The 135,221-nt window shown below is 40.7% G+C and overlaps 1 protein-coding gene across 3 annotated transcripts; it reads right to left on the reverse strand.

Annotated features, from left to right (window-relative positions):
- Positions 1-9,060: 9,060 nt before the first annotated feature.
- Positions 9,061-92,114, reverse strand: gria3b (glutamate receptor, ionotropic, AMPA 3b). 3 transcript variants are annotated; one of them, XM_038699979.1, is made up of 16 exons: positions 91,894-92,114; positions 91,255-91,413; positions 65,346-65,585; positions 47,807-47,994; positions 36,008-36,061; positions 34,899-35,060; positions 34,015-34,182; positions 33,533-33,637; positions 31,441-31,545; positions 29,396-29,602; positions 26,792-27,165; positions 26,049-26,247; positions 17,845-18,092; positions 14,050-14,164; positions 12,366-12,613; positions 9,061-10,871 (listed from the first exon to the last, which is right to left on the reverse strand). In XM_038699979.1, the coding sequence occupies exons 1-15, from the start codon at positions 91,970-91,972 to the stop codon at positions 12,368-12,370; spliced, it is 2,649 nt and encodes an 882-aa protein (XP_038555907.1). In that variant the 5' UTR covers positions 91,973-92,114; the 3' UTR covers positions 9,061-10,871; positions 12,366-12,367. The 3 variants fall into 3 exon arrangements, 2 of the variants coding, with proteins under 2 accessions (XP_038555907.1, XP_038555906.1); XM_038699978.1 differs by lacking the exon at positions 14,050-14,164 and adding an exon at positions 16,948-17,062; XR_005442005.1 differs by lacking the exon at positions 9,061-10,871 and having other exon boundaries at positions 12,581-12,613; positions 14,050-17,062.
- Between the last annotated feature and the right edge of the window lie 43,107 nt (positions 92,115-135,221).

Genomic DNA, 135,221 nt, shown 5'->3' on the forward strand with positions numbered 1-135,221 from the left:
ACATTTTTCCTTAAGGATTCTTTCTTTGAAGTTTTTTTTCCTCTCTTCATTGCCTTCTGAGTGCAGAGAATGTTTTGTGGTAAGTAAAAAGAAAAATATTGCCATGTTCAGTCCACAGCATGTAAGGTTAGCTGTAATGGTTGCTATGTATGCATTTTTAATATGCAGACACTTTACCCTATGTGCCAGCTAAATTCTCATTTCTTCAAAACTCTTTACACTCTTAACTTTGCATGAGGTAATCAAGAATACCCCTCTGACATTTAGAGAGAATATATTGGCCAGACCTTTTCAAATTGTTATACCACATATTCCTGAAATGCAATTTCTGAACAACAATGTCTGTCCCGCTGCTCCGGCTCTCTCAGGCTGGTACGCCTGTCCGCGCCTAGTGATTGGACGAGGCCTTCTTGCAGGCTCGGCGCTTCTATTCAGCCGGTCCCTGTTGAATAGCGGCCGTCAAGCGGCGAAGCAGATGAAGTGTTTTTGCTGTTATGGTCAATGAAGGAAATGACAGTGAATTTGAAAATATGCTGATGACTCCACTTGAAACAGTAATCTGAATTTCGAAGATGCTCTGTTTCCACCACAGCCCAGAGCCAGAGATTTCACCTTGGAGATGATGTGAAATGCTATTGTCCAGGGTAATGGGTAAAATGTGTGTCTGAGACTACACTACAGCAGTGTTTTTCAAACAAGACTGGATTTCATTTTTTTTTGTTCAACTCAGTCCTCGACAGAACATGGGAATCCATAGACATTTGAATGTAAACATTTTATAAAACACATACTGCAACATGAACTGCACGCACTGAAACAATTCTGAGGCTGAGAAGAAATTGAGCCATGCACATTTCCTGGTACTGTTCCCCTGACCCTATGCTTCTTTTCAGGAATAAAAAGAGAGAATAAAACAGCACCACATTTATTTTAAGGCATTTCAGCATTGAGCAACATCAACATTTGTGCAGAGGCTAAAATATTTCAGTAAATTATACTGGCATCCTTACAATGCCAGGGATATTTGTATAATTGCAGCAAAACCTATTTTTAAAAACACATGTAGAAATTCTTTGGTAATAGATCCTTTTGTTTAATGCGTTAGCTAGCAATGAGATTCATTAGCGACTACTTTGTATGCATTACACGCTGCACAAATGGCATTTGCACTTAATATCTCATCCACTGTAACCTAGTGTGTGTCATTAAAATGCAATTTTAAGTGAAGCTTTGATTGAACTTTTGATGATTGCTCAAAAGTGTTCTACAGTACACTACATACCTGGGCGACAAGAAAGAGCTGCTCTGGCTTTACAGCTCTAATTAGGTTCTAGGGGAGCAACTGTGACAGGAACATCGCTGTCTGTTCAAAGACAGGGACCATGTCGCTCATCTACTGTACCTGCACGTTTTCATTTTCCAGCAGTAATGAGCTGGGCAAATCCTTTCTATTTGCCTTATGCAGGTTTAGTTTTTTACATTCTCACCTTCAGAGTATACATCTTATTTATTTGCTCAGGGGCTTGTCAAATTTGAAAAGCACTGCTAATATCTTGTAACTGCTGTCTGTTATGAATAGAAACATCAAACAACCAGAGTACTACCACATCTTTTCCTCTACCTCTCTCACTCACTCACAGATGCACAGACACATTCTGGGTTTTTCTTCTGATGCTTCAGTGAATGAATGAAATGACTCATCCTTGTTATTCAAGTAATGTCCCGGCCTGTAACTCCTTCGACTTTGTTGCAGGAGCTGTAGTGGAAGCCTGGTATTTTAAAACAAAGATGGGACTTCATGCACTGTCAGGAACTGACAAAACATTTTGCTTTTGAGACTCTGAGCTTCAAATGGACTTGCAAAACTCTAATACAGTACAGAGGAGAAGAGTCTATATTAACTAAGTTGAAGTGTGTGAAAATGTGCTTTGATCTCCTATCATGTTAATGTTTATAGACTCAATAAAATACTGTGTCAATAATTTCCCCTGCAGAAATATATAAAAAAATAGAAAAGGGTTCTTCTGATCAAAGTACACTGTCAATTATACATATAAAATGATTTATTAAAATATAATTTCATTTAATATAATCTAATTTGAACATAAAACAAAGCAACAATCAGTAGCAGATAAGTCATCATTGTAATTGAATTCTGCCTTGAGCCAATCACTGTAATTTTGATTAAAAGTCTGTGAAAGTAGAATGTGGGTGTGCAGCAGGTTGATGTATTATTTTTCCCCCACATTTGCCACAATCAAGTCAAATCAGTTATCAGTTGAGCATCTTAAAGGAAAAGTTTAACATTTTTGGAGATATGCTCATTTGCTTTACTCTGTCCAAAGTTTAAAATACTAACACCCCTAACAAGCCCTCCTTGAAAGTTGATGAGTTTGAATGTCTATTCATAGGGTAGGCTGTGCTACATACTTCATTCATGTACAATATATAGGCTACGTATGCCCTAGTACCAGAACCTGTGCACTTTCGTGGACTTGTAAGCTCCTATTATAAAGAAAAGACTGCCAGACATCAACAAAAGAGTTACATTGCCATGTCTGTTGCTATGTGTAGCATTACTCTTTGTGATGGGCTGAGCCTGTGTTCAAGAAGTGTGCTGTTATATTCAATTATGAATATATTTAAAAAATATATGAATTATTCACCCTACAAATCATTCTCTATGTAAAACGACTTAAACTCTTGGCAAGAAAGTAAATAAGCGAATCTTCTAAAATGTCAAAGTATTCCTTCAAGGCTCAGATCAACTTAGTGGAATTGTAATTCTATGTGCTACAATGATCTAAGCTTCAAGATGCTTTAGAAAACATGGCCCGATCAGTCTCAGATATTTTTGCACATGACTCATGGATGAGTCAACAAATTATGGAGTGACCTTTTCTATGGGCTATCTGTTTGTTTATGAAAATGTGAGAACGTTATCATTCCCCACAGGTTAGTAAAAATCCATTACGCAGTGCCCCCCCACAGGACAAACAGAGTGATTTAGAAAATGCTGCAGTTGAGCAACAACATACGGTTGAACTTTCATCAAAAGCCAATCAGTGGTTTCCAGAGGGATGGACCACAGCTGACTCATATTCCCTTTTGTTATTGTGGGGAGCAATTATAACATCATAGTAAAACTGTTGTGATGTTTGTATTACACATTACATTGTAAAAGCCAAAGCTGAAGACCAGTGACCAGAACAACCTAAACAAACAGTTACCAAAGCAATTTCCTTTTGTGAGAAATAAAACAACTTGCTGCATGGTGGCAGCTGATGACTGATGCTTATTTCACTTCATAAATGTAGTTTGAGCTGTTTATTGGATATAAACAATACTGACTATTTGGGTCAACATGAATCCTATTTCAAAGGGGATATTTTAGCAGTCAGTCAAATCTATTATAAAATCTTGCTGCCCTGAGCTATAATAAAGAAGTGCAGTGTCCAGATGTGAAGACAAACTGAGCTACTTGTCAGTTCTAATGGGGCGTATTAATAAATCTCTGCAGGACTTCATCCCCTGCTACTTTATGTTAATTTTTTCCTGATCCAACACTACAAGTCCCTACAGTACCACCCTCTACCCTCCACAAGTACAAAACTACATCCATAAACAATCAAAGTTGCCATAAATCAATTACATATACTCAACAGCTCACTTGCACGTTGCTGGTACTTTGGACTTCCCTTTACTTCCAAATCAGCTGAATTCTTCAAAGCATTGATTCAGCAAGATGCTATAAATGTTCCATAGGAATGTAGGACCATCCTGACTTGCGGCTGTCATGCAGTACCTGCAGATTTTTCATGTCTTCCCAACGGTGCAGAAAAACTGGAGTAGAAAAATCCGCTGTAAATATCTTGTAATTGTGGTAATTTCTAAAATTGGTCCGATATTCTGGGAAATATGCCTCTTTGCTTTCTGGCAGAGAGTTGAATGACAAGATTGATACAACTCTCACATCTGTCCATTAAATATTAATCTACAGCCAGCAGCAGGAGCTTAGCACAGGGGTTCTAAAACTTTTTCTGTCACGCACCCCCTTATGATGCCAAAAAATGTTCATGCCCCCACACCAAAAAATAATTGGATTTCATTTTTATCAATCATTAGTAATACAGCTGATTGAAATAAACAAATCCAGGTTAGCAAAATAGCCTTGCTAGCATCAGAGCACTTTTGTCTGTTTATGTCAGCATAGGTGTCATTTACACTGGGGACGCTCGGGACATGTCCCCACCACTTTCTGAAATGGCTGATTTTGTCCCCATCACTTTTTTAAAGCATAATTTGTTAAAAAAAAAACTTCTGAAATCTGAAATATAGCTTGCAGTTAAATACCAAATGGAAATGCCTTTAGAAAGCTTTATTTACACATAAGAAAACATGCAATGCAAATAAAATGTAGAAGAAACAATTGGACCACTGTCCAAAAAAAGTAACTTAAGCTAAGAAAAACAAGCAGTTGATTCTAAAATGACCCAAAGTGTTCAGTAACTTGAACAACTTCTTGACACAGTTATATGAAACGTTTTCCACTCTTTCCCTGTGAACATGACAAAAGAGGAGGGAAGAATCATGCCTACATATGTGTTGCCTCAGCAGAGATGATGTTACATGAGAAAAGCTGATCTACAGGAGAAACAGATCTGAAAGCAACACAGAATGACTGAGAGAGGCACTGCTTTATATTCTATTATATTTATATATTTTGAAATGTCACCTGTCACCTGAGTGTTGTGTTTCCTTTTACATAAATAAAAACATTTTCACTATAAATTGGTGCAGAAACATTCACCAGAATGCAGGAAGTGTTTAATGATCAAAATTTCCTGGGGGAGGTCCCCCCAGAACCCCTGCTCATATATCTCCGCATTGAGTATATCTTTAAAACACTGTTAAAGGATCTTTTTGTCTCGATCTCATGAACCTTATATTGTGTATCGTGATGTCTCGCGAGGTAAGTGTCTCTTCACACCCGTAATCTGAGCCCCTATGTCCCCACCACTTTTCAACACAAAGTGACACCCTTGTATGTCACCACATGAATCATGTTCATGCAACTTTAGGTCTGCTCAACATCCATGCCCCACTGAAGTGGCTCTACGCCCCCCAGAGGGGCCTGCCCCCCAGTTTGAGAACCACTGGCTTAGCACAAAGACTAGAAACAGTTAGGGAGAAACACGTAGCCCAGCTCTGTCAAACGGTCACAACATCTGTCTACCAGCACCTCTGAAACTCACTAATTACCATGTTATATCTCATTTGTTTAATATGGACAAAGTGTAGAAAATGACAAATGGTTGCCTGGCAACTGCTCCTGGCCAAGAAATTGTCTGGCTCACAATCCCCTGTTAAACCATAATGTGTCATTTTTACTGTGTGGTTTTGTGTGGATTAAACAAACAAGATATAACGTTTAATTTGCTTTAGCTTTAGAGGTGGTGGTAGGCAGATTGTGTTTCCTTCAGACAGAGCCAGGCTAGCTGTTTCCAATCTATGCTCTAAGCTAACAGTAGTAGGCCCTATCAATCTTCTGATCAAACTCTCCACCATTAAGCAAACAATATTTCCCAAAGTAAAATAATTATAACTCCTCTTGTGACTTATTAAGGAAATGTGTATTATAAATATATGCATTAATAAAGTATTTATTTATTTATGAATACTTCTGCCCTCCATGGCAACTGAGCAAACTCCATCTTCTGATAAAGGCCACTAGATGTGGTTGAAAGCTCTAGAAGACATCTAGTATGTGGGCCTTAGTTAAGAATTATGAATTCTTTTTTTTGTGTTAATAAATGTTTAGCAACATGTGTAATCATATATCATTCAACATGATTACATCCTTTGTGTGTTTATTGCATAGTCTGCTTATAAATTCTAGTGTTACCAGGGTTTTGTATTTGTGAGGTTAAGCACAAGTGGCACATGTAGAGAACCTCAGCACAACTATGATTGCCTTTAATCAGACAGCAGTGTTTCAGATCTTACTGTCTGTCCCCCAGAATCCAAGAGCCAAGGCGTCTTACACTAATGATTTTGCACCAGTACTAAAACTGAGAGAAATCATCACTGCAGAGGAAGAGATACCAATTTCTGCACAGAGCCCCAACAATCAATAATGTAGTGCAGCCGCAAGATATTTTGTGTTTTGAGCAGCAGGGCTCAACATCTTCCATAAAGCCTCCCTGAGCACAACTTTCCCTCTTTTCTTTTGGATGGAAATGAGAGAAATCATGACCTGAGGTATGACTGAGGCAGGATGACTAAAAAAACTAAAAAAACACTGACAATATGTAATGAAGCGAGTGTCTGAAAGTTTTTTTCTTCTGATCCACTGCTACATTCGTGAAATTTTCGAAACCATGTGCTTTGTGACGTGGGACCTTACCCTGGTTTGAAGGGTCCGTTTGACAAATTCACCTGCAAAACACTAGAGTTTAATCACAAGTGCACAAGTGTACACAGGTTCATGTCTTATTGTCTTATCAGCATGTAGCTGCAGAAAGCTTGAATTTGTTAGACATGGCACTTTTTATATTTGGAGCTGCTACTTGCATACATGTGGTCTGCCTGTCAGCTTGAGCGAGCCTTGTCATTCTCATCTGACCCACTCTCTTTGAGGTGTTTTTTTGATGTCAGGGCTACAATTGGCTGTGTGCGTTTTGTATATTGCAGTACTCATTCTCTATTAACTCAAGAGCATGAATCTGCAGTGCACAAAACTCCCATGAGGACAGCTGTCTCAGCAGATGCTGGAACTGGCGCATCTATTACCCAGTGATCACACTGTTTTTAAAGTCGAATCATCGAGTCTTGCCCATTCAGGTTTAGTCAAACAGTAACAGGATCTCCTCTTGCTATCTGCATGGTTTCTGTGAGTCACACCTGCATTACTCACCGTCTGGAGAAACTTGGTTTTGCATAAATGGGAGACACGGCAAATGCACGTAATGATGTTAGAAGAACGAGTTGTGGGCCACAGTTCATGTAAAGCGTTATCTCTTATTCAGTGCTAATGGCATTTGTGTGCTAATATTTTTTTTCTTCATTGTTTCAGTCATGCCCTAAAGGCTTCACATATGAACTCCATGTGTCCTCTCTCTAACATCTCAGTTGTCTTTGCAGTGATTAAGCAACAGAATCAACAGCAGAGGCAGAATTTGAAAACAGGGGAAGTATGGCGAACAGATTAAACAGCTGTGAAACGCTGCTTATCCAAAAAGTCCATACAAAAAAATAGTATAATATATAATATTTATGATACAGTCTTTGAACTGTGTTTTTGGGTACATATTTGGGAAGCTGATCAATGTCAACTGAACGTGAATGTCAAGTGCAGGTCTCTCCAGGTTCACTTGAAGATAGTTGAAGAGCTAAAGTGGAGAAAAGAGGGAAATGGAACAACTGTGTTGGAATCTGATTTATTCATTGTGTCCTTGGAGGGAGAGATAGGGTGAAAGACTGCAGTACTCTGCAAAGTGAGAGAGCTAGTGAACCAGAAAGCTTTTTTTCCCTGTGGCTGTAATCAAAGCATCCTCCCAGTGACACGTCTTCCTTCAGCCTTTTGAGTTTTCTCTTTCTTTCTTTCTCTCTCTCTCTCTCTCACACACACACACACATGCACGCGTGCGCACAAACACACGCGCACACTCACACACGCACACAGACTCTTTCTCCTCTTCTCTCATGCGCACACACATAACCATGTTCCTATGAGTGGCAGAATCCATGTTAGATCAGATTAACTTTCACAGCCAAAGGCCCTAAGAGGCAGCTGGCCTATAGTCGCACAGTTCGAAACATGTGAGAAGTGTGCAACAACACAGAGGGGATGATTAGTTGTCCTCTAGTGGGAGCAAATCTGCTCTCCTGCTCTTGTGATTAGATTAACGGTTCCTTTCGTTGTGTCACTTTCTGAATGAAAGGCCTGCTTGTTGCCTCTTTGTTTTTTCCTGTCCTTGCAGCATCAACACCGCCACTGTGTTGCAGTGTGTGATAGGTGAGTTAACTAATTCCAGAGAATAGTCTCATGAGCATCATGTACTGCAGTGCAGTGCCATCCTCGCGGACCACTCCCCCATGTTGTCTTGCTCCTGTTTGAAAGCAGTCCAGGCATAACAAAAGACAAAAAAAGGAGAGGTAGAGAAGCAAAGGAAGAACAAAAAAGCAATATCCTTTCAAGCATAGTCAGAAATTGGTTGTTTGGATCATACAGTAGCTTTTCATAGCGTTAGTCTGTTCCACAGGACTGGTGCAGCGAATAAATCCTGAATCATAGTGTCTGCATCCAAAAATGAAAGAAAACACTGGTATTTTGCCATGTTTGTTGGATTTGTTATGTGAGCTGTGGCAGACTGGATCTCTGGAAGGAGGAATTCATTTTAACCACACAATGCAGACCCAGAGACCAGTAAAATGGCACAGACTGTCTGGGCATCTATTGAGCATTGTGCTGATTTACTGCACATGCGAGAATTTACACCGTGGGAATAAGCAGGGTTTAAACGATTAACTGTCCCTTTGCTGTATTTACTTAAGTGAATCCTGATGAAAATGTCTTCCCTAAAATATAGTTTTGAAGCTTAAAACTTGTGCTGGAATTATAAGTGACACACTATCCGTGTGCATTATGTTTTGTACTTGGTGGTTATAATAATACATTATTGATTGTGTCACAAAGCATCTTATAGAGAGAGAGAGAGAGCGAGAGAGATCACATGCCAGATGAAGCTGTCAATGGACCCCTCAATCAGTGTATGCAAGGCAGGAGAGCGAGAGTGAGGCAGATGGTGCTTACTATTGATCCAAAACATGCACGCTCACTTCCACTGACTAACGGCTCAATATTGGACCATTATAGGAAAAAGTCCTCTCTTTGTGTATTTGTCTGCAGGGGGCTGGTCAGGCTACTGATACACCACCAGCGACTGCTGAGATGTGCCCCTGTAACCCCCCCGCAGGCCACAAAATCATCCAGTGTTTCTTTCAGCGTACGCAGACTCAAATTGTGTTAGCGAAATGACACGAACCCAAGACACAGGACTGTTTCTGTACACTTTATTTACAAAATGTATTAAAATTCTCTGTACAGCGCCTCACTAATGAGGTTCAGCAAATTATGCATGCATCTCTTGCTCTTTTGTACCCACTACTATGCCTGGCGATTTTTGCTGATGCAGAAGGTGAGGTGTTCGAAAAAGAAAAAGGTGAAACTGATTTACAAAAGAATATCCAGGGCTGGATTTCTAACGTTAACCTAAGGTCAGCTTGTGAGTAGCAGAGCTCGTCAAGCATCACTGATTTGACATGCAATTTCTTTGAAAAATAAAAAAGAACCTAAAATAAAATAAAAAGGAGACTGATCTTTCATCGTGTAATATAAATAATTCTCATTTATCTGAATGTACACATCGTTCTCAACTCATTCTTTATTTTTCTCTTCAAATTATCAGTTTATTATTCTTTAAAAAATAAAAAATAAAACTACCCACCCATAGTTTCAGGTGATTAGATAATTATCTTCCTAAATCCTATGGAATCACAGTATTTTTGAAGAAAAGAAATTATTACAGCAATATGGAAATGTGCTAAGCTTCAGGACTCTCCCTGGTATAACCTTGTATAAATCTATTTTCCGTTGTAGTCGTATATTTTTCATTTTCATTTACTAAGTGAAGTCACCAAACACTGTAATGCTCATTAAAGGATATCAAATTAAAAGCAAACCACAGCTCATTGTAAAATGTGCAATTGTTAAAGTAAATGGTAAGGTAATCCAAAATACTACAGTTTAAAAGCCATTACTGTTATCCTTTAATTGGATTGCAGTTAATCTACAATTGAATTACCCTTTCTGTTTGGTCTTACTTTCATGTACAGAAGACTTGGATGACTCGAGACTTCAGGGAAAGACTGTTTGGAGCGACGCACCTTAACAAGTCAGTACTATATTTTACAAACTGTAAATTGCAAACAGAATTTTTCATTTTTCATTTTTTTCATTTTTACTCAACCATGAATACTTTTCTTTACACACTCTTTGTCATACAAAACACACTCTTGGCAGTATTGGACGTGCGAATCATGACCTGGTTCTGTGGTGCATAAAAGCCAAACCAGATCATTTTCTCATCTTCATGAGTCCCATCAAACGTTCAGGAGACAGTGGCAGCAGCACCAGAGTTTAGAGTACAAACAACACACTCATAATTGTTTTGGGTTGAATGGCGTTTCGCTCAGTGAGATCAATCTGTCTTTTAAAACAAGTACAAGGTCACCATAAGTGACTTACAGCAGTATAAAAGCTATTGTCTAATAACCAGTGTCTTACAGTGCACTGAATAGTTCTAATAAAATTATTTGAACACATATAACCAGTGAAAATCTGGCAGCAGAAGGATGAAGAGTAATCTGATCGTATTGATTACAAGAAACCAATTAGACACCTGTCATGTAAGATTTGTCCTCTTTCTGGCACTTCAAAATGTGCTTAGGGTTGCAAATGATGGCTTTAGTTCTCTCATTCATTGTAGCGTGTCTAATGTATTATATATATATACATATATAATACATCTACATTTGTAATCACTGCACCACTCTTCTGTTTTGTATGAGTTTCAAGCAAAAAAGCAATATCATTGTGAATGAGTTGCATTGATTGGACTCAGAGTTCCATAAGGCACTGAGAGGAGGGAACCGCATCGGCTCTTCCCGTGACCAGTCCAGTCGTGTCGTCATTGCAGATTATCGTGCCGTGTCTGAGAGGATTTGGCTTGGAGCTCAATCCCCGCGATCCTGTCCTGTCATAGATGTTTAGTCACAGTTGTAAGGGACAATGGAAATGTTTCCTAAACCTGTGTCAACATACAGAGCAGAAGCAAACATGGAAAGAGTTTAGGTTTTTAATATATGATTGTATGTGTATGACTCATGGTGGGTGAAAATTAGGAAGTTGACTTTAAATTTAGTTTGCCTTTAAATTATGTTGCTCTGTCTAACAGCTGTACTTCTGTAAACGGACATGACACACTTTGTTTAACAAGAAGCAACAGAACACATGCAATCAATCCAATCAAATACAAAACTCACAATATTTAACAGTGAACTCATCCAGAACTGCTGTATAGATAAATTTAGCATGTTCTCACTTACCTCTAGTGGTATTAAAGGGCACTTGAGTTTTTATTGGAACTAACTACCTAGTTTTTAAAGCTGCATTAATCAATATTTTTATATTAACAATGTCTTAAATGATTACATGTAATGTGACTGAGGTCACTCATAGTGACAAACCCACGGAGAAGCTCTTCCCCTCAGCCCTGTGGAGCATTTTAGCGTCTTTGAGCTTGTGGTTTTGGTTTTGTGTCTCGCAACTTTACTGTTTTGATTCAGCCTCAGCAGGCAGCTGTATTGGGCTCTGTTTTCAAGCTCTAAAAACTCCCAGCCCAGTTCAAAATAAGAGATATTATTAGCGAGTAGTTGGTGAACATGTTTTATAGCATAGCTACCTAACATTAGGTGGACATAAAAACAACGCAAATTAATCTTAAATCAGAATTCAGACCAAATCAGGCGCTTCCCCTCCATCAGAGATGGCGTAGGTATGCCAGAAAAAAATGCAACAACCCCGACATCACACTACAGTGGCCAATCTGTCGATCAGACTGGTCAAATTGCTCCATAGTCAGTCTGAAATATCACTGAAACCAGGCACTATCCCGGAGGAGTTCATGGACTAAACTATGATACTTTCCCAGTGGTGTCCTCGCTTGGTTTATTTCGTGTACCCAGCTTTGATGTCTGGCTTACAGTTTATGCTGAAAAACAGCAATACCAACAAGCTTCTTTTGGTTTGTTTAAATTTGTTTGAGAGCAGTGGTGTTCAAGCGACCTAGAGTGTGAACGAGGAGAGGGAGCGCCAGTGGCGAGGCTAAATACCCTTTGTGGTAAGACTAAAAATCTGACCGGTCAAAGATCAGATTACAATCAGAATAAAACACATGCTCAATTTTTACACAATGCAAAATAGCTCTATACAGTAGTTCTATGACAACGCACAGTTTGTGTATCTAACTTGCTTAGATTATGTGTTGTAGCCTTTGTGTAGCCTGGTGCACTATCCATGCAGCTATATGTTACAAGGCATAAACAATATCTCAGAGTTTTGTATTTGAGTGGACATGTGTATTCTGTCGTGGCCAACATGACAACCATAAACAATTTCACAAGCAGCAGCTTCACAACAACACATACAAATAAATAATTTACTCCAACAGATATGACAGGGAGCTAAATGATTCATCTCCCACATTGCCCGAGTGTGTGCACAGTGAGGAGAGGTGACGTACCTCTAGATCTTAACACTCTCGGTTCCGTATACGTTATAGCCTTCTCTGTATGTGGCAAAGTTCTGGGTGTTGGTCGGGGGAGCCGGCTTAAAATTCTGGGCATTCTTGGCCAATTTCAGCCGTTTGGTTTCTTGCCGTGATTTATAACAGAACTCTATCAGAGCCACCATCATGGCCAGCCCCAGCCCTCCAACCAGAATATAGAAGACACCAGCCACATTGCTTAGGCTGAGAGCACTTGTCTTGTCCTGGGGGAAAGTGAATAACAACGTTAAGAGTTTTGCAGTGGAGCAAGGGCAGCAGAATAAAACGCAGCCTGCATTCTTCATACTGAGCCTCACACTGTCTTGACTTAAAACTGCTTTAGTAAATCATCATACTATCTATCTCACTGTTGCTACATTTGGCAGAGTATGAATACTAACTGCTACAAGCAACCAAAAAATTTAAGATGTAATGAGGCAATAAGGCTAGAATTTCAAACTGAACTGATTTCCCTACAGTTGTCACAAAGTTGTAAGGAACTTCAGACTGCCATAGTCAAACCATTCTCCACTAAGGAGAAAGAAGCCAACTCTTAATGGTCTGTCTGCTGGTGAATGTAGAGCTCTCCCTTCCCTACACTACATCTATGTAAAATGGCTTCTGCTCTTGACCATGTTAGGAAGCTGGTCAGTATCGCATAGGTCGATAGCTCTGAAAATCCCTATCTTTATTTAATCCTCTTAGCGACTTGTACGTATAACTCTCATGGCAACATTGTCATACAGTACAGTCAAATTCATAGTAGATGAATGAAAGCTCCATTAAAGTTAAAAAAAAAAAAATCACTAAGGATCAAAACCATTTTGCTGCTGCTTACCTACCAAACATATTCATTAAAAATTTGTTCATTAGAGTTTTACTATTTGCAGTTTAACCCTATGAGTATGGCGATATCATAAAGCTATCTAGCAACCCTAACGTGTAATCTGAGGCTTTGACGGTATCTCAGAGGGTTAAATAGTGGGTTTATTACATTCCGCAACTTCTTGTAATGTGCAAACAGAGCCTCTAACCTCAACTCCGAGCAGCCACAAGATTTAGAGGACACCCTACGGCGCTCTCGCCGCTTAGAGAAGTTGAATTTGAGTAACTCATTACAATAAGAGGCTTTGCTTGTTCATCACACCACAGGAGGCCAAAGAATCTAATAGACACATCTCGATGCAAACTAGTAACAACACAAATAAATCAAATTTTCATTAACAGTTTGGTAAATAGAAACAGCAGCATAATGGTCAAAGTATCATGAATGTCAAGAGTGAAAATGAGCAAAAGTAGCATTTATCAACAACTGTTAACTGCTGTGATTCAATTCAAAAGGTGTATCTGAAAGGCAATTTCCCCACAGTGTTATCATTACAGTTTTCACAAAAAAAGAGAGTCTCTACATTTTAAATTGCATCAAAAAGTGTCTCATTTCTATGGCATAAAAGACAAAAATGACTTGGGGAAGCAGTGCCTTGTGTTGAAGCCACATATAAACTGTGTTACAGTTTTGTGGCAGAGACTAAAAATAGAAAATTATGTGTAGCAAATGAACAAAATGTATACTATAGATGTTAGAGAAGTCTTGTCTTGCATATGAACAATACGTCAAAATGCAATTTGGAATCAGTACAAAAGACCTGCAGCGACTGACCTTACTTCCAGAGTCCTTGGTTCCACATTCACCCTTATCGTACCACCATTTGTTTTTCAGCTTGTCTAAGATGCCTTGTTCACTGAGTTTCAATACTGCAAGGTTTACAGGAGTTCTTCACGTGGGAAATAACATAAATAACATTATATTATGTTATTTTATGTTATTCAACTTTTAAACTACTACATACTTTACAAAGCGATAAAGCAGGGCACCTGGCTATATCAACATCACAGATAGCAGGCATTCTACCTATTACCTTTATAACCCCTAGTCTAAAGCCAGGACCTACCCATATCGCTTTGAGTAATCGGCAGGCGCTGTTAACAGGGCGACGAGCAGGTACTGAGAGCACAATCTGCAAGTCTGTGGTTATTAAAAAGCATTGGGGTACATTTGTTTGGGGGAAGGTAACGGATCACAGGGGCTTTTTGAACAGCATGTTTTTCATCAAGTTCAGTCCAACAAGAACTCTGTCTTAACAAACAGAAAAATCTAAGCGATAGACACAGCCTTTCCATTTTCACAATATCTGCTTAATCTTGCGATGGCTAATATTATTGTCACCAGCATTACAACAATCAATTCTGGAGGTATTACAACCAATTTCATATCCAAGCAACTATGCCCAAAAGTGAAAGCTTAATTAATTCTTGCGTGTTCTATTCCGACATATCGCTAAGAAAACCTTATCTTCCAATTATGCCAGATTAGTGTCAGATGAAGTGTGTCCTAACAAAACTGCACAGAGCTGCAGGACTAAGCTCAAAAGTATCAGTGGAATAATTCCTCTCATATTTGCCTGCAGCTGCATAATGTAATGTCTGACACAGCTGTTTCTTGCCGCTTGATATCTCTGGGAGTTATATCATGACACCAGAATACTTAATGTAAATATAAATTATCATCGTATTGTGTTGTGCTAAATTACTTCAGGAAAAAAAAAACAATTGTAAAGGCTGGATAAAGATCACATTTTGCAGTCATAATGTAACAGTGGCTTGTTTGTGGCTCTGGTCAATCTCTATGTGTGAAAGTAAAAAAGCAAATCTGAAGCAAAGACAAATAGTGCATTGATAAATGAGTGGCCTGACTACTCCCTGGGAAAAATGTCCCCCAAGGGGATCCCTGCAATGCATAATGCACTGAGAGAAGATTAAACCACTGTATATCCCTCATAGCCAATCTGGAGAAACGGACTGTGAAGACCAGACCATTGTCTTGGCTGGGAGAGACATTGATTAACAATGCAATTACCCTGTAACATGCTCTATGTCTGAAACTCAATCAAGGCTGCACTGTGTTGTGCCTGGGGGCAGCAGAGAGCAGTGTTAACTGTGTGTGAGTGGGTGTGCATGATTATGTGCAACTCCTGATGTCTTTTGGAACACGAAACTGTGAGCGGGACAGCACCGAGCGATGCGCTGCTTGGAACAGAGAGCTCCAGGCAGCATTATTCCACCTAAGCGGGCCTTTCCACTGAGTCCTGGGGAGCCAAAACAACCCAGGAAACAGAGAGACAGTACATACCTGTGCGTGATAAAAGATCGATGACAGCACAAGAGACAGGTTCTTTCAAATAGCTCCTGAGCATGAGCTCCCAGTAGCACAGGGAGGCCTCCTGAGCTCGGTGACAACAGAACATAGCAATGTTAGCAATGCAAACATCGAAAAAGGGTGACTTGAACCCTTTTCAAAAAATAACTGTTGGCATCTAGTAAGACATTGTTGGATATGTGATTCATGCAGAGTCTTGTGGTGATGCTGTTTAAAACAAGTCTCACTGCAGCTTAAATGTTCATTGTGGTCAATCCATGACAAATGACATTAAGAGAGTAATGACACAATCTGCAGACCATGCAGTTTGTCCGTAATACAGCCAATTTACTGAACTATATAATCACATGCGTGCTGACAGCATCATCTGTCATTAAACTGACCTGCACTGTAATGAATAAAATGCTAGAGCCATATATGTCATCTAGAGAAAATAGCTTCATGGCACATAATCTAAGTGGCATTACACTAAGTTGTCATTGTTGAGTGGGGTTTCACACTTTGCACCATTAGCTTCCATAATGGAAAAATTATTCATAATTTGACCACAGAAGAAGAGTGAGAGATCTGATCGTCAAAAGGGTCACGGCTGGGTTATTAAAGAGTTTGGGTAGGAATTAATTAGAATTCTCACGTTTGCCTGCAATGCTTAGTCCCCTCAAGACGCCGCTGTTCCCCTTGCTTTCCTGTCGGCCTCAACTGAGCAGCCATTTTGAGGTTTTTTTTTGCTCTCGGCCAGTGTCATGGATGTGAAGCAGCTGTGCGGCGAAGTACTACAAAGCCATGTATTTTAGATTGTTAGCAAACTTCACCTTCCGGAGGGAAGGCTGGATGTTACAAACTTTTCAATTTAAGATTACTGGCAAACTTCAATAACAATGCGCATGAATTCATCAACTGGTTTTACTCAAACTGTGAAAGCGAACTAGACAACATCCTAATATCTGAGACTGGATGATCTGCCCTACACACGTGTAAGGGTGAATAAATAGAGCTCAACCTTTCACAACTGCAGGGCAGCCACATTCACCTAATAGTGGCCCTTTTCTGAGAATTTCCAACTTCAAAGTTTGTCTAAGGCGACAAAAACTCTTAGACTTTGCTATGTCTATGAACATCACAGTCAAAAACCACAAATATTGTTTTTCTGTTGGTTAAGCAAAGGCTCCTTAGTTTGATCTGAGCTGTCTTGTCAGACTGGAAGTTAATTTGGTAATCTGCCGTGGGGCAGCAGCAGGTTGGTTGGGGCGGACAGTTGGTTTGGTTATGGTTGGGTTGTTTTAACAGCCTTGCCGATTACTCTGCACTATGGTACCCGATTGTGGTGACATCGAGGCTGACCTTGGAGTCACCTCCCCCGCTGCCGCACTCTCCCTTGTCGTACCACCATTTGTTTTTCAATTTGTCCAAGAGGCCTTGCTCATTCAGTTTTAAAACTGCCAGGTTAACAGCATTTCTTGAAACGATAAAACATAACTTGTAAGAAAATGCACAGGTCCGTGAGAAATCTAATGCAAAGTAATGATTGTACTAAGCATCATAATGATAGGTAATGGTAGTGAGACTACCACTGTCAAAGCAGGGGCTTAAGCACAGACTATCTGTTAATCAGAATGGTCTACGAAAGGACAAATTGTTTAAGAATTTAAGGAATATGGATAGATAAGAAAGGCTCATATAAGGTAAAGACAGTGTTAAATCTTGGAAAAGGTGGCATGAAGGGTTACGTAGTTTAGAAACTGAAGTGTGCGGGATGGGGACACTTGTCATTGAGAAGAAAAGTAACAACAACAAACATCATGCAATTAACATTCGTCACAAGTGACAGCGCAGCTTTTAAAGGCTAAATTGAAAAACCATTGAACTGTTAAATTAAAAGTGACAACACAACAGTCAGGTAGGACAGCACACGGGACAGAAGGAGAGATCGAAGGAGAGAGAAAAGCAACAGTAAGAGAGACATAAATATGAAATGATTGTTAGCTTTAGCCTTGTTATCTGGATTTGATTCCTCTACTAGAAATGTGCAACTATCATCATATATATATAAAACAGAAAAAAACATTGATTATCATTATTTAACCTTTGTATCCAAGTGCATTGAAAGGCATACTACCGTTACCTCTGTGTCCATAAAAAAAACAAGAAGAGGAAGAGAAGAAAATGACAACAGGGGGACATCAGGGTAGGTGGAATACTATAACAACATGGAGAATATTGTTATATTATCCCACCCACCTTAATGCTGAGCCTTTGGGCGTCGCCACACCGTATCCCTTCGAGTCGAGGTTCCCGCCCACTTTCATGGTGTCGCATGGCTTCCGCTGCTCGATGTACTCGTTCATGGTGGACTCAAGGAGGAAGGCGAACTTGCCTTTTGACTTTCGTACCCGGGCTACGCCATCGGGTGTGGTCTTAACAAACACTGAGGGTTCAGCGGACTTCATGTATGACCACATTTTCTCATATACTGCTATTTTGGACCGCTGTGCAGAGAAAAAAAAGGAGAAGAAAAGTAGTTAGACACCCAAAAAGTCATATACATTAGTGGATTTTGTAGGATTTTTGTGCTTAATGATCACTTAATTTAAACTGGCATCATGAAGTATTTATAGACATCTCGGAAAGCGGCAGTGTGATATCTTTAAATACTTCCAGAAAATGTAGCTGGTGGACTTTTACAAGATCATGAAGTACAAGAATTTACAAAATCCATTTCTCTTCATCAGCAAAATGTACTCTTCAAATATAATGCAGCGGCTTGAGGCTCAAATTCAACTCAAGTGTGAATGAGGATCAGACACTACCTGGACAGTACAAATGTCATGCAAACTGGGTTTTAGTAAAAATACCAGCATTCATGGATTTAACTTTTGTAATGGTGAACTGTGGGTAATTTGTATTTATTTATTCATAATTTATATGGAAACTTGCAAAAGTTTTGGACCAATCTCTCTGGCCTTAATTTAACTTGTAGAAGTTATTACAGTCATTAATTTCAACAACACTGTCCTTAATATAACATCGCGACTGTGACTCTGACTCAGAAGTAATGCACATATGAAGCAAGAGAAGTGCACAAGAAAGAGGGTTACACAGGCACAAGGCGACCCATCACAAAGTGACACAGATGAGCATTCTCCCAGCGCCTGAGGGTCAGGCTTAGCGAGCCTGTAAAATCTGTGGGTGTTGAGCGCTATCTATAATAAGCATCAATTTAATTATTCAATGCCGCTGGATTTATTTTGGCATAGGCATTTCACACTTTGAACAGATCCTGGTCCAAGCAGTGATGAGCCAGTTCCCGAGTGGCTCTGTGTGTACTGCAGACTGGATCCCACATAAAAAGTATACTTTCTTTCATTAAAGGCCAGAGAAAGACGAAGGGCTTGGATGATTTTCAAGAACTGGCTGAATCAAAAGATCTACTGTCAACCAAAGGGTTTGTGTGTAGAATATGGACAAGCTGTTGATGCACCATGTCATGTCTGTTTTTCAGTCTTCAGTTTAGCAAAAGTAAAGTCTTAAATGATTATTCATCATTATCATCAATTAATTCATTAGCTATCAGTTACCTGATTGGCATAAAAAAATAGCAACTACATTTATAGTTAGATAATGAGTCATTTGCCAAGCAACAAGACTACAGCCATGAGTCTACAGCCACAGTAGCAGCTCTGTGAGGCACTGCTTGGAGCTAAACGCTAACAGCATGCTAAGATGTTTTAAAAAGACAATGCTCACATGGTGATGTTGTGCAGCTACAATTTACCATTTTCACCATCTTAATATACCACTTATGCAGGTATTCATAATAAATAATGCCCAAAATGAACACAATTTAGCTACAGCACTTTTTAGCTAGCTAGCCAGAAATGCCACACATTTGCTGCCTCCTACTTCGGAGATGTTTTCTCTGGATTTTTACTCTTTAGATTTTTGTTTGTTGCCTATTTGTTGGACAAAACAAGCAACTTTAAGAAGCCAGCTGAAAATTGAGATGGTCATTTTGTCCATGTTCTGACATTTTATAGACTAAATGCACTTAATTGAAAAAAATGCACAAGTTAATTGATAATGTAAACAACTGTTAGCTATAGTGCTGGTTAACATGTCATACAGACTACTAGGAAATCTAGAAAAAAAGTAAAGATCATGTATTGTAAAGCTCTTTACTGAAAGTTGAAGATAAATTTAGTTAATTAACTGCACATGGACACTGAGGTCTGTGTCTTTGCATGTCCAAACATACTGAGCAGTACACAGACTCATCGCTGTCCTAAACGGGTAAAAGCTCTCTATACATATCCATATCAAATGCATTTCTATAAACAACAGCATTAACCTTGACCTAATGAAAGTGCTTTACTGGCTTTATGTAATCATATAGAATTTGTTTCAGGCATCTGTCATAGAGCATCAGGCCAAGGGTGAGGATGAGATGAGACAGCAACACAACACAAATTAAAAAAAGTCTGCATGATGAATGTTCTCTGCTCAGATGAAAAAGCCTTGAAGTGCCTTCAATTTTAATGCAAATACAATAGCTGGGTGGGTAGTCAGAGTCAGATGTTGTGTTTTTGTTGACAATCTTCGTAAATGGGTTCAATTTGCATGTGTCAGACATCATGGAAAGGACACTAGTTTGGAAACTCATCTGCTCGGCAGTGGGGAAGCTCCAGACGCCTCCTCAAATGAAAAGAAAAGAATGGATCTGGGCATTGATTACTGACGACAGAGTGTGCTGCCTCAGTGCTTTATGAAGTCAATTCATCAATATCAGAGCGGAGACAGAGTGCGACCAAAACCTAAATAGGCCGATCCCACTGCAACTAAAGTCACCAGTGAGATGCTTAAGGCAGATTCTAATAGAGAGAGAAAAACAAACCAGATACTGTGAGAAAGTCCAGCAGCGAAAGAGAGATATTTGATTATTGACTGCTGGCACACAAATATGCAGACACACACATGCAGTACACACACGCAAACACACCATAATGCATTGAAAGCCTATACTCTCATCTCCTTTAAAATGTAATCATTCACATTCCAGTCTATGGTGGTCATTTAAAATTCAATTAGGGAATAATGACTTCAAAAGTCCATCATCAATGAGCAGACAATTTGTTGAGCAATCATATACTGCCATAAATACAGCTCTACACATGTGGCTCTCCTTCACACCATATAATGGCCCTTTGAGAACATAGTGCTATATTCTAAATGAGCTTCTAGGCAATTAGAAGGGAGTGGCTACATTTGAAAACTATCCTGCAAAGCAAAAAGAAACAAGATTCTATGTTGGGTAACTTGCAAACGGCATAACCCTCTTCCTTTAAATGTCTTCAAATTATATTAAAGCAATCATAATGTTGCTCTGTTCATAATGAAGTACCTACTGTATATACTCTATCTCAGCCAACCCTCCTACCGAAGCGCCACTATTACATGATCTGTGTAGATGTTGCTCCTGAAAATCTGTCAAGAAGCAGTGACTTTCCTGCTGTCTTGTAATAATCATAAAAGAAAACTCAGGTCTGTCATTCCAGGCTGGTGACCTAAGAGGAATAAAGAGAGCAGGACTTGCCTTTAGCAAGATGACATTAGAGTGAAGTCAGAGGAAAACTGGTGTGTGCTTATTATTCTTCTGGGGAGAAGTCACCAAATCACATGCAGATATGAAAGCACAAGCACTCAGGCGCACTAATGCATGCACATACAAATGAGGTTTTCATTTGAGCAGGGGTCGGCAATTAGGTACAAGCATTGACCAGTTATTTGTTTTTCAATGAGGGGCTGACATAGTTTTATAGAGGTGGTGGAGACTCAAGCCTATAATATTTTTTTTCTCTTAAAGTTGCAAAAACTGATTTTTGGGGTACTTGGGGGCAGCAGAAACAAGCTATAAACACAACACTGATCTATTATCAACATTTAAGTTTATATGATGATCTTGACTATTTACACAGCTGCTAAATGCGTTACTATGTTCATCAGCTAGCAGCTAATTTTGTCTGTCTGCCATTTGGTGCTAGGCAGGTAGCTAGCAGTTTCATTTTTTCATGTAAACAGCTGCATGGAGCAAGTAAAAATGACAGTATGAGAATAAAATGTATCTATATAATGTTTTTGGATTATGTCTGAAGGCATTAAAACCTACCCACTAATACTTCAGTGCTAATTAATGACTTGTAAGCTAATCCTTTTTCTGTGTTGACTACAAGAGTGGAGATTTTCTTGCTATGGTTATCCACATTTTAATAATAATAACAAAATATAATAAACATTAACCTGCTTCAGTTATCATAAATTAAAGTACTATTGTTAGAAATATGCTAAAGCTGTGCAATTAAAATGGTATTTAAATTTACAAGGTACATTTAGTAAAAGAAGGATTATATTATTTATAATGTATGTATATTTGTTACAAGGTTATGTCTATTGAGATTTACATTAACTTTGAATTTACATTGTTTTCTACAGTACAGTTTAAAAAATAATGCTAAAGCTTTAATGCAATACCTTTATTTTCAACCCAAATATTTTTAGTGGAGGGCCACATTTGACCCAGAGGCCACTCTTTGCCTTCCACTGCCTTACAAGATAAAAGTATTGCTCTCTTAAACTGAAACAGGCTACCCTGTAGGTAGGCTGTCTCTTTGCAGTCTAGAGATGAACTGCATATTGGCAAGAAAAATTTAAACCTTTAAAGGCTTCAGTGATGCAGTGAAATGGACAGAAAGAAAGACAAAAGATTTGCTTTAAGGTATTTCCAAAAATCATTAGTAAATCTCAAGATTGGAGATTTTGTGTTCTAGAAGTCTCCAACAATATCATTAAAATGTCAGAGAAAGGACAAGTGATTAAAGCTCAAAGTCAAAGAAATTGCACTCTCCATTCTAAATAACCACTTAATCTGTATTAATTCTGAGTTATGCAACATTTCCAGACCTCTGTCCACTGCCCTTCGAACTGCAGCCTGTTTTTTATTCTTCCTTTGGTGTTGCAGACTGCTTTCATTATGGCCTCTCCCACATACGCTTCACTGCTTGTGCATCTAAATGCCATCTCCAAACATCCACCACTACATTTTCCTTCTACTTTACTTCCCTTCCATTTTGTTTGTGGACATCACCACTTTCCCCCAATATCCTGTATGCCAGGACTATCTGTATCTCAAGTATGCAGAAATGAAAGTTGAGGCTCTGGGGGTGTACTTTGTCATTGAAGTGCCACATGCTGCGCCCTGAATACCAATGGCTCGTCTTTGATGCTTGTTGCTGGACTCCAATAGCTCCTCTCGCGCCTGCTGTGGCTGCTCATCTAAAGTTCGACAAGGCCCTCTGAGGACAGCACACTCCCTCAGAGGTTACGCCTATCTCGCACTAGTCTATCATCACTTTTGTCAGCTTTCTCTTTTATGCAAACAGGCTCTAATCTTTATAGGAGCCTCCCCTTCACTCAGCGCTGTACTGAACCACGTAGTGACAAGAGCTTGGGGAATTGTGTCACAGTGTGCTGCATATGACTGCAGGGCAACCTAAGGATTTCTTGTATAAATCTCCTTGCGAGCTCCTCTTCATGCAACCCTGGCCTAATGCAGGTCTGCTCTGTATAAAAAAGCTACTTATTAAACATTGTGTTGGACCATGAAGAAGCTATAGTGTCTGTGGCACAATAGCTGAGACGTGAAATTGATTTTCATGCTTAGTATAATGCATTGGTGACTGCACTCAAGCTGTTGTTCCCATCTCCACTACACCTGCAGATCAGTAAGATGCATGATGTTTGCTACTGGGGCTTTGGGTAATGTATAATCTTTTGTGGGGAATGGAAAACAATGCTGTGGTCTCATTTCTCTGCGCAATTATCATTCTTTCATTGTTACGCTGTTTAATGAGGTGCATGATGGGACAGCAGTGTGGTCGTCTTTGATGGTCTCACCCGGGTCTTTACACGTAATTAAACAGCCACATCAGCCTATTTTATCATCTCAGTCATTATTACCATCCAGCTTCTCCTTCAATGTACATTTTAAAAATGTAACCGAGCCAAGCCTTTTGAGGATGGCCTTGTCTGTACAACCCATCATTTTATAATCATCCAAAACACAAACATTCAACTGACTGTATAAAAAAGAGCCATGACAGGAATCAATGTCATGAAACAAGTCATGGTGGTGCAGTGGCACATGACAGCTGCTATTTTGAGGACGAGCAACACAAAGCTCGCAGCTATCCCCCATTGTCTCAAGGTAAAGCAACAGACAGGCTGGAGACAGAGGAGTAGAGGCTGCCCAAACAAGCAGAGCAGTCTGGGGAAGAAGAGCCAAGTGCGGGTAGATCTGCAGTGCCAAGCGCCTGGGGGCATTCGGGCTTCCACTGGGCACGTCGATGGGCTCCCAGGCCAGCTGTCCTAGTTGGCTGTGAGCGGCAGAATCAGGACTTTCTAAGGGGGATCTACTCTAACACCTCTCTCTTTGAAAATTCCTCTATAGCCTCTCCCTCATTCCCACCACCAAATGAAGACACACACGGTGATGTGAATACTGTCACTGTCAGGCAATGAGCCATATGTCCAAACTGTCCATTTTTCAGGAGCTCAACAAAACAGCCTTGGAGGAATATCTTAAACCGCAGAAGATGATGAGACAGTTTGACTGATTTGAAAACATGGAAACCATCAAAATGAGAATTAGAGGGATTCTTAGCTAATTATCCCACATTCATGTTACCGTGTCTTATTTTTTGCTTTCTGCTTAGGAAGGGAGCAGAAAAAAGCATTTTACAAATGCACATTATTACTGAGTTAGTTCGACTTGTCAGGCAACTTTGTAAAATAACCAGGTGAAATCATCAAAAATTTAAGGCAGAGGGTGGCAGAGACGATGACATATGTCTTGTTTGAAACATTGGACTTGATTTAAAATTTCCAGCTGGCTGATGCCGTATGGGTCTAATTAAGCCCGAATGTATTTCCTGAAAAACAAATCAGAAATAGCATTTTAGTGTGTTTTTTTCCCCCTTGTCAGCCCTCTACAGCTTTAATTAAAAGTCCCTTGGAATAGCGGTTCACACATGTCATTTCTTGTTTGAGGACACAGCATACAAGAAAAACTGCGCCTCCCCGGCCACCTCTCTGATTGTTCCACCAGCAGACCTGTGGTGTCTCCATTGACAGGCTGAAAACCTGATCTGTAATTGGCATCCATCATGTCTGTGACACAAAGACATACTGTATACTGTATATACAGCCGAACAGCATCTACGATGAAAGGAAAAGTGATGACAAGCTTTGTGAGGTGTTGTATGGAGAGAATAAAGTGCTGCTGTCATGTATCATGTGCCATTTATTCCAGGATATCACTGCATACAGCCTTTTACAACCAGCTCCTAAGAGCGTACAGCCCTGAAACAAAACTCTTTAAAATATCAAACTGCCGACTTTATCTTGTCATTCTCTGTCTGAAAAAACATGGATTTGATTTTGCATTTTGTTGTTCTGAGCAATTCAACCCAGGGGTAATACAAATGAATTGTTCTTTCTGCCAACAGGCTGCAGCTGTGAAGCATATGAATTGTTTCTATCCTGCTGATGAGTAATGAGGGAGCGTAAGATAAAAGACTGTCATATTGCCTTTTCGTCATCACAGGCAGAGTGCTGTTTCATTAATTCTTTTCCAACTTATTGCTCTGCAAATGCAGAGGAACGGACTGGTGATGTAGCCACGCCACAAGCTAAGACATCTATGAGTTTCACAGCAGAAGGTTGATAGCCTTAAAGACATGCAGTGCTGTTTAACTCCTGCATAGTGAGCATGTGGTAGCCGTTCAGGGTCTAATATACTTTCGCTTCAGATTTTAGTTAATTTATGACTTAATTGCCAGGCTAGTCCCCCATGCCGACAGACATATTGCTTATTCCATCTGAACCGTCTTACAGACTGCTCTCTTTGACCTACAGGGCTCTTCTTCATCAGGTCCAATTTGCCAGGAATGGCCGGCAAGCTAATTATATTTCATGAGCTGACCCTTCTGAGTTTGAGCCTGATGTGGCTGCTTTGATTAGCCTCCTGTTTTTATCACCTCTGAGTCTTCCACGTTGTTATCACACTTTCTGCTGACAGCCCCAGTGCCTCAAGGTTGCACACTGCAGTACAGCCGCATAAATTTCACGTTCATGTCATAAGAGTTCAAGAACTGCCTCTCTGTCAACATGCCTCATTTGGAGCAATCTTGTGTGGGTCAAGAGTGCTGTACTAAAAGTACAAAATAGAAAAGCTGCTAGGAAGAGTTTATCAAGGGCATTACACAAAGTAGTTTTTATGGTGTAAAATATTTAGGCCTTTGCATGTTTTGGCATTTAGCTCAAAGCAAGAGAGCCACTGGATTAGTAAGAAGCTGTGTGTGTGTGAACGCAAAGCATTTTCTGATACTACTCACCCTAAAAAACTCCTTTGTGGAGCCTGAGTCCAGAGTGCCATATGCTATCTCTGTCTGTTTGGCCAGATCTTCGGCACTTTCTATAGGAGAGACCATCCTCTCCACTGTCAAGAAGGCAGCCAGGTTGGCTGTGTAGGAGGAGATGATGATGAGGGTGAAGAACCACCACACACCACCGACAATACGGCCCGACAGAGATCTGTAAGAGGGAGGTCGATGACAAGGAAACACAGAATGTAATTACATAGTGGCATGTGGTGCTGATCAGCCTGCTAAGATCTACCAGTTGTGTTTAATATATCTAATTGCATCGGTCATCAGAATTTCCTTGTAAATCAACATGATACTGTGTCAGAACTCTAAAACAGCACATTTCCAAGGAAAGTGGTACACTTTTTTCTGTTCTCTAATCAAAGTCTTTAATTGGCTGTGAAACAATCCGGGTCAAAAGCTCATTTCATAGCCTGCAGAAAGTATTGATGAAACCATTTTGGTGATGATAGTTGCAGCATACAAACTGACAAACTTAATTACACTTATGATAGCTGCAATAAATGTGAAATGAGTTTAGCTTCAAATAATGAACACCTGAACCAAGAGGACAGAAAATAATGATGCTTTAGTGACTCTGTGTACTTATCAAGAACACATCTCATCACTTGCTTTTGAAAACATTTCCATAGCAGTATTTATATCTACTGTCCTCTGCTGTCCACTCCTGGTGTCTATAGGAGCTAACCCACCTGGGGGAGATGTCACAGCCCTGCTGCATAAAGGCGCCCAGTGAGAACCAGAGGGAGTTGAAGATGCCAAAGTCATTGGGAGGATCCGGGGGTGTCTGAGGGTCTTTGGTCTCGTCCTGTTCCTCGAGGTTCCACTCATAAGGACTGAACCGACTGACCAGGAACAGGACCACGCTCACCCCAATATAGGCAAACACTATACACATCCAGATCTCATAGGCCAACGGGTCCAGGAAGGAGAATACGCCGGGCTTGGACTTTTGCGGCTTCTTTATCATAATGGAGATGCCCAAGCTCATAAAGGGCTTGGAAAAGTCTATCACCTCCTCTCGAACCAGAGTAATGGTGAGAGGTGCAACAGCTATATCTGCTCTCTGGAAACAGGGACATGCACAGCAAGCATTAGTCATGACCTGCATAAAGAAATGGGTCATTTCATGTATCATGTATATGTGAAAGACTGGAGCTGGAGAGGGAGAATAAAACAATGTTGTTATCACACATTTTACACATGATTAGAAGAAATAAGCCACCAGCGTTGACACTTGAAGGCAGGCTGAAAAAAAACACAGAGGAAAAGCAGTGTGACATTTGCATTTGCGCAGTGTGACCTGGGATGTTAGCTAATACATCTTAGATTCAAACTGCAAAATTAATCAGACATTTTTACTGAAATGTTGCCACATTGGGAGGTAAAAGGGAGAAAAAGCTCATAGGCCACTGCAAGACTTTCAGAGAGACAGCTTGGAAAAAATCCAGGCAGATGGGTGTTTGAGTCATGTTTGACCAAATGCTTCCTTAATCAGGACCCAAGGGGGAAAACTTTTCAATTCTACATTTCTGTAAAACAAGCAGTTTTATGCTACACCTTGTTACGAGACTCTGGCTGTTTCAATAACTCTTCTGCTTACATTAAAATTACATTTTCAAAGACAGTAGTGAGATGTCTGACCTCGTCATAACAAGTGTAACCTTTGTAAATAAATGGCTTCAATTTAAACAGCAGAATGTACAGTAAAGATGTTGCTGTACACAAACAAAATCAGCAAGCCACATGTCATTCAGAAGACTGGATTTCCCAAACACAGCTTATTCTGGCATTAGTTTTATTTTTTTAAATTTTCCAAGCTGTTTCTCTTTATCTAACGCCTTTGCTCTGCTGCTTCAATCACATTATGTTATCAAAACACATCCATGGAGGTGGTGCTGCCTTTTTAGAAATCACAATGGGTTTCTTTGTAAAAGCAGAAGAAAATAATTAATCACGTTAGACAGTGTTACTGCAGCTAGTGTGTGTGTGATTAATTAAATAACTGCTCCCCTTCAACGGAGCAACTCCTTGAAGGGCAGTTCTTTGTATCATGCCGTATTGTCTTTTTTTATGTCAAAATTGAGAAAACATTGGATTGAAGCAGCGCGAAAATGTTTCTTACAAGGTCAAACTAGGAGCAACACAAATAGACCCAATAAACATGACTGTTTTCTTTACCCTGTCAACACAACACTGTGAAGGGCTATAACCATTTAATCCCCGTGCAGGCGTAAGCAGCACTCAATCAATGGTGAGGGAAACAAAGCAATAAAGAGCAGCCTCAGGCCTAACCTTTAAAAGACAACTAAAATCAAATTAATTTACCGGTCAAAAGGTCAAAATGTACAAAACTATTAGTCTCGGCCCACCTGCTGTAAAATTACAGGCCTGGAAAGACTTGACAGCGATGTGATTGGGATATTTTTTTCCACGTTCCATCTGCAGGGAGTGGACTTTTCCCATTTGAAAGATAATTTGGTGGCGATAGCACATCAAACCAAGCAATCTCTCAGGCTGATAGTTGGGAAATTGAACAGATGAGGAAGCCTAACCCTCATGCATTTTGTATTTGGCCCCGGTTCAACTATTGTGGCCTCGGAGAAAGGCAAGAAAGGGATGGGGGTGGGGGGAGGGGGATTTGGAATGCTTGACGTGCTGCGAGGGCCTGAGCGCTCTGTCAGATGTAAAACACGGCATGACCCTTCCCTAATGTGAGAGGTTCAACCTTTATGGGGCACAACACATATGGATCTTGTTGTTTCAAACCGCAAACCACCATTTAGCTGTTGATTCGAAAGCAGATTTTCTCAGCTGTGAATTTACAATGTGGCAATATTCATCATACACATCAAACATTGGACATAATTACACAATCACTTCAAAGGGATACAATCTTTCATTCATCAAAGTGATTACAGTGTGTTTGCCACATGGACTCATTGTTTTCATGTACCTACCTCCGTTTCGACTGTAAGAGAGAGAGAGAGAGAGAGAGAGAGAGAGCTTTCTAGGCTAAGCAAGAAGGATTAATTGCAATGAACAGCACTGAGAAATGATTTCATTTTCTCCGTCTCAAGATGATCACCAACTCCCCAATGCTTGAGGCTGCATATGACAAATTCACTCACAGCTGAGCTTCCTGAGACAGCATTAGACTTTGAACATGTGCAAGAGCTGATGAGTTCACAACGGGTTGGTGATAACCTTAAGACAGAAAAATGAGATCTCCTCTCATGTTGAAGTTCCTTGCAAACTGTCATGTAATCAGCGAATTCAAGGCTCCCAGTACTCACCCCATAGACCAGTTCACCCACCATCCCGTTCCACGTCTTGGTCTCTGGGTCTCGGGCTCCGTACTTCCCATCCATTACTATAGACAGTTTGTACTTAATTCCAACATGTTTGGCAATCTCAGATGCTAAATCGACGCAGTAGCCTTCATATCTGTCATTCCCATCCAGATGCATATAATTTTTCTTGTACATCACATAAGGAGCTTCCTGTTGATTCAAACACACGCTGGTTTATTCACTCCCATGCCCTAGCACACATTCAGTTATACAGAAATATGCATACATGCACTCATATGTGCCCGTGCACTCACACACGCACACCTACACCTACACACACACACATACACACACACACACACACACACACACACGCACACAGATTCAAATATTATAAGCTGCTAAATCCACATCCATGCAGTCATGCATTCACAGATGATGCCCCACGAATGCACAAATATACAACGATAACAGCAGCGTGATCATGTGGTCACAAGCCAGCAGACACCAAGCCCAATGCACCCAACCCATTCTAAGCCTAAGGGTGCAACTCTGTGGCATAATAAAGGAGGGTTAAGGCAAGGAAGAACATTTTTTTTCCATTTCTGTAGGAGGAGACAGGAGGCCTAAATGAGATTTAAAAGGGTTGGGAGTCATCGGTAGGCAAGGTGTGGGTCAGCTCAGAGGCAGGTGGGAATGGGAATGGGAATGGGAATGGGTTTCATAAGTAAATGCCAGTGACAGGAGAGGGATCAGAGAGTGCCCATAGTATCTCAACATATTCAAGCACATTGCACCAATGCGCAGTTAAAGGTTGTTTCATTCCCAAAAAATAAGTAAAATAAAATAAAATAAAGAGCTGTTATTTGCTATCAAGAAAAATGCACAAAATCCTCCATAAATAAAATAATTACATCAGGAGAGCAGGAGCGTGCTAGGTTTCCTCTCCTTTTCAAAACGCTGGTGCATCTTGTCTGTTCTCTTACTGAGCACATCATCATTATCAAACAATAGGACTGCTCAGGAGAGCAGGCATTGTCAATACAGCCACACACAATTGGAGTGCAAGTAGGAGAGCAATGGTTTGTTTGTTCTGTGCTGAATGTATCCCCTCACCTTACAGCCATCAAGTGTTTCCCTCCTGTTAACACATGACTGTATTTCTCATCTGGAGACGTTAAATGTTTCCTTTTGCTATGATGCCAGCTTATGCATTGGAATACAAATGAAATCTAACTGTGCATAAATACCAGAGATCCTTATCACACTTATTCTTTTTTCATTTTAAAATGTTTGCTTGCAGAGAATGAGGTACTGCACCAGGTACTTATAATGCCATTACACAGTCAGTAAATACATTTGCAATGGAAGCTATCCAATAAGCCTAAAACAGTTAGTTGAGTAAATACAGTTGAAAATAAATACATCTAAGATATTTTGTTTGTTTATCATACTTTGGTCTGGCAAAAAAGCCCAGAAAATGATCCTTCCTAAATCACTGACTGGAAGTTATACTTCAACACAGAACACATGTAGGAGCAATACAAAATAGATTGGAGAGGTGATAACAAGGAAAAATACCACACCTTCTTATCCCTCCTCCAATACTGTTTATTTTGCTTTGCCCAGCTGGAGAAACCATTGCAGAATCATCCTCTAGTCATTCTTCGGCCAGTCTATCCCAAGTGTCATTGAACATTTACTTGATGAGGACAGACAGGCCTACTTACGTATGCGTTTGTATGTTTTTTTTTTTTTGTAATTGATGGGAGTCAACCATTATCATTTATACCATTATTGTGATGTCACTGCTACGACAGGCCACTGAAGTATGGAAAATCAAAATGCTTTGACACCCACACGGATACAGTTGAAACACTCCCCCGTGATCGGACCGACTGTTTCAACATGTAGTGAGTGGATGGAAAGCAACACAAAAAAGATGTGGTTCTACCCGCCCAGGACAGAATGTATCACTCATTGGAATCAACACTATGACCTTGAGTGGCAGAATACGTGAAACATTTAAAACTGCATGGAAAGTGTACCATAATAGTAGTGACCACAATCGTTCGGTTTTCCACTGAGGAGTCGTTGGAGACCTGCGGGTCCATAATATTTACAAATCGCGCGTATTCATTCCAGTACCCAATCTGCAAAGAGAAAACAGTGTTTAGTGATGCATTCCAACCCACAGATGATATGTAAGTGAGCATACAGCACTTTTAAGTATTGCTGGGAACTGCAATGATGTAGAGCTCATTAAAACAACACTGCATTTCCCAGAGGCCGACTGCCTCTGCCCTAAAGTTCAACAAAAATAGCAGCGAATTAGCAGAATGCTAAAGTGGCAGAAGTGGCCCGGTGATCTAAACATGGAATAAACAAAGAGTTGATATTTCTACATTGAACATGCTGTTAGTGTCATGATCAAAGACATTATGAAAACATACTATTGGCTTTTATGATCTACATCTGTTCAAATGTGTAGGAACTGAACTGCATGAGCATACGGCAGACAACTTCAATCCCTCCCACCTTCAGCTTCCCAGGTTTTATGGTAAATAATTGATAGTCAGAGCTGTGAACTGCATACACGTTTAATAATTTAGCATAATATTCTAGTGGCTCCACAGTTTCTTCAGCACAGTCCTGCAATTGCAGTTACTCTGTATTCTGCTGTACAGATGCTTAAGTCAAACCAATGTCAAGTGTTTGTTTGCCCATCTGAAATAATGGCTGCTCTGGCTCATGATGAAACATGTTGCATATGTTGCTGCCAATAGTCTAACTGTTGCTGGCTAGGATTTTCCGTCACATCTGGTCCGCATTTTCGTCTTTTTTTTCTTCTTTTTTTTGCCTCAGATCTTTAAATGCCTGGGCCAGACAGGTGTACAACAGTGTAGGGTTTTTAAACACCAAGTGGAGGCGCTAGAAAGCAGGAAACGTCTTAACCCTCAGCTCCAAACTGTGGTTACAGTTGCGGATGTAGTTACTGCACTTGCCAGACATGAGAAAGCTCTAAATGTGTATTCCCAGCTTTTGTCCGACAGTGACATTTGAGCAGTATTGCTTGGGGGACGAGACTGTGGGGAGCTGTGTCATGGAGTGCTGCTCCAGAGGCAAAGTCCTGATCTCACCCTGAGCAGCTGGGACAGATATCAGCCCATACATCACTTCTGACAGTCACAGCTAAGAACCTTCATCCTCTAACTGTCACTGGGGTGAGTGGGGCTCCAGGTCCTGACAAACTGCTGCCCAGCTTGTCTCATCTTCTCTCGCTCCCCCACTCTCTCCCCGTGACCTCCTTTCTCCCACTCTCCCTCCATCCCCTCTCCATGCTCCTTTCAATCTCTGAGTGGCTGTGCGGGGATGGCTGTAAGGGCTGTGTGATGCTAACTGAAGTGTGGGCTTTAGAGTCCTAGGAGGCAGGCGGCATAATCACACGTCACATCAGACTGAGCCCACTCTTATTCAGCTAACGAGAAATTCACAGCTGTCGCTTGGTGAGGTTATGAAATAGAACCAGAGGTCATCATATGGTACCGGTTATAAAGTGAGTGTACCGCTGGGAATTACCATTTTGAAGAGGAGCCAGAGGAATTCTTGGATCCCCTTTTTAGTAATTGGTTATTTGAATGGTAATTACTGTCAAATAATATCTGTGCTATCCCACGGCACAGAAATAGTCTTGTATCATTCTTTTGATAGGACATCTTTAGCTATCTGATCGCAGGCCGTGTGTGACTTGCGGGGCTTGTGATGCTTGGCATAGCTCATCAGTGCTGCTACCTACCAGAGGCAGAGACATGCAATCAACATTACTCTGCACTGTCCTGTCAGCCCTGCTGGTCCCACATGACTGCAAAGGCCCTCAGTGCTTTAATAAATGGAGGCTTGTTTGAAAATGTTTTCTACTTTCACCCATACATGCATTTCCCTCAAAAAAGTTTAGCACAGAAGATCAGTAAATCATTTAAAATTACACATTGGCCGAATTCCATGATTTTGACAAGTAATGAACCAAACCTCGATGCGTGCCAGCTGTTCGCTGTGTTTTGATAAAGACCAGCATTTTCATCAGGTCTGGATTTGACAGTTGATGGATGAGAGTCGATAGAGGTCACCGCTCTGTCTTACCTTCTTCGGCCCACCTGTTTTCATCTCATAAACATCTATAGTGTAGTTGGTCCTGCGGCCATAGTTGTCAAACTGGATGTTGCCAGTCATGCCCTGCACTTGGACCTGCCATGAGGGACAGAGAGAGACAGACAGAGGGGAATGTGTAATAGCCATCACTTTGCATATATAGCTGGTATTAAGGTGCTCGTGTCCATGAAGCTACTGGAGTGCGCACAGTCTGTTAATCAAATGATGAACTGGATACGCTTTAATAAAAGATGTAGTTTTATGGTAATGAGGGCCTGGATTTGAGTGAGCTCCGCGCAGAGATATCTGGGGGCAGAGGGAGGAGAACAGCTCTGCGCTCTCTTCCCTTCTCTCTGTCACTTTCCATCTTTATCACACTCTTGCTCGCTATCTCTGCTTCACTTCTTCTAGCCTTTTCTTTAGTTATCAGTTTGCCACTCCAGCCCCCCCACTCCACACACACCCCACCCTACCGTTTTGAGAGCTCTCTCAATGTCGATGCCTTGGCTCCAAGGCACAGCGGGATTGGCTAGACAGTCTCCGGCGCTGCCCCGGCGAGAGACGTCCACACGTTGGCGCCGCAGGTACCTGAAGGCCTCTGCTATCACCAGGATGGCATCATGGGTCAGAGCTGAAGTGTACTTTAGAAAATAAAATTCCAAAAAAAACAGCAGAACACACAGTGAGACGAGAACACATGGTGAGAGGCAGAAGATGAGATAAGATAAAGAGATATCGCTGATTTAGCAGTAAAGTGTTTTCAGGTGATTTAGGACAAAATTACTTAATACTGAGAGTAAAAATAGATTTGTTTAAAACCACTATGTGTAGAATTTCCCCCCAGGGCTGGTCAGTGTGGGCTCGAGCTCTAATGCCTTGCATAATATAAATATAGCTTGATGAGACAGAGAAAAGCCAAGACATGTCTGACGGTCAGGACCTCTTTCAAAACTTTCAGTGCAGAGCTGGAGAGTATTAATGCGTAATTTTATCTCCCACGCATTTCCCCTCCAACTTCGCCTGACCTTTCTACCAATGAGGGTTGAGCCACTTGTTTGTTGACCACTGCACCATGACAAAATCTAATTAAATGCCACTCAAAATCCATTTCTTTCTTGATCATTGTTTAATTAGATGTAAATTGAAACTGCGATATAACCTTGCCTTGCACCGCCTATCAATATATCGATTGCCGGGAGGGATGCAAAGCAAAGAGGAGGAAGCAAGGGGTGGGAGGAAGAGGGAATGACAACGGCAAACAGAGGATGAGAGGAGGAGAAGAACCGATAGAGAGCACTTTAGAAGGGATGATTGTTGTATTCTGCATGCACAGTGAAAGGCCTTGCAAGCAAAGTACCTTCAGAGGAGTGTTTCGGGCTTCTGGGAATTCTCTTTCATCTAGCCGCTCCCAGCGCTGCATAAACTGCTGCACAATCTGGTTCTCAGGGTTGACTATCTGAAACCCTGAAATGTTGGCTCCACCGGCGAAGACTTTGTCCAAGCTCACATTAGAAAATCCCTGAGATGAGACAAACGGGAAACGGAGGAGGAGAGCACACATGATTTGCTTTTCCTTTGAGTTTTTTAATATAACCTGGGGTAAAGCATCACAAAAATATTAGCAGCTCTTCTGGCAGCATGCAAGGTGCATTTCATTATGAACTATGAAAGCAACATGTGTTTGCCATTACACCGAGGCAAATGTTTCTTTTCACACGTTGTGGTGTAACGTGAATTCACTTACAGATAAACAACCTGCCAGTAGATACTAATGTTATGTTAGATAATGAAGAAGACTAAATATTTTACTTGAACCAGCTGGCCTACTTTCATTCAGATTGCTTTGCCATGTAAAAAAAACACACATTTTCTAATGCATTTCAAAAACCTCTGCTGCTCCAGCTGCCTTTAAATTCCCTTCTTCACCCTAGAGCCATGACATGGAGATATTTCTTTTTATGGTCAAATTGCTGTTTTTTAAGTGCAACGTTGTGTCACGGCGTGCAAGGACATGTGTCTGACTGCTGCATAATCACATCTTCTAAAGTCAGGGGAAACAGCAGCAGGGGATCAGCTAGTGAGAGCAGGGCCGGCCTCTACTTTAAAACTCTATATGCTAATATCAAGGCTAAATGATATTAAGAAGATGGCTGCCCTCCAAAGATGGTTAAAAGGGTTAAATGCTGTTTATTTATTGCTTAGGACATTCATTTATACCTAAATATGAATATATTCATTTATGGAAAACATGCAGCCAGTAGTATGGCTGCCAGATTATGACTGATAAGGCATGGACAACAAACATAAAAATCCCTATGTATATATATCTCAGTTTTTTCTCTTAATATACATATATATATATATATATATATATATATATATATATATATATATATATGTATAGTAGAGAGAAAAAACTAAGAAAGGAGGTTCCACTCTCTCCCACGAGAGCGGCTTATTACTCACAAGATTGGCCAGAATGTAGTGGTAACCACGACTGTTCTTCCCCAGGGTCACAACCTATGGGAGAAAAACATTGATACAGTAAACCACCCATGAGGCAAGAGCTAAGAGCCATGGCTTGTATAAGTGGCTACAACAATCTCTGTAAATGCAGTAAGGTTCTGCCAGTATGCAGGACGCCACTGAACTTGAAAGAAAGCAGAGTGGACTATGGGATAATAACTAATATAATGAGAGAGAAACAGGAACAACGTGGAACATCCTTGATTCTGCTTTCAACTTTGAAGCCATTCAAGGTGCAGGGACAGGAGTTCTCAGCAACTGTTGGACGGAAGGTAGAAATGGGGAAAAAACATATCAAAGGAATTTACAGTGAGACATTTAGATGTAGATCTCGCTCTGCTTTGAAATCATCGCACCTTCGGAGCATAACAGCATGTTTCAACCCACGCAGCCTGACTGAAAATAGTAAGTAGTGTTCTAAGTCTTTCCATCACTGTGGTACCAACCATATGTCGCCTTTTATTCTAGATTTTCTTCTTCCTTTTTGTTCTGGGCCTACACATATATCCAATAGTGGAACACTGAATTGTCCTGGCTTTTTCACGCATTACATGCTGGACAGGGTTTTCAACTAGGCCTTGTGAGGTCTGTTATTTATGAGTTTGCAAGCTGCTGCGGACAGACTTCTGAGCGGCTGCCATGCAGAAACCTGTCAACCATGTCTGCATTTTCATCTGCGTTCTACAAACATAGCAACACAAGTTTACAGCAAAATCAGCATGTTTGCACATGTTCTGGCTCTGTCACAAAAACAAACTGTCAGTTTATCATCTGTTTGTGTGTGCGTGTTGGGCCGGGGACGTTGGATATTTGTTACTGTGGATCGTTTACGACATTCCCACTGAGTAGGAGAGAGGGATGGAAAGCAAACTCGTATCTTCACATCACTGCACAGAATCTTTGAAGGACGTTTTCAGTTTCACCCATTTCAACTACAATTACAGCTTTTAACTTAGCTATACTGAACTTGAACCGACCTGGGTGCACTAGTATACAGTAGCACCAAACAATTTAACAGTCATCCTTGCTTGGACTGAGCACCTTCCCAAATTAAGCAAAACACTTCTCTCCCTCTGACGATTGTCCACAAAAGGGAAGAGGCGCACGAGGGAGCACAAACACACAAAGACTTTCACTCACGTTATCAAGCTGCATGGGTGGGTCAGCGTTCTCTGACAGCTTCCCCATCATTAAGGCTTTAAACTTCTAACACTGCAGGGTCTTAGACAGAGGGGAACAAACCAAGAAAGTGAAATAGAAACAAAGACAAAATGAGCTGATTATAATGCAGAAATAGCAGGAGTTGGCTTTTAGAATCCATCAATCTGAGTCTAATGAGTAAGTGACAGAAAGGTCCATGAAAAGAATTCTCTGCAACACTTCTTTTGCAGTGTTATGAGAGCTAGATGGATGACAGCTACTCCCACTATAATTGTTCACAAGTCTGACTCTTAGCCCTGCTGCATTTTCTTGGACAAACCCCACAGCGCCATACTCCTTCACTGTGTGCTAACCTTGACTCAGGCCGTAAGCCTCCTCACACCTGCCCTGGAGCTGGGCAGAGAAAGGCCTTACCCCCTGCATGCAGCCCGCAGCTCACAGCCAGCCTGGCAACGGCTGCAAGCAGCAACCTTGGGATGAAGCACAGCAAGACACTGATGACACAGAGATACATAGAACCGCCGGCCAGATCACACCAACCTCTCCCCTTAACCCCTTAATTAGGCAGACGGCAAGACCTGACTCCAGTTGAGGTGGACAGAATTTGTTGTTACTACAGTAGTTGTGGTGCAACTTACTGCTCAGCCTGTAAAACCGAATTTACTTAAATTAGACATAGGAAAATCAATTCTAACTTACTTGTGTGCATTATTAAGCTGCTAAGTTACAGTTCTTTGAAGGCATAGTTTTGGGGGAATACATTTGTTTACTTTTTTCTCAAGATCGAGATGAGCACATTGATGTCGAGTTGATGGAGCTGGTGTCAGGATGTGATTAGCTGGAAACTTCTGGCCTGGTTCTGTCCATAGTTCAACAAAACACCTACCAACACCTAAAGCCTCACTAATTACAAACCCTTAACGCCGATTGTCGCAAATTCGCATCAAACCTCTTCCTGTCAGACTGCAGCTGAGATAGCATATGTATTCCCCAATGCCTGTTTGCGCATATTCAATACATACCTGGGAACCTTTCGCAAGCACTGGTTTCTCGTTTATGCCTGTTGTCGCTAATTTGCATTATACCAAATTATTTTCTATTGTAAATAAATTCAGGCAACAAGGGGTAAACATGTAGTGTCTCCTTTGTTTAATCAGCACACAAAAGAAATATTAACATCAAGGCTAAAGTTTCCCTCCACCGGGGTGAAAAGTTGGTGGGCTTCTGAAAGTGGTTAAAAAAGATTATTTTTTTTGCGGTGTCAGACAGTAATGCATACTTAAATATGAATATATTAATTTAAACACCTATAGGCTATTCACTGTAATCTGACTGAGAGTTTGTGGTTGTAAGACAACAACAATGGTAGTCTACGTGTAGCTGAAGGTGGGACTTGATTAGCTTAGTTTAGCAAAAAGACTGAAAGCAGGGGAAACAGCTAGCCAAAAAAATCCCCAAACTGTGGATGGATTAAATGATTTACAGTGTGTTAAGAAGAAGAATATATATTTTGTTAATTCCTCTAGGGGTTATATTTTTTCACTCTGTTAATTAAAGAGCTTTAGAGGTGTTCGTAGTAGTTTTTTTGTTTCACTTGGACAAAGCTAAGCTACAGCTAAGCTAATATGAGAGTAATATTAATGTTTGCATCTCACTTCAGAAAAGAAGGTGAATTAATATTCCCCAAAATCTAAAAATATACTAGTAGTATATTTACTAGTATATACTATATACTATTCAGTGACTTTGCAAATGTGGTTTTGCTAATCATCTTCTTAAATCATCTAACCAAAATTAAGCATCTTTCAAAAAAAGTAGATTTTCATCACTCTCCCTGAATCGATTTTCTGTGCTGTTTATCGCCTTTAGAGCACATACATTTAAATACAAGCCTCGTAAGCAATTATTCTGTTTCCCCAGTGACTACGAAGAGAAGAAATGTGTTTAGTGCGCTACCACTTCAATAATGTGATTCCTCTTTTTCATACAGTGTACCCTCTTAAACATCGATCCACTAGCTAGCTCCACCAACATTTGTTCTGCTGCTGAAGGAGAGCCAGCATTTTGCAGACTGGAGTTTTCTTTAAAACCTGATGGGGACAGACAACCAGGATGACCTTGACTTCACCCTCATCCAGTCTCAGCACGTCTTAGCCCCACCAGACAGAGAGCCCTAAATGTAAAATCACAGCTAGACATTTTCAATAAATGCCAGAACGTTTGACCTTTCCACTGCAGAGTTTGCCACAGCACCGGAAGAAACAGACTGAAAGTGATAGGCTCCCCAGAGTTTGTAAATAATGTACCATTCACCGAGTCATGTAAAAGAGGAGCAAATAATGATGCAATTACTTCTAGCCTCTTCATGAACTATGAAAACTCAAACAGACTCCTAACCACACTGCAAATTTCATTGCAAAATTAAAAATCTATACAATATCAACAAACAATAAAAATTCACCCCCTTCACAATTTTTAAAACCAGAGGTGATGTCTTCAGAAAGCTTGTTGTCTAACTGAAACTCCATACCCCAAACATGTACATTATATAATGAGATAAATCAGAAAAAACAGCAAGTCCTCATATTGGAGAATAAAAACAATGACTGTTTAGCATTTGTCCTGATAAAAGAAAAAAAAGAAGAAAGAATTATGATAATTTCCTGTAGATAGAGTATTCCACTAGTCAAAAAATTATTTCAGCACCAATTGGCATAATTGACCTAGGCGATATAACAATAATCAGTGTTTAGGAGGGGATCTTTGGCCCAGTAATCCTTTGGTAGGGGGTCATTGCTCCATACACAAAAACAATACTGTGAACACTTTACATCTAGTGAGTGCTACAAACTAATATTAAATGATATAAAAATTGATTGACATTATATTTGACATATAACTATTTCCATTTTTAATTACAACAAACATCTAAATTCTTTTTAGGAAATTATAAAAATCATATGGATCAAAAATAGGGTCATCAGGTATGGCTCTTTGTTTTGCTAGGGTTTAATTGTGACGGACAAATATTTTAATCAGTATTTAGCTTGCAGTCAACTTCAAAGAAATGTATCTGTATCTAGAAAGCCAGACTTTTCCTGTAGCTCACTAGTGAGAATAGCTACATTCTGATTCCTTAAATTACCTTTTCATTATTCTAATCATTACATTCAAAAGTAATTTAATGGTGACTGCTTGTAGTTGTCTACTCATGTTAATAATGACAAATCGCTGGCGAAGATTTAAGATACCATCTAAATGAATCCTGTTGACAGCTCTCAGTCTACACTTTGGCTGCTGAGCTAATGTTACCTTAGCTAACATAATCATTTCACAAAATGACAGGATAAGCTGCTTTTCAGGTGAGGAAAATACTGATGTGAAGTACTTAAAATTATAACTGAGACACTCCAGCTATTATTTATTATCAGCTAGTGTTAGTTATCAGTCAGTACCGTCATTCACAGGAAAATTACTTGCACAGTAAATTATGGCTAAAAAACATCTTTCATTTCATTCTGTAGTTTGGCTAACTCAAAAAAAGAAATGTTGACAAAGCTTAAAAGATGTAAAAATGAAAAGCCCGCTAACAGTATTGATCCCGCCCTTGATTTTATGGGGGTTAAGTGGGTCCAGAGTTGAGGTTATAGAGATTTGATGTTTAAAGGGGGTCATTGTGTTCAATGGTGTATTCTGGCTCACACCCTGAATAATAATATAAATCCTATTTGATTATTAATCAGTGTTAATAACAAGATGAATGAACTGCTATATATAATTTAGAGGCTGCAGAGAAACCAAAGTGCTCCACTTCACACAGGATGGGACACATGGGTGAATTTGAGCTGTATGCTTTGATACAAAAGAACTTTCCTCTTCTTGAGTCTCCATTTCTGCTGCAGCGCTCTTGGCAGAAGTGCTCTTGGTGGAGCACTCTCTAATTAACCAGCCAGTAGGGGCTGTGGCTGAGATGCATTTCTTGGCAGTCTCGATATATGCCACTGAAGATAGGGCATCTAGTGTTGGCCCAAAGGCAGAACATTTCAGAAACACCTGACTCCTATTCAGATGATTATATCTATTATTGCTCTGAGATAACAGAACAATGTGAGACTTGATACCTTAGGAGGAAGGAATCACTGACACTGCAGCTGAGACGCCCTTGTGTTTCTGTGCCAAAACCTGGCTTGGAAACAGTAAGATGTCCTACTCTATTTTCACTGAAAATGATGATAATTTTCCTTGATTGATAAAGGAAAACAGTTTCTCAGGTTTACAGAATGTATTGTTATAAGACTATTTTCTTGATATAGTTACAACTACATGTGCAAATTATAAGTGTAGCTACACACCTCTCATTCAGTCGTGGAGTTAGCAGGTCACATTCTGTTTAATGATAACACTTTAATCCCATTTAATTCTATAATCGCAGTTATTAAATGGCCCTCAACCGCCAAGGTTTGTGCCAGGGATTTTAAAGCACTACATATCCCTAGCTTTACAGCAAGTAGGATAGGTTTGGCTATATTTCTGTCAGCCCCTCCTCTCAGTAGCCCGGGGACAATAAGCTGATGTTGAGGTGAGGAACACCTTCCATATCTGTAGATACATTAGCTCACTTTCTTGCCTCTGTCCTCCTCTATCTTTTAGAACAAATTGAGAGAGATATGCCAGGTAGAAAACAAAGGCAAAGTAATCAAGGAGCTTTGGATTCCTGAGAGGGTTTTATGTGGCAAAATTTGCTTTGTAACAGTACATTTACTCAGATTTTATTTAATTTTGTAATGTATACGTTACATGAGAATAAAAATGTTGTCCCCTGGTTTACAGAATGCTGACATTGCTCCCCTTTTTCATCCACAACATTGATGACCTTCTTTTTAATTCTGAAACTTTTTCCGCTACTGGCAATCTATCGTCCATTCTCTCCCATGACTTCTTGTCTCCCATGGTCAGAATTCTTTCTTTCTTGAATTTGATATGACACAAAGATTTCACATTCTATAATACACCCAACTGCGAATTTTCTCGGAGTTCTTCATTCAAGAGCAGAGAGTGGGATATGGAGGATCTCCAATTCTCCATGGGGATGCAATATGGCCACCCTTCATGCCTCCACAGGCGGCAGAATGTTGTTCTAACAAATCCCCAGATGTACCTCTCACTTTTTTTCTCTTTCTGTGAATCCTTTTCACTTCTTTTTGGGTTTTGTTCCTGCAATAAAAATGCAGCTTTGTGGCTGGCAGAGCGCACACTGCCTGCCTGTCTTTGAACAGCTTGCGTGCCCTGGGCCTGTCCCAGACGCCGTTCATTTTCTTTTTTTTTTGCCTGCCTCTCTTTACACTAGTGATGAGCAGGTTGTTGCCTCCGAGCAGACTCACGCACAGAAATTTCAGGAGGGAAGAGGGCCAGGAAGGAGCAGAAAGGCAGACATGATGCTATATGTGCAAAATATACACAGTCAAACACACATCCACTCAGAGACCAGCATACTCACGCTGAAAAAAAAATCAACATTATGACAAGTGGAGGCAATACAAAGATGATTATGTTATACTCAATCACAGTTCTTGTTTATACTGGCCTTCTTTAAAGCTTCTCAGCATATAATATCTAAAATCTAGATGTTTCAATGAAACACATTTGTTAGATGTAATTCAGAGAGCAGAGCTGGCAGAGGCTCTCCCGTTTTTGTTGTAAGAGACGGATTGCTATTGGGTTAATTTATCTGCAGTGCAGTGTATTGATGGAAAAGTCCTATGGGCGATAAATCCTGAGTGGATGTTACAGCATAAAATGATAATAGCCCGGGTGTAGCATCTCCTCAGCATCCCAAAACAAATTTGTTGGGAGACTCATTCTGCACTTATACAGCTACGAGCGAACAAAACTGCACCTGATGCAGCAGTATGCAAATACTTTTCTTACCGTGTTTACATCATGTCAAGTGATAAATGAAACTAATAAAAGTGACATTCATCTGAGTGTGTTTACGACTGAAGAAGAGGTACATCCACTGTTTTTGTGTATGCATGATGAGCCTTTGCCCCTGTAAAGGAGTTGCTGTCCAGGTTGTAATTAGAGCTAAAACAATTAGTCAATTATTAAATGATTAGTCAGTAGACAGAAAATCAAACTGCAACGATTTTGAGAATCGAAAAATGGTTTATGTAAGTTTATCAATGAAATTAATAAAATTTTCATTGCCTTATTGTCAGTGGGCTCAAAACTCAATTAGAAATGAAGCACACGCCTGTTTTTTCCGTTGCTTGCATCAGCCACTATTCTGCTTTTAATGTGGGGACTCCGGCTCGGATTCAGCCCTGTGCGCGCCTCCGAGCCTCTCTCATCCTACAGCGACAACACGGCTTCTAATGACATTCAGTCCACTAACACCATAAAACAACCGGCTCACAGCAAAACACAGGCTCCACGTAAGGATACAAAACAACAATAAAGGTTTATGTGCTGAAGCCCATCAGACCAAACAGGTTCAGATGATGTCGAGTAAGAACAAAGTGAGCATTAGTAAAGCTGGAGAAACACAGAGAAAGTCACGTTAGCTCGTCAGCTAACGACGAGAAGTTGCTAATGTTATCCAGTGCAAAGTTATATCGCTTACTTCACCAACTACCGCAACCCATGTTACTATCCTGTGTACCACTGTTGATTTAGCCTGCAAGAAAGGATGTAACGGTAAAAAGCAAATGTGGAGCAATACTGCAACTTCACAGCGACAACCCAGAGGAAGAGCCATGCACTAACACTACAGTAAAGTTACTTACTGTTATCTTATTATTATAAAGTGACACAATCTCGTTATAATATTCAGTCCAGCTCACTACCCGTTTTGTTATCATCCAATATATTTAGCTGTGCTAACATTGCTGAGCCACTGGTGAAAGATACACAGATAGTAAAGATAGTTACTGAAAGCAGCAGGCGAGCGTTGGCTAAATGCAGTAAAAGTACCTTGTATGTCTCCCTGCCTGTCTATAGCCGCTGTCACTCTCCTTTTTTCTAGGAGGATGGTGCCGATATGCAGCTGGCTGCGCTGAATGAAGTAACGTTATGGAGCCGGTGTTGATCTGCCTCTGAGCCGGGAACGTTGAAGTAACAGAGCCTGAACATGTCTGAGTGAAAAGCCACAGCCTGCATGCTGGTGTTCCTGCGTTTATTGCAGGATTTCTGTATGAAATGTTTCGGATTATGCTCGCTCATACAGCGTACAAGCACACGCCTGGTAGCAATCTTAAATCCACACCGCTAGTGGCTGCTGGAAACTCCATAATGATCCTTTAAGTACAGCAAAAATGCCAAATATTTGCTCATTCCGAATTCTTTCCCCTGAAAAAACTGTTTGAATAAAGTATTTATATTTAACATTAAATTTATAACTTCATAAGAATCATCTATTATTAATAAATTATTTAGCAGTTTTTATTTAGTTTTTGACAGGGCAGGCAACTCTGATTGGTACGCAGAAGTACGTGTTGTCATCCTTTTTCAGCTGAGCCCCACCCACGTCAAAGCAGCGTGAAACAGCAAAGACAGAAACACCCAAATACAGAAATCTCACATGTAAAATAACCAAAATGGATGGATGCTTGTACAAAGATATGTTGGATTAGCATTATCAGAGCGTATGAACAACGCACAAACATCTAGTTCACTCTACATGGACAGCAAACTAACGTTATCACCATATCACAGATTACATGTTTGCAAAAAATGTAAATGCAAAATGTGATTTTGCACGAATCAAAGTTCCGTACACTTATTTATATTTCATGTACTTTTTATTTCACTTTTTGCAAAAAAGATTTAGGTAGGAAAAAAAGACTCTTATTATGCATGGCATATATATATATATACACACACACACATCTATCTATCTATCTATCTAAAGTATCTATTGTGGGGTCACATGTTGTGTTTTTATATTGTGTATTATATTTTCTCTATTTATTTATTGTTGTGTTTATTATACTATTTCCTCTATTTATCTATTGATGCATAAGGCACCAGCAACATTTGAGAACATATCTTTCTATGAATGCATTTTTATTATTATTCATTATACAGAAATCTACATCCATCTAGTATAGATCACTCTGGAATGATATCGTATTGTTACTATAGAGAAAGTCAAATATAAGCTTAAGCTAGATCTTTAGTACTGGACATGTGAATGAATGTTTTGTAATGGTGGCCTTATTTATATATTATAAATATATTATATATATATAAAATCCTTGAAATCCTTCCCTCTGAAATGCAGTGGTACAGAAGTATAAAGTAGTATCATTGTGATACCTCTAAATTGTACTTGAGTGCAGTACTTGAGTAAATATATTATCACTGGATGTCCTTTTAACCATTTAGAAACATCACTGAAACATTGAAAAACAGTGCAGTGAACTAGAGCAACAAAGGCTCAGCAGGACCAAAGCATTAGTAGTGACTGGATCAAAAGTGGCGCTAATGAAGAGAAGCACAGAGGGTTTTCTTTGTGTGCAACAATTGTACCAAATAGTGGGAGCTCAACACTATTGGAGATAACTCTATACTCCATGAACTTCATTGCCTGGTATAAAGACATTAATTCTGTGGTGCGATTACTCCGACTGAAATCATAAAACTAAGCCACTGAGATGATTCCCATTTCCCCCAGCAATCAGCTAGCTGGATCTGTCCTGCCTCATGATTCTCTCTCAACATCAGTGACCTTGATGGATTGAAGGGACATGTTGACATTGCGACGCACAGACTGGCCTTGGCAAACAGGTTCAAACTCTCACTCCTGCCCCTCCAGAGATTTAACACTGTCTGTCTACGGTCATTGGTTAATAGAACCACAACAGCAGGTAGAAGTAGCGGGTTGCCACATAGCTGACAGTGGGCGCCATTTTTGGTGTGATTACCCTCTTGGGAGACTGTCCTTCACTGTTTTGGTGTATGATGGTATAAGCCAATAGGTGGCGGCTGCAGTGTCTAGCAGCTTCCCTGAATGCCTCTGACTCATCCATATTGGCAGAGCTAGCCAGATTATTTCAATTAGCTCCAACAAAAATAAAATCCCACGCTGAGGTTGTCACTGAAACAAGGGGCAAAATTGAGCACACTGCTGCTTTGAAGGTTAGCTGGTGTGAAAGCTTTATTGTCCCCTTCTGCGCTAAAAAAAAGTTTAGACAGAAATGTATGATGGTGATAGTTGAAGGTGGAGGGAGTGACAGAGCTCCCCCTAGAAGAGAAAGAACTAATTCATTAATGGGAACAAAGACAGAAACAGGAGAACATCAAACTGATTATTGCCCTGCATCCTTATTATTGTTTGCAAGAGGGGTGAAAAAAGCAATTAATGTGCCTCACATGTGATTTGCGATGAATATTCCAAGCTTTTCTTAAAAGCTAATGCATATTCTTAACACAAAAAGGAAATAGATTTCGTTATAGGCACTGAATTGTAAAGGGCGGAAATTTGCAGCACAAGAATTAAATTAGACACAGCAAATTAATACTAAAAGCTATTCTGCTTTAAACTATGACTCTGGGATCAAATTAGATTCATAAAAAACAAGTGAAACTAACAGTCGTTGAGGGGATATTATGAGGCAGAGAGAAGCCAATATCTAAATGAATGTTAACGAGCAGAATCCAATTCGGGGGCTGATTGCCTTATAAGCAGGCAGCAGCAAGCAGAGGGGTGTCGGGTGGAGCGAGGCAGGCGAACAGAGGAGATGCATGGCATAATAGCCACTCATCTATTCATGGTAATTGTGTTTCCCCTACTACAAGGACTGGTGGACCTTTCATTTCCTCCTCAGGCAGTGGACGTGATAGAGGATCGGAGGGCTTCGGGGTTGTTAGAAGAGGATTAAAAAGGATGCATCATCAGTGGTCTCTCCAAATGGCTGCGCACGCTCAGACCTCTCAACCTCAGGCTATCGGACAGCTTGAACACACACTGATTTTCAAACAAGCCGGACGAAAAACGTAGCAACCAAACAACGCCAAAATGAAATCCCCAAATAGGTAGGATTATTGCTGTGCCTCACATTCAGCTTAACACACTGTTAAACCTTACTGAGGTTACACAAACTCCACCTGTATCAGTAAAAAACAAATTAGTTTGTTTCTCGCATTCAAAACAAGCAGTAGGACCAAAGTTTATATAAGACCTTAGCCAACAGGATACTAAAATCTTTACGACATCCTCTATCTGCTCTATATATACTGTATACTATATATATTCCTCTATATATTGAATCATGGACTGAATGATTCCCCAAATTAAAGAACCACACATAGCAATTTTGTGTTGCATTTGAGTCATTTTCTCAGACATGACAAAGCTCCTCCAGGGCGACAGAAGACATGACACAACCGTTTTTACAGGCTGAGTAGCATTCAACATGACATGTCACATTGGTGGAGTGGCCCTTTAATACCTGTTTTGTAAATCAAATCTGCTTTGCAAATTATGTGACTAAATCAGGAAGCAACCAAAGTGCTTGAATGGACAGTGTAGGTGTTGGGTTATATAATCCACAGCCATACAGTGAGTCTGAGGCTCACCTGTTCTAATATGGTGTTGATCCTGTCCACCTCACAGTCAATCACATAGCGCTTCTCCTGCCTCCTGTCCATCTCCTCAATGATGCGCTTGAACTCTGCTGCGTCCGTTGTGCTGCTAACAGAGCGAGCGGTCACCTGCCAGTTGTTAGCTACTGCTGCCTCCATGATGGCCTGCAGTATAGAGAAACCTAGAAAGAGGGAGAGATGTAGAGAGAAAGAGAGTGACACAGAGGATTAGACACAAAAGGGACTGGCACAAAGTAACAGTTATGCAAGAACTGAGTGGCTGCTAATTTATTCTAGAGACGTTGATGCTTGAATCCAAAGGTTAAAGGCCATCTCATTACAATCTAAAATAGCATTCCAAAGTGTGCAGGTCCACTAAAATATTGTCTAGAGTCTAGACTTTGTGCTGAATTTACATTTACATATTGAGAAGGTAATATACTAATGAAGTGAAAGGACGGAAATCGTATCTCCATATTATTAAAAGATCAGTGGGTGATGTTATTGCGCTTGGCATCAATTAAATTATGGCATTTAACGCTGCCACATGTTAACTTTGACAGTTCAGTGAAACACATCGCGCCCTGAGTCTCCTTGGAGGATTGTGCCAACTCATTTAAAGATAAAGACAATGAAAGATTCATCCAGGCTAGTGGTAGAAAGAGATCATTATGCTAGCAGAAGAATGGAGAATGAGCCCTTCTAATGATTAATTCACACGTGAAATATTTTCATTTAACAGAGCGCTCAGAAACACTATGGTCAAATCACATACCACAGAGTGAATAATGTAGCCCTATTTCTGGAGGGATAGATTGCAAGTAGCACAAGCTGAAATAAAAATTGCTTAACTCTTCTCCAGTGTGCAATGGGCAAGAATGAACATGAAGGTTATTAATGAAAATCAAGCACACTGCTGGTATTTTATTAAGCCATGGACAATGCAATTGCAAACTCTATGTACAATAAGCTTCTTTTCCATTTCTCTATTCATTTTTCACTGCACGTCATGTGGTTAAGTGATACAGAAAAGGGAAAAGAAAAAAACTTGCAGCAACAGCATATTCTGGCACACACATATATAGATTTTATATGACGATTAATATCGTCGCATGTGATTGGGTATTGTACAAATTGTCTGACACAGTCTGAACAGCAGTGGGCAAAGTAAACATTTGTCATATTTTTTTTTCGTTTTCTTCTGAGCCATTTCTCCGTACAACCTTATCTCTATGAACCGGCTGCAGACAGCTAACAAAGCCAGCATGGAGACCAAAAACACAACAACCACAACAAGAAAACTAGAAAAACCACTTTGTGACTCTCTAGTTCTCTGCTTTTGCATTTCCCTTCATGCCCTTTCATCTGAACGGTCAAGCAGATGTTTTTCTTGATTTGTCAAAATGTTCTCAGGCCGCTGCACCATGTGTGTCTGCACTGCGATGATCTTTTGGCGTGCAGCACAGCAAGTAGCGGAGACCGACGCACGGCCCGTCATCTGTCCAGAGAGGAGCAATGGCATAGTGCCTGGAGATATCCGAATGCCAGACCTCAAGGTTATTTGGCCACCAGGTAACATCTCCAATGAGTTCAGCCTATAGTTTATGAATGAAATGTAGCACAACACAGAGTTTAGATGATATGTTGAGTGCATGTAGAGGTACATGTGTAGACCCTCTGTGGCATCTGAGTAGCAGTGCTGTTAAAAGTAACAACACTTGTACATCTGAAGTGAAACACAGAGGGACAATAAGAATATGAAAGTAATGTATTCTGAAGGCATAAAATCGTTGAATGTACTTGGAATTTTTACCTGGACAAAAGCCAGAAAAAAAGTGAAAACATCTGAAGCTTTTCTGAAGTATCATCATTTTTAGATGAGCACAGCAAGCAGCAGTCTCTCATGTACTATACCTCCTCACATCTTCTTTACCTAAAGCAAAAGTTACAGAAAGAGGGTTTGAAGAACATGGATGCATTATTCATTTTCCTCAGGCATATGCTCAGAACCTCACCAACCACAAGCCAGCTGGATAGCATGGCAGTCTTCCCAGCAATAAAAGCTTCTTACATTAAGAGATGTCATGCACATTAACTGGGTCAAAGTGGTCTCTGATGGTTTGGGAACTGTCAAGAATACGGCTGGTAAAGGTAAAAATGGCAATGAACCATTTAAACACGTTAATCACACTGGGTGTACGACAAGTCATGCATATGGGTTAACATGACAGTGTGGATATTTGTTTCAGGGCTTCGAGTATCAGTGCAATCATTGATTCATGTGCTACTTGAAAGACACAATAACATGTCTCTGAAGATTTTAAAAGGCAAAAGGAAATACAAGTGCTCACAGGGGAATGCTCTAGGGATTTGGGCTTCATATATGCGAGTATCTGTAGTGTTCTGTCCAATTTCCATTTCTGAGGTCTGAGGTGCAAGAAGAACATGAATTATGCTAATTCTTATGTGGAAGGGGGAAACAATGTCCTGTCAGTCAGATTAGAATCACACAGGGCTTTTATTTTGAAATTGCTGATTTGTGCGGCACTCATCTCCCCCTGCCTCTGGCAAACCCTGAACTGTGTTGGAACAATTGGATTCATTTAAGATTCACAGAAGATTCCATGCCTGCCTAGTTTTACATTTGTATGGAAATTAAGAGATGGAATCTGGTGGAGGTAGTCTGTCCAGAAATGCATCACTTTTGCTCCTGTTTTTTTCTATAGTCAGCTGAAAAGTTTATCTTTTAGTGATTTAGATTTCAAAATCAAAAATGAACAAAATCCTTTGAGTGCAACTTATTCTGACATAAATCCATGCTTCTCTGCATAGATTTACACCTGCCGGTCACCTTTCTTGGACCAGAGTCCATTTTATCTTCAGCCAATCAATGGATTCAACCTCCTAAACAGCACTGGAGACCCCCATAAATGCTTTGCAGTGATATTTATTTCCAACATGGAGAAAAGCAATAAATCCCATTCATCTCTGCGCCTTCAGGAGCTCCACAGCTGTGTTACATCTAAAAATGTATACCTGCAACTACATAAATTATGGAAGACAACAAGATTTGCTTATCACCACCTATAAATCCCGGCTGTACAGATGCAGCCACAGCATGCAGCGGCTTCTGCTGATCATGCTCCTCAGAGCTAATCATGCCATTGAGACAGGGAGAGTTTTAACATCCTGTAATGCTCGCTGCTACCAGTCACATTATGTACCGTTAACATAGAAACATACAGTGTGCCACAGTACAAAGTGTATATTTGTACACATATATAATATACATATATATGTTAACTCAAGATACAACTGATACTAATGGTAAAAACAGTATGTTTGTTCATAATTATATCACTTGCTCTTACTTTAGTTACTGGATTTGGTAGTTACTGAGCAAAACTGTACAATTCCTTTTCTCAAATTCTTTTTGTAATCATTATATTTCATAGCACACTCGTCTATAAACACCTTAAAGGGGTAAGCGATTCTGGAGAAATCAATACCATGATAAAATACCATGATATAGAGCAAACAATGACATGGCAAGTAATGTAATTAACGCTAGGTTGTGGGTTAGCAAACCGTCACTACAGCTGCTGCTGTGAAGTCAACATGCAGAGAGAACCAGGTCCAGACAGCAATACTGCATGTCTTGGCAAACTGTAAAATAAGTTGAATTTCCATGCACAAGTCATTTAATGTTACCTGACACACAAATCATGGCTGGAACGGCTGGGATAGTGTCGTGTGGCTCGGTCCGAGCCTCTTTGTTTGTATCCCATTTACAGAGCCAGGGCTGTGTACACTGGATAGATTTTCAGCGCACACACAGGATGGACAGCTATCGGACCGTGAGGACACATTCACTTTGACAAAAGTAATTAGAATTGGATTAGAATCGCTTACCCCACCCTTTAAGAGTATGCCACCCTGCAATTCACTACACATTTTGTGTAGGTGCATGTAAAATAAAAATTTTGAATCGTCATAAAGTAAGTAAGGTAATAGGTGATAAATAGCACAGGTACAGTACATGGTTAAGACAGGTGGGCCGTTAATGTTATGCAAGTTATAAGTAGTGACTGTCCTGTGCTTATAATTCCACTGTAGTTGCAATGACAACATCGGACACAGGGGACAGCAGCATAATGTTTAGAGTAACTGAGTACTAAAACCACTTTTTGAGCTATTAAGTTATATGTACAGTTACGTTATTATACTCTATCAATTGATTTTCATTGCAGTCTGTATTGTTGATTGTCCTTTCAAGCCTTGTGACCTATGGCTACCCATAACACCTTCCTCTGTATTCGGTGTGAAGAGATGTTCACGTATGTCTTCACAGAAGACTCATATCAGCCTCAGTCTTACAGGCTTCAGTTTAAGGTGGCACAATTAACATTCCCAGTAAGGAAGTGTAATGTGAATGTACACTGGAGAAACTATCTTAGAGAGCTGAGATGAGAGTGGGAGTGCCAGTGGCTGTGGGGTAACAGCGAGTGCAGGGCCGTGGGGGGGGGTGTGCCTGTGTCTGAATGCATTAATTTGATTATATGTGGAGAGTTCAAGCTAAAACAGGCTGTTTAAGTTTTTCTTTAATATCAAACACACACTCAAAATTACTCTGTAGTTTGTGGAGCAGTGTTTAAACAGCTGCAATGGGTGAAAACTCAATTATTTCTGCATTTTGCTTGAAATCTATATCAGAACATTGCAGAGTCTGCTAACAAATCCCAAGTCTAATGACACCCCATGTGCTTATAAATCAGAGCTGTTGCGAATGAGATGTTGTGGCCACATAGCATACATCGGCTGAGTGAGAGCTGCAGTCCTCTTCTTCGTCTTTGAACCGGATCTTAACAGGATGAGTTTTGAAGCGTCACCCGTGGCGGCTCAGCAGTAATTGAATTGAGTTGCATCTAATCTCATTGCCCAGCTCCTTTGGTTCCCTGCCTCTCATTAGGGTACGGTGCAGAGTGTCACAGGCCTCCTTCTCTCTCTATCACTCTCTCACTCACAAAACCTCTCTCATATCTCACAGCTGATGCGGGATAACTAGGCAAATCAGAGAAACCATATTGCAAAATTTCTTGAAGCGTACACCTCGGCATTAGCCTCAAGTGACTGTCAGCTTTAGAGCCATGACTGTAGCCTACCACTTGCTTATATTACACTCTATCATTACACTGTATCATCGTTGGCATTACATTTATCCACATCAGTAGAAAATCTAATCTACTAATCTAATCAAGTAATGAAATGTAAACAAGTCACCATCAACTACACTATAGTACAGGATAAATTAAGGGAACCACAAGCAATCGACTCAACCAGCTAACAGCAAAGACTGAGAAATCAGCGGCACAATGGGCTGAACTCATTTCTGGAGGATCAAAATCTAAAAGCACACGTGTGAAAAAAAGGCGGTGGTCGTTGAGCCAACAGTAAATGTGGCTGCTCTCCCCTCTAACTTGCCAATCCTCTGGTAAATGAGGGTCTCTGGCGGGCCGAAACGCCCCGCTGAACACTGTCCAGGGGCTCAGAGGGCATCAGAAATAACTGAATTGAAACCACAAAGATAATGGCTTTGACTCAAAATTGTTGGGTTGGCATGATACCGAGTTTAGGACCGAACACCTGCAGAGAAAGACTGAAAGTGACCTACAGATACTAGAGCAATTTCCTTGCCAGAATATTCCAACTGCCATATTCTGCTATATAAAATATTTCCTTAACAGGTCTGTTGAAATGAAATAAAACACGTTAATATACTGCATTTTTAACACATACCACTTAGTGGTATGTGTATGGTATGTATCTGCCTCTTTTCACAGAAAAAAATCCCTTCACCTCCACTGTACTGGGAAGGCAGCAGAAGTCTTAGAAATAAATATCTCAAAAGATGGGCAAATAAAATTAGAACTTTTATGGCTAGATACCACTAGAGGAAGTTGTGAAAATATTGATATAAATATATGTTTTTTGTTTTTTGTGGGGTAATCCAACCCTTTAACACTGCAGTAAGAGACAATGCCAAACAGTTCATAATTAAAGGTCAGGTGTGTGTTTAAAGAGTTTATGATGTTTGTTTGTACTATATTAATGTGTATCATATACAGTTAGGATGAGCGGTGCAAGAGCCAGTTAAATCACTGAAGTTCATACAGTCGTTTCTCTAAATTATCAGTGGACAATCGTTTTTCAAGGTAATCCTTGTGTGCCAAATACAGGTGAGGTACATACACATATGTCCATTAGTGATCGTGCTGTGAGGCAGGTTTTGGAAAAATGTGATACTAATTAAGATGTAAAGACATTTGCAGACGTGGACAGAAACAAGTTTTCACTGTGTTATATCATGTTAAAAGTGTGTAACATGGTCGGCAATGGACCAGTCTGAAGTGTACATTTTGGGTAATAATTTTGTGATCTAAATCAAATCATATAAACCCTCATTCAACATCCTTGCTGCCTCCCGGACTGGGTACATTCACAAGGAATATGGATTTAACTTAATGAGACATGTGAGAACACTGTTAATATTAGCAGACTGAGTATACTAGGTCACCGCAAGTAGAGAGGTCATAAAATAACAGTGCCGTGAGCGCACTATAAATGTCTACTTAAAATTCTCAAGCTGTCAAACTTTCACTCTTCATTAACTGTATGTATGTTCTAATTTATAAATATTCCCAGAGATGCTTTGTCTCAATTGTCTTTTGAGGACGCCAAAACAAATACTTACAGTATTTAGGGCCTGCTGAGTGTTTGCCTCTGGGCTAAGTATGCTCACAGGGCTCTGAGGATCCTTCCAGTGTTTGTGCAGTGGAGATCAAAGTCTTGGGCTGGGAGCGGAAGAAGGCTTTTCCTCTCATTAGTCATCTGGCAAAGACCCACAATTTATATAAAATAGGCTGTGGTTTGCTGGGATTATATGACCTGTGCTCTTGACTTCTCCAGCAGACTACCTACCTAACAACTAACAGAAGCAACAAAAAGGCGAATTTCAGTCAATGTCCGATGGGTGATGAAGAATGAGATGGAACCGTAACTGAGGAAAGTGTTTTACTCCTGATGATTAAAAGAGGAAGAAAATATAGACTCAAAAACAGGTTCATTCAACTTATGTAATTTAGAGGAGGCACATTTTTTTATAGTACATTATGAGCTCCTCCACATCTCCCTGCCCACAGGAAAAGGAAGCTTTATACGTTTACCTCAATGGTAGAAACGTAGCATTCACCATGAAGCAAATGCAAAAGTAGCCCAAAGGTGTGTAGCCAAGGCTTTGATGTGGTGTTTACAGTAGGCCTATAACCAAAACAGTTTCACTGCCAAGTGTTGTCCTAATCAAAAAGACAGCGCATGTCAAATCAAACAGAAGCAGCATGCTGTCTCTATCTTCAGAAGTGCATACATGCAGGAGGGATGAGAGTTGCGCTGTTCCACTGTGAATATATCCACCCACAGAGTTTTTAGAGATTCTCCAACATGCCTTGTCGTGTCTTTGTTCCCTGGGCTCTCTCTCACTCACGCTGCATACAGTGACATATCGGCACATATAGACGCATGGGCATGTGTGCTAATGTGTGTGTGTGTGTGTGAGGGGATTGATCAAGCATTGCACAAAAGTTCTGGGCAGCTATGGCTGATCACCTGAAACTGAAGGGAAAGTGACAAAAAGCTAAAATGTTATTTTACTCTTTGCATTTACCCTTGAGAATTACATACAGTCTATATATTTTAATTTGTTGTTTTTACAAACAAATTGGCCCTGTGTCATAGTGTAACATCAAAGCAATCAACCTCTACTATGGCTGCTTGAAGCAAAGGCCAGGACATTTTGTTATAATGAAAAAAAGAGGCTCCCAGCAGTAATTTCATGGCTGCTGAAGCTAGCAGTGGGTAGGTGGTAAAATGGCTTTATTCCAGGTTCAGTTAAAAGAGGACAGAGAGCAATGAGGTTTATTGTGTGCTTATTGTGACAGACTATGGCTCTCATATCACATTTTTTTAAGGCACAGGTGCTTGACTTGTAGTTTTTCGAGGGGTTACTGAATGACAGAGGTTGCTACTGCAGGTTGGACTATCTGTACATTGGGACGTCACTTTGGCAATGATACCAGTTTATGTGTGCAAAAGAAAAAGAGAGAAGAACTGCCAGTGATGCATAGCTTCATCCATATTTCTTTAATATTATTTTTCTTTTCTTTGCATTTTGTGGCTTCCCTGATGTGCCCTTCCTTGTCAGCGTGTCCAAGCTGATTTATTCTCCTGATGCATGCATAATTTAGTTGCTATGAAGCTGGCGTGAAGGAGAGGGCCACAAAAGCACAAGAGGCATATGTGTGTGTGTATATAAAGTCTCTGCTGGGTGCAGCTGATGTGCCATTATAGTGGCTGTGATGAGACCACAAAACTGAGGAAACAAGCTGCGGTCCATGATATAGACATGGTTGCAGAAGAGAGCTGGCATTCACACTTATTATCTCACATTGTGAGCAGAGAGTATAAATCAACAATTGTGGATGACAATATTGCACTTGACTAGACATTATTTGTGTGAAATGTGTCAGAGTGGCATAAAAATTACTTTAAGGCGGCTGATGGTTTGTAGCATTACATGGGGAAAAATAGCTTTGGTTTGCCAGACATCTGCAAACTAATGGTGGTTAAAAGATAAAATGCAAACTACAGAGACGCTGCACATGACAACATGTCACACACCTTCTTATGTAGCCTGTCTCCATGCATTTAATCACTGGGGTTCGGACTATCCTTGGTGCATTTGGTGCTGTATTACAGCGCTTGATTTGTTATGTTGTTTACAACAGTAAGAGCAATGCCAAACAACTACAGTCAAATTAAAGGACAGACTTGATTTGGTTTGCCATCAAAGGCATCCAGGAGAGCAGCGGGAGGCATTAATTATTTGACTCATAGGGAACAAAGGCAACTGTCTCTGGATAGCCAATTAGAGGGATTGCTGAAGAATAGGGAGCAAGGTTCACTTTAGTTACAGTGTGTCTGACGACTCTGCCTGATTGCCCTCCAGCCCCTCCCTCTTCATATCTGTCTTTCTATCTTCCCATCTACAGTAGCTTGGCAGAAACTAGAAGAAATTAAACTATGTGCGGTCATCCAATTCTCCCTTTCACAAGCCTCTTGGCCTGTTGGCACAATGCTCTGCCAATTGTGTCCGGCTGGAGTTGTCTTGTCTGTCTGTTTAACAGCTGATCATCACTGTCTGTGTGGTGAATTATGTTTTTTTTTTCCAAAGCCAAGTGGTCTTTGATTGATGCAACCAGTGTATTATCAATCGGGTAGATGATTTTTACGTTTTAGCATACTTGCAAATACATTTATTACCCATCCACTGACACTGGCAGCCATTACAGAGGTAATAACATTCTCATCCATGTCCATGTAATTTAGGAAATTTGGCCAAAGCTCACACAAAAATACATATTAGCCACATCCTTTGAAATTTTTCTATGCTTATATTTAATATGGACTCATAATTCATCGTTTCTTGACCACTTTGCAGCATATAAGGAAAGAAAGGTTGTGACTGCTGTATTACTACAGTCACAGCTAGCTCAAAGTTAGACACTCAGGAAGAAGGGACATAAGAAAAAGCTAAAAGCATTTAAGGATCTGGTCTGCACTGTTAATTAAAAAAATTTTGGTCTCTGCAAGTATACCAATATTATTTGGGCTAAAAATTACAACTCTGCCTGCACAAAGACAAGGTGATTCTCATAAAATGGTTTAACCATTAGATTGAAATTGAAATAACAACTTAAGGAGGGCAATTTGGCCCTTCAATCACTTATAAAATGAAAAATAATGAATAACTGCATATTAAGAATTATCATTTCTAACACCATCTTAATAATTTGAGAAATTTAACTTGTACTGATTTGGTCAAGACTGTATAGAGGGATTCACGTTAGTTGCATGTTAGCCTTTAAAAATCGTTCTAAAGTGTAATGTATGTGTTGCTCTGAGCGTGCTGCAAAGCTCCGATCTATTTGACGGTTTGAGACACTGGCTACACTGTTACTACATGTGACTCAAATGAAACACAAGCCACATCACACAAGCAGCATGTCAGCAGTGTGTGCATGTTCTGTTCTGTGCCACACTGGCTCCACTCAGTCATTTCTGTCATATGCAGTCAAGATCTTCTGACTGAGCCAAGAGACCCTTAATACACAATAGGAACTAAAAAAAAAAATTTTTATTTCATTTTACACTCACTTGCTTGGAATTGAATACTATAAATTACTATTAATTAGCTCTCTAACACTGTAGTATGTCTGGTTAACATTATTTTGCTAAGTAGTGGATAATTTAAAGGAAAAAACAGAACCTTGCAGTATAAAAGGGCAAGTCAGGTTGCCGGGGGAAGGCAACCTATAAACTATAACTAAAGATAAGTTGCCTTTTTATTTTGACTTTTTTTACACTTAAAATCTCACTTTTGTTATCCAGTTCTTCAAGAAGTTTTACTGCAGTTTTTAAACTATTAGTCTTTTTATTTTAGTACGTTATTACTTTGACTTCCACAACTATATATTTGACTGTAAAATGAATGGAACCACATATTTGCATACTTTTATTTGTTTTTATGAAGGAAAATCTCTTCATCATTTACATCAATTTAAAACAAGTCGTATCATTGCTTCCACTGTGAGAAACCCAAATTGGCTTGTTTGATTAAGGTTTAAGTTTAGACTGTTGTCTAGGAGACAGCTGTCTGAGTGATATTAGGGGAGCAAGAAACTTTTTCAGACAGAAAAATATATTTCTCTCGAGGACATATTTGGTGTAGTTCAGCTTCTTCCTGTGTTGAGTAACACTGTAAGGGCTTGCCTGTGAGACTTTCTTTTTTTTCTGTAGTAAGTTGTTAAATTTTTATTCAAAACTGACATTTTTAGGACCTCTAACAATTAAATGACAGATAATTGCATCAATTAGATACAGGATAAATGCCTGCATACACTTTGGACCATATAAGGGTAAGAATTTTGCATACATTTGCATGTTTTAATAATAAGCTGTTCCCACTGTGGTTACAAATAGTGCGGCATGATCAATACTGTACGTGCGCCTTATTGTTCCAGATGAATTGACTCTGCTGCAGTTGGGGTCATTGCAAATATTGACAGAGTGAATGAAAGAAGTGCCCTGGAGGTATTTTTGGACTGAATGCTGGAATACAGCTTCCACCTGGCAGATTTTTGTTCAAAGAACATTTGACTTGGTGCTATAATGAGGCTTTGACATCAAATACTATTTCAACTGTGGTTTTAATTGCCAGCAGTTGAATGATAAAAGTAAACAACTCTGTGCTTTCTATGTAGCAGGTAAATTTTGGATCATTTTACTTCTAGCAATAACATTCAGAATATTGATTGGTAGAGAAAATTATAGAAATAGACGACAGGAGTGCAGGCATTTTCCTTAGTATGTCATCAGCGCCTTGGTGTGGCGAGGGATATTGTTAGACAGGCTAAAATCCTGTTCCTCACAACACCATCATGGATATAAAGAGGTGGCAGCTTCGGATCTTACCACAAAATATCACTGGCATTGCTCTCTGCAGATTGGTATTCTCAAAATTTCAATGGAAAACATAACACACTGTCTGAATCAATTAGTCATATTTACATCTTCATTCACATTGTTTAATGTTTAGTTTTGCTGTTCAGTTCAAGGTAAACTGGATTTTGTCAAGACTAACAAAATAAATACAATGGAAAAACGGAACTATGGAGACTGAAGGAGCAGAGTGAGACAGCAGCAATAAACTAAGGATGGACATACAATTGACCTTTTGCTTGTCCAGTCATAGCTTAGCATCTGTAAATAGGCACAGCAGGCTTGTCAAGCTTTATATTTATATCTCTGTGTTTGGGTGGTGGCCTTTTATATTCTTTAATAACCCAAAAACACAACAGCAAACGAGTAAGGAATGCATTATCTGTTCAAATGCATGCAACTGTTGGCATTTCTGGCTAACTAGCTTACAGTCAAATGACGAACGTCAGTCTAAACACAGCCTTAGTTTGTGGGGATGTAGATTACACAAAAAAAGACCATTCACGAATTCCACCATGTTGAATTTACCCACCCAGTGGAAGCCAGTCTAGGATATTATCACAGTTTAAGGTAACATTAGCAGACCTGTCCTGCTCTTTATTGGATTTACAATCAAGAACCCCAGCAATGTTACCTCAGATAGCATTAGGTTTGCCAAACACACCAGTTAGTCCTCATCCTAAAAGGCTTTTCTCATGTAACTTGTGAAAACATACAATTATGTAAGTTAAGCAGTCTCTAGCAGTGGTAGAACCAACTGACAAGATGTTTCTTTATTTCTGTGCTCTTTCCATGGATCCACCACTGAGGATGCTGGGGTTTTTTTCCAGGGAAGTGTTAGCTTTAGCTTTAGCACACTATCATGTATATAGCTGTCATGTGCAATATTTATGACCATACCTGTCAACATTGGGATTTGAAAATAAGGGAAATCCTCCCCCAATTGCCTCGCCACTCCATACCACTGTCCACATATCGCTGACATTTAGACAAGGGTACACACAGCGAATCCTAAAATCACCACTAAGCAACCACTTGCTTTAAAATACAATGATTGGGTCAACTCATTCCTACATTAAGTAAATGACTACAATTAGGTGGTCTAAATGTGATATCTGGTTGAAAGTCAAATGCTGTGAACACCCCTGCATTATTTAAATGAAAACACAAAAGGGCATATAAACTCAGCGTCTACCAGTTTAATATATATATACCTTGAATGAGATTATGTATAGATCACACATTATTCTTCAATTGTGATTTTGAGAGGTTAATGGTTAAGTGAGACAATTGGCAGAAGAGAGAGATTACGCAAATGGACAGGAGAAGTAGGGTGAGTGAGAGTAATTCCTCCACTTTGGTGAGATACAAAATTTTTACCTTCTCAGCAGGTACTCCATCCCTCTCAAGTTCATTCTTCCTTGAACCCTTATGCTGCTGTTCTTCTTGTTTTATCGGCGTTTGCCGTTGGAGTGATTGCGAGTTGTTACAGCTAATGTTCTACCTCTGCTTTACTGGAGGGGAACGTAGCAAACATATCAAGTAAAACCAGAAGGTTTTTAATTTTTTTTAAGAATGTTTAAAAATTCGGGGTATTTATGGGAAAATATTTAAATGAGAGGACAACTGTAAAAGAATAATAAAATACAGGAGAATCCCGGGAAAAAACGGGAGGGTTGACAGGTATGTTTATGATTCCTTTTCATAGGGTCCACTGGAAATATATGAAGTCAGATTGAGATAATGTTTTTAACGAACTCATGGTGCTAACCTTAGCTTAATCAGCTAGCTAGCTCAGCTGATAAAATCTGCCAGACAGCCAGCAAAACAGTTACCGGATGGTGAGCCTGATTTTATATACCTCTGTTTGAATTATTTAAAAAATTAGTTGACAAATTTTGAGCAGCAAATCTGCCACTGTTATCTTTGTCAACTCTTGTTTCATAATTCATCTTTTCTTGACCACTTTGCAGCGCTAAGGAAGGAAAGCTTGTCACTGCTGTACCACTGCAGTCACCGCTAGCGTCCCTTATTCCTGTCTAACGGCAGACAGGAATAAGGGACATATGAGAAAGCTAAAAGCATAAGGAAGAGGTATGGAGGGATGTGAAAAAGACAGAAAGAGCGACTCATAAATCAAGTAGAGGTGAGATTGCTGAATCAGGGTTGATTGTGCCTGGGAGAGACAATAAAGCCTGTAATCATCTGTCTCTGCCGCACAGACATCGCAATTATCTGCCCATACCTGACCGCCAGGACAGAAAGGGCAAGTTCCATCTACCTTCACCTATATAGGTACAGATTTTTTAGGGGGAATTCATCTGTAGATGCAAACTGAAAGGCCAGACAAACAATGTTCACTCTTAGAGAGCTAAGACTTGGGAAAACAGGGGATTTATTTGGATTGAGTGTTGCTAGGAATGCCAGTTTGTTTTTCCAGGTCAGCCATATGTGATGTTTGGGGGTGATTCAAAAGAACGAGTGGTGATATCTGTTTGGATCTTTCATCTGTCTCTTCCCACACATGCATTAACACACACATGCACTCACATAATGTCAATATATTACACCAGATAAAAGAAGAGTAGCCACTCATTAAGCTGGTATAACCCTGCCTGCGGAGGCTCCATTTGCTTCCAGTGCAGTTCCTTCATCACAACGTTTGCTTTGAAACTGCTGTCTGATATTGGCATTAAGGGTACAAATCTACCTCTATTTCCCACCAGTGCATCTGAGCCTGAAGCATATGGACCATCACTCTCCGACTGAAAGCACTACGCTAAGGCCTAAAAGCATTTTTTTGCCAGCCCAATAACACAGCCAAATGAATAGTGTGGTTTTAATTAATCTTTTCTATTGACTGAATAAAACCTCTTGGTAGGACTCGGCTAGTGAATGCACTGTGTTTTCACTCCCTAATCGGAGTTTGGAGAATAATTGCAAAGTTGCTTCCAGAATAGTAGATGATCAATGCTTTCATCAAATACAAATTAAAATGGAAAAAGGCACTCAAGAAAATAATACATTGCAACAGGTGCTTTGTGTAGCACATTAGGAGTAGAGGTCATTTAGGTTTATTCATTCATTTATCGACAAAAAAATTTGAAATCTGCCACAAGCAGCTGCTTACGGGGATGTATTGTAACACGTTTTTGCATTTACTTGTGTGAAGATTTTTTACACATAAGGTAGGAGATCAGCTGCTTTTCTCAACATGTCAGTTTTCTTTTTCAGACATTGCTTTCATAAGAAAATCACAGTAGAGCAATAACACAATGATCTTTCATTGACTCTCAATTAAGTGAACCAAAGCAGCATCGCTAAAAAGTGAACAAAGGAGTAAAGTGATCAGTGATTCCCAACGAGTGGCGCCCCAGAGTACACTTCTGCAGTTGTGAGAGTGTACGTGTAAAGAATTTGGAGCAGTTCAACTAATTTGAAAGAAATTAAAATTATGAGTTGATAACATACTATATCTATATATTTGTAAAGCACTGGTGTGATGCTGATCTATATTAAATGTATTGTCACAATAAACAGTAAGCTACTTGAAACTGCACAGTACATAACTACCATCAACATGAGTCAGTGATTACACCATTACTCTCAACCATGTCGAGAGTGCATGAAAACAAGCACAAAAGTGGAAATAATTATCTAAAAGCGATGGATAAAATGTTTAAATAGTTAGATAAAAGTAATTTAGGGATAAATAAAAGTACTGGAAAAATTGTTTAGCTAGATAAAAGTAATGTTGAAACAGTTAAAATAGTTTGCAAAAGTAATGGATGAATAATATTTAACTAATAAGCAGTTGAACAAAATGGGTAAATGGTTGAAATAATCAGCTAAAAGTAATGGATATACGGTTGAAATAATTAGCTAAAAGTAATGGATAAACAGTTGATATAATTAAGTAATGAATAAAATGTTGAAATAATTAGCTAAAGCTGACTTAAACATTTAACAATTAAATTGCAAATGTTGTAACTATATTTTCTTCGATGTGGCATAACTTAACATCCACTTTAATAACACACTTGGAACGTGATGGGTGGGGTCAATGAAGGGGTATGTGAGCTCATCTGACAGGGTGGTGGGTGTATGTAATTCAGGAACCACTAAAATTAACAAATAACTCAAAATAATACAGACAAAAGCAGTTGTCCGTCAATTTTCCTTTTTCCTCAGAGCGAGAGGGTGAAAAAAACATACACCCTTGAAGACTATTTTCCCTTGTCACTCCTCCTGGTTTAGCCAGCAGTCAGTGTCCATATTGCCAGGGGAGCTGCACTACCTGATAAGCGGAGGTAGAGGCTCTCTCACACATCTGTCTGCTTGATGAGCCAAGTGTCAAAGCCGCCCAACGTGCTGGATGGAGTGCATCAATAAACGACTTTAATCCCCTCCTGGGGCCAATGTCCCACCACTAATAAGGGATCGTCTTACACCACTGGCAGTAAGGAGAGAGGTAAAAGTGGCTTGGCATGGGCCTCAGCACAGGGATGTACAGCACACAGGGAATTGTCCGTACACAGGTAACAGGCTGTAAATCACACGCGCCTGCTGTTGCCTTAATTGCTGGACTGAACTGGTGTTTTGTTTTCTCCTTCTTCTCACTTTTTCCGCCCTCTTTTGCCCTCTGTCCCTCTTTTCTCTCTTTAAAGTACATGTCTATTTGTCATCACTCTTTCTCTCCTAACACCTCTTTGTGTTTTGGTATTTCAGGCTCTTTTCCCCACCTCCGCTATGTGTCCAACTGTGCCCCAGACAGTCTCACTTTCCAGACAGAAGAGGAAAAGCAGAGGGATGGGGACCGGTAGCTGTGCAGTATTGGTTGTGCTGAAGGACGTGTGGGTTGCTAGCATCCGCAGGGAAGATCCAATGAGTGTTCTAGTCAGAGTGACCCTAATTAACCACATATTATCTGCAGGCTGTGTGGAGGATTAAGGCCCTCAGCTCTGTACCCTACAGGCCTGGTGACCCAAAGACAGAGGACTCTGCGCTAAAGCACTCTTCAAAGTCTGCCTCAAAGCAAGACACAGAGAGGTGGGGGCATGAGGCTGGATCAGAAAAAAGAACCACACAGAGAGCAGCGAGCACGCTGCAGAGAAGACCGGTTACTTGCAGCATATCCAGAGGTCAGGACCTTTCTATAATGAGCAAATAAACATAGCAAATTCAACAATACAGTGGGGGAGGAATATGCAGCCACCCTTTTTGGCATCCTCACAAAGAGGAAGACATATTGTGTCTTTGTCTGTCATATACAGAACATATCCTGGCCAGGTGCTGTTTGAACAAATTGAAGTTTCTGAGGAGGAGGGGATCATTATTCTATCGAGCGATAATGAGCTCATTTTCTCATTTGGAACACCCAGAAATGAGCACTTCGCCATGTTGACAGGTCGTCATACACATGCCACGCTGCTGCATTACACCAGTGTCTGTTGTCAACAAAGCAATGCAATCTGGGAACTACACAAAAACCCTCACACAATAAACAGCCCCCACAGGCAGGCAGAGACTCTGATTTCCGCAGAAAACATTTTAGTAGCAGCTGTGACATACCTCATTCCAGATGAAAGACGAGCCAATATCAACAACATGATGAAACAGAAGAATCCAAAAGTTATAGCTCCTAGGATCATCTGTTTCTTAAAGTGTAATGTCTTATTACAAGTGTTATGAGGTGCTAGTGAATATATTTCAGATTTGCATAACACCAAACTACTGTATGAAATACTGCAGTGTTAACAGTTCAAGCATTTACAGGGCTTTCATGAAGTATTACAGGGTAAATCTATCCTCTGCTAACACTGGTGTGCAGCTGCTATTCTGACTCACTGGTACATTTCCTGGTGGTTCCACGCTGTAATTCAAGCTGAATTCCTGACTCGAGGCCCGTGTCATCACCTACCTCGGTCTGTGTCGTAGAGGTAGACAAACTTCTGCCACTTGTAGTGAGAGAGCAGGCTGAGGACGGCACCCCGGAGGGCGGGGCGCATCTGGATGACAAACTGCACCTCATTATCGGTGGGGTAACTGGGTGTGACAAAGGAGGTGTGCAGAGCACCGCAGAAGGAGGTCAAGGTGTTCATGGACTTCTTGTCGTAGAATCCGAAGATGGCGTACACTCCGCGGGAGAACTGGGAGCAAACTGCAGGGACAGCAGAGGGCAAGGGGACACGAGTATTAAGACATGATTCAGCAAAATGTGTGTATGCATATTCACAAATGTGTTACTCGTCACTTTGGGCAGTAATAGATCGACTGGGTTGTTTGAGCCACCACTAATAGCCAATTAAAGGTTGATGTGACCCCAGTACACTTGACAAAGCATTTACACTAGTGCATCTCCTGTAATAAATATTAATAATATTAATAATGTACATACTGTACAACAATAGAAATAAGAAATAAATATTCTGTCTGTTTAGATTTGTAGTCTTGTTTTCTCATTCAACAATGATTGTCATAGAATCTACAATTATTTAATTCCAAATAACCATCATCTTTATTAAATGTAAAAAAAATCTTTTATATTTACCCAAAGCCCAAGAAGATGTTATCAGGTTGCTTGTTTTAGTCAGTCCTAAAAACCCAAATATTCACTTTACTATAATTCTCTGACAATTGACTAATTAACCGAAAAGGTCATGTTTAGGTATTGATAACTTCAATTGGTTTTATATTAGCACATTAACTAATATGATGATGTCACATGGGGTTTAACATTAGATCTACCAAGGCAATCATTTTGACTGTTTAAAAATTTGACCAAAACCTGACTTTTCCTAAATATGTGTATATGTTATTCTAACATTGTTATTTTTTTTTATTAAAATGACAAAACACAACAGAGTTCTGAGTATTTCTACCTTGAATGGTCATAACAGTCAAATTGACCAGATGCATTATAGACGGTGTATCATTTCAGTGTTTGTTCCTTTTTCCAGCTCTTGAAGAAACAAAAAATCTTTCAGCCTAAAACCAAATTAAATAATTGAACAGGACACTTTACCCATTTTTTCTTTACACATCACCTGTGTTGACTCTGAAAAATTTATCCACAAGTGTCAGTGAAAAATCAAAATCAGTTTGCTCTCTTGCAGTTTAGCAAATATTCAAGTTATTTTCCTGTGACAGTCAAATTGAATGATTTGGTCATTTTGCAATGTATATTATTGATGTTTTTATCCTGATCTTTTTTATCCTGATCCTAACATTACAGATCCATTCATTCTTAGATTTTACATTGATTATTGAAATTATATGTAAATAATGTCTGAGCGGTCAAAATGGCCGCTATGGCCATTGTAGTAGTTGTAGAATTCTGGTAGTTCACAGGACCTGTTGTAAGGGGTATTAGCCTGTTTAATGCCTTCTGGGGCTCTGAAGGGAGATCTCCAAAGTCTGAAAAAAAATAACCCTAATGATGTCATCAGGGTTATCTCGGCATTACTTTGGAGATTACAATTTGGACGGAGTTTGGACGATATGTGTATTTACCAGGTAGAAGGAATGTAATGAAAGACACTATCAAGTTGCATTGTGGGGATTGTAGGATCCAGTGTTTTCAAAGTTTGACCCACACTAAGAAATAAAAGTCCAGATATCTCAGCTCCTGCTGCTTCGATTTTTAAAATCCTTTCTTTCAATTTGTCAATTTTGAATCCTTCACCTTTATGGAAGTGCTAGAGTGCACTGGAGTGCCAATTTAACTGATAACATAATTGGTGGAGTAATCAATAATGAAAAAACTTGTCAGTTGCAGCACTAAATGACACCCATCCCTAGTGATCACAATATAAAAGCCCATTTAAACCTGGTATTAACATTCATTGTCTGCATGTGAATAAGAGAAATTCATGTTAACATACAATGCACAAAAAGACAGCAGAGCATGCAAGAGAATGCACTGGATTAGAAAGTTAACGGCTCTGGTAATAGTGGCCTGCATTGTGGCAGGATGTCAGCAAAAATCCTGCAGGTACAGTGTGTGTTTGTGCTGGTAGGAAAGTGGCAGCCAAAGGATAGAAACGTAACACCATTCGCTGAAGGTCTCCAGCTCCCACCAGGAGCTCCCACCAGTTATCGCTCTGTTTCCTCATCCACAGTGAACGTCTCACTGCAGCATTCACAGCAGCTGTGAGCGCCACTGCTGCCTGTCGCCGCTTCTGATGCCTCCTACGAAAGAGCTGAAAAAGACAACTCTTTCTGCCTCGAGTGAAAAGTGACTGCAGTTTTACTTTCAATGACCTTAAACCCACAACTTTTGTTTTTTGTTGATGCCACGATGTCAGTTAAAGCTACATGCTTGGTCTTTGCATAGTTCAGATGACAAATGAGATCTAATGAGGACATCTAAAAAAAAAGGCAAAAGGTGTGTTAAGGTGTACATACAGAAATCACATTTTTAATACAAGACTGACTCAGAAGTTCCGAGAAAGAACAACCTAGCTGCATAGAACTAGACGCTGTTCAGCAAAATTACAATCTGAGGCGACAAAAGGTTAAATAAAAATAAACAATTATGCAATCATTTTGTGAATGTTTTTCATGGTGACAACTCTATAACAACCACTTGGGGGGAATGAACACCTCAGTAATACAAGCTTGTTTTTTTTTAATCAGCATGTGCATCTGATGACATTTCTTGAGAGGCAAAAAAAACTCAAACCTGTTTTCATTTGTTTGTGTATTCATCATGCATTCTAGTGGGACAGCGTAAACTGTCAGGCAGGAGCGACTTCCATTCAGTCAGAAGCCATTAGTGTGTAAACTATAACATTCTGAGCTACAGGTGTGTTTTTCCTACCCTATCATGAATGGCTGTTCACTCATTCTGATTGACTCTCAAGTGCTCCCGCAGGGTAATCAAGAATTCTTAACATCTGTAAATACTTTGAATATTCCAGTACAACGGTTGGATGACAGGGGGAAGGCTCTTTCCAATCTTATGTATATGTTAAAAGTTTGTTTCTGATTGCCTTACGGATATTCAATCGTTATGGTGGGATACATCAGACATAGCTTAGACACTTGTTGAAATACTGCTCTCAATAAGAAATTAGCATTCTCTGAGGTTATTGACGCTGAACTGGCAAACAATTCATCACCAACATGACAGTTCAAGCACAAGATGCAATCACACACACACATACGTGCACGGCAACCTTTTCTTTTCCTTTTTTTTCTGCCCGTGAGAATTTGTCTTGTCTTTGTGAAGCACGGCGCTACAGTACGTGCAAAACCTTTCACTCAGAGGACAACATGACAGTGCTCACGCACTCGTTGCTTAAGTACAATTGCTGTTTGAATGAGAGATCTAGTCACTGGTGGGATTTGCCTCATCCTTTTTAATTCTATTCCCTCCCTATCTGTCCTGGTACAGACACCTCTCCCAAGGTATAGCATCCATTCTCAGCAACACACACAGGCAAAGCCCCACATGCACATATGCAGACATACATACAGACACACACAAACACACACACAGCACTGCTTCCTGATAAGTGAATCAACAGATGGACAGCAGCATTGTGGGTAAGTGCTGCAGGGTGAGTGGTGCAATCTCCAGCACTGAATGGAAGCCAGTAGGAGATCCAGCCCTCGTCAAGGCCCAGTTTTCTCTGCACTCCCTCTTAATTTGGGCCAGTACTGACACAGAACCTGTCCTAGGGGACAAGATCTGGCAGCCTCTTTCTCTCCGCTCAGCTGTCCTCTGCTTATTAGGCTAGGCTTTGAGCGAGCCCAGGCCTCATCAACAGATCTGTCCACGCACCCTCATGTTGTGGTCTCATCTTGCCCCCCTTTAGCGATATAGTGTCTTTGTGATGCATCCCTTTTCAGGGTCGCCATCTTATTGTAGTGGAAAGGTTTGTGGGTTGCAGGGATCACATGCCATCTGGAGTGATCTGAGGTCCAGATAAGTTCTCCCTCGCCAGTGAGGTTGATAAGGACAAAGATAGACCTGTTCTCTTTTAGGGGCACGCATCAGCCAGTCTCACTGCACCAGATTCGCCAGCATCGTGCAACTCTGCCCGCTCAGACACAGGTCATCCGTTCTTCACAGTAATTCCATCGTCCACTTGCACCTCCACCAGAGTCTGCCCTCATGAGCATTTGTGACTGATAATTTGGATCTATAGGACTGGCATTCGCTATAAATAGACCTAACCAATTAGTGACCACATACAATTAATGGAAGTAGTGTTATTGATTTTCAATGGCGTGCCATAAGCTGGACTGTGCAGAAACCTCTTGTTTTCTCACTCTTAATCACTCCTGGCCCATTTCCATGGTCAGAGGCTAAACAAACCACACCACATGTTAAGGATTTGCACATTCTGAAGGTGTTTATATACTGTAGCATGGAGGAGATAGTAAATCTGACCTACGGGAACCATCGGGTGGGGCAAGCAATGCCATTGATCATGACTGATTAAGCAAACGTGTCATCTCATCAGTAAAAATGGCCCATCCTTGGGCTAAACAGCTTCAACCATCATTTTTGCAAACTGCTACGAGAAAAAAACTATTTGCTTTTTCACTCAGCGCAAGTGGAGGAAAACAATGCAGCGCTGGCTCTTATCACCAATAGCCGGGATCACCTGAGAGGAATGAGTAAGTGGTTTTACTCCTTTAAATCACATATTTTTCTGTACGATTGTAACTTTTTAATTAATCTACTTTTTATTACAAGCTGCAGCAATTTGTCTCCTCGCTAATTTGCGTAGCATGTACATTTCTTAACATTTTACATTTTAATAAACTCAAATTCTTTCAGTCAAGGGTGAGTAACAAGACAGCAGAACAAATGAGCGGAGCATATAAACTGGCAAGTTTGTTAATAGGAAATAGCAAACAAAAAGGCAATCAGCAGAAACATATTGACCACGTCAAACGGAGGAATTTGAAGTTTCTTTGCAGGAAAAAGGAAAGCCAATTGCACCGAGATTTCAGCTTAAGAACTTAAGTAAAAGAAACATGCTTTTAGTTTAAACACAAAGGACTGGTTGTATCTTCATTTCTTTCTTTAATGTATTGAGTTTCCTATTATTTGTGATTCTTAAAAGCCAAACTACGAACTTAACTGTATCTGAAAGGAATGGAAAGTTCTGGAGCCCAAGAGAGCCATACTCTGCACATGTATGTTTTCCTACACTTCAATCACTCTCCCAAAGATGTCTCTCCTTGCAGCACTGACTACCCCCCCCCCCCACTTCAACACCTCACTGTCTCTCTCCACTCTCCTCCCCACTATATTTGACCTCTCCTTTTGTTGCCTGTCTTCTGCCTCAGCCATCTGGTCATCCCCCAAAGCATACATCCTCTTCAAGCGTGGCAGTATCTCTCTCCATCTGAGTGTTCCTCTCTCACATTGTTTCCCCCATAATATCACCCTGCTCCATCAGTGCAGCAGAGATTGGTGTTGGACTTTTAAAAAAAAAGACAAAAAGTGCACTGTACAGTCAGGAGAAACAGCTGCTGCGCAGAAATGCCCCGGCCTCATTCCTCTCTGTGATTAAATAAAAATGAAATAAATGTTGGGCTGTAGGTGGAACTGAAGCGGACGAACCTGTCTCCAACTCTGAAGAGATAACACATCCGTTAATATAATTCAATGATTCTGTGAGTGTCACCTTGAATTTCTTTAATGCTAATTTACTCACAGGTCCTCAGACTACCTTAGATGCCTTAGAGGAGCTTGCATGAGGACTGAGTGGTAAACAACACAAAGATAATTCTCTCTCATCTGCTTCTTCTCTTTTTCTTCTTCTCCGATCTCATTTTCCATTTTTTTTCTTTCTCTGCAGCTAACCGTGCCTCCTCCTCCTCCTCCTCCTCCTCCTCTCCCTTCCTGCTGCAGGGAACCATGCATCCCATCTCCAGTTCACTGGTCAAACACACACAGTGTGCCGCCCTCATTCTCTTCTATAATCAGGACACTTGGCAGTGCTACAGGGATGTTACATTTCTGATGCATCACTTGAGATGGCTGGCCTCGAATGCTAGTTCAGAGGGATATGTGGTATGCTCCAGGCATGCTGGGTTAATTCATAAAAAAACAACCTTTTCATGCACTCAAAGTATTTGGACTTCCATACTCTTTCCCATGAGCCAGAGCTTTGCACAGCCTTGGGAAGGGGGCCGGGAACAGTAAATGTCAGCAATGATTGTATCTCTTTAGCTGTTTTCCTCATCTTTTTCACAAAACCCACATTCTCTCTCTCTCACTTTGGCCCCGTTGTTTCTCCTCTCAGCCACATGTCCTCCATTTCCTGCCTGTGTTTCGGTGTCTTTTTCTCCTTCTGGTCCTAGAAGCTCCTCTTCCTGGTACCCCATCCCCCTTCCCCCATATAGCCTACATCAGGACCAGCCTTTCCGACTCTGAAGAATGGATGCTGTCACTAGTAGATAGCTCGCATAAGTGCCCTGGGGGATTGTATCAGCTCTTGTCATATATAGATGCAAAGTGCTTCAAACTGTTAACTCAAATGGCAGACCCAGATTCAAGAGCGACTCAACTGCAACGGTGCCTCGAAACGTTAAAAGGAAGCTGTTACCAGTACTGTTCCATCAACAGCTAGCACCTATTTACAACTCGATTCGCCTGCTGGGTTAAGTGACAAAAATACACATTTACTACAAACAGTAAATATATCCAGTGGTTGGCATTAGAGACGGGGTCACTGTATATTTAAATATCATTGTTAATCGACTTTGAGTGGAATCGTATCATGAAGAAACGATGAATTTATTGCTTAACAACAATGTGTTGCTTGATTTTTTGTTTCCATGGCAACTATCACTAACATAATAAGTGGTTTTACACATTCTGTAAAAATGTTTTTCAGATGTAATGCATACCACTGGAAGACAGTTCATTGCAATACACCAATTTGATCATTTTGTGTGTGATTTTGGCCTACATTTGTCATATTATGATACATATAGCAAACTTAAATAAAAAGTGAAAATGTGCAAAAAGACACGATACTCAGTCCTGCCAATGATTCCAATAATTACTGGTGGCAGTAATGGGCCAAGAAACTTGCTAGCAAGTAAACAGGGATGTAAACAAAATTTGTTAGTCACCTCTGAATTTTTTTCCTGCCCTGTGCCCACCCTTCTAGTTTAGGAATCCCCACAGCTAAGTACCTCATATGCTGTTTGGGTTTGTCCAAGCAATCCACTGCATTCAGAGGTGCATCTGTGTATGTCTCTTTGTGCATGTACATGTGTTTGACCGCTAGTGTATGATCAATAATAGGCGATAAGGAGCCTGGCCTGGGGATGCCAAGGCTTGTTAGGCTGGAGCTGGAGATCAGCATCTCCATGTACTGAGGACAGGTATATAACTTCTTCAGCTCCTGTAGTCAAATGTCTTCCTTCTATATTTTGTCATTTTAATATTTGTATTTGTAGGTGACTGAATAAACTCTGCACTCACCTCAAGACATGTAGGTGCTTTTACTATTACATAACCTTCATATAAAGATGCATATATTATGCTGTAGCCATGTAAAGCCGCAATAAAGCATGCATAGATTTCATAATAGAAAATGGATGTGTACGTTTTATTGTATCTTTCTACCGTATACGACTGCAGACTGTGAACACCCAAAACATTTCCTTTTCTGCTAGATGCATTAGTAAAAGTCACATCAAAAAAGGTTACTGGCTAGTAACTTTAATGGCTTAAATGACTGTGTCTCTATCAAAGCGTGGGTACACAAAAGCGAAGCATATACATTTCTGTTGCTGCCCTGCCAGAATAGATGGAGAACAGGCCAACTATTAGAAGAAACAGAATTATTCCAACTTATTTCAACATGGCAATCGCATGTGTGATATCTTTATAAAGGTTCTTGCTCACCGTTCTGAATTTTGATCCAAATGTAGCGTGAGAAACAACACAAGCTTGTTTTTCTAAAAATATATGGAGATGTTTAATATTATTATTATTGTTAGTACTTTTTTGACACCCCCGATGCTCATATTTTTAGTATAACACATGAAGCCCACTATATTGCAGAGAATATTAAAATATGACAGGAGTTATTTGTAAGTGTATAGCAGAACTGCATAGGATAAGCATTTATTAGCATGGCACAGTGATTGAGTTTTAGATAAACCCAAGTTAGAATATTTACTTTGGTTTGTGTAAAACTGATCACTGTTCCAAAACAAAACATGTTCACACAGCTGTTTAACTACCAGATAACTACAGTAGTGGAATTAATGGATACTTGTATGAAAGTATAACATTTAAATTTCAGTTTAGGGGGTTTCTCCCCTCTGAACTTGATGCAGAGACGTGTATCCAATTGACAAGGACATTATGGAAATCGGTGTGAAAGCATAAAATTCAAACTCTAGTTAGTATGATTTACATTCTCTTTGAAGCTTTAAGAATTTGACCTTAAAGGCATCCATAGGAAAACCACTTATCCCATACCATACTGTGTCTGAGTATTCTTACGGAAGGCTCATTTACAACCTGTAAAACCCCAGTCAGTCCGAATAAGATGTGAGTGGACCTCTGCTCACTTGGCGAGAAAGAAGAACAGAATTAAAAGCTGAGAAATCACATATAAATTGTGATTCTGTTTGCCAAAGTAGGGAAGGAGGATTACTTATGCAAACTAGAATTGTCTACTTTTTAAATTGACCCAATATTCCTATTAAACTAAATATTTTTGGACAATTTTGAGATGTGACTTTTTTACAAGTCAGTAAAACTCTGTTTACTAGTAGTGTTGTAGTCAAGACCGCTCAAACTGAAACCAAGTCAAGACCAAGACCAAGGGAGGGTGAGACCGAGTCAAGACCAAGACCAGTTCACCACATTACATGACACACAATAAAATGTGGAACGAGATCATAGGTACTTCTCAAACTGATCTGAAAGATCGACGTCCTCATTAAAACACCCACATAAACAGTTGCAAGCATCGCGAGGAGAGGTGACAGTTGTTGAAAGGAACAACACATTTTTAATTAGGATTAATGGTTGCATTTGAAGAAATATATTTTACATCCAAAGTTAGGATGTTAACAAATAAATCAAAAGCAATTTATTGATATTCCCAAAGTTATGGTCTTGACATAAAATCCCGAGTCCGAGAGCAAGACGATTACAAATGCGGTCGAGTCCGAGACAAGACCAAGACAAAAAAATAGTGGTCTTTAGACCGGTCTTGAATACTACACTATCTACTAGTGTTTGCAACACTTTATTACTAAAATGTTCAATATTAATGATAAACACTAGGGTGCCACTCAAAAGTAAAGTTTCTAATTTTCATCTTCCCACCCCCCAAATGTGTTAATAATGTGACAAAAATTAAGTCTAAAATTTGAATGTTTTCTAATAATTTTTACTGGTAGCTCAACACTGACAAAGTTTTGCAATATTCAACATTTTCCAATTTATCATGTAATATTAACTTTAATATCACAAGTTAAAATAATGTAAAACTCCTCAAAAAGAAACAATTACTTCATAAGTTAATAATAAACACTTAAGTATTCATAAGAATCCAGAGAATGACTGTACATGTGTTTTGTTGTAGGCTAGCTCTCCAGCTCACAGAGTAGCTGCAGATTTCTATGAAGTGGACGAAACACATGCACATGTGAACCAGATAGACTTTCAGATAGACCTTAATTATGGAAGTGTTGAAGTGGCATAAGTGGGCGGATTTGACTCTGGGTAGAACGGTCGTCCCCGTAAAGGAAGGTTGGGAACCAGAAATCGCTCCTGGTGGCTGTGCCATCAGTGTGTGAATGAGTTAATTTCTGTTTCTGATGAGCAGTTGGGTCTCTGCTCATAGGTGGGTGAATGTGATGTAGTGTAAAGCACTCTGAGTGGTCGAAAAGACTAGAAAGGTGCTATACAAATACAGCCCATTTACCATGTGACAGTTCATTCGGAATTGGGGGCGAAACCGGAAAATGTTCAGACTGTAGATCACCAAGCCCGGTGGAAAGCTCTGAGAGCCTAAATGTGTACGTCCGCACTGCGCTCCAACAAATAGAAGCGACAGCTGCAGAAGAAGCTCTTGTTAAGTGACCTCTCTTGAAGTGTCCTTCTTTCCTGTACCAGAAAATAACTGGTAGGTGGTGCTAAAAATGAGAATAATTAAGATTAACATGACACACGGATGCAACATGGTGGTGCAGTGGTTAGCACTGTCACCTCACAGCAAGAGGTTCTGTGGATCGAGGCCCAGGCCTTTCTTTGTGGAGTTTGCATGTTCTCCCCGTGTCTGTGTGGGTTCTCTTCATGTTCTCCTGCTTCCTCCCACTGTCCAAAGACAAAGTTAATTGGTGACTCTTTGCCCTTAGGTGAGAACGTGTGTATGACTTGTTTGTCTCTATGAGTTAGCCTGAACGGGCAACCTGTCCAGGGTTCACCAATGACAGCTGGGATTGGCTCCAGCCCCTTCGCGACCCTGCACAGGGTTAACTATACTACTGACTACGGCTGCAATAGTGCTAACCCAAAAATATTATTCTAATTACATATCATCAGAATATGAAAAAGAACAGTTAAATGATATAAAAAATTATAACAATACTTACTCAAGAATTCATTTACTTTGGTAGAGAAAATTTGAATTAAATAACATTTTATCGCAATGAAAGTAAATATAAAAATATTGAGGCCATTGAGCTACCAGTAAATATTAATATATCTAAATGAAACTTCTCACAGTTACTATGCATCATAAAAGGAACAGAATGAGGGGGTGGGACCTGGAAAATGTTAAAAAAAAATTGGCCATTACATTGAGTGGCACCCTAATAAACACAATGTTATTTATACTTCTCCTTCCAACAGAGATCATAAAAGGCTTGAATCAGGATTACTCTTTGTCACAAATTTACAGTTTCACCTGTGTAAATTACATATGTAAACTCGTCTTTTTTCTTTAAAAGGCACATCTGTTCCATCCATATATTCACATTCGCAGGATTAAGTCCCCTCTGTGGCCTGCATGTCATCATTAATAATTCTGACACATTGAAGGTTTGACTGCTGCAAATTACTATGTGTATAGTAGAGGAGAAACTGATCCAGGGACCAGGGTTACTGAGGTTGGATGTGTTCCACAAGCACGTACTTCCCTATCACTGGAGGTCATTAACTATTCTCTTTCCTCTCTAGTTTTTCTCTGCAGCCCTTCAACTAGCAGCTCCTTCTCCTCTCCACCTGTTATCTTGATGATACAGCTCTGGACTCGAGAGAGTGGCTTGTGAGCAGTCCCCAAGGGAGTCGATGACTCTCAACTCTATCTCCATCTGACAGATATTTTCACCTTCAAGGTCTTACCATCAAGCTCTTGTTTGAACACAGAGGAACACACAGGGCGGTTAGCACCGCGTGGGTCACACACAGCTACAGTACAAAGGACTTGCATATGTGGAGAGGTCTTCATTGTCATGGCAATGCCCTCTGTTTGACACACAAAAAATCATTATGCGGAGCAAAAGAGCAAGAGATTTGAACAAGAATGCTGTTCAAATGTTCAATATGTTGGCCGTTTCAAAAGTTAAGATGACAGTGTTGTGATGGCAGGTACGAGATTTGATGGTTTGCTGAATAACTCTACGGAAAATCAGCTTGATAGGACTCAACCGATACGTGCAGAAATCTCACATCGCATGCCCTCATCCTCTGCATGTAATTTCCTTGACACATGCAATTAAGGACCATCTATGCAAGCAGATAACAGACCTAAACCTTTGGCCCCTCGCTTCACCCTGAGAGCCATGCTTCGAGATCCCGGCCCGTCACGTTGAACAAATAACAATCCCTTATTCGACAGGCTCACGCAGTCCACCATTTGCTGCAATGCAGAGGCGAGAGGAGCGCAATAGGACTGGTCTTATCCTTTCAAAGATGATCACTCCTCTCACCTTCAGGAAGGTGTCACTACAGTACAGAGCGAGGACAGATGCCGAACGCTGACCCTTTGAGTGTGGCTGTGTGCATGTTTAAGGAGGATTCAGCAGAGTATGAAACATGTAAGGCTTATGATATTCTGTAATTGGATTTCCAAGAAAGCTGGTGACAAAGTCCCTCACACACCACTAATCCTCCCAATCAGCACACGGCCTAAAGCGTGCTCTTCTATTGCAGATGAATATGGAGGCAGGGAAGTGAATGGAACATAAAGTGAGAAAGAGCTCAGGGGTCGCAGATAAAGAGGGGTGTGGATTGCGCCACAACCGCATGAGGACGGACAGCCACGGAAGGCATGCCAATGTGTCCTAACATACACGGTCTAATCATTATCTCTGTGCTGGGAGTGATATGAGTTACAGGAGGCGGGGGACGCCGAGGACAGCTGTGGAAAGGAACCAGGGAGACAGAGTTCAATATGTCAGCAAACATTCAAACTGTCAGAAGTGGTCTAGGACTGCCTTCACAATCAAACAGGGAGGATTAAATTTGCTCAACCACAGGAAACAGTTCACTTTAGGACTAAGAAAGAAGACACAAAGTGACACCTCTCCAAGCCATCTCAAAGAGATTAATGGAATAGTTTAAGAAGATGCCTGTAAATTATTCACCCTGACTGCAGGAGAGCTGGGCTCGCAGGGGTAAAGATTTGTGGTGATATTTTCAGGTGTAGAGCGCCACACCCGACTGACTGAATCTAATTCTATGCAGCAGGGGAAATACTTGGCAGCCGAAAACATCTCTCGTTCCTGTTCTTATTTGGATGATTGAAAAAAACCCAAGCAAGCACTTTGTGGATGTCTGGCAGGCACATACATTTTTCCATCAATGTCCAAACGTTGGATTGTTTTTCCTGCCTCCTGTATACGTCAACTCTATTTGTTCTTCTGTGTTGCTTGCTAAACTAGTTCCTGTTTGTCATTTTCTCTTTTCCTCTTTTTTTTAAGACAGGACAGCAAGGAGTCTTGAAATTTCCATATTTCTGTTTTATTGTGAACCATCTGAGTTTAATGCATCCTGACTGGTTGTTTCTGTCCTTTAGGGAGATTTCGAATCTGTGTGTCTCAATGTCTGGCTCATATGCACATGCAAAGCCAAGAGTGTGCCACCAAGAGGGGATGACTATCTGCCACTCTCACGAGGTCCACTTCCTGCGCATGTAAACTAAGCCTTTGCCCCCGGTGTCACTTATCAAATTACATGACACAATTCATATCCTATGGCGACGAAACAAACTGAGCTGAGCCATTGAGGGATTTGCATTGTGAAACTTGATTACAGGGGCTGAATATTAAACAGCACCTCTGCAGCATCAGTCTCTTCCAGCTCTTCTCCAAAGAATAGAAGAATAAGTCAATGAGGACAGGAGATGGGACCATTTGTTTAACCTTGAAGAAATCACTTAGAGAAAGCCCTCTCCTTCTCAGTCTCAATTCAAGTATGTAGAGTCCAGCGCCACTTTTCATCTTATTAGTGCCCTTGCTGATGCGACGCTCTATCCCTGAATCATAATGCTGGAGGTAATAGAGAGAGAGATGGAAAACAGGGCTATGACAGTGAGTGAGCTATAATCCTATATAAGCCAGGGTCCCGGTATGCAAACCCCTGAAAATGCCTTACTCACCTTACTTTTCTACAGCAAATTTTCCCACAAAAACCAATAAAGGCTTTCAGCAAGGTGCCATTTCATATAGTCACTTGTAGAGAAGAGAGCAAGAAGTTTTCCCGCATTAGATGAAAAGATGTGCTCCATTTTATTCTCAGTGGACCTTTCATTGTCTGGAGATGTGCTGAGCACTAACAGCAGTAAGAAACATTTCAGTGTGATTTGGTGGCTGTCTGATATCTTGTCTGATATGGTCATAGTGCTGCAATGTAGTCAAGTCAGAATAAGTCTCAGGTTTGGAGATATTAGTCTCATAACCTGAAAGACACGGAAATGGATGGGATGAGCGTACCTGCAGTGTTGCTAATAATCCCTAATAATAATTATCAATATAAAAATCAATTTTATTTATATAGCACACTTAAAACAACCAAGGTTGACCAATGTGCTTCACAGGTTAAAATACAACAACAAGACACTACTTACACAGTAAAAGTATAGCAATAAAACATTAAATATGATCAAAAACTACATGCAGTCCCCTAACATAGAGCAGTGTGTGTGTGCATAAAAATCAAATCCCTCAGCTTCAGCTTTCAGTAGGCCTATCTGGCTCAGCTTCCCCTGTGCTGGACGCTGACTCTGCTTGTACTGATAGTACAGCTACATATGCATGAGCAGAACATTAGTAATAAATATAACTAACAACAATCCATTCTCTAATTCTATCTATGCATAATATGATTGCCTACCAGCCCTGCACACTGCCCCTGTACATGTCATATACATAAATGCATATATAAATAATTTCAGTAGGCCAATATAATAAATGCATTTGTTATCAGTGCCTGTGCTTGGTCCTGCCTCATCTGCTCCTGCCACAGAACCTTTCCTAATTTGACATATTTTGCTGCCTCTTGTGCCAGCATTTTTTTCTTCTAAATTCACCACACATTTCTTTTTCCTCTTTCTTTCTTTTCGACAAATTTACCTTCTCTGTTTGTCACATAACACCCCAACAAAACGTTTTGAGATTGAACTTGCTCTAGACGGAAAGTAAACTCCTTTGATCGGCGCCGTTGAGCAAATCAGATTTGAGCAAAAATGAAGATCGGTCCAAGTTAGGAGGGGTCGATCGTATCCCCACTCAACATTGAAAGTACTGGTTTACCCCAGTCTGATAGACACACAGACAGCGTCCGCTGCAGCTGACCAGGCAGCCGGCCAGAGCGGTCGCAGATGATTTAAAGTGGAACATAAGAAACTGAAAAATAAAAACTCTTGAACACCGGCCAGTTCAGGAATGTTCCCGAAATTCCCGATAGTCAGTCCGACCATGACTGCCCGGTTAAACCTATTTTTGGCAATGTTGCTGTGCTTTCGGCATTTACTTTGGTGTGTACAATAATAGACAGAACTGACGGCCTGGAATTATGTTGTAATAATGGTACATTTCCTTTAACAGCATGTTTCCTGGGTTATCCAGAATAAAAGGAACTTTCCACGTATGGGGGTGGAGGCAGAAATCTCAATGGATATCTCCAGACCTGGGATAATAAAAGCACTGCTAGATACCACTAGAGGTAAGGGAGGGTGTACACTGGCACTTTAAGATCTAGATTGTGTTATATAATTTATTTATTTATTTTTTACATCCTGCCTGTATTTTGTTATAATTGCATTCTTTGGTGGATTGTGAAAAGAACATGGCTGCAACACAACTTCTACAATAGGAAACTCCTCATGCAACAAGAGTCTTCATTACACCTAAATATTTCATTTAGTTACAGGGCACCCTAGGGCTAAAAAGCTTTACTCTGAGACAAACCCCTGAAATTGGGAATGAAATGTTCACTGACTTTTCACAAACTTCGGCCACTTGAGAGCAATTTCCAAACTTAAGCTTCTTTATGCATAAAAGACCCAAAGTCTATCCCCTTACAGCTTAGGGATGGGACTACAGCAACAGCAGCAGCAGCACTACAATGGGCAGAAGAAAAGTACATTGCACAGCGCTGAGAAGAAAGCAAGAGAACTGATGAGACTACTCTGTGCCCTTGACATATTTAAGAAAGGTATGTGATTCAGTCTCACTGTCCATTCACACTAGAAAGAGCAAGGTGCTATTTCTCTTCAACCGTTTACACATATTGTACGTTCCTTCTTGGTAAGTTAATTTCAAAGTGGGCATCATGCTACTTTTGGCCACTGTCCACTTCCTAGCTAATGTGGGTCTGCTATTGAATGTGTGCAGCTCATCTACAGAGGCGTACAAAACCTCACATATCCATAGAGAGCATATTCTGGACCTCCAGATGCTTCAGTTTAGTAGAAAAAACAGGTATGTGGGGACATGAAGGACAATCTACTGTGCTATGTACTTACAATCTAGTTCACATCACACAGGCATGCATACACAAACACAGTGGTTGGTCAATTTATCTCTTCATCTTCAGCACTGTGCCTTACTCCTCCACATTTCCCTTTTCTCATAAACATAGCTAAGCCACTGAACTCTCCCAAGTCCTTTTTCATCATATTCTAGCACTGTCTGGCCTGCAAAGGGCACCGGCATCTGAGAGAAGCTTCCCATTGAGGCCTTTGGAATGGATTCACTCCAAACGGCCTTTTCATTCTGCAGCTGCGATGGATTAGTTCTGTCATGGGTCCAGATGAGGTTTGCCTTCCTGATCTGCACGCCGTGCCAGGGAAAATAAAGCCACGCCACCGAGATAAAGACGGAAGGAAAAATAAAAGTAAGGGACGGAGATCGCGTCAGCGGCTACCCAATGGCCGATGATAGAACACTTCAATATTTCATCACACAGTCATGCATGGATACACAAACACGGACAGCGGCCTGGGAGCAAACGCCCACAGGTTTTATGTAGCCATGTGTGAAATGGCAAGAGCCACACAACAGCACTCTCCGAATTAACCATTGGGGGCGGGCAGAGGAGGGGCATGGCTGAGCAAGCATACCCATGTTCACTTAATTCTCACTCATGGGGATAGTGAGCGCTAAGGACAGGAGACGTGTGGTAAGAACCATGTAAAGTGAGACCACACCACTGCATCACAATGAAATCTTCTTTATATAAGTGGAAAAACTGATGGACAGCAATAGCAAGCACCTCCTTGACGCATCAGATGAGTCAAAGCACCTCGGAGCGTCATAGTCGCCTACAACCGAATAATCTCATGCATATCATTTAGGGCCGTTTGATTATCATTCTGCTCTTCACAGCATTCGTGCAGATTTGATTAAACTCATGCATTCAATATGAATCAGTGAACAATCACAAATATATTGCTACTTGTTATTGTGCCAACACATATAAAGTGATTTGAGTGGCTTGGGTTTGCACCTCCGGTCCGCCAAAAGGTATTTCTGTTGCGGTGTCAGCAGCAGTTTATTCCAACACATCAACAGATCCTGCTCTGACATTGGTGGGGTCTTCAATTTACAACTGCAATCACAGATGCAATTAATTGTCTATAAATCTGCCCTGTCTCCAGAGGGGCTGATCTGCATTATGTCTTTCATTACATAAGATGTGTTTAATATTAACCACAGTGGCTATTCGTGGCACAGCATGTCTTATTTGCATCTCTGTATCACTGCAAGGAATATGCTAATATCTTTTTCTCTTCCTCCTCTCCTTCAGCCTGGATGCCCATACACTAGTTTCACAAGGTTATGATGCTTCAGTGGCCCGGCGACTGTGAACTGTCACAAACAATCAGTTATGATGGAGCCCTTGTTTCTATACAGACATGCAGCTTTGGCAGGGCTCTGCTAGCGACTGCCTCTTTTGAAACAGGCCAGAAACGTGCGGATCAATCTGCTCAGTCGGCAGACCGAGTGCTGGAAGCCCCGTCGCACTGTGATCCAATATTTACTAGTTGTGAGAGTTCGTCGTGACACTCCCGGTTGATGTTTTGTATTCATCACACCGCCTCCCTGTTGTCCTCTTCATTTTTTGACAAAAATTATACTCCACCACACACACACACACAGAAGGAAACCAAAACAATAAACATCTGATAACGCAACTGTCTAGATTAGACAGCACATAGGTTTCAATTAATGATTTTCTCTATAGGCTCTACAGAAATAAGAAAAGGCTCAAAAGTGTTTTCTTTCATAAGCTGTCTGACCTTGGTCAGGACAATGCAGTCAGCAGCTCCTATTGAGGAAGACTATAGAGTTCCCTCTTTTTCCTTTAAACGTAGTGTAGCTGGGCCAATGCAGCAACTTCCGATGAGGCACGATGCGGATGTGCTATTCCAGCTCAAGTAGGGGATTACTGATTCAGTGATTATGGGCATTGTAGGGGAGTTTAGTGAACGGCCAATAGCTAGCTGAGTGTGACTGCAACGGCTGCGGGAACATAGCTGTAATGGGCTTTGTGGGAGAGATTAAATATACATAAGAAGAGAGAGATAGAAGGAGAGGAAATGAGGGGGGAGTAAAAGTAAAAATGCTGACTGCAATGTCAGAGATCTTCACAAGTGACAAGTTCTGAAAATGCTCTTCCTTTCTTCTTCCTTGCCTACTCCATCCCTGCCTTTTGAGGGTAAAGGATATTTTTAAATGAAAAATAATCTCTGCCACAATCGACATATCCCACTCTCCTTGAGAGGTTTTGCTCATTGAGAAAACAAAATGGAAAGCAGCCAACACATGGAGCGGAGCTGCTGGCAGACATATCCCCGACGCACCTGAGATGAATAGTTCACAATAGCAGCTTGCCCCCCTGTTCATTTTACTTAAAATGCACCTCATGTACAGGCCTTTTCTTATCATAAACAGTTTTTTCCTCATGCAGAGCACAAAAAACGAATGTGTGTAAAGTACCACTAAGATTTAGTGTGTCTCCTCCTGTGTGGTCCCTCATAGCGTTTATCGCTGCTTTTTATATGGTCAGCCAGCTCCTCTTGTTCATCACAACACAGCGCTGATATCATCTTCAATAACAGAACACAGACTTAGCCTGTCATTGTTGACTTATAGTTCAGAAACCATCCTATTATTTGAACAGTGGTGAACAGATGTGCGGAGCATAGATGGGCTGTCATGTTGCATCATGTCTGCTGATGAGAAAGGGGGCTCGATCTACACATTTGCCATAAAGCTCACATATGGGTCAATGTTGTACAAATTATTCTTAAATCTGCTCTTGGTTGGTAAACGGTAACATCAGGGTTTTTATTGCTCAGCTGTGGCGTAAATAGCTTTCATAATTGTGGATGTGTTATTGTCAGCCAAATCTAGTGCTACAGCTTTATGAGCAATTCCATTTGTCCCGTATATATAAAAAGCATTTCTGGACATTCCAGAACTACTGCAGTATTTATTATATAAAGAGCATCAGCATCAGTTATCATGTCACAATTTAGGGTGATGATATTTTCAGGGGGCTTTGACAGTCCATTCATAATAATTTCCCCTTAATTCCTCTCACTTGCAAATTGTCACATTTGCCGCCGAAAATTGAGCAGATTGATAAAGGGAATCAATAAGAAATTCAAAGACCCCAACATCCCCACAGCAGGTCTGAACCAACCACAAAAGATTGATAACTGTCAGGGCCGGAGAAATCTTTAAAAGTGTCAATGTAAATCTGTGACGTGATTTACTGATCTTCCAAACCAAAAATCTGCCCCTGCACTATATGCTTTTTCTGATCCATAACTGGCCAAATTCCCAGCGTTAGTGAAAGATATATGGAGATCAGAAGCTACCATAGCAGTGAGGGAGGAAAGCTGTTGTTTTATCAAACAACATCTGCCTGCATCATTGATTCCAAGACAAATAACACTCCGACAGCAACACTTCTCCTCAGGTTGGGTTTAAGAGGATCTCTTGATATTCTGATTAAAAATTCATTGTGTTGAATCTGCCTTGGAGTGGGTTCTATGTTTTGTTTTTTTGTTTTATTCTGAATCTCATTATAGCTTTAGCTGTGCGCCTGACTTTAGAGTGAATAAATAAATAAAAATACAGCGGAGGGCATTTCATGGCCAGAAAATTAGGTCAAAATAATGTTCCCTTTGGAAGTTTGGCCTTTGGGATTTCTCCAGCCTTTTATGTATTTGCTGTATGAAAAAGGCTCATGTGACCACAGCAAACAGTACCAGTGATTGTACTCATGCCAGAAAGGCTTCTTGAAAACTGTAGGAAAATGTAGGAAATGTTTTTAGTTCACTTTTTACTTCGTCAGTACAAAATTCAGCGAGAAATGCAGTGTTTTGCTATAATGTAGCCAAGGGCGTCACTTTGTGTTGGGGACATATGGGGCTCAGATTAGTGGTGTGAAGAGACACTTAGCTTGAGAGAAATCACGATATGCGATATTAGGTTCACGAGAACGAGAACAAAAGATCCTTAAACAGTGTTTAAAGATATACTCAATGCCCAGATATATGAGCGGGGGTTCTGGGGGGGCCTCCCACAGGATATTTTGATCATTAAACACTTCATTTCCTGCATTCTGGTGAATGTTTCTGCACCAATTTATGGTGGAAATGTTTTTATTTATGTAAAAGGAAACACAAAATTCTGGTGGCAGGTGACATTTCAAAATATATAACTATAAAAGAATATAAAGCAATGCCACTCTCAGATCTGTTTCTCCTGTAGATCAACTTTTACATTTATCTGACGCTTTTATCCAAAGCAACTTACAATTACTATACATGTCAGAGGTCACATGCCTCTGGAGCAACTAGGGGTTAAGTGTCTTGCTCAGGGACACATTGGCAGATGGGTCACAGTGGGGAATTGAACCCTGGTCTCTCACACCAAAGGAATGTGTCTTATCCATTGCGCCATCACCACTTTTCTCATGTAATATCATCCCTGCTGAGGCAACACATATGTAGGCATGATTTAGTCTTCTCTCCTCTTTTGTCATGTTCACAGGGAGAGAACGGAAAACTTGGCCAAGAAGAAACTGTGTCAAGGAATTGTTAAAGTTACTGATTGGTTTATGCATGTTTTTAAGTCATTTTATGATCAGTAGCTTGTTTTTTAGCTACTTTTTTTTTGGGACAATGCACATTTGTTTCATTTGTTTCACATTTTAATTGCATTGCATGTTTTCTTGCAAATCTGCAAATAAACTTTTCAAAAGGCATATTTATTTATTATTTAACTGCAAGCTATATTTCAGCACGTTTTTAACAAATTATGCTTTACAAAAGTGGTACAAAATCAGTCATTTCAAAAAGTGGTGGGGACATATCCCAGCGTCCCAGTGTAAATGACACCTATGAATGTAGTAGCAATTACTGTCACACAATTAATAACTGTTTTACGGAAGATTTGCCTGTTTAGTAGTAGTTTTCCTAAAGAAATAATGATAATAGCTTGGCCAGACATTTTTAAGTTCAAAAACATGTGACTGGAACTGACAAAAACTCCACCCTTTCTCTGCCTCATCCTGTTCTGTCTGACCTATGCCATTCTCCCAACATCCCGCTCCTTTCTCAAAGGCCTTGGCAGTTCCCAGAAAATGTAACCTCATCCCGGGCCGTTACTGTACCACTGAAACCTTCATCCAGCAACCAGAGGCTTCTGCACAGTAAGGCACAGTAAGTACACTCTCATTTAGTCTTTGCTCTTGATGTAAATCCTAGCCTGCATATATTTCAAAAGTGGTATTTCTAAAATTTTGCTAGCTGTTTGCACAAAGACACACAGGATGAGCAAGCAATATTTTTTTTACCAATGACCTTTACTTTTGAATGAAGTGTGTCATGGAAGCTTTAACGCAAAACGAGATTTACAAAAAGAGAAGAGGGGGACGGGATGCGTCTGTCTATGCATGTGGGTCTGCATACGGCTACAGTGTCTGTGCGTGTAACTCTGTACATATGTGCACACACATGCATGCATATGCACATGCCTGTGTGTCCATAAACAAACCTCCATCTGTGCCTCCAACACAGCTGCACTGTGATGGCATGTCCCGGCACAACCCCCATAGCCCGGAGAAGTCTCTCTCTCTCGGTCTCTCTCTCAGAGTCATACACTTGCACAGTCACATACTCTCTATTTAAGCAAGCGCCAAACATTCTTTAATCAAATTATTTTGCTGTCTTGCCTTCTCTTACTGCTGTCTTTGTCTATATCCTCCCACCACTCAGTTTCCCCTCTCTTTCCCAGCTTCCCCTACCATGTTATCTTGGTCACACCTTTCAAGCTGAGTTACAGCCTGCAAGGACAGGAAGTGTGGCACTACTACAATCACCTGAGGAGCTTCTCTCGACCATAGCTTGTCTCTGTCAGCCCATGCACTGCAAAAACATGTCTGCCTGTCGCTTTGTTTACCGTCCATTCACACACCACCGCCACCGCCAACACCCCCAAAAGCTATACACAACAATACATACAAGGTTTGGTAAGGGCCCTTTCATCTGTGCCTCGCAACATATGCCATTTGCCACATGTGCTCAGTCATAGTGTAGGCCGCAGGTGTAAAGAGTCCGTTGGTGTTTCTGGGCAACATGAGCAGAGCTAGCACTCTCTGGGTGGGCGTAAAGGTCATTGAGGAAGATGTTTCTAAGGATGTGTTGTGTCTAGACAAAAATGTCTAGACAAAAGGTAAATGTTATTAAGTGTTTATGATAATCATAATCAATGATGCTGATATCCCACATCCATGTAAATAAAAGCATCTGCTGGAGATTTCTTTCTGACCATTAAATGAATGCCACACGTCTTAATGGGCTCCACTTTCTGATCCTGATACTGTAGCCCTGACGAGTACAGTAGCTCACACATATCATCATCACAGATCATCCTGCATCATGTGGAATACAACATCCAGTCAGACTGCAGCATTGTGCTAGGCTAGGCTAACCAGATGCTGACTCCAGCTTCATATTTATCATACAGACAAGAGAGTGGTATTAATTTTCTCATCGAAACTCTTGACATGAAAGCGAATGAGCATATTTCCCAAAATGTCAAAGTACTCCTTTAACCTCTTTCCATTTACAATAAGACACATCGCACCTTACAGTCTCTCTGCTGTTTTCCGTTGTCCCTCATCGTTCTTGCCTTTGGAAATGACAAACGCAATCACACTCTTGTTTCATCCTGTCTTTTTTTCCCCATACTCTTGGCACAAAGCAGTTTCATCTACAGTAGCTAAGACAGTAGCTGAACGGCGCAGCCGAAGAAGCATCTGCTACTGCCAGGGTTTAAGAACCTGGAGGATTCAATAAAAGAGGGGCAGGCACATGCAAAAGACTGGCAGAGGGGACACAGACCATTAGCTTAATGACAGAATGAGGAATGAGGAAGAGGGAGATGAGATTCAAACTCCAAGCATTGCAAAATTCGCCTTTAACCAGAATCAAGGCGAGTAATCTAATAAATAGCGTGGCAAGGAGAGGCGTGTTGTTTTTTTTGCCTAAGGTAAGGGAAGAAGAAAAAAAAGAAGGGTAAACAGGAGAGAAAAGGATGGCGGTGTCATTAAGTTGGCTAGCCGTGACCATCAGGAACATTAATGCTGTCTGCTCGGCTTTCTTCAAACTGGTACCCTTTGCTTTGAACTACTGCTGTCTTCTCTGTGAGCATACCTGACTCCTAGCTTCCACAGCTATTATGGACCCTGCACTGGTAATTACACATTTCACAATTTCTGATGTCACTTCAAAGCAACTACAGCCTTGCCACCAAAGCAAATACTATGCCTCTGCAGTACAAAGCCAAGCCTCAAGGATTACTGAAGCCACACATTGTTTTGCTGCCGGTCACTAATTCAATTAATAGTATAAGACTTTAAACTGACTTGAAAGAAATTGTTCTGACACAAGACAATGCCTTCATGATACCTTAAGGATTTCCATATTTTGTTGCTAAAATGCAAAACAAAAAGTTTAGCCTGGAATTACTGTGTGCACTTTCTCTTGTTCCTCTGCCTCTATTTTTTCCTTTAAAAGGATGTACAGCAAAATGTGTCTACATGATGCATCAGAGCAGAGGGCTTTGGCAGGATCTTTCCCAGAGTGAAGAGAGAACGCACAGTAAAGCTAAACAACATCAGCTTCAAGAAAAGAGGAGTCCGAACAGAACAAATCAAATGCTGTCATTTCAACGACTCTGCAAGGCCTCAGGCAGCCAGATCTCATCTTGATCAAAGCAATGAAGCTAGCCTCAAAATAGATTTACTCCCCCCAAAAAACCTTCATAAATGCCACTTTTGTAAAATCTTAGTTCAGACTGCCCGATCTAAAATAGATGTGTGTTACTGCAAACAAAAGGTCTGAGTCATCCACATGGGGCTACTGATGGCAAAGGAAATTTGAATGCCCACTAAATAATTGTGACAGGTTGCAGAACAAACAGCAGTGCTGACAAATCTAAAATTCAGAACACAGGAGGTCTTTACTCGCCAGAGGCAACGCCTCAAAGGCCTGGAAGTCAGCAGATAAGTGATATTTAATTACCGTCATCTCTATTTTGTTCACTACATTGGTAGAGACAATCTAAGGTGCTTGTGGACTGTTGTGAGCTCAGCATGAGCTGTCTGCGGTTTGCGAGCTCAGCTTGAGAAGAGTCTCAGGGCACTACCTCAGATCACACATTCTACAATTCAGGTTCTAAAGAAAACTGCATCTCAGACTGTTTTAAGAGCAACCTTTGCTCAAAGTTTGTTGATTACTTTACAATTAACACTCCAAAGGTCCTCTGCTTAAGGATAAAACTTCTTCCCGTATTATGTGTCTGGCCAAACATTCTGCAAAGAGGGGAAATTTCAAGCAGAGCAGCATATTATTAATATACACATCAAAGCAAAAGAGATGCTCTCACCAAACACTGTAATGACATTTGACAATCGCTCTCCTATTTTTGCATCACTGAACGATACATTTCTTTCAAGCAGTGGTTTCTTTGCATCATTAAAAGCCCATAGTTTTCTTGTATCTAAAGTTCAAGGCAGTCCTGAGACAGTGCTCTTGATGGAGATGCTGAGACGTGGCAGCAAGAAACAAGAAACGGGGCCACGGATCCCACAGGAACCCCTTCCTCTCACTAAAGCTCTGTCTGCCCCTGAATTTAATTAGATTCTGATATCAAGCCTTTTTCTCCTATGCTTTCCTTCCTCTTCAACATGCGTGAAATTGCACTGCACTATCTATTATTTATTCACTCTCATTTGCTTATTGTTTCCTTTGGATGCCTTCGTTAGGGCACTTGCAGCTCTGCCTGTGATATGACGCTCTGCTTCATCTCCCTCACCGCTCAGACTCACCTCCTCTGCAGGTCTGAGCCCAGCTCATTTGCTGCCCTGCCGTTGGCTGGGGAGCTATGGATTCCCCCCCTCCCTTTCCACCCAATGACAGCACGGAGAGGTGCTATGAGAGCTGGGTGCTAATGAGCTGACTCTGCAATGCTGGGGGAGATGCTCTGTAACACAGGGGGGAGTGAGAGGCCGGAGCAGGCGGGGGATGCTCTGGCACATGAAGAGTCAGAGGGGCCATTATGAGCATGCCACATCAGGGTTAGAGGGACTGAACCACGTCAGTCAGACAGAGCTGTGAGTCTCCAAAGTCGCACCATGGGATGGATCTTAACCACATAATAGGAACCAGACAGGGATGGGAAAAAGAAAACAAGTGTTGGATATAATAGATACAATACCAGTTTACATCTTTCTTCTTGAGGAGTGAATCATTTATGTGACGAAAATGGAAGAAATCTACACAGCACTTGTCAAGTTTTAAAATCCACTGCTTCCACTGAACACCTGAACTCCTCCAGCGCTGAGTCCTTGACACTGGGCTTGAGTAACTGCCTGGGTTTTCTTCTCAAGGCCAGCATTGACTGTATACAGCAACTTATTTTACAGTATGGAATTAATGTATTTGTATTTTAAGGCAGAAACAAATGCTGTAAATGTGCACTATGACTAAAACAGCACTATGGTCTATAACCATATAGCTGAAAAAAATAAATCACATTTCTACAAAAAAAGAAAGAATGTAAGAAAATGATGTGTGATAAACATGGGAAGAACACTGTGTACTTTAGGAATAATCTGTATTTGCAAAGGTTTCTAGAATTCCCATTGAGACTTTCTGAACCAGAGTGGAATGAGATGAACTTGACTGCTTCCCCTTGGGTTGAGATGTAGCCTCTATAAGCTCCACACTGTGCGAGTTTGACATAAATAATTCTGGCTGTAGTGGGGAATCTGGACATGACTGAAATAGAAGCACACTTACACGCATGGGTGACTGAAAAGCTGTTGGAAGACTCGAGGTTGTCGACATTGTAGTTGAGGTGGAAAGGCTTTTCAGTGGTGTTTTGGTTGGTGTTGTAGAGTTGGACAGCGAACCTGAACGCGCTGTGCTCCTGCACCGTGGAACGCATGAACAGTCCCCCTTAAAGAGATTAAGAGACCAAGATCAGACAAAGCTTTCACAGTCGCATTAGTCCAGTGTCAGTTTTGGACCTCACTTCACTGAGAGAGGAAAAACTCTATCCGTCCCATTGTGATATAAAGGAGGCTGCTTGTTATTTGTATTAACTATCCTGCATTCTGACCAGTGAGCCTGTCTGTAACTCTTCAGATCGTGCGAGGGGAACTGACCGTCTCCCGTCTTCCTTATTATACACTTATTATACTCAATAATTACAATGACACAGGCAACATACAAGTGGCTTTAATCTACACAGTTTTCCACAATCAGCGGCTTTAAGCGTGCAGCATCTGTAAAAATCAAGTTAGTCTCTATCATTGCGCAGAGCTCCGCGCTCTTACAGATCACATCTCCCCGGTAAAAAAAGAAAATTACAATCATGCGTTTGATCAGTCCACACAAACCACATTTTGGATCCGTTTAAAGCGGCAAAACACTTACCGATATTTATCTGGTTAGGAAATCCTGCAAATGATCTGTCAGAGAGCCACAGCAGAAACAAAACCACGCGCTGTGCCATTTTCTCCGACCTATCTGTTCAACTCCTTAAAAGGATCTGTCTGAGCAAATTCATATGTTCTGGATGGAAGCCGCGCGCTATGGAAATCCAGTGGACAGATGATGGTTGCTCACAGTGCACCAATTAGGTTCATTGAGGTGCAGCCCAGCTGCAGAGCATTTTTTGCAACTAAGAGAGAGAGGGGGGGGGGGGAGAGAAAGAATGAGAGAGGGAGAGGGAGGGCTGGTGTGGGGGAGAAGGAGCTGATCTGAACTCCGATTGGACCCGTCGCGGCGGGCCAGTGTTGGTCAAACTTGATCTGACGTTAAAAAAAATTTTTTTTAAAGCGTCAGCCCGATATATTATGACGGCTTGGAATAAGCGCTGCACTGGCCAATATTAGCCTTCTCTTGGCCGAATCAACAGAAACACTGCAATCTCAACTGGCCAATGACTCCGACCAGCCTGGCCACTTGCAGCTGCCGCATATGTCTCCAGAACCCGCGATGAAGCGGACTGGGGTTATTTTCCTCACTGGGACACACGCCTGAAAAGTTTGTGTCCACATTGTCCAATCTCAGTCCATCCGCGTTTCTCTCCAGCGTGGCTGAGAAAACATTAAGGTGTTTTCACACACACACACACACACACGTAGAGGAGGGCGGAAGTAAACGGGGAGACAGAGACAACAGAACTGTCTATGGTCCTGAAACTGATCATGGTTGAAAGTGTCTGAGCAAAAACTTTGGCTCATTGTATTTGTTATTTACCTTGCCGGAAATTATAAACACATAAAAAAAAACATTTAACTTCCTTTGGAGGTTTGGTCATAATCAACTATTTGTCAGTGCGATCTGCATCTCCTTTTTATTTACTTTAAGTTTTCCTCTGTCTCTAATGAAACATCTATCATTCATATGAGTATGCCTAAGAGAGAACAATTAAAGGATTACTGGCCCATTTATCACCCTCAGCAAAGTGCTTTGAAAATTGAGTTTTTAATTGCATTGCAAATGGCTAAGGCTTTGGCTATTGATACTGTAATGCTTATGTTGAAGTTCCCTTTAACAAGAGGCCCAATGTGTGTCTTGTTTCAAACTTTTTAGCATCCAAAGACAGTGTGCAGGGACACCCTGTAAACTTACAGAACAATGAATGACTGACATAAGGGTGATGAGTCTTATCATTTTTCACGTTTATATTATTATATTACAGTATAAAGTGTAACTGGGCTCATGTGTTCATATGTGCTGTTCATGTGTCATTCATGTCAATCAAGTGATGATGTGGTATGACCAGGTCATCAGAGGGGGGACATTTCCTGTCAAAACCGGGTCAAAGTTGATCTCTATTCCCACAACTCACCGGCTCTCTGGGGACGAATCTGGGATGACATCACATTGATTCACTGGTCTCCACAGCAGGACGTTGGTTTGTGTGATCTTAATGGCTGAAGTCATAAGGACCGAGGTAAAAGCGTGACCCGCTCATTTCTCTGGTGTGCCATTTGAACAGACGCATCACATTGCACCTGAATCTGAAAACACTGATTTTAGTGGGAATAAGATGCCACCTGTGATGTTTTTTTGGTAAAATGTTGTACAAAACAATTAATTGGAAGAATACCAAAGGAGCCATTCAATTGGTCATTTACAGCGCATGCTGGTTCTCAATGTGAAGTGAGCTAATCATGTAATTTCAAACATAACCCATAAAGAAAAAAACCTTAATGGCTACAAGCGGAGCCCGGTATTTGAGATAAGGCCTTGATATAATTGATATTAAATGGTGATGATTCTGCTGCATTACTTGCAATTAGGATATTTTGGCCATGCTGTGTTATCCTCTAGGCTCAGCCTCTGAAGGAATTCAATTTTGTGTAAAAACTCAGATATGATCTATATGAAAACAAATAATTATATGATGTGCCTTTCTTGGATTCACTCACAGGAGTGTTACTCAAGCAGGCGAAATGAAAAGACTGAAAAATACATGAAAAGATGTTGCCTTTTATCTCATGGTGATGATGATTCACAGGCTATGGCTCTGAGCAGTGCAAGCCTCACCAGCAAGACTTATTCATTTGCTCCCTGCTTTCTCTTCCTATCACAACAGGATGAAATCTTCATCTCTGCCTCTTTGAGGATACGTGAGCAAATAAATTAGAAACTACAACATTTGTTAAAAAATTAGAAAGTCTCTGTCTCTATGGGATGCTTGGGGCCACAGGTGTAATTATTTTTAGGTTTAATTTGTTTCATGATTACTGGATAATTATTCCGTCGTCTTGACAGAACAAACTCGTGTTCTTGTGATCATATCACGATAAAAACACATGTGTGGTCATCACCTGTAGTCAGCAGGTGGAAGGAAAGTTTTGCCAACCTTTCACTGTCACTGATTTTTTAGGTTGAATTTATTCTATAATGATATATCAGCCAATAAATTGTTTTCTTACATAAACACAAAATATTTCTGATAAGAATCCTTAATATTTGGTATGTAAAAAATGTGACCGCAGTGTGTACTGAATGAGACATTCTCCAGTTGAAAATGAAACATGGTCAGTCCTTTCCGCTGGACAAATCAAGTAATGGGGTGTTGTCTTTAAAATTAAGCAATGTTTAATTGGGACTTAACGTTAAAGATTAACATGAATGTGACGGTCCCCGGAAGCCTAATGGTTACAGCACATGCCACATAACTGCAACGGTCCTCACGCTCCCTGTCTATCTCTCCCCACTGTCACTATCAAACAAAGGTGAATGAAAAAAAATAATAACCAAACAGTATTTTTCCTTTCTCAGATTGTTTCAAGAGAAAGTAGGCCTGTGCAGTAATTCGCAAGAATTTCTGTATGAAATACATAATTTTGCGTAACAGACAAATATGTTATTTCCCCCCTCATTCCTTGAATAATCTTGTGACCCCTCAGATTTGTCTTGAGAGCCCATGTTAGTCAAGCAATCAGTGTGCATAACTGCTGAGTGGAAAACCTGTATAGTGTCCTGTAGTGTTTTCCCATGGACTCCCAACACAAACAATTTGAGCCAGAGGTATCAATCTCAGAAGCCATCGGCTATCATCCGACGAAGCTTGAGTCTCCGGCCATTGTTTCAGAGTTTCTGGTGTAGCCAGCAGATATCCGGATAACGGATTACCAAGCAAAGACTTATTATCCCGACTTATTACAGTCCAATTAGCAATCTCGGAACCCTACAGTCTGATGATAAATTAAATGCATATACGTTTTCAAAAAGCTGATAAAAAGTTAATGTTTAAGGTTCCGAGATTGATAAAAAGCTAAATCACCTTCAGACGTTAGCCTGTAGAGATTGAATGTTGGCCAATGTGTCCCGCCTCTTTTGCTCTCCACACCGACTGTTTACCTGCATGCAACCAAAGCCCGCTCAAACCTGATAGATCAATATTACTCTGACCACAAAGAGAAACTATAACTTCTAATACAAAATCTTGTCCCTTGCCTACAGATTCATGCATTCATATGCAGATATCTGTTAATAGAGATTACAGAAGTATCAATAAAACGAGTGTTGTGACTCCAAGGGAAGGAAAAGGCCTGTGTTATTTTCTACATTTAACATTGGTGGGCACCAGCGTGGTGCAGAGTGAAAATGCTGCTACGTGGCTCCAGCATTTCCAGCTCTATAAAACCCAATTGGCAGTGTTCTTTGCAGCCACACTGGTAACTCCTACTGGTTGGTCAGGCCGTCTGTGTGGACTTCTTGAAGATCTGCAGGAGATTCTTTGAACCTCTGTCTATGCAACACCCTCCTGGTAAAGCTCCTCGCTGTCAGGTGAAAAGAAGCAGCTGGTGACCACATGTGTATCGGAGGAAGCACATGGCTGTCTACACCCCCCCTAGGAGAGCAGTGGGTGTTTCCACGGCAGGTTCTGCGGTACATGGGGATTTGGCCTTTACAAATTGGGAAAAAGGCCAAAAGGAAAACCAACAAATAAAAAAAAACACTATTAGAGCCAACTGCAGCTGCAACTGACCAAAAAGTCCCTGTTACAACAATGAAATATTCACTGCAAGTGGTCATTAATTGTTGGATTACAATATGGTCACCCTAGATTAGAGACAGACTGTTAACCACATCAGAATCATCCCCTTATTATCTAAAGATTATCCGAAAGCAGTTTTGGTCATTAAGTGGTGAAATAATTATTTCATGATCAAAGGAAAACAAAGCGTGTTATGTAGAGATAAGAAAATAATTCTTCTGTGATCAAGAAAAAACTAAACAAGAACATAACTGATTGGTCCATCCTGCTCATGTCATGCTGTTGTGAGACGTGAGCAAAACTGGCTCTGACACATCTGCTCAAACTCTCTGCGTGGTGATCACAGGCTTGGCATCCAGTAACTTGCAGATACAGAACCAGGTGTTTGGATAAATTCTTAAATCTGCTGCAGATTACCCTGGAGCTTCAATCTAATGGGTTGCAATCATAGAGGTATATAAGAAGTGTCCGTGATGTCACCCAGAGGTTTCTAGGCTTCCAGTGGCTCCAGCCATCGGGGAAATTAGCTATAGAGACTAAAACCGTTTTTGTACCAGACTGCAAACACGTTTATTTCTGCTACAAGTTAGACATTTTAACATGGGGGTCTATGGTGCCCGACTCGCTTTTGGAGACAGCCTCAAGTGGCCATTCAATTAACTGCAGCTTTCAGCACTTCTGGGTTGGCTTCATTTTTCAGCAATGGATGTTGCCGCTTGGTTGCAGTTTTAAATCTCCGATGACGACTTCAATTTCACCAGATTCATGTTGAGTAAAAATTGTCTGCATATCAGAGAAAATTGCTTTTCATGTCAAATACTCTGACTTCTAATGTATGATCAGTAAATGTCACATCCTATTTATTTTCCTTTGCTCACATATAACTCACCTTTCAATCTCTCTTTTGCCTAAGATCTAGTGCCCTGCCTTACGTCAATCCTACTACTAAATTCAGTAATCATAGAAATGGGTTCCTCTGGCGAAAGACACAAAATGAGAGGGGGTGAATTAGTATTGTAGGAAGGATGCAGTTAAACAAGCATAATGCAGCTCAAACTCAATGATTTGGAGAGCTTTTCCAAGAGCCCATCAGTCTTGGCCAGATGTTGGAGGCTGATAAGAGACACCGCTCTCAAGGAGCTCTTCTTTATTCTGTCAGTGCCTCTTCCCATGAAAGAGACTCCAGGAAGGCAATGGCCTAAAGAGATAGAGAAGCACTTGCCATTGTGGTGGCATGTCACACAGATGTAAAGAAACAACAAATCTGGCTTAATAAAACATCACGTGCAAACACTGTTCAATGTGGAAATCACATTTGCTTAACAAAGTGTAAAAAATAAAATATAATCTCCAGTGAGATGAAACTATGTCAAGTGGAAGAACACTGTGATGGAAAAAATGTTCAGGAGGAATCGCTGTGAACTCCCCATGAGGAAAATGAAATTGCGTCATGTGGCATAAGATAAATGACATGACATAGTTCAAGGGATGAGGAAAAAGTGCCTACCCTGATTTTACTATTTGAATGCCATTGCGTGCTGCGTCACAAACCCATCACGCGCTTTGGCTCCCCAGCAAACAGTCTTTGGCCTGAGTGTGACAGAGGCGGTGTTATCAGCTGCACAGGCTGACACACTTCACTCTCTTGCCTCAGGCTTTGCGGAGTCAGAACCATGCGACCGCAGCAGTCAGCACAGCGTGGCAGGAAGACATCTTCACCACATGAGGTTTGGGCTTCATGGAAAAGACTGCCTGCACACAAATAAAACACACAAATACTGTATGCGCTGGACAAACATATTCCTGCAAACATGCAAATGGCAAATCACAGGGCATTTCTGGCTAATCGTGCATATGTGGACTAGTGCTTAAACGATTAGTTCATGACACAACTAGTTAATTAACAGAATGATTAGAGAGAATAATATGATAAATGATTAAACCCTGAAGTCATTTAAGAGCACAAATGACAAAAAATGCTAACAATGTTAGTTTTAGCTATAAAAAGTGCTAGTTTCAGCTTCACGAATTTAAGGGTTTGATGAGTTTCTCTTCTTTACATAATTAGAAATTAATATCTTTGAGGTTCACAGTATTAGTTGGGCAAAAAAATCTATTTGTGTTTTTGACAATGTCGGCACATTTTTTATGTTTTTTTTAAATTTATTTAATTTTATTTGTAATGTTTTTGATTCTTTATAGATTAAATTTATATATATATATATATATATATATACATATATTCTTTGCAGGCCTTATGTGGTCCCTGTGATGGACCAGGAAATACTTGCACATATTAGTCCGGAGCCAACAGGATAAAAACTGAATCTCATATTCTGTCTGATAATGTAAATGCATGTCCATTTTCCAGTACAAACAAAGCTGCCTATAATTGCTATGGCTAAAGGAACATGTCAAATCCCACGGGTCTACTACTGGCTGAATTTCAGACACCTTCATTATATCCCAGGCTTGTTTTTTCTACAGGTATAAAAAAACACAACACCAACCAAATCATGGCTCTGACTCGGGTTAGGTTTCAGTGATCCAATCATTTAAGCCCTCTAAAAGGGAGTGACAAAGATTTAATAGTGGAGGCATGCTATGGTGGAGAGAATAAAGAAATGAAATGCGGCCAAGAAAATGCTAAAAACAATCCCTTAGAAGCAGCAGCAACAGCAGCAGCACCAGTAGCAGCAGTGGTAACAACAACAGCAGCCTGTTATTTTCCCTTCCCCCATGGCCTCTGTTGCCATATCGCAGTAATAGGAGATGGGTGTTGCTCACTGCCTGCGTGCCTAATTGAGAGGAAAACAAACTGGTTGCTACAGATAATGGGAAAGGTGAGGCAAAATACCATTAATAGCCAGTGATCCTTTTAAATAATTACCAGCGTCCACTGTGTCACGTTTCCAGCACTGTTTCTGTGATTGATGTTCCAGCTATTATGGGTGTTAAGATAAATCTGCTATTGCAGAGAGAAATCAATCTTACATATTATAATGTGTGATAGATATTTTCCGTGAGTATGTACCACAGTTTAAGGTGATTTAACAACACCGTTACACCGTTTTTGTGTAGGCTAAACAGCAAACATGATGAGCAGCACTAAGTGTACATGTTCATAAACTGTAGAAAATAATTATAACCACAGGCATATTAGAAAGAGCAAGAATAATATTTATCTTTATATTAAAGACATACAGGTTTTCAGGCACATTTATATATACATGATATTAACGCAATGGTAGTCCCTTATGCTTTGATTTCAAACATACAGGGACGTATGAAAGCAGCATTCAAGGTCAAGCAGTTAATAGGAACAACACACTAAGCCAACAGCACATGATAAATGATAAACATTTTGTAGATAGTCTGTGCCATACTTCTTAATAATGCACTCCACATCTCTGCAGTTATAATGAAACATTCAGTAGCTGGGAGTATGAATATTGCATGTCATTAATGGATCAAAGAATCAAGAGGTCAGGAAGTGATGTGTGCCCTTTTTTATGCGTCTGTCTGTGTGTGTGTGTGTGTGTGTGTGTGTGTGTGTGTGTGGTTTGTTTGTGTGTCTGTCTGTATGTGTGTGTTCCAGTGTTGTTTGTCAGGAGGGAGGCTCCTGCTGTTTGTTAGCCCCTCACAGACTGTAATGCTTCAGTTATCCCATTGTTAGCCGGTTCTACTGTACCTGCAATTAAATTTCCAAAGTCAGAGAAGCTTAACTAATTACTCCCAGCAAATGCCCCCCCCCCCCCATTTCCAATGCAAATAACACAGCAATATGCTCTAATAGTGCAGGAAGCCATAACAAGGGCTTGGTGAATCTCGCGCTGTCAATCAATATACCAAATTGGATTTGCAACATAATGTTATGTCAGCTATTTCTGCGCATTCATTTGACAGATAAAACTATAATCAAGCTAATGCAATGCTCTCAACGGAATAGTTTTAGCATGCAAGTTGAAATTAAGCCACTTTTCCCTTTTTGCCTGACTGACCAGAGCCCAACAAGTCTCAACTGCAACATTTCTCATGTATGATACTGACGAGAAGGCTGAGACCAGGCAGCTTGTCGGCGCACGAATGACAATGAATTTTTTCCAAAATACAAATCATCCTAGAAACATCACACTGGAATATGAAGTTTAATGGAATTGTCCTCAGTTTTGATGCATATTTGCATATTCTCATGTAGTGTGCTGTCACTGGCAGCAGCGGGTGGCTGTGGCGCGCAGAGAGGCTTCAGTGTTTGCTCTGTTCACCAGACAACTCGTGCTATAATTATATTGGGACATCTGCAAGGCCACCGCCGGCCTAAAAAACACTACCTGCGGAATGCAGGGCCTTCAAAACCATCTCTGCATGCTTGCGAGCCTGAGCTGGAGTTATCTCAGAGAGGTTTGCATCAGTAGTAACTGATACGAGATAAAATAATGTGAAAGAAAAATAGGCTGTAACAACCAAAACAACAAACATCCATTTTCATTATTTTGTCTTTTAATGTTACTCTTAGCAAGCTTTCTTTGTATTAAGATTTTATGTAAAGATAGATCAGCAATAGGTAATATAAGTGAGCGGTAGAGCTGATGATAATGGTTCTATTGACAAAACACAAACTTGCCACAAAGCGCTTTAAGGAGCAAATAAAAGTCAGCAGCAACATATTGGGGTAGGTTTAAGCAGTGTTCTCATCTCTAGTATGTATGGGTTGTCTCACTGCATACCTTGTGTGAATTATATATTAAGTCGGGCTGCAGATGCACAGGAGTGCATTATTTACTGATGCCAGCAGAGCAGATGCTCTACTACTATATGTCTTGAACATATACACATGACAGCTGGAGGGGTTATTCTATGTGCACTTAAGTGTTCATAAAGATTACAAATACTGCTTGCAGTTTAACCGATGACCACAGGGATGCACTATATTGAGTTCTTACGAAAAACGAACTAAATTAAACTGGTATAACCTCAACACTAACAGTGTTAAAACAGGATCTTTGGCCACGATTTCTGATTTCTGTTTTATCTTTAACACCCTGCAAATGTGACACTTCTATGACATGTTGCAGTTTATCACATTTCTCACATCACCTTTCCTGAGCACCATATTGCTCTTAGAGTCATTAATTTTTCACGTATTTTCTCGTTTTCTTCAAGAGATCTAGTGCTCTAGTTGTGTCATACGTGTGATCCAATTTACTCTAGCAAAAGCCTTTATTTACTCTGCATGTACTGTATGTCCTTGCAAAATAACCCCTTTTCATTTCCATTTATTTCTACCAGCAGTGGAGTTGCGGCAACACTGGCAATAAAACAGCTCATTTATTTGACATGAAAACTGATGATTACTAAAGACAGCTAGAGTGGTGACAACAAAGGCAGAGGAAATCCAGAGAAGATAGAGTTAGATTGATCTGCCTCAGACCAAACAAATGGCCCTGTCACAGAGGGGAATAGTTATACTTTATCCTCTATTGCCCATCTAGTAAACCCACACTTTTGTTTAATGGTATGTAGAAATAAAACACCATATTGAACACAAACTTAATATGACAATTTCCCTACTTTCTTAAAAGGTCTGGACAGGTGGTTGTTATACAAGGCCACAGACAGGTCAGTCCAGCTCAGTGGGAGTTATTCTTTAAAAAGGGGTTCCCAAGAACATATCTGAACTATAACAAATTGCTCTGAGCTGTAAGATTCATCACTGTCAGACCTTCTTTTTTGCCACACTTCTATAGGTCATCATGCCTCCTAAAGCAGGAATTTTCTGAGAATGTGGCACACTTATTTTAAAACCTTTTAACCTGACATTTTAAAAGGTTAAGCTACGTGGAAAGGGCAAGCTAATTTCTTCTCAAAGAGAAAAAATTTCAGCTAATCACTGTGGAGAGAGATCTCACAAATATTAGATCATTATTTAGAAACACTTTAGTGGAAGCAGTGGCAGAATGTCAGATTGAAGTCGTAAAAGGAGGGAATACTGTTATACAGTTACCCAAAAGTGTATTTTTTCAGTTTTAGATATCCAATTCGAAAATGATGTTAGGTGATTGATGTTGGAACAGCAACTGTCCAACCATAGCTTAACGTTGAGCGGTGTGCATGGAAAAGTCGTAAGAGTGATAATCTGCATAAAGACTTTGGATGGTGGTGTCTTTTTTTTTTTACCCTCTCCAAAACCAAAAATACAAAAGCACGTAAGCTGCAAACGTTAGCATGTCCAGCTAACTAGCTTACCAACTACAGAAGTAACTGAGAGTACACTTCCAAGGCCATGGCCATTTCATACATTATTTTGAGGGGTTTCACGTTACGTTAAAAAAAAGCCTTGTTCACAATAGTACATACCTGTACTCTGTGTAGTATTTGTCCACTGTGTGGGAGCGGCCCCAGGGGCATTACATAGAGAGAAGGCTAATGTTAGCAGCTCTGTTCTGCTCTGTTTGTCAGGATTTGCTGAGTGAGTGCAGCAGGAGTGAGCCCAAACGCAAGACACTTGTGAGCTGAGATGGAGTTCAAGGTTTTATTTATCCCAAACACGACAACAGGCATGAACAGAACTCACGAGTACAGGAACTGGTATATCCAAAAGGTAGCAGGTAACGGGTAGCAACACGACATCCGACAGGACAGGACAGGACAGGACAGACATGAAACAAAAATCAAAACCCAGACAGGCCAGGGAGTAGACAGGGAATTCTCCGGCGGGTGGCCTGAGGGCAGAGCAGGGTAGTCATAAGGTCCAGGAGGAAGACAAAACAGGCAAATCAGGGTTAGGGAAAAAAACAGTCTGGGGGAACCACCCAACAGGCAGATCATGCCCAGGAAACAGGGCAGGTAAGGCGCTTGGCCTAACATGCAGGGCAGGGCAGAGGGGCAGAACAGTTCGGGAGGCCAACCAGGAGGTCGTTTGAGCAGGCCAGGAGGGTAACGGAGAACACACAGTTCAGGAGGTCGTCCGAGAGGACGACCACACCGGCCAGGCAGGGCAGGGGGTAAGCAGCGTTCAGGAGGCTGTCTCGGAGGACGACCCAACAGGCCGGGCAGGGCAGGGGGACCAGACAGGGAAACCTCAGGTGGGCGGCCCGAGGGCAGAGCAAGGGGGAAAACAGAGTTCGGGGGGCTGACCCGGAGGCCGACCGAGCAGACCAGGAGGGCAAAACAGTTCACCACCGACTGGACTGCAGAGCTGGAGGCCATGGACTGGACAGCTGGGCTGGAGGCCATGGACCGGACATGAGGAGCTGGAGTCGGCCTGACCACTGACTGGACAGCTGGGCAGAGGACCATGGCCCGGACACGAGGAACAGGAAGCGGCTGGACCACCGGCGGAGCTGGACTGGGGACCATGGACCGGACACGAGGAACAGGAAGCGGCTGGACCATCGGCGGAGCTGGACTGGGGACCATGGACCGGACACGAGGAGCTGGAGTCGGTCTGACCACCGACTGGACAGCTGGGCTGGGGACCATGGCCCGGACATGAGGAGCTGGAGTCGGTCTGACCACTGACTGGACAGCTGGGCAGAGGACCATGGACCGGACACGAGGAACAGGAAGCGGCTGGACCACCGGCGGAGCTGGACTGGGGACCATGGACTGGACACGAGGAACAGGAAGCGGCTGGACCATCGGCGGAGCTGGACTGGGGACCATGGACCGGACACGAGGAGCTGGAGTCGGTCTGACCACCGACTGGACAGCTGGGCTTGGGACCATGGCCCGGACACGAGGAGCTGGAGTCAGGTCTGACCACTGACTGGACAGCTGGGCAGAGGACCATGGCCCGGACACGAGGAGCTGGAGTCGGTCTGACCACCGACTGGACAGCTGTGCTGGGGACCATGGACAGGACACGAGGAACAGGAAGCGGCTGGACCATCGGCGGAGCTGGACTGGGGACCATGGACCGGACACGAGGAGCTGGAGTCGGTCTGACCACCGACTGGACAGCTGGGCTGGGGACCATGGCCCGGACACGAGGAGCTGGAGTCGGTCTGACCACTGACTGGACAGCTGGGCAGAGGACCATGGACCGGACACGAGGAACAGGAAGCGGCTGGACCACCGGCGGAGCTGGACTGGGGACCATGGACTGGACACGAGGAACAGGAAGCGGCTGGACCATCGGCGGAGCTGGACTGGGGACCATGGACCGGACACGAGGAGCTGGAGTCGGTCTGACCACCGACTGGACAGCTGGGCTTGGGACCATGGCCCGGACACGAGGAGCTGGAGTCAGGTCTGACCACTGACTGGACAGCTGGGCAGAGGACCATGGCCCGGACACGAGGAGCTGGAGTCGGTCTGACCACCGACTGGACAGCTGTGCTGGGGACCATGGACAGGGCACGAGGAGCTAGAATCGGCTGGGCCACCAATGGAGCTGGTGTTGGTCGGACCACCGACGAGTGAACAGGAGTCGATCGGACCACCACCGACGGAGCACGAGGAACCGGAATCGGCTGGGCCACCGCCGAGGGAACAGGAGTCGATCGGACCACCGACGAAGCTGGTGCCGGTCAGGCCACCGACGAGGGAACAGGAATTGGCTGGGCCACCAACGGAGCTGGTGTTGGTCGGACCACCAACGAGGGAACAGGAGTCGATTGGACCACCGGCGAAGCAGGTGCCGGTCGGACCACCGACGAGGGAACAGGAATTGGCTGGGCCACCAACGGAGCTGGTGTTGGTCGGACCACTGACGAGGGAACAGGAGTCGATCAGACCACCGGCGAAGCTGGTGCCAGTCGGGCCACCGACGAGGGAACAGGAATCGGCTGGGCCACCAACGGAGCTGGTGTTGGTCGGACCACCAACGAGGGAACAGGAGTCGATCGGACCACCGGCGAAGCAGGTGCCGGTCGGACCACCGATGGAGCACAAGGAGCAGGAATCGGCTGGGCCACCAACGAAGCTGGTGTTGGTCGGACCACCGACGAGGGAACAGGAGTCGGCTGGGCCACCAATGGAGCTGGTGTTGGTCGGACCACCGACGGGGGACCGGGAGTCGATCGGACCACCGGCGGAGTTGGTGCCGGTCGGACCACCGACGGGGCACGAGGAACAGGAATCGGCTGGACCACCAACGGAGCTGGTGTTGGTCGGACCACCGACGAGTGACCAGAAGTCGATTGGACCACCGGCAAAGCTGGTGCCGGTCGGACCACCGACGGAGACCTTGGAACTGGTGTCAGTCGGACCTTCGACGAGGGACCAGCAACAGGTGTCAGTAGGACCACCGAGTGAGACCTGGGAGCAGGAATAGGCCAGGGATCGGGCAGGCGGCTAGCAGCGCTAGCGGGCCGGAAAACGGGCAGGTTGCAGACGGGTCTCTGATGGTGACCTTGTCGCCTCCGATGACCACCACAGGAACCCGAAAACATAGCTAGGCGACTCCCTTCAAAGGAGGACTCCGGGGAATGCCTAGCCTCCAGGCCATAGGCTAGCTGCCCTTGTCGCCTCTGACTCCCTGGCCTTCATGGTCAGGTAGGCCAGGAGAGTCATCGTCTCTGAGTTCTTGGTAGGTGGGGCAGGCAGGCAGGTGGACAGGCTAGGCGGAGGGCTAGCCGCACTGGTCAAGCAGGTTACAGGCGGAGGGCTAGCAGCGCCAGCTGAGCAGGTTACAGGCAGGACAGGCGGAGGGCTAGCAGCGCTAGCCGAGAAGGTTACAGGCAGGACAGGCGGAGGGCTAGCAGCGCCAGACACCAGACATTTTATACACAGTGACTAACAAGCAGGGCGGGAGCAACACAGGTGACAAAACACAAGTTACTCAACACTAAACATCAGTAATATGAACAAGCGGACAGATCACAAATGAACTAACACCAGCAAGGAACACAGACAGAAGCTAAGGTAAAACAGAACTCAGACATGGGCAAAACACAGAAGTACACCGACCAGGAAAGAACACTAAGACAAGAACTAAAACACAGGACTAGGAACACAGACATGGGCAAAACACAGAAGTACACCGACCAGGAATGAACACTAAGACAAGAACTAAAACACAGGACTAGGAATACAGACATGGGACAAAAACCCAGACTCCGCAACAAGACACACAGACAGGACTGAAACCCAGACACGCTCAGGACAGGATCGTAACACTGTTGGGGAATTTGAAACTCCAGCAACACCAGCAGAAGTGGTTTTCTGAGAGAGCTAAACAAATTAGTTAGTCCTCAATCCTAAAAGCCTTTTCTTTTGTAAGGTTTGGAAAACATACTGTTCAAAAATATTAATGATAAAGCATGAATAACCCTTATCACTAGGACTTACTAGTTCCACACTGCAATACAAGAAAAATAAAGACTGTTTTTTGTCTTTTACATGGATCATCAATTGGTGGGTAAGGATAATAACTTTTTGCCTGGGACACGCCTCTGTCTTTTAGTACACTATCATGCATATTATAGATATCAAGTGTATATTTAAGTCACGTTTACATCATTCAAAACAAGTCAGGTGGAAATACAGATTGTCACCCAACTCCTGAACCCAGGTTTAATTTGATTAGCCAGCTAGCTACAGCGGTTACAACCTGCTAGCGACAGTTATTTCATTCGACAAAATCGATGACCACTGGCAAGAGATGAGAAATCTACTTTTGTCTATCTTTGTCTGAAATCAAGCAACCATTGTTTAAGAATTAATAAGAATTTTATAGTTGTAAATCTGCCACTGCTATCATTGTAAACTGTGTACTGTGTGAAAATGTAAAGCAACAATAATTTGACTTATAATAATATGATTTAACCCAGATGGTCTTTTTAAACACCATTAACACAGAGTTCCTGGCTTCAAGATATATATTATTAGAGATATATATTATTCCTACTGCTTGAGGGGATCTAATTGGAGTGGTAACATCTTACATAATAATCACATCACTGATAAAAACACCCCCACAATGCAGTCAAGTGACAGGTTCAAGAGGCGTGTGCAGATGATTGCTCGGATATTCAACATTGGCTCTTGACTAAATGAAAAACTGGAGAAAATCTCATCAACATTTTTCTCCTCTCTTGGTCAATCACGGGAGAGCCAGCACTCTTGCACCTGTGCAGTGTCTGCTCAATTTAAGATAAATTGTTATTTTACAGAAATGGGGCTCACGTTGCTGTCCGTACATGTGCCACACTGACCAACTGCAGATATGGTGATTTACCAGGATCCTCATCTATAGACATATTGGCATTTTTCCACAAGACATTATGTCCCAGCCTTTGCACAAAATAATGCATTAGCGTGATTAGGATCTGTGCAGGGGCGATGATGCTTGGTGCAGTCTATGTGATTTCAGGTCTGATATAGCAGGTTATGAAATAAGACTGTATCCTATCAGACAGGATGGAATAGAAGGACGAGACCGGTTGACTAATGCAGAGTGACACTAGCTCTCCCAGCGACTCCCCTAATGGCCCTCAGAAGAAGTACAAAACTGGGTGGCGTGAAGGACACAGGGTTACAGGTTTCTTCAACCACTTCTCTAGTCAAATGTATTTTATTGTTGCGGCATTCACATTTCCATAACAGTGATACAACATCCTACTATTATTTAAAATAAACCCATTCTTTGTGCCGCAAAGAGTAAAGTTTGTATTTTTATCTTTGTTTGGTGTGTGAGAATTTGGAAGACAGTGTGTTATTTTGAGCATCTCAGACAAAAAAACAAAACACTGAACTACAGTACATAACTGTAACAAAAGTGCAAGTTGGTGTTTAGCAAAGTGACAGTGCTCATTTGTCACCTTGCAGACTGCTGGTGGTTGACTATTTGGAGCACAGGAGTAGAGGTGATGTGTTGTTGCCTGTGTGTGTTTTGTGTAAGTTTCCAGGGAAAAGTGCTTGTGGCAGAGATGCTGAGCAAAAACACTATTCTGCAGGAACACTCAGTGATTAGAACTAAAGAATCGGCTGCTTTTCCCAGTGGCCCCGACCTATAGTAAATGAGAAAATTCATGTTAGTCCATCATTTTCCAATTCATTAAAATTAAAGTCACTGACAAACCGGAATCACACACACTGTGTTTAAAATAAAATTACTTTATAAAGTGTAGGCATTGTGCTTCTTTTCAGCTTTTGGTTACTGTTTGTCTAGTTTTATTAGTTATCATGTTGTATCTGCGTCGATGGGTAAACAAACACCATCACTGAGAGATTTCATCTGCCTTGCTGTACAGTATTAAGATGTTATATAATATGCTCATGCAGTGGCGCTGAGCTACATCGATGCTGCTGCTGCACCTTCAGACTGGGCACCTGCCTGCAAAAAATGTCCTGGAACTGAAACCAGACAGTTTCTGCTCAGCTTTGCCTTCTGATGTTGTTGAGAAACACTGGGAAGGCTGCGGGCTGATTGAATTCATTGACATTCAGTAGATATTCGTGATTACGACTTTTAGCAACTTTTCTGAAGAAGAAATAATAATAATAATAATAATAATAATAATATAATAACAAATAAATAAAAATAATAATTAGACTTCTGTGCTAGTCATGGATGGAACGAACACCATGTTCGAATATAAGGATGCTCATAAGTCTATGTGGTACCAGAGCACCCTAGGCCTAAGATCGATGATCGATTTTGTAATAATTTTATCTGATTTGAGGCCTCACGTTTCAGACACTCGGGTGAAGAGAGGGGCGGAGCTGTCAACTGATCACCATCTGGTGGTGAGTTGGGTCAGGGAGTGGGGGAGCTTTTCTGGCATCCCTGTGGAGGTTGGGGACATTTAACATAAGTGGGCAATGTTCAGCCTCTGCTGTGGCAGATGCAAAGCAGCGGGGATGTGGGAGAAATTCAGAGAAGACATGGAGAAGGACTTTCGGTCAGCACCAAAGTGCTTCTGGAGAACTGTCCGCCGTCTCAGGAGGGGGAAGCGGGGAAGCATCCAAGCTGTGTACAGTAAGGATGGGACCCTGTTGACCTCAACTGGGGAGGTAACTGGGTGGTGGAAGGAACACTTTGAGGAACTCCTAGTAGAGGCAGACCTGGAGGCTGATGGGGTTTCTCGTCAGTTTCCCTGGAGGAAGTCACTGAGGTAGTCAAACAACTCCACAGCAGCAAAGCCCCAGGGATTGATGAGATGCGCCCAGAAACGCTAAAAGCTTTGGGTGTGGAGGGGCTGTCTTAGATAACACGTCTCTTTAACATTGCGTGGAAGTCGGGTACAGTGCCCAAGGAGTGGCAGACTGGGGTGGTGGTTCCCCTGTTCAAAAATGGGGACCAGAGTGTGTGCCAATTACAGGGGTATCACACTTCTCAGCCACCCCGGTAAAGTCTACTCCAGGGTGCTGGAACGGAGGGTTAGGCCAATAGTCGAACCTCAGATCGAAGAGGAACAATGCAGTTTTCGTCTTGGTCGTGGAACAACTGACCAGCTCTTTACTCTCACAAGGATCCTGGAGTAGGCTTGGGAGTATGCCCATCCAGTCTACATGTGCTTTGTAGATCTGGAGAAGGCGTATGACTGGGTCCCCTGGGAGATACTGTGAGAGGTGCTGCGGGAGTATGGGGTGAGGGGGGCCCTGTACATCCAAAGCAAGAGCTATGTCCGAGTACTCAGCAGTAAGTCGGACTCTTTCCAGGTGAGGGTTGGCCTTTGCCAGGGCTGCGCTTTGTCACCAATCCTGTTTGTGATATTCATGGACAGGATATCGAGGCGTAGTCATGGCGAGGAGGGGCTGCAGTTCGGTGGGCTTGGGATCTCGTCACTGCTTTTTGCGGATGATGTGGTCCTGATGGCATCATCGGTCAGTGACCTTCAGCTCTCACTGGATCGGTTCGCAGCAGAGTGCGAAGCGGTTGGGATGAGGATTAGCACCTCTAAATCTGTGGCCTTGGTTCTCAGCGGGAAACCGATGGAGTGCCAACTCTAGATAGGGTCCTTACCCCAAGTGAAGGAGTTCAATTACCTTGCCTGTCTTGTTCACGAGTGAGGGGAGATTGGAGCAGGAGATTGGCCGGAGAGTCGGAGCAGATGGGGCGGTATTGCACTGGCTTTTACCGCACCGTTGTGACGAAAAGAGAGCTGAGCCATAAGGCAAAGCTCTCGATCTACCGGTCAGTTTTCGTTCCTATCCTCACCTATGGTCATGAAGGCTGGGTCATGACCGAAAGAACGAGATTGTGGGTACAAGCGGCCGAAATGGGTTTGCTCAGGTGGGTGGCTGGTGTCTCCCTTAGAGATAGGGTGAGAAGCTCGGCCATCCACGAGGAGCTCAGAGTAGAGGCGCTGCTCCTCTGTGTTGAAAGGAGCCAGTTGAGGTGGTTTGGGCATCTGGTAAGGAGTCAGAGCTGGTTAATGTGGCTGGGGAAAGAGAAGTTTATATGACAATATATTGAACATTTGTTATATTGTTATTGAGGGAAATTATATGGCGATAATTATCATTATTTTTTTATTGCCCAGCCCTACTATCACACTGTCATGGTTTACTAGACACTTGAATAGAAGCAAGCTATCGTTAATTAGTCATTAGTAGCAGCTGTGGTTTTCAGTCAAAATGTCTCCATCATTGACACTTTGATAAAATAAATCAGACACGTGTCACTATGTTGCAAAAGAAAATGCCACAGCAATACATCTGTATTTGCACATTTTGAAGGTGATAATTTCAAAATAATTCCTGTTGACTGTTCTGTGAAGCATTTCATTCATGAACCCTTTGCTTTCATTTCACAGATTTTACACCAGATTAAAAGTTTGCATTCTTACATCAAACTTTTTCTTACTTGTAAGGGCCAAAAGAAACTAGGGCTTCAACTTAGGCTGTGCTAGCTTTGTGGGCAAAGACTGTTAAATTTGTGGATGCTATATGAAACTTGGCAAAGACAAGTCTGAAGGGCATAAAGGCATTTAGGATATGGTCAGATTTTTTTATTACTGTGTGACTGTAATCATAATAACCAGCGTCACTGTTTTTTTTAATAATTATTTACAGCCTTAAACACTGTAAATATGGCTTGTGGCTTTAATGAGAAACTAAACATTGTGTCCCCTTTGAGAGGGCCCCACAGCTCTAAAGTCACAAGTGGTGGAGAGAGGATTCTGATCCTTTACTACTTCAGTAAAATTAGTAAGATTAGTAATACTACCATGTAAATATACCCCATGACAAGTAGAGGTCTGCATTCAAAATTATACTCTTATACTCTACTAAGTAAAGAAGTTGTATAAAAAATTAAAGCAGCCATTATTATAATGGCCCCTAATTTTATATATACAGTGTATGTGTATTAGGTAGTTCAATCTATATCAATGCATCATATTATTTATGCTGATCACATGTTTGGTATGTAAAGTATTAAAGCTAGTTATAAATGTAGTGGAATAAAAGAAAAGAAAAACATTTTCAAGTGTAAAGCAGCAGAAATGGAAATAGTCACATAAAACTCGTCAAATGTACCTCAAAAATGTACTTGAGTAAAGTAATTGAGTACTTAGCTACTTAAGTCACAGAGCATATAATTATTTTGCTCTGAAATTTTAAACTGCTATAATAATATTTCCTAATGAAAGAAAGAAAAGACGAGGACCACTGTGTGTTATATTTGCCCCTTTACACAAAACCTACTTCAGAGCTGTTTGTGGTTGAGGGCTGCAGGAAACAATCTGAGTCCCTCAGTTCTGCAGCCGCTATTCTCAACAAATTCAACCACAGTGTAATCACAAATATGTTTATATTTGCTGTTCAAATGTTGCTATCGTTTCAGTGGTTCTTACTTCTACAAGGCTAATAAGTCATTTGTATAAATAGTTCCCCAAGCCTCTGGTTGTTGCTACAGAATGTTTGTCTAAAAAATGAACCTGCATTACAATAAAGGCTTTACTCTCATGTGGTAACTTGTCAGACAGCTGCAATAATTGGTAATGGGATTTTGAGCTCTAAAGGCAGAGTCAAAACACCAATGTACTATAAATGATTTATTTCTACATGGGCCCCAATCGCAACACCTTTGTTATTCCACTGAATTAACTTAACACAAACTGTATGACACCAGTCACCCATAGCTGTGCACTGAAATAGTATATGATTCTAAATGACATGGGCATTAAATTAGGAGGTGTTAGAAAAAAAAGGTTACTTTTTCTGTTAAAGAGAGGAAAAGAGACTAATTATTTTAAATGAACTCATATCAACAGAAAAGTGTCACTATATATATATATATATATAGTGACACTTTTCACCATGCATATATATACATATATATATATATACATATATATATATATATACATACATATATATGTATATATATATATATATATATATACATATACATATACATATATATATATATACATATACATATACATACATATATATATATATATATATATATATATATACATACACATATATATATATATATATATATATATATATATATATATACATATATATATATATATACATATATATATATATACATACATATATATATATATATACATACATATATATATATATATATACATATATATATATATACATATACATACATATATATATAATACATATATATATATATACATACATATATATATATATATATATATATATAATATATATATATATATATATATATATATATATATATATATATGCATGGTTAACAAAAAGAAATACTATAATTTTTCTCACTAGAAACAATGATTATGAAGCACACAGGTCTAATAATTAATATAAATAAAAATGGACTTAGTGTAACATGGTGGAGACTCAGGCCAAGTAGTTTAAATTTGTTTTATGATGTGACGACACTAAAGATAATAAAAATAATAATAATAATAATCTTTATTTCTAGAGCACTTTTCAAAAACAAAAACAAACAAAGTGATTCAACAAGTGCAAAGACAACAATATAATACCCAAAAGACAACAATACAAGCAAGAAAACATTGAAAAGACCAAAATACACGTTTAAGATAAATATAAAATAAGTAAAATAGAATAAAATAAAGTTCGGGAAAGGCTCTCCTATAAAAGTATGTTTTAAGAAGGGACTGACTCAGCCGACCTGATTTCCTCAGGCAGGCTGTTCCAGAGCCTCGGGGCCCTGACAGCAAACGCTCTGTCCCCTTTAGTTTTCAGTTGAGACTCTGGAACAGACAACAGACCTCTGCCCGAGGATCTCAAGGTACGTGCTGGTGTGTATGGGACTAAAAGGTCAGAAATATAACAAGGCGAGAGGCCGTGAAGAGCTTTAAAAGTGATCAATAAAATTTTAAAGTCAATGCATGACAAACAATATTAAAAACATGTTTAGGTTTGTGGAACGATCATGGTCATATTTCAAGAGTCAGATAAGAAAATTAAAACCACTCTCATGTGTGTACACTAAATATAAAGCTACCACCAGAAGCTGGTCAGCCTATTTTAGCATAACAGATTTGCTCTCCACTAAAGTAACAAAATTTGGCAATTAGCGCCTCAAAAACTCGCTAATTAGCACTTTATATTTCATGTTAATTAGAACTGTTTGCTGAGCAAGACATTTCAAAATTGTAAAATAAACTCGTCAGTGTTCTCTGGTTGACAAATTATGTCATGGCTGTGTACAGCCATGGCTTAAACACTTTTTAAAAAATAATTATGACACATATAATATAGTTTATCTTCAATACACCAATATCAGCCGTTCTATTAATGTGTTAGTTATGACCATAAAACAAATATCTTGATGTTGTTAATGAACACTTAAGCGTAACCTCTAATGAAAGTTTACTGAGGCCAAACATCAGCAGTTGGCTAATCATTTATTTGGCAAACAGGTGAACATTTATTTTCTTGTCACATAACCCAATCAGCACTGGACAAGCGTGTTCATGTAATGAACAGGCTAATCTTTGTGCTCTTTCCATGAAATCTAACAGTAAAAGATCCATGTCTATGAATTTTACATGAACCTTTTATATGTTGATTGGCAGTGTAGCACACTCACCATCAGGCATGGCGTGCCCCTGAGGTTTCACACAGGTGAAACTGTGTCCAGTGGTGCCTCAGCGTCTTTAGGATATCACAGTTCATTGACATAAGTGTATCTGAGGCGAACAGCTTTCATTCCATGGGCACTGAGCCTTCTTCTTGCAACAGTCCTCACTGTGTTATGCTGTGTCTGGGTTTGTCACCCAAAGCTGTTGTGAACAAGGTGAATGACTAAAGACAAGGCAATACCACAGAAGCATTCCAGCCTGGAATACAGATTTCACACTGGAACTAGGAAATGTTTTTTGCAATTGTGGTGTCCGAATAATAATGCTGCGATGATGTGTTGAGAGGAAACCCGCTTGACACTGTTAAACATTAAATCAAAGAGTTCAGCATCAATTACAAGCTCTGCAGCAGCTTGGAGAGTGACCCAGCCCGATGGCCATTCTGTCTCTTTGTACATCAAACAAAGCTTATATAGGATATGTTTAGGTATCAGTTAGGTACCATAGAGGGGTTTGAGTCTGCAAAGTAAAAGGTCAAACCCATAGAAGGGTACAGTACTATTTTCAGGTAACAAAACAAGGAAGTTAGAGGTCAAATTCTATAGAAGGGTTCAGTCCCTACATAACCACCAATCACTGCTCTACCCGTAGAAGGTCACTGACCCTCTGTCTTGCTGCTACAGTGCTATTTTGAACTGTTATAAGTCAAATGCATAAATATTGGATATTACACAATAAAGAGTCTCGTTACTAGGCCTGCTACTCTCTTATTGAAATATGCTTAAATAAATACAGTAGCCGTGTTTCCATGAACTTTTTTTTTTAATGCGCATTTTGAAGTATCGCATAAGAAAAGGTTGATGGAAACAGCAAAATTCAAAAAAACTTTGCAAAAAAGTTTATGCTCGCTTGAGATGGTTTTTGTCTTTGTCGATAAAGAGTTAATTCGCTAAGTGGAAGATGTAAACACTTTTGCCGATTAAGTTCTGACGTAACGAACATGTGACTCAAGACTGATCAGCTGTTTCTGCTGTCGGTGTCTTGCCAGATATTCTCATAACGTGTGGAAACATGGCAGGTAGCAACTTGCCTGCATGAAACACATTCCATTTTTCTCAGATCCATGATCCTCAGGTCCATGCGACTGGTTTTGTTTCTGGTTTGCAACTTCTTGTTTATTGCAGCCATGTGTAACATCAACTTCTGACATAACAATGCTTCCCATAGCCTGGTTCATTCTCTCCAAACCAGCTAATGGAAACGCACCTATTTCGCATATTCTTTTTTTTTCCTTTTTTGACATTTCAAAAGTCTGCCTAAAATTCTCTCGACAGTTAGATGGAAACATGGCTAGTGTGACTTAGTGAGGAAATGGGCAGTTTATTTACAGCAGAGATGTAGCTTTTTTTTAATGATTTATGATGCTCAGAGGACATGACGGCAAAACTTCAAGTATTATTAGCTGAGACATGTGTGTTCATTTTGTCTTCACTTTATGGCATTCTTCTATGTCTGGATTTTTGCCATTTTGAATATTTTTCTATGACGACTCCTTAAAGCTTCCTTCTTGATTTGGCGACAGTAGTCATTTGGCATAATGAAGAAAACGGTGCCTGTTATTGTTGAACTTGACTATTGTGTTTGTTTATCTCTAGGAAACAAACGTGTCTGCAAAGGTTTTTGCAAAAGTTTCTGGTCATGCTGTACTAAACACTGCAAACAGTCGAATCATGGCAGTCTTAAAATACTTGTGTGGCATTATTCTGCTGAATTAAAGACCTTTTAGACTTAAGTCTGCATGAGGAGAGATAAGATAAACTACTATAGTAGTAGTAGTAATACTATATGAGTCTCTGTGGTCTGTGAGTGGTCCAAACAAACAAAAAAAAGATTTGTTGTGTTTGTTGCTATTTCTGTCTTTTTAAAATGTGCACATTTATGCTGCAATTGTAATCTCAAAGTCCATATAACTGAACAATTTCTGGAGTTTATGGCCCTTGGGGAGAATTTTAACACTGTTACAGCAGTTTTGATTGAAGTAGAGAGAATATTCGTCTTCCAACAACTCAGCATATGCTGGTTACAAGCTGGACATATGGGAACTTGTGGGTGTGTTGTGAATATTGCTTTACATTAACTGAATTAATGTTGTTATATACAGGACTTAATTAGTTGTGCTGTCGTGGTTAAAGAAACAGCATGGACGGCTTTATTGCAATCTAAAAATGTCTAACTAAATGCAAAAAACCCAAAAGTTTAACTATTTGAAATTAGGGAGATAAAATAATTATATTAATTACTTTATTTTTACATTTATACTTTCATACTGTTTGCACATCATGGCTGTTAAATGTATTATTCTACATATACCAGACAGTCATCAGTCCCAGTTTTGTAACCATTGAACACAGATAACACAAAATAGATCTGTGACTTTTGTAGGAATAAGAATAATAAATAATAAATATTGTAGAGCATGTAATTGTGGAATGTAAATAAATATGTTCACTCAGTAAAATTTGAAGGTACTTTACTTGAGTATTTCCACTTTATGCTACAGTTCCAGTTCAATCAGGAGAGACTTGACTGAGTGAACAACAATAATTTATTTACATTTGATACATTGAATATGAGAATGTGAAAAATAATTTGGCGATTACACTCCATTGTGATGACGTGGTATTTTATGGGGGTGGTGAAGCTGCAGAGGCATAGAAATCCCCCTGAAAGAGTCAAGATACTGGTAGTAGTGATGTAGGGATGAAGTAGATGCTGAGGATCTGGATGTGGTGAGGAGGTGGTGAATTGGGTGGAAGAGTCAAGCAATTCGTTTTGAAATGACAGCTGGCAGCAGAGTAGAGATCGTATTTAAAGTTTGATGGTGACTTCATAATTAGCAGCGCTGATCTTGGTAAAATCTGACTGGAAAACTAAGGAAGAACGTTAATAGTCAGGTGTTTCTTGTTTTTGTATTATATTACACATTGACGGAGTGTTCAAATATTGCAGAATACAGCTGGAACTCTATACTACTTTTTAAGCATTTGGTAAAATAGGAAGGAAGGTTTTTAGCCTATTTTTGACGTGAGACTTAAATATACCCTTTAAGAATGAATAACTAACACAGAACTGAGCTTTAAATATGCTAGAATATGTCGAATTAAAACATTAAAACGATTGCACACTGAAAACAATCATATAGAAAAATACCGGGCAGCCTTTTGATCAGTTATGGTAGCAGCAGCATAAAATGATGGCGCTTCCTTTGACAAAGCTGTCTTGAACACTTCTGTTTACAACAGAAGCAACAGCAGATTAGGGTGTTTCCATGTCAAAATCCACCCATTAAATAGACAGTCACTTTTTTTATCCCTGTCCACAGCTTTTAAACCACTTACTGTACTGTAGGAATTTAGACTGTTCTGTTAAAAGGATTCTCTCCCTAATTCCCGTTTGAAATGGAAAATAGCAACTCTATCAACATAGGAACCAAATGTGTGGCTCAAATTTACATTTCCTGGATGTGAAAAAAAAATCACAGGGCTCAGCAGCCGACGGAACATTCCTACTGGTTATTGCAAGTGTTTCAAGAACAATTTTTTGATATGCTGTGTCCTTTTCTGCATTAAGTATTTTAGGCTTCAAGCCCTGAAAAGCTTAAAGTAGAGGGCAGATATGTTGAACAGTGATTAAGACAAAGAGAGACCATCTCTCATTCTGCCACTACTTGTTGTAGCACTAGTGTTACTAACAGCGGGGCTGAATGTCTTTTGTCAGTAAATGAGAGTTTAATATGTTGCACCATGGAGATGGGACGTAGAGTGTGTGGCCCCTGCTGTTTCCTTCATCAATGCCTTGGCTTGTCACAGGCCGCACCGCATGAACCCACTCTCATCTCCAGTGACAGGAGTCTGAAAGAGCACAAACCTGAGACTTTTATAACAGCTTGCTGAATTGCTTCCTGATGTACATTCATCAAGACTGCTAGACTCAAAGTTACCTTAAGGTATAAATCTCCATTAATGTTCTCACAGACAGGAACGGTGATTTGTCATTTTCCATTAAAGGAAAATAAGTGTCCTCAAAAAATAATGACTTATAATTATTTGGTGAAAATACAGTTTGATTGTGGCCAGTTTTATAATCATATTGTGCTCCTGATTTGCATGGGTTTTGTAAGATTTCAAACAGATAAATTTACCATCACAGGCTACTCTAACTCATTATAAATGTAAAAGTATGGTGTTATATGCCATAACTATAACTATTTTTTAGCCAATTATATTGGCCATATGGCGCTTTCAATTTTAGTTAGTTTGACAGATACTTTGACAAATCAATGGCAAAAAACAATGACATTTAATGTTATGAATGAGTAGTCTGAGAATGTTTTCGCTTCATTAGGAAACTGGCGGAACAGATTAGACTCTGGTGGGCCATACTGGACTGGGAAAACGAGAAACACTGGACTGTATATGAAGTCATATCCCTATTTACATTCAAACAGGTGGTCATTTTAATGGGATTTTAAATCTGTAATTGTAAATTTTTTAAAATCTGTAATTGTAAATGTAACTCATTTTGGCATCAATTAACCGGTTTTGAAGCTATTATGCAGCTGCCCATTATTGTGTACGAGACATCATTTTTCTCTTTTGAAATGTCAGGCGATAACACTGTTACTGCTAATACTATGTCTGAGCAAGACTATGTGTGGCGTCATTACTTTTGGCTTCAGGAGAGGTCAGCCCCTTATATTAATGAAAGCACAGTAGACCAGTGAGTGTTGCACCAACCATTAGTACCTTCAACTACCTCTACACCTATTGCTCAAACACATTCTCAGCCTACCCACATTGTCACTACTGAGGTGTTGGGTTTCTGATTTTGGAAACATAAAATGGGGAAAGTATCACAGCTAATCGTTGCACAATGCACCTGCCCAGCCACTCCCAGCTGCAGTCTCCAGACATGCAGCCTACAAGTTGCACTGATCTATCCCGGCAACATCAGACACCAAAGCTACACCATACTTCAAGGGTGACCACACAGATGCATTCTCCATTCAAGAATGGGTGGGCATGATGTGATGTTATCCGTCTAGACTGAACCTTGAAATACATGAAGAAATGTTTGACCTAATAATATCCAGACTGACAGGCAAAGCTAGAGATGTGGTCAAAGTGTCACTTAGCTGCCGCCTTGAGTTGCATGGAGCTGAACTAGTTACAGCTGTGTTTTACATACTGAAGCAATTTCAGTGAATTGACATACTCCATAATTCCTATTAAAGACTTTTACAGCACTGTGCCACGAGCTGGTGAGGGTGTCATGGATTATTGGATCTGCCTTAACAAATCTTTTTGATGCTGCTAATGAGTGCCTCCGCTGGCAGGGCAAACTGGTGAAGGACCTGAGTCACGATGTTCAATAGTTATCGTCTTAAAGTCTTGCTTTGTTATTTCACCTGAAGGCTCCTGAGGAGTGGACCGCAGCTCCTGCTGATGTTGCATGCAGTTCTCACCCTGGCATTGCAGGGTGACTGTTTAAGTGACGTGTGAGCCAGCATCTGACTCTTTACCCTCCATCCAATCAGTTGTTGCCACTGGTCAGCCTCAGTCATCCAGTGGAGCTGCAAGTTCACAACTTTCTGCTTCTTGCACAAGGCCTCATGCATATTCTACAACCCCATCTTATGCAGCTGAGCCTGGCCCTCAACATATGGTGGCTATGTTTGACAAAGTCCTATCCCTGTGCAATGAATCCCTTGCCACTGGACAGATGCATCAACACCATCCTAGCCCCAGTGCTCAGTGTACATCATGCAAAGCCTGTGGCTAAGGAGATCACACAACCCATGCACACTGTAGACTGTACAGACTGTGACTCAATCGCTTCATCCCTGGACACACAAGGCCTGATTGCCCGCAGGCCTCCCAAAACCCAGCCATGCCAATGCCTCCTATCTCCGGTGCTGATCGAAACTAGCCAGCCCCTGTCATGAGAGAGGCTGCATGGGCAGTGTTGACGACACCCTCACCAGTCCATCAGATCCTCACTCTACATATCAACTGCTGCAATAGCTTCTTACCTGATGGTAAGATGTGACAGGATTCTTGTGGGGTCACACAGACTTGAAGGATCAAGTGAGTTATTTTATGTTCTACTGTCAATCAATGGCCACACTACCCTGAGAGGAATGCTTTATTCAAGAAGCACGTCATGCATGCTGAGTGAAGAAGCAGAATCTAAGCCAAAAGCCTTGGGTGTTGCCCCAAATCCCAACCTGTACCAGGGAGTGTGGTGCATCTCCCAGCACAGTGAATTTGCAACAATCTGTCATCTTGAAACAGCAGGAATATGTGGTATGAGAAACTGTCAACATCTGCTCCAATGTCACCACGGAGCACTCTCATTGAGGAGCCTTTGTCTGCCTGTTCCACCCCAAAGAACATCATGGTTATAACACCCATGTGGGGAGATACTGTAACTGGGACTCCTATGAGGATCCTCAATCACACGCAAAGCTGTGATTGAGTGTTGCTGTGGAAGAGTTACACATTACTCAATGTATGTGCAAAACCCAAGATGTCCCCCCTACTGGATTTGCTCCCTCCTCAGAGCAGGCACCTGACCTGTCTGACATGGAAATGAAACGCATCATCAGAAAGTCCATCAGTGAATATGCCTTGCCACTAGTAATGGTCTGGAAGAAGTTAGAGGAGTTGAGGATTTTCACCAACTTCCACTGGCTAAAAGGAAAAACTGGGTAGTGAAGAAGCTTTGGGACCGATACTTCTGTGTTGTTGTGGCATCTCACAGCACATTCTGTCTGACCAATGAACTAATTTTGAGAGTGAGTTGAGTGCTGAGATTCGAGAGTTGGCCGATGTTTGCAAATCTTGCACCTTGCCTTACCATCTAATGGTGACAACAGAGAGATTTAACTGCATGTCTCCACCACTCTGTCTGGTCTGCATGAGAGTGCAATGTCAATTGTGGATACAGGAGCTTCATCAATTGGGCCCTCTCTCGGCGATTCCCTCTCCTGTGTCAGTGAGCGTGACAGAAGCACAGCATCGTTGGTCCAGCATCAGTCCCCTGTTGATGCAGGTCCAGCCACAGATCTCCTTCCCCCATCTGTGACATCCTCCCCTGTTCTTGGTGGGCTTGTTGATGCTGATGCCAGCCTGAACTTCATCACAGAGTCTCCCTCCTACCCTGCCCCCTCTGCTGAACCTGCAGAATTAGATATGGGACGAGCATGTCTCTGGTCTCTTAACCTTTTTTTTTAAATGTAGCTGGTATTGCTGCATTGATGTATTTTCTTAATGGCCAGTATATTTGTAATTGTGGAATGTCAGTTTATACAGCAGCAATAGGTGTAACAGAGTCAAATATGTAATATCTATTTTATAGTTTATAATTACACAAAATGTCTGTGGAAATATTCATAACCTGACATGTTAGGCCTCAAGAGTCAATATGAGCAAAGTCCCTATAAACAAGGTCTCCATGGGCAAGTTGAGCATTGTGATCATAGAAATTCAGCCTTCCTGTTAAACTATGTTTATACATTTACTTGCTAGCTTAACATGCTTACTTGTGCAGTACACTATTTCAATTAATTTGTATAGAAGCTCAATTTGCATGATCACGATTGACTGGTGGATTTTGTTGTTTACCTCTTTTGTCAGAGATCACCTCCAAAGATACCCTGCCCTGGGCTTCTACATCAAAACATAACACACAACACTATAGACACCACTGGTTACACACACACACACACACACACACAAGCAAAAAACATTTGCCATATGACCAACTATTGACCCCATTGCGTATGTCCATTATGAATATCTGTGATTGTTTATCTACTTGGACTTGAATTTGAGAACCACACATGGAAATTGGCTGTGGCCTCTCGCATAAAAAGCCAAACTTCAACTGTCGCAACACTTACGCCTAAAGTCCACTGACTATGCCATAATCGCGGCCATTCTAGTCAATACTTGTAAGTCCACCAGATCCGCCAGCAGCACGTCCCAGAAGCTGCTCTCCGGTCAGCAGAGAATAGGTAGCTGGCCTATTTTTGACGGAAGCAGCACAGAGCAGATCAAATTGGGTGGGAAGTCAGACACAGACTGGCATAGAGAAACCAGTCAATTTTCAAAATAAAACACCCTGGGGAGAATCCCGATCATAAAACAACATTAAACATGGTTAAAACAGACACAAAAAGAAACCATTTAACTACGTAGCCTAATTAACCCGTTTAATCCCACCGGTCACATTTATGACTGTGTCTTTTTATGTTATTTCTGAAGATCTAAAAGTTGTATTGTTGGCTTTGGGCAAGAAATTCAACTTTTAAATGAAAAGCTCATAATTGATTAAAATTGATCAATATCATGTGACTAGTGTGAAAGGTCACATGACCAGATTAGTTTAATTCCTGTTTGCAAACCTGGAAGAAGATGTCTTCCTCAGACTACTACAAAAAGTAGTAAGTAAAACACCTTAACTAACAGATAGAATTGTCATATTTTGTACATATATTCTTTTAAGTGTCTACTACTGATATGTTTTGAGAATTATACTCCTGCATATATATTTTGCTCGTAAGAGCTGTAAATTTGTTAACGGTCACAATTATGACCGGTAGTATAACACAGTGCTTCAATTGTAAACAAAGGTTTTGGCTGTGATCCTAGTTATCATCTGTTTATCTTCACACATTTTGAAATCAGATGTGTTGGACCTCCTAGACATGCGAGACCCCCCAAGTGCTGTGTGCAGCATCATGGTCATTTCTACATTTGAAGAAGTAGGATTTGAAAGTTACTGTGATAGTGATGGCTCATATAGGTAGACTATTGAATGGCAATATCTGGAGGATGAGGCAGATTTTCATGAGAACCAATTGGTTTGAGATGTCAATAGAGGGGTGGTGACAGAGCAGTGGCTAAGGCACATGGCTTTAGTGTGAGATATTTACGCTTTGATACATCCACCAATGTGTCGCTGAGCAAGACACTTAACCAGTGTCTAGTTGCTCCAGAGGCGTGTGACCTCTGACATATATAGCAATTGAAAGTAGTTTTGGATAAAAGTGTCAGTTAATTAAATAATTATTATTAATTATGTCAAATACCTATATAGTGCAAACCAATCTGAACATGGATGAGTTGCTGAGTTTCTATAGGGATCTTCTCACATCTTCACACATCTTGGTCTTGGTCATATGGCTGTGATGTCTACAATGAAGCAAGGCATACAGGTCTTTGAGGGGTGAAAGACTGATTGGTATGTTTGATTGGTTTTAAGTTGGTAGATGTTTTATTGCAGAAATTGTATGAAACCCATGACCAAAATAGTAATTATGTTACTTATGGATGGAATTATAATGGAGAAAAAAACTATTCCCCTTTGTGCTGAGGACCCCCTGGAACCACCGTAAGGACCCCTGGGGGTCCCCGGACACCACTTTGAGAACCACTGTTCTAAGGCACAGTTTATGTCTGCCTGCTCTGACATGCTGAATGTTTTTGAAATGAAAATGTGTTGTTTAATGTTTGTTTTTTATTGCTTTAACTTGCTTGGTCTAATTCAAGAACTTGTGTGAATTCTAACTATGCCGTTTCCCACCAGTAACTATTGTGACCAAGTATAAAACCTAATATTTCACTAACTTAACCAACATAAAATCAAAAAGGGCATAAAGTTTGTGCGTTAGGGAAGTCTAAGGAGTAAAATGCATGTACTTAAATTGCTAGGAAAAAATTGGGATTAAATGGGTTAATCATAGTAGAAGCACAAAAAGCAAGCACTGATGCTCCTTGTGGTATATGTAGCCTGCAGACAATGGAACGAAAGGGGGTCACAGACAGTTGTGAGGAATGTAGTAGAAGCACAAAAAGGACAAATTAAATACAAGTCAATAACATGAGGCAGGCTGCACGCTCCGCTGCTGAAACGCTTCTGAGATGCTTCCAGTGGACTTGGATGCCAGGCTGAGGACGGATCACAACCATGGCGCAGCCGTAATGCACCATAGCCGGAGTCAGTGGACTTCCAGAGTTATAGTGAAGAGAGTTCTGGTACCCGACCTGAGCCTGATGTGTCGTGACAGAGTATTAGGTCTGGAGTCTGGTCTGGGTAGTTTTTTTGCATACGGCTCCAGCTTGGGTCAGGTTCAGGTTGCATTGCATATTAATTTAGTCATTAGCCTGATAGTGGTAGCCTATAAAAAATGTTGCATAATACCAAATATGACCATAGCTTCTGTTTGTCTCTTCTCTTAGTCCAATGAATGAAATTAGTGAGACTTCGTAAGGGTTTCTTCAGCAACCAAAACACATTGTTGCAGGATTGAGCATTTTATTTGTTTAAAACAGCACAATAGTTTTAACAGGGGACTGTGATGAGAACAGAACCTTAAGTGAGAAGCTGTGTCATTTTCACTCAAGTGAGTTTTACATAGCTTTAAAGCCTCTTACAAATGGAGCCATCAGATAATGTAGAAGACTTATCAAATGGGGCTGACAAGGTTTCTTTGAACTAAATGATGAAAGGTCTTAAAAGAGTCACATTTTCTTTGATGGATTATATAATGATAATTATCGATGTCAGTTGATCAGGGACATGCATAATTTATAACCACAGCTTAAACACTTTGCGCATTACAATGTCCACGGATACCAGGGGTCGTATTTGATACTTTGTATCTTGTGTCGGACAATACGTTTTTGATCCTCCTTAAACTATGCACCATATTGCATATAGAGCATAGACTATATAAAGAAGGACGATGCGTCTCCACTGTACAAAAATTAAGCCAAAATATCCCTGGTAATGGCGCTGCCATCTTCCACTGGAAACGTCATTCAGAGCCATAGTCGGCTCAGTAGTGATCAGAGTTGGAGTTGGAGTTGATATTGAGGTCCTGCCCATTCACAAGACCACTTCAGTCACAAGCAGGGCTCAGCCATCATCATCATGATGTGGAAACCCTTTGTTATAGCATCAAATAACTAATTAAAACAAAACACTTTAACATACATCAGTGTTAAAAGAAATACCTTCAATAATATAAGCCATCTTTTGGGAAAATATATTTGATGTGTACTTTGATTTTTTAGTTTGGCCATCAGCTAACATGGAAGGATTTGACCTATATTGCAGCCAGCCAACAGGGGGGCAATGAGGATGTTTGCTCCACTTTTGGGGAGCTATCATGTCGTCCATTTGTATCCTCCGTCAACGTCCTCTTCAGTGTCTTCGCCTCTGCCATTAGCTAACATTAAGTCCAAAAAGGCTACTGAGCTCGGTTAAGTTGCCTGCTCTCCCGGCGTGGCCAGTACTTTTTATGTTTTTTGCTTTTTATGTTATTTACTCTTGCCTCTGTCTCTTGCTTGGTCACTGTCTCTTTTTCTCTTCCTTGATTCCTCCACCATCATCTTCTTTGGTCTCTTGACAGCATCTGCCATGATATCCATACTGAAATACCGAGCTAGTTTAAAAAGAACTTACATTGTACATTATATACTTTTTGCTTGCTTCTTCTTATAGCTTGCTTGCTTAAAAGTTTTAGGGATAGATGACCTGGCCGGGATATTCAATTTTACATAGTGCCATAAGCGGGTGTGGGTTTGACAGAGAAGCTATTCACTCTATTACTAGTCAGTGTACCATCAAAATTATTTTGAAGCTGTTATTTTAAGATAAAAATACAACATAATGTTGCTTTAATATTAATATTGTGGGATTTACTATTTCTTATTACATGGGCTAAAAAAAAGAGGCATTTAAATACTGATTTGGATGTCGATTACCATGACATCAATAAAAGCTTTGAAGCATTTCGTTCAGTCCTATAAATCTTGTTGAAGAATAGTGATTGTCATTTATATAAAACACTGGTGCATTTCTGCAGCGCAGTAATGATTGGTGTTGTGTGTCAAGTTTGATGTACAGTAAGATATACAGAGCAACCTGCAAACACAACATATGGTGATATACAGTACTTGATGATATTGCCACGGCTATTATCACAATGGAGTGTTTAGCCTCAAATATAGCAACCCAGTCAGACAGTATATGTGTGTATGTGCATTCTCTGACAAATAGTTTACACTTTGTCCTAACAATAAGTAGCATCTTTGTTAATTGGAAGAGCCCTAGAGAGTGACATCACTTTTGAATAGGACCCAAGTTCAAGCTGGTCCAACTTTTGAAATGAATTCTTGCCATTTCCTTAGGGATGTGGAACACAAAAGGCCCCCATGAAGAAAATTAACATTTTTCACAGTTCGTTGAGCCCATTTAAATGAATCAAAAGATGCAACTGACTCATTTTCATATAGTATGGCAAAGCTGATGCCAAGCCTTGCTCAGTATTAGACCCTACTGTATTTACATTGCTATGAAAATTGTGATAACAAAGCGAAATGGGAAGGGTTTTTTAAGTGCTAAAACTCTGGCTTCAAATGTAGGTCTACTAGTCTGCTGACTCTAAACACAGTGGTCTCAATCTGCTGCTTTGATGCACATAGTACATTATAAATTCAACATTGTGTTGTTACTTCTGTTTTTGTCTCACTTTTTCATCGACCATTATCATATAATGTAACTTGAATGTAACAGAAACTGCTTGTAGCCAGAAGGGACCATATACATTGAAGACCTCCATCATTCATTTAAAATTAAATCTTTTATATCCTGTCTGGAGCACGTCCCCTTTAAATTATCAGTAAAAAGTAGATTTTTCCCTAGAACTACATGGATGCCAGGTTTTCCTCGACCACAAGATGATTACATGTATAAAACAAGAAATAAAAACAAAAAATAACAATCAGCCTCCTTGACATAAAGAAATATGCACTGCTTTTTGCATTATTTTTTGTTATTTTTATAATGATCTCCAGTAAAATGACGTTCTTTGAAATCAGTGCAAAAGAACGCAGAAAGAATGTTGAATTCTCTTCAAGGTTTATGTCGGCATTTGATTTACAGCATATTTGGGTATTTTGCATAGTCTCGGAATATTGCCACCAAACCAATCCCATGAAAAGTTATTTCCCTTGGAGGACCATTTATTTAGTCAAGGCCGGAGTAGTTTAGCGGGATGGCTTTCATTTCACGGTTCATACACTCAATGTGATTAATAAGTAAAATGCTGTTGAAGAGAGAGAAAAGCCGTCATTCAATCCTATCTTCCTGAAATGGTAGGAGCACAGAATACTCTAGGGCATTAGGAGCTGTTGTCAATCACTGCATGGAAAATCAGCATATTTGGATCTGGTCTGACAAGTCCTCATCTGGTTTATCTATTTCCACAACTAGTTAGAATAAGATAAGAAATACATGGGATGGCAGTTACTATAGATCACTGTACACCAGTGCTGCAATCAGACTGACCATACCGGATTATTCGGTGTGACATTTGTGTGACATTTGTTAAGTGGTTTGATAATAAAGCACTAGTTCCTCTGAGAACTTATTTAGTGAGGACATGGTTTCAATTTCTGCTTAACCTTGTGAGCTGTGGGGCTAGGAGATCCCTTCAAAAATTGCAATTTGCTGAAAATGATCGTTGGCAAATGTTGCGTTACTATACGATGATTTAACCACGCTGTAGATAAATAAACTGTATGTATGCAGTACTGTCTTGTACATAAGCCATAAGCTATTCATTGGAGATCTCGTGACTGCATATCATAAGGTTCAATTCCCACTGCAATACATCCACCAATGTGTCCCTGAGCAAAACACATATATAGCAATTATAAGTTGCATTAGATAAAACCATCAACTGAATCAATAAATGTAATGTTTTGTCTGTGTCCACTCATTGTATTTTATATGTTATATAAAGGGTATGTCCTAACATCCACACACTTTTACACACCTGGGCACACAGGCCCACTCTGTGCATTGACGCACCTGCATTAAAAGCTGATAGTACAATCTTCCAAACACAAAAGAGAATAGTTCCCTCATCATCACATACACTAGACTAGAATTGTCCATTTACATTGCTACAATAAAAAAACACTTGATTTACAAAGTAGAGGCTACAATGTCAGCTGTATTATACTTAAAGTTAGTTTTACAGTTCATAAAAACATGATTACTACAAAAGATACAAAGACAAACAATAATTACTGAGAGAAAGTGTGTCAGAACTTGTTGATATAATTCATATTTCATATCATGGTGATTTAGATGTTGGCTGGCTGCTGCTTGGAAACCAGCCTGTTCTTTATAGCAGTCTCCCTCAGCGCTATCTCTCTGCCTCTGCCGCCTCCTTAGAGGGCACTGTCACTGTACACAAAGTGCAACAGTGAAAGTGAAGCTTCGTATAAGCAAAGAATGGGCATGGATATTAAAATTCTTTTATCAGTAAAAATTCACAAAATACATTAAGGTTCATGTTAACAGTTAGAACATGTAACCATATAATTAATTTCAATGTTGCTCCACTCTAAGTCATGAATGAGAGCTGAACACTGATATGGCAGAAAATTGTGTCCTCCTCTTAATATTTAAAACATAGAAACCTAGACTGTGTAAATGATAATGCAACCCTTTGCTTGGGGCCAGAAGCCCGAAGCTGTCCTGCGTCGAGTCTCTGGATATGTGTGTGTATATATATATATATATATATATATATATATATATAATTATATATGCTATATATGTATTTTAGTACTTCTCTGTTTATTCTCTTTTATTAATACATTCTTCAAAGACAATGGTTTGTTGTAACTCAATTATTTAATTAATAAATCCCTCACCAGCAATATACAATTTCTGCAACAAACACTGCAAACACTAAAGACTGGGGCGTCACCTCTCATTGACTGGGAGATTGGCAGGCTTTCACACAATAAAAACAAAGAAAGAAAATAGCAGCAGTGGACATTATAACCTTAATGATTAGGAGTATTTATTCAATTTGTCTAATTATGCAATAGTACAGCACATACACAAGAATTTGCAAATGCATGCTTGATGCTACCTGAAAAACTCTGCAGCTTATATAGTTATTCTGAATTTCTTACGTTGCACCTCTGGCAAAGCAAAGTGTTTATCAACAGGAAGATACAGAGCTCAGCTGAAAACTCCACATACTCCCTGTGAGAATGTATGCATGATAAATACAGCTTGTGTGTTCACGGTACACTCACCCTATAACCAGTGTCTGCTGTGACTCATACAGCCCTTGGCAGGTGGGACAACATCCATCTAATTTCTGAGGAGTGTGATGGTGCCATCCTCTGCTTTTAACGGTGCACGATCACCTGTCATTTTGATTAAGTAAGCTCTTGAATCTTCTTTGGTGTTATTAACGTCAATTTCCATTATCCCATGCATGCTCAAAACACTGTGGCTAGATGGAGGAGAGGAAAAAACCTGGGAGTTCTTTTGAAGTCTGGTCTCTAATGACTTGTGTCTTTCTGGGTGCTCAGCAATGTTTAAAATATTGTATCCACATCACAAACATTTATGGCTGAATGATGAATGAATGTTATATGGAATATTTACTGGAAATGAGCATCAATGGGACAGTAATGTTGGTGATGAAGTTAAAATTTTGAGTATCTGACCTGTCCTGATCTATCCGACGCTATATTTGTATGTGTGTGTGTGTGTGTGTGTGTGTGTGTGTGTGTGTGTGAGAGAGAGAGTGCGTGAGAGAGAGAGAGAGAGAGAGAGAGAGAGAGAGAGAGAGAGAGAGAGAAGAGAGAGAGAGAGAGATACACTGTAGCCGAACACGAATGTTAGATTCAGGGACTTTGTGCAAATGTCAGCAGGCCTCCCAGCACCTCCCAAGTAGTCTAACTGGAAATGGCACTGAGACACTGCTGACCATATGGCTCTTGTAATTAATCGTAACGATTAATTTTTGGCTCACCCTCAATGTCTGCACAGTCACTTATGTAATACCAGAACCCTATGAGCAAGCACTTCCCCAAGCCTTTCATAATGAAAGTTAGGATATGAATAGAAGGTCATGTGGTGGTGGTAAGGTTAACGCCACAACAGAGAGCTTGATCTCATTCAGGAAAAATTGGAGGTAATTTAGTCAAAATTTTCTGTACTTTTTAATTAACTTAAATATGTTGTCATTCTTTGGCATTGAAAAAAATACATTTTAAATACATTTTATTATATCAGTTTGATAAGAAAAGTACTTAAGTCTATGTGGGTAACACTCAATTATTTCTTATTAAAGGGACAATGAAGCTTAAGGACAAAATCAGCATTTAATAAGTTTCCCATGGTTTTAATCTCCATTTAAAGGGGAACTCCGCTGACGTTATTCATCAAAGTCTGTTTACAAATCCTGGGGAGTACAACTGCATATATGACAAAAGTTGTATAAAATCATTTGTGTCTCCAGAGGAAGCCGTGAGAAGTCTGGTAAATGACGTTATGTGAGTTGGCATCGGCTAGGGCTAAAGACGACAGCTCTTTAAAAATGAAATAAATATGGAGGTGTTAGAAAGAAGTGAGTATGCCAAACCTCTGTAGTCCACTCCTCGTCTCTGCTTGAGGCTAGCAGCCTGAGGCTACATTAGCCGCTACTAGCATTATGCACCAGAATCTCTGACCAAAATGTTGGTAGTTAAGTTGCAATGTGGGTAATGTAGGTGCCAGATTTTGACAAGGAAGTAGAATGCATGGAACAAAACAGAAAAAATAATAGGTGCTGCTGCATCGATCTTGACTTATGACAATGCTAAATCACTGGAGTACACTTAAGGCTGAAAGTGGTCAGTGCTATACCGTCTCCTGAAACACAATGATGGTTGCACCTTACTGAGCCTCCAAAAGGACCAATATCAGGAGCATGATGGGCAAAACCTGACTAATGGAGGTAGCTGAAGACATTGGCAGGCTACCGTTGGATATTTGTACAGTAAAAATGTCAAATTTGTACTGTACAAGGCAAAGTCTACCTATATGAAAACACTGAATTATTGCTCTCTAGTTTGTTGTATTATACCCGTAAGAATCTCCCTTTTATGAGACAATTTTAAAACTCATTACCTTAAGTTCAACAGTTAATGAATGAATACTCTTTGGACAAGATCCAAATGGAATGGAAACATTCAACATGATCAGGTCACGTTTCAATACAGATTTTCCATTATAATTCAGTGTTTCTTTGAACACCTTTGGTTAGGTATGGCCGATATAGATACAATCCTCGATCACTGTATATGTAATTTTATATCACCATACCGATATAATGTATATTGCAATATAGTAACATTTCTGGAAAAATCAATGACAGATTAAAAACACAGGAGCTATTTAAATAGCTGACAAATCCAGATCATACTGATACAAGAATCATAAAAATCTACTATTGCCACAAAGCAGCCCTGCTCATTGATTTGCACCATCCACAATGGCCTAATTAAATTGGCCCAAATTAAAGAGATAGCTATCGCAGCACTATATAAACTGAAAAATCTCTGATGGTAGATGCATTTAGGTTATTTAATCTCAGAATATCACTGCACTAATGTTTGCACTTGCAGTTTTTTCCTCCCATTTGACACTGTTGGTATTTTCTGATACCTTGATATACATTACACACAACCCTAGCTAAAAATAAAGGGGACATTGCAGCAGAAAGTAAATCCAGAAATGCTTGCTTGCCTCGGTTCGCTGTCATTTCACATAGCTTGTGACATGCAACTACACATGGCCTTGATGTAGCCTAGGCCAAAACACATAATAGTACAAGAGTTATCCATTATGTATTGTTTACTGCTCAGCTGGTAATGTATCCACGAGAAAGATGAAGAATAGCCTGGGGCCAGATGTTCATTTATAAGACAAAATATATTCCCTTTGAAAGCCCTGCTCGTTTCATCGCACCTATACAGAATTTTTTAACAACTCACTGTGACTGTGAACAATTTGTATTCTTAGTGTAAGGTATTGTTTTCTTGGTGTAAAGTAACCAAAGTGATGCTATCTTTGAGTCATGAATAAAGGGATGCATTGTCACAGTCTGTGAATCTCTTTCTCAATCTTTCACATTGTTCTACTCTGCTTATGCGGGGCGTGTTTTGTTGTTTTTAATTACTTTTCAGCCCAGAGATTTGCAGTGACCTATAATTGAGGTGTACAGCTCGTCTACCTTGTACAGCAAAAACCCTAATTTGTATGCACTGAGCCGTCAAAGAGTCTGCGTCACCTTCTGTGTTGTAGTGCACCATACTAATAGTCCTTGGATGACTAAAGAGCACGGATTATGACACTGTTTTCTTCTCCCGTTTTCCCCTTATAGGAATGCAAAGGTTGGCCCTTACAAATATTAGTCAGACTATCTGCGTGTGGGGAGTCCGAGGGTGTCGCTGGGGGCAACCTGAAGGGCTCATGCTAGTTGGTTTTCAAGTCTCATCATTATGCTGTTCTCTCACCTGAACTCAGGGATTGATAAGACTGCTGCTCCTGCAGCTGTGCTGCTCTGGAGCGTTGCACAGTGATAACAGACCAGCGAGACATCAAGCTGCTATCTCCTTGATGCTGACAATCGCCTCATATACTTGGCAACATGTGTCCAAAAAGTACAGTGCTCTCACTGAACAGGGAACCATGGAGGCAAACCAAAGGAAAGGAAGACTGTTCACATTTTGACAATTGAACACAAAATGTTCACAAATAGACTTTATACACTTACTGAAGCACAGATGAATGTTTTTGACTAATCCATTTTAGCACCAATGCTTCTACTACTGCTTCTCATTATTGATAGCTGGCATGCCAGAAAGCAGCAAAGCCACTGTCGATATTTTGAAGAGAACTGGTCTAAACTCAGGGTTATCAGGTCACCTTTGGTAGTTTCAGGTCAGATTTTATATGTTTGTTTGTTTTTAGGATATTTATATTTAATAAGTAAGATTTTATTTTATATATCTCATAAATTCTGATGACATATACACTGTCATCTGAATTAAAGCTGCAGTGGGACCTAATTCTACCATCACAATTGGATAGAAACTGTCCATGTTATTCTCCAGTCAAAGAATGAAAGAAGACACAATACACGCTTTGAAGCCATCATTCCTTTTTGTTTCAAACATGACACAAGTTGGACAGAACCTGTTGTGAGACAATGTGTTTTGAGACACTGTGTTCTTCAGAATTAAATTAAGTTTTACATCAAAAAGAGGTTTGTACTTCATAAGCGCCAGCAATAAAAGGGAAGGATGTAGCTTATCTCAGCCTGTACTCTCGCTCACTTTTATTACGGAGGTAATTTGCATTTTAATTTGGAGCTTGAACCTGTGCTTAATAGAATTAAACTGAGAGACACATTGACATGGTTTTCTGACCCCACCAAGGCCTGCTAGTACAGAAGGGGCAGAATCACTCAAGTTGTAGCGAGGTATGGGGTTGACCCCAGCTGAGATAAGCCTTAAAGGTAAACATTGTCTCCTTAAATACCAATTATTACCATCATTTTCAGCAAACTCCCTGCAGAAGCAGTGCATTAACCTATAAAATGGTGTGTTATTGAGAAAACACGAATCAACAAGATATTTTGATTCAGCTCTCGCCATAAAATATTGCCAATTTGGTGTACAAGATTGGAAGACCCTGCACAGAAAGCAAAACAGTATTGTCTTTTTCTCTTTAATGCATAGCAGGATTTTAGTTTGTTTTGCCATAATAACTCCCAGGCCTGTATCTGTGAAATTGAAAGTGGACTTGTCAGACATTTGAATGTTTACAGCAGCTTTGAATTTCCCATTCCAGTCAATATTAGGTTAGGCTATGGGGGAAATAGCTTGAGAGGGGGAAGTGTTATGAAGCATGAACAGCCTAGCTGTCGACCTACAAGAAAGAGAACCAGACAGAATGAAGTTTGGCATTTTATAATTAGAGATGAGGGGCTCGAGCAGCAAACAATGCACTTGAACTGGCACACGTCAGTGCCTTCTACTGTAAGTACAATAGTAGCAGTGAGATGTAGCAACAGATGTCTGCCTCAAATAATAACAGCACAACTCCACCTAAATAAGTGATTGTTTCACTGCTTTTAGTACTTCACACTTAACTAAAAGAGGTTTTATTGTCTCAAGTACAAACGTTTTGTTGGCTTTCTATATATTTATAGACCTTGTTCCTCCATCTGTATGTGTGAGTCATCTAGTCACAGACAAACAAGTTTAAACACCATGTTCTTATAATCATTGTCAGCCATGACCTTTAAGGTGGTTTTAATAAAGGTATAACTGACACAGACACTCAAAAGACAATGCAGAATCCAATGCAGGGTCTAAATGAAACTTAATTTGCCCCAAAGCCAATTTAGTGAGATCTGAATAGATCATGGCCATACTGAGCACAGTCAGCTACTACTCCATACAGTATACAGCTTTGCTCAGCAATGCAAATATGTAGTAATGTTTGCCCACAAACCATAAATATCTAGCATACCCTTGATGTAAAATGTAAAAATGTGTGTCTTTCACACACAACTATAGATGAGAAGAAAACTCCAGCTTCTGCAATGTAATTTCCTCTCTTCATTTTGCAGTGTGCATTTCTCTGAGTTGAATATAGGAGATGAGGCTGCCATTAACCACATGTTAAGACCACAGAGGCCTGTGGGCCAACACATGGTGGAGACCCCCTTAACCATTAAGACTAGTGGTTGTCTATATGAAATGCATGCTGTTTGCTACAACCAAAAACAAATACTAGTGCAAAAACACTATACAGTATGGTAATTTCAATGGCTGCATTGTATGGAGGCAGTACGCATTGATACAGGATTTAATCAGTACAATCACAAAGACACAACACCTTGCTTCATGTGCACCAGTCACTCACTCACCATAGGTGACTTTATCTGATTAAAAGAAAATGTTGTGTTCTCCATCGAAATCTGTCAGTATTGTCACCTCAATATCCCTGAATTCCACTAACTGGTACTCGTAAGTAGCATCCTTGGCCTTTAGCAATGCATTGATCTTTGAGCTCCAGGAAATGTTGCATTCTTCATCAAACCAACATTAACACTGACACACATTAAGATGTCTTACCTCAAAGCAGTTATTTGTTCTCTCCCCGTGCAGAAGCATCCACCACCATACAGGACACCATAAAGACCTGGCTCATCTCAGTTACAACCAAATCTGGAAAACCAGGCTCACAAGGGTGTAGTAGTTAAGCTAACTGTTAGCTGGTTGCACTGGTCAGTTCATTCCTTCAGTAGGAGCTTCTGTCAGTAGCTAGCTAGCTAGCAT

This window comes from Micropterus salmoides, unplaced genomic scaffold, assembly GCF_014851395.1.
Source record: "Micropterus salmoides isolate LMB-PRFRI ecotype aquatic unplaced genomic scaffold, ASM1485139v1 Ms_hic_scaffold_5, whole genome shotgun sequence".
In the NCBI taxonomy this organism is placed as follows: domain Eukaryota; kingdom Metazoa; phylum Chordata; class Actinopteri; order Centrarchiformes; family Centrarchidae; genus Micropterus; species Micropterus salmoides.

Bases quoted from the DNA above. Each gene is read 5' to 3' on its own strand.
- gria3b (XM_038699979.1), bottom strand. From the start codon at position 91,972: ATGGCACAGCGCGTGGTTTTGTTTCTGCTGTGGCTCTCTGACAGATCA. The intron at 34,183-34,898 runs GTACTTTGCTTG...TATTTTCTAAAG, and splicing joins CCCGAAACACTCCTCTGAAG to TACACTTCAGCTCTGACCCA. The intron at 12,614-14,049 runs GTCAGTCGCTGC...ACTTTCCCCCAG, and splicing joins CCAAGGACTCTGGAAGTAAG to GACAAGACAAGTGCTCTCAG.